Source organism: Nematostella vectensis, chromosome 2 (genome assembly GCF_932526225.1).
Source record: "Nematostella vectensis chromosome 2, jaNemVect1.1, whole genome shotgun sequence".
In the NCBI taxonomy this organism is placed as follows: domain Eukaryota; kingdom Metazoa; phylum Cnidaria; class Anthozoa; order Actiniaria; family Edwardsiidae; genus Nematostella; species Nematostella vectensis.
This window is the reverse complement of record NC_064035.1, coordinates 21076579-21198578: the sequence shown is the minus strand read 5'-3', so window position 1 is coordinate 21198578 and position 122000 is coordinate 21076579. Positions and strand designations below refer to the sequence as shown.

Genomic DNA, 122000 nt, shown 5'->3' with positions numbered 1-122000 from the left:
ATGGGTATAAACCATGCATAAAGCATTGCCTTATGGGTATAAACCATGAATGAAGCATTGCCTTATGGGTATAAACCATGCATGGAGCATTGCCTTATGGGTATAAACCATGCATGAATCATTGCCTAATGGGTATAAACCATGCATGAAGCATTGCCTTATGGGTATAAACCATGCATGGAGCATTGCCTTATGGGTATAAACCATGCATGAACCATTGCCTAATGGGTATAAACCATGCATAAAGCATTGCCTAATGGGTATAAACCATGCATGGAGCATTGCCTTATGGGTATAAACCATGCATGGAGCATTGCCTTATGGGTATAAACCATGCATGGAGCATTGCCTTATGGGTATAAACCATGCATAAAGCATTGCCTTATGGGTATAAACCATGCATGGAGCATTGCCTTATGGGTATAAACCATGCATGGAGCATTGCCTTATGGGTATAAACCATGCATAAAGCATTGCCTTATGGGTATAAACCATGCATGGAGCATTGCCTTATGGGTATAAACCATGCATGGAGCATTGCCTTATGGGTATAAACCATGCATGAAGCATTGCCTTATGGGTATAAACCATGCATGGAGCATTGCCTTATGGGTATAAACCATGCATAAAGCATTGCCTTATGGGTATAAACCATGCATGGAGCATTGCCTTATGGGTATAAACCATGCATGGAGCATTGCCTTATGGGTATAAACTATGCATGGAGCATTGCCTTATGGGTATAAACCATGCATGAAGCATTGCCTTATGGGTATAAACCATGCATGAAGCATTGCCTTATGGGTATAAACCATGCATGGAGCATTGCCTTATGGGTATAAACCATGCATGGAGCATTGCCTTATGGGTATAAACCATGCATGGAGCATTGCCTTATGGGTATAAACCATGCATGGAGCATTGCCTTATGGGTATAAACCATGCATGGAGCATTGCCTTATGGGTATAAACCATGCATGGAGCATTGCCTTATGGGTATAAACCATGCATGGAGCATTGCCTTATGGGTATAAACCATGCATGGAGCATTGCCTTATGGGTATAAACCATGCATGAAGCATTGCCTTATGGGTATAAACCATGCATGGAGCATTGCCTTATGGGTATAAACCATGCATGGAGCATTGCTTTATGGGTATAAACCATGCATAAAGCATTGCCTTATGGGTATAAACCATGCATAAAGCATTGCCTTATGGGTATAAACCATGAATGAAGCATTGCCTTATGGGTATAAACCATGCATGGAGCATTGCCTTATGGGTATAAACCATGCATGAATCATTGCCTAATGGGTATAAACCATGCATGAAGCATTGCCTTATGGGTATAAACCATGCATGGAGCATTGCCTTATGGGTATAAACCATGCATGAACCATTGCCTAATGGGTATAAACCATGCATAAAGCATTGCCTAATGGGTATAAACCATGCATGGAGCATTGCCTTATGGGTATAAACCATGCATGGAGCATTGCCTTATGGGTATAAACCATGCATGGAGCATTGCCTTATGGGTATAAACCATGCATAAAGCATTGCCTTATGGGTATAAACCATGCATGGAGCATTGCCTTATGGGTATAAACCATGCATGGAGCATTGCCTTATGGGTATAAACCATGCATAAAGCATTGCCTTATGGGTATAAACCATGCATGGAGCATTGCCTTATGGGTATAAACCATGCATGGAGCATTGCCTTATGGGTATAAACCATGCATGAAGCATTGCCTTATGGGTATAAACCATGCATGGAGCATTGCCTTATGGGTATAAACCATGCATAAAGCATTGCCTTATGGGTATAAACCATGCATGGAGCATTGCCTTATGGGTATAAACCATGCATGGAGCATTGCCTTATGGGTATAAACTATGCATGGAGCATTGCCTTATGGGTATAAACCATGCATGAAGCATTGCCTTATGGGTATAAACCATGCATGAAGCATTGCCTTATGGGTATAAACCATGCATGGAGCATTGCCTTATGGGTATAAACCATGCATGGAGCATTGCCTTATGGGTATAAACCATGCATGGAGCATTGCCTTATGGGTATAAACCATGCATGGAGCATTGCCTTATGGGTATAAACCATGCATGGAGCATTGCCTTATGGGTATAAACCATGCATGGAGCATTGCCTTATGGGTATAAACCATGCATGGAGCATTGCCTTATGGGTATAAACCATGCATGGAGCATTGCCTTATGGGTATAAACCATGCATGAAGCATTGCCTTATGGGTATAAACCATGCATGGAGCATTGCCTTATGGGTATAAACCATGCATGGAGCATTGCTTTATGGGTATAAACCATGCATGGAGCATTGCCTTATGGGTATAAACCATGCATGGAGCATTGCCTTATGGGTATAAACCATGCATAAAGCATTGCCTTATGGGTATAAACCATGCATGGAGCATTGCCTTATGGGTATAAACCATGCATGGAGCATTGCCTTATGGGTATAAACCATGCATGGAGCATTGCCTTATGGGTATAAACCATGCATGAAGCATTGCCTTATGGTTATAAACCATGCATGGAGCATTGCCTTATGGGTATAAACCATGCATGGAGCATTGCCTTATGGGTATAAACCATGCATGGAGCATTGCCTTATGGGTATAAACCATGCATGGAGCATTGCCTTATGGGTATAAACCATGCATGAACCATTGCCTAATGGGTATAAACCATGCATAAAGCATTGCCTAATGGGTATAAACCATGCATGGAGCATTGCCTTATGGGTATAAACCATGCATGGAGCATTGCCTTATGGGTATAAACCATGCATGGAGCATTGCCTTATGGGTATAAACCATGCATGGAGCATTGCCTTATGGGTATAAACCATGCATGGAGCATTGCCTTATGGGTATAAACCATGCATGGAGCATTGCCTTATGGGTATAAACCATGCATAAAGCATTGCCTTATGGGTATAAACCATGCATGGAGCATTGCCTTATGGGTATAAACCATGCATGGAGCATTGCCTTATGGGTATAAACCATGCATGGAGCATTGCCTTATGGGTATAAACCATGCATGAAGCATTGCCTTATGGGTATAAACCATGCATGAAGCATTGCCTTATGGGTATAAACCATGCATGGAGCATTGCCTTATGGGTATAAACCATGCATGAAGCATTGCCTTATGGGTATAAACCATGCATGAAGCATTGCCTTATGGGTATAAACCATGCATGGAGCATTGCCTTATGGGTATAAACCATGCATGGAGCATTGCCTTATGGGTATAAACCATGCATGGAGCATTGCCTTATGGGTATAAACCATGCATGGAGCATTGCCTTATGGGTATAAACCATGCATGGAGCATTGCCTTATGGGTATAAACCATGCATAAAGCATTGCCTTATGGGTATAAACCATGCATGGAGCATTGCCTTATGGGTATAAACCATGCATGGAGCATTGCCTTATGGGTATAAACCATGCATGGAGCATTGCCTTATGGGTATAAACCATGCATAAAGCATTGCCTTATGGGTATAAACCATGCATGGAGCATTGCCTTATGGGTATAAACCATGCATGGAGCATTGCCTTATGGGTATAAACCATGCATGGAGCATTGCCTTATGGGTATAAACCATGCATAAAGCATTGCCTTATGGGTATAAACCATGCATGGAGCATTGCCTAATGGGTATAAACCATGCATGAAGCATTGCCTTATGGGTATAAACCATGCATGGAGCATTGCCTAATGGGTATAAACCATGCATGGAGCATTGCCTTATGGGTATAAACCATGCATGGAGCATTGCCTTATGGGTATAAACCATGCATGGAGCATTGCCTTATGGGTATAAACCATGCATGAAGCATTGCCTTATGGGTATAAACCATGCATGGAGCATTGCCTTATGGGTATAAACCATGCATGGAGCATTGCCTTATGGGTATAAACCATGCATGAAGCATTGCCTTATGGGTATAAACCATGCATGGAGCATTGCCTTATGGGTATAAACCATGCATAAAGCATTGCCTTATGGGTATAAACCATGCATGGAGCATTGCCTTATGGGTATAAACCATGCATAAAGCATTGCCTTATGGGTATAAACTATGCATGGAGCATTGCCTTATGGGTATAAACCATGCATGGAGCATTGCCTTATGGGTATAAACCATGCATGGAGCATTGCCTTATGGGTATAAACCATGCATGGAGCATTGCCTTATGGGTATAAACCATGCATGGAGCATTGCCTTATGGGTATAAACCATGCATGAAGCATTGCCTTATGGGTATAAACCATGCATGGAGCATTGCCTTATGGGTATAAACCATGCATAAAGCATTGCCTTATGGGTATAAACCATGCATGGAGCATTGCCTAATGGGTATAAACCATGCATGGAGCATTGCCTTATGGGTATAAACTATGCATGGAGCATTGCCTTATGGGTATAAACCATGCATGGAGCATTGCCTTATGGGTATAAACCATGCATGGAGCATTGCCTTATGGGTATAAACCATGCATGAAGCATTGCCTTATGGGTATAAACCATGCATGGAGCATTGCCTTATGGGTATAAACCATGCATGGAGCATTGCCTTATGGGTATAAACCATGCATGAAGCATTGCCTTATGGGTATAAACCATGCATGGAGCATTGCCTTATGGGTATAAACCATGCATAAAGCATTGCCTTATGGGTATAAACTATGCATGGAGCATTGCCTTATGGGTATAAACCATGCATGAAGCATTGCCTTATGGGTATAAACCATGCATGGAGCATTGCCTTATGGGTATAAACCATGCATGGAGCATTGCCTTATGGATATAAACTATGCATAAAGCATTGCCTTATGGGTATAAACTATGCATGGAGCATTGCCTTATGGGTATAAACCATGCATGAAGCATTGCCTTATGGGTATAAACCATGCATGAAGCATTGCCTTATGGGTATAAACCATGCATGGAGCATTGCCTTATGGGTATAAACCATGCATGGAGCATTGCCTTATGGGTATAAACCATGCATGGAGCATTGCCTTATGGGTATAAACCATGCATAAAGCATTGCCTTATGGGTATAAACCATGCATGGAGCATTGCCTTATGGGTATAAACCATGCATGGAGCATTGCCTTATGGGTATAAACCATGCATGGAGCATTGCCTTATGGGTATAAACCATGCATGAAGCATTGCCTTATGGGTATAAACCATGCATGGAGCATTGCCTTATGGGTATAAACCATGCATAAAGCATTGCCTTATGGGTATAAACCATGCATGGAGCATTGCCTAATGGGTATAAACCATGCATGGAGCATTGCCTTATGGGTATAAACCATGCATGGAGCATTGCCTTATGGGTATAAACTATGCATGGAGCATTGCCTAATGGGTATAAACCATGCATGGAGCATTGCCTTATACCCCACCTTGTAAGATAGTAAAACAAGTTATTTATTTATAAAATGCTCGCAATACGTGTATTTTATCATGTTTTCCGTAGAAAGATAGTTTTGCCCATTCCGACATTGTTATCATGCACGTCTCATATTGCCTGTCAGTATTGGGACTATTTGTGTTGGAAATGTTAGTTTCTTGTCCGGAAAAAAAGCTTAAATTTGGCATGTTTTCCGAGTCCTTCAAACAATATGATAAATCGAGCTATCTAGTTTTAGATACACAAAACATACGAATTCAGTAGTGGAGTAGCGTGGTGCGAGCATTGCTCTCACAAAAATAAAGGGCCTGGATCGAGTTCCACGTAGTGTCATTTTGAGATTTTTGATTAAATAGTTTAGTAATTCCATACGGTAAATCTATAATCAAGAATTCATAGCTTATCAAGAAACCTTATCAAGTATGTATGTTTCTTAAACTGTTACAGCTACATGTACGCTTGCGGGTCTGTATGACCTGGAATTGATTTGTTTGGCTTCGGGGTGAAAAGACTGAAATGCCTTCTAACTTTGGGAAGAGGAGTGTTGACTGGCCCTCCCCTCGTGAATTTTTTTCCCGGATCTCCCAGAATGCTTTTCAATCCGTAATGGCATGTGTCTTGATTTTGAGCGTTTTGTTGAGAGGGGTGATTCTGCTTTTCTTTCCTTGTTCGATTTGAAATTTGTCAAAGAACCTGAGCTATTATTTGGCTAAAGAGAGGTTGTTATCACCTTGGTTGGACGCATATCCCTTAGACGGATGCCTGATAATCTTCATCTGGTTGTGATGTGTCTATTTTGCATTTCTGGCAGCCCAAAGGGGGCAAACCCCCTAAACCCTCCCCCCCCCTAGATCCGCTACTGCCATGTTATGATGTTTTATCGATAAAGCTGCGCGGGCTTATTTCCCTCCGGGCGCTTAGTCGAATTATTATGGCATTTCAATAAGGTTACACTCGGAGATTCGTTGTGCCGTTACCGGCAGTGTCTGATGGGTAACAAATACATAGCCAAACAAGCGTATGGAAAATTCATCCAGGTTTGTAAAATTGTAGCATTCTTCTTTATATGTCTTTAAACATTTGCATGACTTTCAGAGACCAGGATTAAGCCTTTCATACGTTACCCATGAACCTGGTAGGGGGTTCTTACCAGGTAGACCTGATAGGGATGCTCGTATTTTTTAGGAATCAAAATCGGGTAGATTTATTCTTACATCATTTCTTGAATCGCTGAGTGGCATTTCTGGCAACCCTGTTAATATGATTAATTGATATTTTCAAACAAAACTTATATAGCAACAGGTGTTTTTTAGTCCGTAAAAACCACAGTTTTTATATGGGGAGGAGAGAAATTAAATTGTTTTTGTTAATTAAAAACTCATGCAGAATTGTATACGCCAGTGGACAAAAAGGTTAAACGCACAGTCCCTCAGTCTACACGTGTCTGTTATCGCGGTTCAACAGCAAGTTGGATTAAGATTAGTTACTAAGTGCTTTAGAAACTTTTTTTTGCTCCCGGAAAAACAAATGCAAACAAAATATATCAAAATTTCGCACTGTTTAACAATTATTTGATATCGCCTTTATAAAGAACAGAGTGGTAAATGATAAAGTGAATCAGGAAGACGTCTTTGAATGTTATGAATATTCAACTAATGCTTTGCCGTCGTAATCCGATGCGTAGTTGACAACACTTGATATGCGGTCACAAATCACATGGCGTCCCCGATAGCCTTTTCGAGTTTTGATTCATCGCATAATGAAAAGACTTCAAACACCTCGCACCTGCACTTGAGGTAAGGTATGACTTTATTCCCTGGATGCTCCAGCAATACGTTTTAATGACGGTTAGTCAAGGTTTACCAAACTTAAGAGGCAAACCTTTCGCTCAAGGCAACTGGTACAAGTGCACATCGCTAAATCGCAAATGCGTGCTCACTGTAAACAGCATGTTAAATACCATATAAGTACTTTCTTTCCATTATCTTTTTCTGTTGTAGCTGGAAGTGTTTAATCAAAACTATGATAAGCCACCTAAAGGTTTATCTTTGCCAAAAAGTGATCAATAGAGAAACCATCAGGACCGAAAACGGGATGTTAGTCATTTCTCCGGAAACAGAACTACATCCTTGATACCCACGATATTTGATTGACAGTTAGGATATCTAATTGGCTTGTAACCTTCCAATGTTAGATTAACGCTTGCTTTTTTTTTTCTCAAAATTTGGTTCAATTTAGATTTCTCGAGCATTTCCTGGTTATGTTGAAGTGGAAAATACCATGGCACCTTGATGGGAACACTGTGAAGCACAAAAAAGCCATCGGAAGATAACCCCAGTGTCAGGCCCTTTTATCGTTTCCTTTGAAGTATAAACCGCGAAGCGATAAAAAGAGTAGTTTTATTTTTCCTCTCCAGCTTTTGAAACAAAAAGTCTACAGATTTTTGATTAAATAGTTTAGTAATTCCATACGGTAAATCTATAATCAAGAATTCATAGCTTATCAAGAAACCTTATCAAGTATGTATGTTTCTTAAACTGTTACAGTTAATGCAGTGCTACATGTACGCTTGCGGGTCTGTATGACCTGGAATTGATTTGTTTGGCTTCGGGGTGAAAAGACTGAAATGCCTTCTAACTTTGGGAAGAGGAGTGTTGACTGGCCCTCCCCTCGTGAATTTTTTTCCCGGATCTCCCAGAATGCTTTTCAATCCGTAATGGCATGTGTCTTGATTTTGAGCGTTTTATTGAGAGGGGTGATTCTGCTTTTCTTTCCTTGTTCGATTTGAAGTTTGTCAAAGAACCTGTGCTATTATTTGGCTAAAGAGAGGTTGTTATCACCTTGGTTGGACGCATATCCCTTAGACTGATGCCTGATAATCTTCATCTGGTTGTGATGTGTCTATTTTGCATTTCTGGCAGCCCAAAGGGGGCAAACCCCCTAAACCCTCCCCCCTAGATCCGCTACTGCCATGTTATGATGTTTTATCGATAAAGCTACGCGGGCTTAGTTTCCCCCGGGCGCTTAGTCGAATTATTATGGTATTTCAATAAGGCTGCACTCGGAGATTCGTTGTGCCGTTACCGGCAGTGTCTGATGGGTAACAAATACATAGCCAAACAAGCGTATGGAAAATTCATCCAGGTTTGTAAAATTGTAGCATTCTTCTTTATATGTCTTTAAACATTTGCATGACTTTCAGAGACCAGGTACCATGAACCTGGTAGGGGGTTCTTACCATGTAGACCTGATAGGGATGCTCGTATCAAAATTAGGGTAGATTTTTTCTTACATCATTTCTTGAATCGCTGAGTGGCATTTCTGGCAACCCTGTTAATGTGATTAATTGATATTTTCTAACAATAAAACTTATATAGCAACAGGTGTTTTTTTAGTCCGTAAAAACCACAGTTTTTATATGGGGAGGAGAGAAATTAAATTGTTTTTGTTAATTAAAAACTCATGCACAATTGTATACGCCAGTGGACAAAAAGGTTAAACGCACAGTCCCTCAGTCTACACGTGTCTGTTATCGCGGTTCAACAGCAAGTTGGATTAAGATTGGGGACTAAGTGCTTTAGAAACTTTTTTTTGCTCCCGCAAAAACAAATGCAAACAAAATATATCCAAATTTCGCACTGTTTAACAGTTATTTGATATTGCCTTTATAAAGAACAGAGTGGTAAATGATAAAGTGAATCAGGTAGACGTCTTTGAATGTTATGAATATTCAACTAATGCTTTGCCGTCGTAATCCGATGCGTAGTTGACAACACTTGATATGCGGTAACAAATCACATGGCGTCCCCGATAGCCTTTTCGAGTTTTGATTCATCGCATAATGAAAAGACTTCAAACACCTCGCACCTGCACTTGAGGTAAGGTATGGCTTTATTCCCTGGATGCTCCAGCAATACGTTTTAATGACGGTTAGTCAAGGTTTACCAAACGTAAAAGGCAAACCTTTCGCTCAAGGCAACTGGTACAAGTGCACATCGCTAAATCGCAAATGCGTGCTCACTGTAAACAGCATGTTAAATACCATATAAGTACTTTCTTTCCATTATCTTTTTCTGTTGTAGCTGGAAGTGTTTAATCAAAACTATGATAAGCCCCCTAAAGGTTTATCTTTGCCAAAAAGTGATCAATAGAGAAACCATCAGGACCGAAAACGGGATGTTAGTCATTTCTCCGGAAACAGAACTACATCCTTGATACCCACGATATTTGATTGACAGTTAGGATATCTAATTGGCTTGTAACCTTCCAATGTTAGATTAACGCTTGCTTTTTTTTTTCAAAATTTGGTTCAATTTAGATTTCTCGAGCATTTCCTGGTTATGTTGAATTGGAAAATACCATGGCATCTCGATGCGAACACTGTGAAGCACAAAAATGCTATCGGAAGATAACCCCAGTGTCATGCCCTTTTATCGTTTCCTTTGAAGTATAAACCGCGAAGCGATAAAAAAAAGTAGTTTTATTTTTCCTCTCCAGCTTTTGAAACAAAAAGTCCACAGATACTCGGGCTAATCATTGGATGAACGTCAGACCATTACCCTTTTGTTTCCTTTCTTCGTTCATTTTACCTTCTTTTAAGAAAAACGCACGGTTTCAAAGACTGTGGAGTAAATGAGCTATGGGGGGAACGGGTGTAGCCTCCAGCTTTATCCAAATCAATGAGACACATTTTCATTAATTCAACAAAGATTCGGACCATATGACATCCATCTATCTGGACAATGTTCTAGACACTACTTCGATGTCTTTCTATAGAGCAGTTTTGAATATTAATAGTACAGCATGTAAGCATGTAGGATCCGATAAAAGAAAAACACCTAGAGCGACGTTACACGACGTCGAGAGAAATTCCAAGCTAGCCCAAGCGCGGCAGGCCAAGCTGCCATTTTTGCTGTAACTCAAGCAATGCGCACGTTTCAGATATCATACTTGGAACACATAAAACAACCTATCCTTCTGTAATAGCTTAATAGACTTATTCGGTTTTTTATTGTCTTGATATTTTTATTAATATTGCGATCAAAGTAAACTCCCTATTAGCGCTTCTAAGGCCTCCCAAAAAATTGTGCATGTATTTTTGCACGTCACTTTGTCAATCTTCTTCAACACACTTGGTGGACATTTTCTAAAAAGACTAGAGTAAAATCGTAGACGCATTTCTGCGTTTTATAGCAGAGTAAAATATCTTGCAAATTAATCATACAAATTCAAATTACTTTACAATCTTCTACAAAAGAACATGATCTTTTTTTTACTAAAAGTCATCTAAGAACCTATAATATGCATCAGGTCGATCGTATCTAGTAAAAAGCAAACCAGAGGATTTTTACATTTCCAAGACTTGCCCAAACCTTCGCCTAATATGGAGATAGATAGGGAACGGTAAACACCACTATTTGAGGGTTCGATTTAGGCGACTAGTTTTCCTACTTGGCCCTCGATCAGTCATAGACATATACCACCATGCTATTACTCGGTTTAGTCGGAATGGCAAAGCGAAATGTTTATTCTTTCTTGCGAAATAGACTTTTGAGTATTTGGTACTACATAATTGAGTTCGGGCATTGCTCCAAAGCCGTCTTTGTTGATAAATGCTAATGTCACGGCGAGTAATTAACTCCTTTAAAAGGGGGTGTAAAGTCTCTGTTTCTGGAGAGGGGAGGAGTCAAACTTTTCGTTCTGATAACGTACCACGTGGCAATTCATCCAGATTACGGCTAATAACCCAGGTAGTAACACTACTTACTCTAAAAGAACACAAGAAGGAAAATTGTGTCGTGTGTTCGTAAATATTTCAAATAATCACAACGTAGACATCAAACGACGACATCTTCTAACTGGTCAAATCATAAAATAAGAAATAAATCCTTATGTCTAATAAAAAAAACAGTTAACACACAAGCAAGGCTTTAAACATAATATTATTTTGATTATTAACCTTTAGGAATCATAAGGCGGGGTGAAAAGGAATATACCCTTTTTTCACGACAATTTCTTCACAATCTCGCAAAGTTCACCGACATCACTAGTTACACGAACACGCCCACTGACTTTCCCCGCCAAGTAAGTGACGATTGCCTCTTTTCGACAATCACTGTTTAATTCCTTAAGAATTGAAAATGTAAGACCAAGGCTACTAAGTCGATTAATAATTCTCGACGAGGAAATGTTACATCTTATGTGGATTTCAGGGCTTTGAGGCGCTGCTCGTAATCCCTCACACTGGTGAAGTATGACCACGGGATGGCTGTCTCGCGAACCTTTTATGGAGCTCAGGGCCAACCTCGTTAAGAACTGCTCTCAGTGCCCTGGAGTCTTCAAGGGTATCATGCACGTTGAACTCGCACCCAAATGTCTCACGATAGAGATCAGGTAGTTTTAGTCCATCTTTGCGCTTGAAATATTTTCGGGCAGCAACCAAGAAGTCTCCAGAGTACAGGTCAAGTCCTGAGAATTCATCAGCCTGCTGCTACTGTGGTGTGTTATGTACGATCCGTCGGGCATCAAAGGAGTAGCAGTTGTGAGCTGCTAACAGTGTCGGTTTGTGTAGAGGATGTTTTCGAAGATTTGCGCTAAAACAAAGAAGGGCGGCTTCTCTGAGCTCTCCCGCCCTTGAAAAGCTTCCTCTCGCCTAATGAGAATGATAAAAATAAAAATACAATCAAAATAAACCACAACATATACTGTTCTGGAATCGGAAGCGAAACCGGCGTAGTTGAATGTGCGGGGAAAGACTTTGTCTTTTTAGAAAAGAGATTCTATAATTTTTCCGATTTTTTTTTGCTTTTTTGGCAGCCTTGCCTTTGAGGCCGCGCTCAAAAAGTGGAGTTTCCGAACTCATCTCAAAGCGTTCACAAAACATTCATTGCTTTTCTAAGCTTATACTGAAATAAGCTTAGAAAAGCAATGAATCCCAGGTGACCATAACTTTTAATTGTCTTTTTGAGCGTTCGATCCTCAGTGTCAAATTAGCATTCTCTTATTAGAGCGGAATATTTGTATATTCCCCCTCCCACTTTTCTACAATAGCGGAGACTTTAAACCCCCTTTCAAAAGGAGTGAATTCCACGCCGTGGCATTAGCATTTATCAACAAAGACGGCTTTGGAGCAATGCCCGAACTCAATTATGTAGTACCAAATACTCAAAAGTCTATTTCTCACTGAAAGAATAAACATTTCGCTCTGCCATCCCGACTGAACCAAGTAATAGCATGGTGGTATATGTCTATGAGTGATTGAGGGCAAAGTGGGAAAACTAGTCGCCTAAATCGAACCCTCAAATAGTGGTGTTTACCCTTCTCCATCTTCATATTAGGCGAAGGTTTGGGCAAGTCTTGGAAATGTAAAAATCCTCTGGTTTGCTTTTTACTACAGACAATTGAACTGATGCTTCACATATTATAGGTTCTTAGATTACTTTTAGTCAATAAAGTTCATGTTCGGATCTTTTGTAGAAGATTGTGGGAAACTTTGAATTTGTATAATTAATTTGCAAGATATTTTTACACTGCAATTAAAGAAAGCTATGAAACGCAGAAATGCGTCTACGATTTTACTCTAGTCTTTTTAGAAAATGTCCACCAAGTGTGTTGAAGAAGATTGACAAAGTGACGTGCAAAAATACATGCACAATTTTTTGTGAGGCCTTAGAAGCGCTAATAGGGAGTTTACTTTGATCGCAATATTATTAAAAATACCAAGACTATAAAAAATCGAATAAGTCACAGCGGTTACAGAAGGATAGGCTGTTATTTGGTCCAAGGATGATATCTGAAACGTGCGCATTGCGCGAGTTACAGCAAAAAAGGCAGCTTGGCCTGACGCGCTTGGGCTAGCTTGGAATTTCTTTCGAGTCACCTTAAAACGAGACTATCAAAGAACACGTTCAATAATATTACAAATGCTCTTGTCTAGTGTAGATAGTGATAATGTATATTAAGCAGACTAATAATAGGCGATGGGCATTACACGCGCGGCAATTACAAAACGTCGGTCTAGGTGCTTTCATTATGACACAGTATACGTATAGCACCAACAAGCGAATTGCCAAAAGAGATTGCTTTTTGTCTATAGATTCAATATATTTAATTTCTAAAGATCGGTGAGAGTGGCATTAGGTTCTTTTGAATTTTCATTTCTTACGTGCCTCGTAGAACATATGTTTTCAACTAAATTACACCTAATGAGAAAAGGCAACGGATGCAATAAAAAATTCTCCATTAAAGATTGACGGAAAGTATAAAACAAACAATGATGATTATTTTATGTAGATAGCTTAATTAGTATATTGAAAACTCTTGATGAAGTGAATTGAGTCGCAATTCATCATCTTCGACATATAAACAATCGTTTTGAAAAGAAAGCACAGAATCTAATTACTTGAATCGATTTTAATTGACCCCACGCTTCAACATCAGATACCTCCTTCAGAACATGGGATTGTTGAGTTGGGAGAGGAAAAGGCGCATCTAGATCTTAATCTTGCCGCCCTTGTCACAAATCTCAGTTAAGTGTTGAACACGCAAAGGGATCGAAGGCACAAAGGGTCGAAAAGGTTCACTAGTACATTTAGGTGGGATTTCCTTTCTTATTTTTTTATGTTATCTTCATTTACTTCTATGCATTTACTTTTATATTCATTCACTTCTATCCATTTGCCTTCAATGTTGCAGTAATTTTAAGGCCCACGAGTCACACAGAAGGGCTTTTTTATTTTATATCATCCTTTCACGCAATTTTCTCTTTTATCTCAACTTGAACATACTAGAATACATTTGTATTTCCATATCTAATACATGCTTTTCTTTTTACCAACAGAAACTTGCCAACAGAGATATATCATCGTCCTTTTTTAAAATTTAGGTCGACATTGCCAGATCACAAGTTTTAAAACTGCTTAGTCACTAGTTCTCATAATTTCTACCTATCAAATTTGGCGATCACATCTCATGGATACATATCTATAGAAGTACTACACTGATTACATATCTAGTATTCACCGCTAAAACTTACTTTATACAAAGGGAAACGATAACTTACTCAAAGTTTAGACCTAAAAATGTATTTACAATCAAGAGAAGTATTTTAGTGAATATACCTTATCGGCTGTGGAGGATTCAAAGCGGAAGAAAATATTTCTACGATGAAATTCATGTCAAACGGAACTAAAAGAGTATAATATCCTCATTGAGGGTTCTGAATTTCGTGGTTATTGAAAAACAGAATGGGTTTGGTAACCTCAATCTTCAGAGCTATCAAAATCTTCAAAAAGATACGAACATCATCAACAAAGCTGACAGAAGCGATACCTTCTTCGCGTCTCGGTGACCTATCCACCGCTATATTCACTTCGCCTTCGGCGAATAATTGTCAAATAATATATGTAATATTGTTTTTTTTATAGACAAGATGATAACGGTGCTTAGCCGAAGGAATTACTCATTCTTATTTGTGACAGTTATCATTCTATCAGGTATCTAATAGAACTAGCAAATAATACATGACCCTGGTAGTGGTGTGAGCTGCTTTGTCCGTCGTGATATCTGGGAAACGTAATTGAAATGAAAAAGAAGGGAACTCGTTGACCCTGCTAAATGATAAAGATATAACATTTCGCTGTAATTTCATCTTGTTGGAAAAAATGTTATGAGATTCCATATAATTGGCAAAGCACCATCGCTGTCACTGTCATGCAATTTGGTTCTCATGTAGTCATGTTTTCTCCCTGATGGCGCTATTATCCGAATATAGTCATACTGACTAATGATCATCTATACATTAGGTGGTTTACGTATTGTTTCTGTGCACGGAAAGATTAAATGCATGTTGATGAAAAAAAATCTGCCTTATTTTCATCTGCCTCCTCACACCCTGTTTTTGTGGGACTCCACGACTCTAATAAAAATTCTTAAAATATTTCTTGAATACCCATACACCGATGAGAAACGTTATTTCACTTTCGGGTAATCATCTAATGTTTCAGAGGCGCTGCACTCGTGTGCAAATTACACTGGCGGGCTAGAAACCCCTATCAACGGCACCTCGGGAACAGAGTCACAACCAGGATCAGGACAGAGACCACAAGGACCAAATGGACCACAGGGACCAAATGGACCACAGGGACCAAATGGACCACAAGGACCAAATGGACCACAAGGACCAAATGGACCACAGGGACCAAATGGACCACAAGGACCAAGTGGACCACAAGGACCAAGTGGACCACAAGTACCAAATGGACCACAAGGACCAAGTGGACCACAAGGACCAAATGGACCACAAGGACCACCAAGACTGGATTTAGGGCCTTCTCTTGATTTTGGCTGGCTCGATTTACTTCCACCTCTTATCCCCGAATGCTATCAAGGTAAAAGTTATATTGCAAACAAGAAAATAAAGAAGAAAGGAGTAACAATAAACGAGAAATATTTTATCTTAGACAGTCAGGTTAAGTTAGACAGAAGTGAATCCGTCCATGAAAGCACCAGCTACTTTGATCACTACGCACGCTTGTTTAGAAACCAAATTTGCTTTTACTAATATTTTCTTATCTGTCAAAACATCTTTTATGTAAACATGTAATGAACACCATCAAGTAGTGCAAAAAAGAAAGATTTATAGGATTCCTCATTTACAGTGAGCACATATCACAGGTTATAGATTGTCTGGATGATATCGACTTATCCCATCAGTATCCTATAGGACCCCCAGCAGGGTGTTACGCCAAGTATCCCAAAGGTGCCCTTCTTTCTCTTGCCGCAGGTATCCCTCCAGTTCAAAGCATTAGATAGCAAATCACACAAATCCATTCACCGTTATGGACTCAACTGTACCCTTTTATTACTGTTTTGTTTCAGGCGAAGGACTGAATACCGACCCTGCGTATTACGAGATCGCGATAATGCTCATGATTGGGAAATGCCATTCAAACGTGCCACGCCTAACTTGCCACAATCGATGCGGTGCTAGCGAGAGAACCACGCAACAAAAGTGCTATTGTGACGTCATCTGCAACGAAATAGGGGACTGTTGCTATGACTACCGGTCGACGTAAGTGTTGGAGCAAAATTATCCGTCGCTATTACGTCACCATTTTGGTGCAATTACGTCACCATATTGGTGATATTACGTCACCATATTGTTGCCAATACGTTACCATATTGTTGCTATTACGTCACCATATTGATGCTATAAAAAGAAGTCAATGGTGATGAAGAGGAACCCCTTACTACGCGCCTGTATCTAATTGTAGGAATGTGATGACATATGATGCTAAAGACAAAACCAAGATGTTAAAATGTGTCTTTGCCCATTATTCAGGTGCAATATCACGAGTACCGCACCCCGAAGAGAGTCAACTCCCAAAAGGCAATGCTCGAATGGGTACTACATCGCACGCACGTGCCCCGAAAATACGGATCGATATCTCGACGGACAGTGCACGGCAGATGGCGAAACACCATCGACAAACGATCGCGACTTGCTTCGTAACTTACCCGTCTTGGACCGCAACACGAACGTGACTTATAAAAACTCCTACTGCGCCAAATGCCATATGGCAACCAAGTTAACCTACTGGACAGCCGAAGCCTCTTGCCCCACGGTTTACCCAAACTCGTCCTTCGATGAAGAACTATTGTCATTCGTCCAAACCAATTGTACCTTGACATACCATGAACCACAGCATACACCAGCGATGAGATGCGAGCAGCAGACGCCCGGATACCAACAGCCTTTAGTTGGCAACTCCACAGCTCTTAATGCGTGTAAAGAGCATTGCGAGGCGTATTCCTTCCCCGTCTTTGTGCTCAAATGGTCTGGGTGCGAGTATTACAAGAATCCCCACTGTGCGCTCCTGCGAGGTGTAAGACCCACTGATTTGTCATGCGGAAAGTGTCCAAGTGAACGGCTCCCTGTGCTCCCTAACCTAGCGATACTTTTCGATTTTCTCGAAGCAGGAACGTAAGTACATACACGCGATTATCACGCAGAGCACGGGCGAAAGGGTAGTGTAATGGTAGCTATGTATTGTTTGGTGGTGGTGTTTTTTTCTTGTAATTCCAGCAAGCGCTACGTATGTGTCTTTTTGACTATGCAGCGATTAGTTAAAACCTTAACCAGCCCAATTCACTGCATTTATGCCACCAAGAGAAAATAGTCTCTTATAACAAGCAAAGGAAAAAGCGAGAAATATAGAAATGTAAGAGTATATTGAATCATTTCTGTTTCAGGTACTTAAGTCGATAACTTATCATTAGACCCTTATTTATTACTCTCTCTCTCTCTCTCTCTCTCTCTCTCTCTCTCTCTCTCTCTCTCTCTCTCTCTCTCTCTCTCTCTCTCTCTCTCTCTCTCTCTCTCTCTCTCTCTCTCTCTCTGTTTCTCTCTCTCTGTTTCTCTCTCTGTCTTTACCCATCTAAACTTTAATAAGAAACGACAAACAGTACACACTGTATGAATAAAGTCACAGTTTGCACAAAAGTAAGCTCCTGGTCAAAGTGAATCATTTTCTTGAAGGTACGTGGAGGAAAGAAGACTCAAGGGTCCAAGGCAATACTCAAAGGGAACAAAGTTCAGACCACGCCCTCAACCCTGCAGCAAAAACCAGATATACGACCCTTTCCGTAGCAAATGTAGACAAATTTACCATCAACAACTAAACCACAAGAAACAATCACATTACCCTACCTACAGCAACGGCGTTAGTAACAACACTAATAAGGACAACTATGATCCGAACTGCAACTACGTGACTTACAATAAGACGGATGTCTACATTTATGGTAACGGCTCCTTAGTATTGGCGCCAAATGGTACAGAACTCTTCAACGTGTCTTACTTCCGGTCAGGTGACCTCATCGCTGTCTGCATAAAGCAAGAGGCCTTACAAAACTTCTTTACGCGGGGCCTTTATCTCGCTGGTGCACAGCGATCTCTTGGAATAATGACCCTTGCTGGTAGCACCATCTCAATGTTAGCACTTATTTTCCTGTTCGTCTGCCACGGATACTTTCCTGAACTGAGGAATTTCCCGGGCAAGATACAGATCAACCTCGCTGCAGCACTGCTAATGTTCCACGTGTTCTTCTTAATGGTCGGTGTTAATTCTGTGCGAGGCCTGTGCAAGGTTGTAGCGATTGGAATCCACTTCTTCTTATTGGCTGCTTTCCTCTGGATGGCTGTCATGGCGTATGACGTACATCGAACTTTTACAAATCAAGGTGAGATGACGGGACGCAAGGTGAGATGACGTGACTCAAGTCGAGATGACATGACTCAAGGTGAGATGACGTGACGAAAGGTGAGATGACGTGACTCAAGTCGAGATGACATGACTCAAGGTGAGATGACGTGACGAAAGGTAAGATGACGTGACGCAAGGTGAGATGACGTGAATCAAGGTGAGATTACATGATTCAAGGTGAGATGACGTGACTCAAGGTGAGATGACGTGACTCAAGGTGAGATGACGTGACTCAAGGTGAGACGACATGACTCAAGATGAGATGTCACTCAAGGTGAGATGGCGTGACTCAAGGTGAGATGACGTGACTCAAGGTGAGATGACATGACTCAAGATGAGATGATGTGACGCAAGGTGAGATGACGTGACTCAAGGTGAGATGACTTGACACAAAAGTGAGATGACATAACTTATACATACAAACATATTTATTGAAGCTGCCTTATGCAGGGCTATTCTGCATCAATAATACAAAAACAGACAGCAAAAAACTGAACAAATATAAAAAAGGAAAAAAATTGATTACAAGCAAGATCTATTTATTTATCAAGGTGAGGACGTGCAAAAGCGTGGTCCTCTCCCTAAGGGAGGGAGGGGTGGTGGGTACGCGTGTTTTATGACACCAAGAGACCATGATATAAGAGAGAGAATCCCCGTGGCCCATGATGTCGTCCATGAAAGCTATTTTAAAATAGCGCGAGCTTGTCAATCATAGGATCCATATATGGTTTGTCGCGCCATATTTGGTACAATTTCACAACAATTTTTTCCCCTCTCTGCACTTCATTACTTCGTTCGGTACCTGTTTTTATCCTTTTAGCTGCCCTTCAAGGCTCATGATCACAATGCTACTCATATGGTGGTGTCCTGGTATTTGTTAAGTTATTGAGTGTTCAGTTATCTAAATGTTATATATATAATTGAACGTGAAGACGTAGTGGAGACGGTGAATTTAGAGTTAATTCAAGATGCATCGTTGACTCCTAGAGTTTTTTTTCTCTGCAATTCGGTGAGATAGAATACCTAGGCATTCTCAGAGTCTATGTTATGTATTTTAATATAAGAAGGCATTTATTTTTCTTTGATTTACAATATTTTTAGATAAATGAACTTCAATTCTTCACGCAAATGTTCAGAAATCATGTCGCTCAAGAAACCCTTGTCACTTGAATAAGATTTACCTCATTATAAAGACTTGAAATCTTTTATTTGTGAAATACCTGTCTTAATAATCACAATATCGGTGTGAATATTATGGTATTAAGTTCTTGATGTATCTTTTTCATTAAAAGGGAATTGTGTTTTGTAAACACAGATTTATGATTGATTGTTGTTTTATAATTTGCAAATCAGCAGTAAAAACTTTTACTGGGAATGTTAATCAAAGAGCCAAAAATCACGCTTTCTATGCATTTCAATGTCCCAGAAACGGTTGATTGGATCCAGCGTACTATATGGAAGATTATTTTCACAGCGTTCGTAAAAAAGAAAGGTATTTTCGGTCAAAAAGATTTCCAAAACAGCCTTTGCCGGTTCACATTGCTCAAGATGTGATCGCGCGTGAGACTCATGTTGCTAGGAAACGTGAGCGCTAACCAATCAGAGGCGTATCTATAAATAACTGCTTGTTCTAAAAATAGCTTTCACGGACGTCATCATTGGAACATACCCTAATACGGGGGATTCGTTCTCTTACATCATGATCTCTTGATGAAACTTTGTCTTTTATCGTAGAAAAAGCCATGGTCCAGTCTTCTCGCCGCTTGCTGAAGGTGTATGCGCTCGTGGCTTGGATCACTCCGGCTGCCATCGTCATACTATGCCTAGTGATCGATAGCTTGCTTTCAGGTTCTCTTGACTATGGTAAGTGAAACCCACATCATCAGCTTTGTAAAAGAGCCTTTTGTAATGAGAACAATTTAGTGCGACGCGCAATTCATTGACCACCAGGCATGACACATCCAACTAAATAATTCTGTTATCTATGTAAACCACTAGGAGCCGACAAAATAACTCTCTATGCATCCTTAACCTTGGCACTCAAAAAAAGATACAAACTGACTTTTTGGTTTTCTAAACAAACGGTACTAACTTCTTGACTTTGCTAATCAGATGGCCATGATTCCTCAGATTCAATATTCTTTTTATGTTGTAGGAACTGGTGCCTTTTGTTACATCTCGAGTCGCTGGGGATTGCTTTTCGCGTTCGTGATCCCTGTTTTCTGTATCTTAGCCTGGAATTCTATCTGTTTGACGAGGACCTTATGCCATATCCACAACGCCCGACAAGTAAGTTGGCCATGAGGAGATCTGTTAGGCGATGAGGGCCATAGAAGATCTGGTAAGTGATGAGGGCCATGAGAAGATCTGTTAGGCGATGATGGCAATGAGAATATCTGTTAGGTGATGCAAAGTCATCTGTTAGCAAAGTCATCTGTTAGGTGATGATGGCAATGAGAAAATCTGTTAGGCGATGATGGCCATGAGAAAATCTGTTAGGCGATGATGGCCATGAGAAAATCTGTTAGGTGATGATTGTCATTAGAAGATCTGTTAGGTGATGATGGCAATGAGATGATGTGTTAGGTGATGATGGCCATGAGAAAATCTGTTAGGTGATGATTGTCATTAGAAGATCTGTTAGGTGATGATGGCAATGAGATGATCTGTTAGGTGATGATGGCAATAAGAAGATTTGTTAGGTGATGGTGGCCATGGGAAGATCTGTTAGGTGATGATGGCCATGAAAATATATGTTAGGCGATGATGGCCATGAGTAGATCTGTTAGGCGATGATGGCCATGAGAAGATCTGTTAGGTGATGATGGCCATGAGAAGATATGTTAGGCGACGATGGCCATGAGTAGATCTGTTAGGCGATGATGGCCATGAGAAGATCTGTTAGGTGATGATGGCCATGAGAAGATTAGTTAGGTGATGATGGCCATGAGAAGATCAGTTAGGTGATGATGGCCATGAGAAGATCAGTTAGGTGATGGTGGTCGGGAGAAGATCAGTTAGGTGATGATGGCCATGAGAAGATCTGTTAGGTGATGCAAAGTCATCTGTTAGCAAAGTCATCTGTTAGGTGATGATGGCAATGAGAAAATCTGTTAGGCGATGATGGCCATGAGAAAATCTGTTAGGCGATGATGGCCATGAGAAAATCTGTTAGGCGATGATGGCCATGAGAAAATCTGTTAGGCGATGATGGTCATTAGAAGATCTGTTAGGTGATGATGGCCACGAGTAGATCTGTTAGGCGTAATACCATGAATAGATCTTTTAGGCGATGATGGCTATGAGAAGATCTGCTAGGCGATGATGGCAATGATAAGATCTGTTAGGTGATGATGGCCATGAGAAGATCTGTTAGATGACGATGGAAATGAGAAGATCTGTTAGGCGATGATGGCCATGAGAAGATCTGTTAGGCGACGATGGCCATGAGAAGATCTGTTAGGCGATGATGGCCATGAGAAGATCTGTTAGGCGATGATGGCAATGAGAAGATCTGTTAGGTGATTGTGGCCATGAGAAAATCAGTTAGGTGGTGATTGCCAGGACATGCGTCCTTAACTTGATTGAAAACCAGAAAAATAGGAACGTTTGAAATGATCACAAAAAATATCTTTAACTATGAAAGGTTGTACGTTTTGACACAGGCTTCCCGCCACTTGAGGACCAGCAGCCGTAGACATGACGACGGACTGCCAATCATGTGTTTGCGTATGACGTCAGTGGTGGGCCTGCCGTGGCTTCTTGGGTTTGTGGCGGCGGTTGTTCCGTCGTGCCAGCCTTTGTGGTTCATCTACACTGCCCTCAACAGCCTACAAGGTAAATCTTGGCAAGCCTTTTATTGAATGTGGTGACTATATTCCGAGGTCTAGCGCTCACATGAGGGGCCTCTAGATACCACTGGTTTGATCGTAAAGGCATTCGGGAAGGGGTGTGATCGTATGCTCCACGCAGCAGCTCTCGAGCTTACATAAGGGAAAGCTCATTTATTATCCCGAGGAGGGTCGTGAGGATACTGTGTGTGTGTGTGTGTGTGGGGGGGGGGGGGGGGGGGGGGGGTGGGGATGGGGGGGTGGGGGTGGGGGCGGGGGGCTCGAGAAATTTTTTAGGTCTAATGGGGGGGCTTCGAAAGTGTTTGGATTTTAAAAAGGGGGGTCACTGATTCCTTTGGGTGTTGTCTCTACTACATAATTTGACGAAGGACTACCAACTTATATTTTTTTCTTGGTCTGAGACTACATATCACTGCATTTAATAGAAGGAAACTTTTCAGATTTTACCTATCTAAAAGGCATCGTGCCTTCTGTACGTTGTCTTGCAGGTTTCTTTATATTTGCATCGTTTGTGTGCAGTTCGCGCGTCAAACTTGTGCTCAGAAGAAAATTTTCTCGCTCAAGTTCGAGACAAAGTAACACTACAATGATAGAAATGATGACGCCGATACGACAAGCAGGCCCTGGAAATGATGACAACAATATGACAAGCGAACCATGAAAATGATGACAACAATATGACAAGCGAACCATGGAAATGATGACAATATGACAAGCGAACCATGGAAATGATGACAATATGACAAGCGAACCATGGAAATGATGACAACAATGATGACATTAAGCGAAGCCTTGAATTGGAAGCCCAAAGAATCACAGTTGCAGTGCCTAGTGTCAAATGCTGAAAGAAGTTACGTTATCAGTTGCGGGTGTAGTTTGAAGTTTTCTGTGTGCTGCGCTAAGGGCTGGACCTCGATTATCGAAACATCCCAATCGCATGTCAATACACCAATTGTGTGAAAATACCCTAAATAAAAAACGTCATCTATCTATTTATGATACACGCTCAATGTTCAAATCCCTAATAGTGGGTAAACGCCGTCAATGTTCAGATACCTCAGTCTTGTATACATCGATCGCTATTACACTGTTGCACAAGCAAATTATCTTACACAACTTAAAAGATATACCGACATGGTAATCCCTGTTATATATTTTATATGTTATATATTGTAGCCATAGGCTCACTCCAGAACTGTAATTTTTCGTACGTTCCTAATGTAAGTACACAATAATTGGAGTAAAACGTTGAGTATGAGTAAAACATTTTTCGCCGAACAAAAATTTTAATTTGCTTACAACAAATAGGCCTTATGTAGCTTGGATTCTTCAATTTTATTTCTCTATCAAACTGCATATTCATACAAAATATACTGATCTTAATTTTGTTACAATATAAAAGCCACTATCACGTCCCTTCCCTACCCCTTTTTTCTGAATGTCCAGCAATAAGCTCGTGCGACCTGATACGTGAACGAACATGTGACAAACACGTACACAAGCAAAACCACAAGTTACCCGACTCACACTACGGACAGCACTCTTCTGACACGGTAACCATTAGAGTATAATGCATTGAAATCTGGTATATTATCGCTGCGTGATGGGCAATTGTCATTTGTACTATGTGATTGACAGTTGCCAAACAAAATTTGCATACAGTACTGCGCCTAACCAGCTAGGGCTATAATTAAAATATTGTTAAAAGATGTGCCATTTACTAACACTTATCGTATAAAAGTGGACGGCTAGCACTACTACTAACTTTAGGCGTCATGAGCTTGTTATGCAATTGAAAAAATCACCGTCGTTAATATCAATTAGAGAGCACTCTAATCAAACTCCACTGCCGACAGCTTTCAGACGCTCGTTTTTACCAGTACCACAGGCACGTGGGCATTATTAGTAATTGGCAGCTATCAGTCATTGTTCAGTCGGTGCCGTTAGTGGTTTTGTCCACGGGTGGCGGTACGCTGGACATGCTGCTCGCCCCAGTGCCCATTGTCAGGTACCCTGCTGCTCCCGCCGCTCCTGTCAGATACCCCGCCACGGGCTTGTCCGAGATAAACAAGTCATGCTTCTGGTCGCGGAATGACGCCCACACCGATGAAGCTTCTAGAATCTTGTTGACCTGAGTGAAAAGACAGGGCGTTAAGGCGGATTTACACAGCCAAAATCCGTCCATAAAATCCGGGGTGCCGATTGGATGTGTGGGTGGGCAAAGTTATATGCAGCATTTGTCGAGACAAAGCAGCTTTCAGGGGTAAGGCTATCGTGAGCAATACAAATTGAGAACAGTTTCGAGGAAAGAAGGAAAAGATGAAAACAGTCGAAGGAGAATGCTGAAAGTTGGAAGGAGAGGACTGGAGAGTAAAGAGAGAGGATCTTAAGTTAGAAGAACGTCTGTAGCGAGACAGTGGACGGGGTTGGGCAGTGCAGTGGACCTGTGGAGAAACAGCATCTGTAGGGCCTTAAGGGCAGGAAGGAGGAATGGGGGAGGGGGGGAGGCAGTAAAGATAGGTCTCTACCTCCTCGCCACAGTGCAAGTCGCGTAACATTGCCTTGAGCGCCTTGACAGTCTGGGCCTTGACAGCCGCCGGGTTCTCCACCTCCCTGGGGGTCCTCTCGAGTATTCTCAGAAGGTAGGGTACCAGCTCGTACTTTAGAGCCTAAAACAACATCAACGAACTAAACACTCAACATAATGTACATACAGAGGGAAAAAAAGGTTAACAAATAGTACCAACACTAAAAATTTCAGGCTTAAAAACAAAAACACCTGAACGAGACTCTCTTCTTTCAATTTTATATCACTAGTGAGGACCAAGCCTTATTATAACTAGTGACGAACAAGCCTTATTATAACCAGTGAAGATCAAGCCTTATTATAACCAGTGAAGATGAAGCTTTATTATAACCAGTGAAGATCAAGCCTTATTATAACCAGTGAAGATCAAGCCTTATTATAACCAGTGAAGATCAAGCCTTATTATAACCAGTGAAGATGAAGCTTTATTATCACTTATGAGGACCAAGCCTTACAATAACAAGTTAGGACCAAGCCATATCATCAATAGCGAAGACCAAGTAGTATTATAACTTGGTCATAATATTTCCTTATATTACTAATCAGGGCCTAAAAGAACACTAAGTCTTGCCGTTAACTTAGTTGTGTACCTGCTGCACGAGCTCTGTGTTGTTCTTCTCAAACATCTTGTTCAATGCCTCACACGCAAAGCCTATGGCGTCTGGCCTTGCTTCCATAGCTCTGATCATGTGACTGATGCAGTCAGCGGTAGCCGCCATGCTGCGCACACAGATCTGGGACAGAAGGATCTCAGTGAGCATGCGCTACATAATGCCCTGGCGACATAATGCCCTGGCGTCATACGTTTAAATAAAATACTTCAAGGCTTAGGGAAAAGTCGGCGGGTACATAAACTTTGATTTTTCCCCGCGTAAAATGAAGAGTGATATACATACATACATACATACAGGGACGTTTTTTTTTTTTCAGAAAGGACGTTTTTAATTTTTGAATGCAAAGCATTCGCGCGTTTTTGGAGTGTCTTCCCTGTCACTATCATTGGATCGATGATAAAACTTCCGGCGAATTATAAGATAAAAATATTACTAGGAATATCTGTTGATAGTGAATGCTCGGAGCTAAATTTGGAGATATAATAGAGGTGTTCCCATCAATCCGTGAAATAGTTAGTGGTACAGTAGGTGTTGACACAAAATAAAATTCCGAATGATCTCTTGTTTGTTTTTTTTTCTTGCTCTGTAGAGTTAGTACACACCAACTATTAGTTAGTGTTTCACGGATTAATGGGAACAGTAAAGGCAATATGTTTTTCCCCTTCAAAGGGAAAAGCATTAAGGGGTGTTGCCACGAACAAAAGCCCAATTAAAATGAACAGATTTGAGTATAATACAAGATACAATAACATTGTAATTAACAATTCGACACAACTGTGAAAAGCCAGAATTTGAGGCCTTCAAGTCATCTGAGTCTACTTTTATCGAAGGAGAGAACGGGAACCCTCCAGATTTCCAGGGTGTTTTATCACTCGAAAATTGTTCGTAATAGATAGAAATGAGTCATAACCGGAAATGTCCAGCATTCCAGATGTGCTTAGCTGCATTCCAACAACAACATTCCATCAAACCCCAAAATCCGTCCCCAATATATACATTTCGCGCATGTGCGATACTAATTACCGCTGCGCAAAAAACAATTGCCGGAAATGAGTCATCACCGGAAATATGACGTCCGACAAACCCCAAAAAAACCTCGGAATAAACTCCCCCTCTGCTTAATTAGAGTTGCTCTCCGTTCGCTAAGCTCACTCCGAGCAACAATCTAGAGGTAAAGTCTTTGTATAGCCTTCTTAACTTATCATTCACCCTAAAATTTTCGCGATGTGTGAAATTTGCTAAATAACTTTGGAATAAAAAAAAGTTGTATAGTATGTACATGGAAAGAAAGCCTCAAAAGTATTTTTAGTTTGCTTATAGAAATTTTGATTTGAGTAAAAAGGCGAGAAAAGGGAAGGTGGGTGTAGGCTTGTCAGGGTAAGAAACAGCTATTTCAATAAACGTTGTCCAAGGGTGCTCTGCCGCACGCGCCCATACCGCGAGGTGGTATGGGTAATACATGTTGTAACAGGTTTTCATAAAATATGCCGCAGTCTTATAGTGAAGACCTTCGCTGGCGCTGGATGGTACAGTTTCTTGCATTATCTATCGAAGAGACTGCGGCATTCTTTCTATGTGCCGCGAACGATTGTAAAAGGTATCTGCTAAAATAGGGACGACAACGGCAACGCGAAAGACGACGGCAGAAAAAAAATTAAGAATTCAAAGAGTCAGACATGAGATATACTCTGAAATGGATTCTGTCAGATACATTTCAGCCGTTTTTCTTCAAACGACAACATGAAAGCTCCACGTTTTATGGTGTAGCGAGGAAGGGAACGTGTGCACTGAAAACTAAACTATCCTTGTTCGCTATGCTAGAAATAAGATTCTAGGTTTTACTATAGTTTGTTGGGGGAATACATAATTAAATTAAAATTGAGCGTGAATTGAGTATGAAAGCTTTTTGGGTTCTCCCTGCAGTCGGTCGCCGTCGTCGTTGCTATTTCGTTCAGTCACTTTGCCAACAGGTTTTCTTTTAGTGTAACAACGGAGTATCCGTTTGACACAGGCAGGTGCCAAACCTGCTCTTGTTTTTCCTGTTTAAGGACGCGCAGATATATATTTAGAAAATTATCAGCCTGTACTGCCATTCTGATAGCGTTCAACGAAGTTCGTGTCGGCGGTGAAGGATGGCACAGCTTGAAACAACATATATTACCCATACTTCCTCGCGGTATGGGCGCGTGCGGCATGAGCGCTTTTTGACAACGTTTATTGAAATAGCTGTATACGGCACATACAGACCTCACTATCCGCAAGGACATGGATGACTTGTAGCGAGGCCTTGGGTATGGCGTTATTCTGCGAGTTCATGCTCCTGAAGATAGCAGGAATGTGACCCAGGCCAGGAAGCTGAAATGACATTAGGTAAACCACAAATATTGTTAATGGTCAGCAATAAACAGACATGAAAGAATAATACATTATCATATGGCTACGATAGTACGCGCGCTCTGTTTCTTTACATAGCCGAGTGAGTTTGCGAATTTCGACCAACAAACCAAAAGCAACAACAACAACAAAAGTAGGAAAAGAAAACAGGTCTTAGAAGTCGAGAAGGGGCGACGACGAGCATTTTGAGTCGGAGTTTTATTATGCTGATGACAAAAATAAGATTGTGTAAAAGAAAATTTTGACAAGAAGGAAAACGATCTGACTAGCCGGCGAGCGCCACCGAAAGCCAAGAAATACAAAGCTGCTTATATATCGGAGAAACAAACAAAATAATAAATAACAAGGGATGCAAATACCCAAAAGAGTCTCTTTAAGGTACTACAGCTTCTTTGAAAATGCAATATTTCCATCAAATCATCATAAAGCAGCACAAAGTGTTTGGTGTTTTCTTTTAACCTAAAAATTTGATCTCTACATATCGTGGAGTTTTCGCACCAAACAGTCTATTCATGCCGTGAAGACTGGCATTTAATCTTTTTTTTTTGTTTGGATCTCTAACCTGAAACCTGTAGCTTCCAAAAGGTAAAAATAGGAAGAAATATTCCGAAAAGTCCTTGAATAAACTTTTATCACTGATGAAAACAACGCTGAACGGTTTTGCTTCGATTTCCATTCATCATCTTTTCACTCCAAGGTCTATTTTTTGTTTTTGTTTAATATTGTTGAACGTTGTCACTCTTTTACTTTTTTTTAGTTCACCGTGCGCGACGTGCGCGAGTGTTTTTTGTTTTCCCGCCTTTTTGAAATCGATTGATAAACTAATCGATATTCCCGCGAAAGCGGAAGTTGATTTGTTTTCTCGTCATTTTAATTTTTTAAAAAACATATAACAAAACTTTTATTAACCTTGCTTGCTCGGGCTGTACGGAGAAATATCACACCTCGGTCTTTTCAGCACGACATTAAAGACCTCGGTATATCGATATTTTTCCGTATAGCCCTCGCGCTCGGTTAATAAGTAGTTAATATAATCCAGTATATCCTACCTGGTATAGTCTGGTATATCCTACCTGGCATAGTCTGGTATATCCTACCTGGCATAGTCCAGTATATCCTACCTGGTATAGTCCAGTATATCCTACCTGGTATAGTCTGGTATATCCTACCTGGTATAGTCTGGTATATCCTACCTGGATAGTCCAGTATATCCTACCTGGTATAGTCTGGTATATCCTACCTGGTATAGTCCAGTATATCCTACCTGGCATAGTCCAGTATATCCTACCTGGTATAGTCCAGTATATCCTACCTGGTATAGTCCAGTATATCCTACCTGGTATAGTCTGGTATATCCTACCTGGTATGGTCTGGTATATCCTACCTGGTATAGTCTGGTATATCCTACCTGGCATAGTCCAGTATATCCTACCTGGCATAGTCCAGTATATCCTACCTGGTATAGTCTGGTATATCCTACCTGGTATAGTCTGGTATATCCTACCTGGTATAGTCTGGTATATCCTACCTGGCATAGTCTGGTATATCCTACCTGGCATAGTCCAGTATATCCTACCTGGTATAGTCTGGTATATCCTACCTGGTATAGTCTGGTATATCCTACCTGGTATAGTCCGGTTTATCCTACCTGGGATAGTCTGGTGTATCCTACCTGGCATAGTCCAGTATATCCTACCTGGTATAGTCTGGTATATCCTACCTGGTATAGTCTGGTATATCCTAACTGGTATAGTCTGGTATATCCTACCTGGTATAGTCTGGTATATCCTACCTGGTATAGTCTGGTATATCCTACCTGGTATAGTCTGGTATATCCTACCTGGCATAGTCTGGTATATCCTACCTGGCATAGTCCAGTATATCCTACCTGGCATAGTCCAGTATATCCTACCTGGCATAGTCCAGTATATCCTACCTGGCATAGTCCGGTATATCCTACCTGGCATAGTCCGGTATATCCTACCTGGCATAGTCCGGTATATCCTACCTGGTATAGTCTGGTATATCCTACCTGGTATAGTCTGGTATATCCTACCTGGTATAGTCTGGTATATCCTACCTGGTATAGTCTGGTATATCCTACCTGGTATAGTCTGGTATATCCTACCTGGCATAGTCCGGTATATCCTACCTGGTATAGTCTGGTATATCCTACCTGGTATAGTCTGGTATATCCTACCTGGTATAGTCTGGTATATCCTACCTGGTATAGTCCGGTATATCCTACCTGGTATAGTCTGGTATATCCTACCTGGCATAGTCCAGTATATCCTACCTGGTATAGTCTGGTATATCCTACCTGGTATAGTCTGGTATATCCTACCTGGTATAGTCTGGTATATCCTACCTGGTATAGTCTGGTATATCCTACCTGGCATAGTCTGGTATATCCTACCTGGCATAGTCTGGTATATCCTACCTGGCATAGTCTGGTATATCCTACCTGGCATAGTCTGGTATATCCTACCTGGTATAGTCTGGTATATCCTACCTGGTATAGTCTGGTATATCCTACCTGGTATAGTCTGGTATATCCTACCTGGCATAGTCTGGTATATCCTACCTGGCATAGTCTGGTATATCCTACCTGGTATAGTCTGGTATATCCTACCTGGTATAGTCTGGTATATCCTACCTGGTATAGTCTGGTATATCCTACCTGGTATAGTCTGGTATATCCTACCTGGTATAGTCTGGTATATCCTACCTGGTATAGTCTGGTATATCCTACCTGGCATAGTCCAGTATATCCTACCTGGTATAGTCTGGTATATCCTACCTGGTATAGTCCAGTATATCCTACCTGGTAATGTCCAGTATATCCTAACTGGTAATTAAAGGTTATTTCACGGTTGGTGAGCGCGTACGATAAAAATCGTCAAATGAGCGAAAAGAACTTTCAGATATAGAACATTTCATTTTGCATGTTACTTTTGCTCTTGAGCTCCATTGAGCGATAGAATGAAATTTTACTGTGAAAATTGAATACAAAGCGTTCAAAATGATATATACTTCCTGGTAAAGTCCGGTATATCCCACCTGGTTAAGTCCGGTATATCCTACCTGGTAAAGTCCGGTTTATCCCACCTGGTTAAGTCGGGTATATCCCACCTGGTTAAGTCCGGTATATCCTACCTGGTAAAGTCCGGTTTATCCCACCTGGTTAAGTCGGGTATATCCTACCTGGTAAAGTCCGGTTTATCCTACATGGTATAGTCCGGTATATCCTACCTGGTATAGTCCGGTATATCCTACCTGGTCAGCCAGGGCTGGTTGTGCGGTAAACAAAGACATCACTGCTTGTGTGACGGTTTCCAATACATCTCCCTGGCAAAATAAAAGTTCACAAATTATCGTTTTGGAATGAATTACCCTCAATATTGTACTTCTATTATATTGGGAAAGTAAACATCTAAGCCTCTAGATTTGATTATCGGGCTTTGTGCATACACTTCGTTATCAGGTAAGATAAGATAAATGATTCACGACCCCCGTCTATGTGTATATACTCTCTCATGACCTCTGTATAAAGCACTTGCGGTTCACTTATGATAGAAACAGATTCTGCATAAGAATGATCTTGTTACCTCGGGATTTGATTTGTTCACCAGCTCAAGGTATTTCTCTAACAGGCTGTGCAAGAAATCCTTGGGGTTTCGTAAAACCTGAGAATAAACACTAACAAGCATGAATAAGAGGAATAGTACTCATTTCAGGGACGTAAAACCTGAGAATGAACACTCGCAAGCATGAATAAGAGGAATAGTACTCATTTCAGGGACAACTTGGAAGGAGGGGTACACAGCCACGCCCCGAGTGGTCATTGTCTTAGAAAAAAGGATAGGTGGATCAGGGGGATTAGTAAGGGGGGGAGGGGTGGGGGTACAGGTGGCAGTGTATTTAACGTACACATCAGATGGAGACCTTACCCAGGCTGGCTGAGCGACAAACAATCGAAGATAGACGCCCCCTACAACAAGCTCCCCCTCTACATCCGTGAACTTTATACTGAAGTCTTCTGGAAGCTGAACAGTCAGAACAAAACAGGTCTGTTAGGAAAATTACAAATCCATTTAATGATGTGTTAGACGCCTCTCGGTAGACTCCGGTGCAGCTGTCCTTTGAGGGACTGACACTAAAAACGTTTCGACTTTTAACCTTTTTTGTAATTACAAAAGATTACCACTCGAAATATCACCGAAAACATTCAAATAAGCGCTCAACATAAAATTCTTTTACCCTGCCTTATACGTCAACAATCGTACTAAATGACCCATTTTATGACACTGATAGGGCAAAGACCAATACCTTCCACTGCATATCCAGGTTCTCCTTCTGCTCGTTGTAGTGCCTACGAAAATGGTCAAAAGCCCAATCAACACAGGACATATGCTATATCTAAGGGCTACCGCATCGATTCAGACTGGCGGCTCTTAAGGGGGGGGGGATGGACAAGGATTTTAGCTTTTAAATCTGAACTTTGATGACTTAACTTGAGACTTTAGACTAAGAGAAACTTGCTATAAGGATATATAAGGTAATAATTATAAAACCTGTAAGAATATCAAAGCCAGCTAAACACAGTACGTTTTTTTGGTAAAGAATCAGCGCTAATTTCCAAATAAAAGATTGTGGAGGAGGGGGTAAGGGCCGTAACAGCAGTAGTACCTGTCTTTGAGCCCTTTGACGACGCCGCAGACCTTTTCTCGAGACTCGTCATTCCAGATGAGCTCAGGATTCTCTTGAGTGGCTGTGAAGGAGGATTCGACGATTAAAGTGACGACTCTCCCACGCAAAAATAGCATATAATACGAAACTTAAAGCCACTGCTAATCGGACTAAACGAAAAGCTGCTAAATAAATAGCTCTAGTATATACTTGGCGGGAACTTCATAACAACGCGCGCTCTGATTGGTTTACTATCTCGGAATAATGGACAGTATTCACCGCTAAAAGTCGGAACAATAAGTGGATTTGTGAAATTACCATAAAAAAACTTTTTTGCGCCCGAACTTAACGAGCTTCACATTAAAACGGCATTTTGGTAAAATTAATCTAGATTCATTGTCTTTACGGAAAATTGGCTTTAAACTCCCTATGTCTTCGACAACTTCCCGCCGAAATGATTTTGCAACGCGCGCGACAAATTCAAGTTTGCTGATTTTTTACGACACAAACAAAAGCTGCAAAAAGTCACTTTATACGAAGGAAAACGACAAGTTACCCAAAGTTTAGGCCTGCGTAATGTATCTACAATCAAGGGAAGTATTTTAGTGAATCTACCTTATCGTCTGTGGAGGACGAAAGTAAACATTTCTACGATCAAATTCGTGAAAACGACGTGTCAAACGGGACTAAATTAGTCTACAAAATAATGTTGGTCAAAATTCGTATATTATCTTCAATGGAGGTTCTGTATTTCGTGGTGGGTAAAAGCATTGTGTGGGAAAACAGAATTGATTTGGTGTCCTCAATCTTCAAAGCGAACGAAATTGACAAAATTGATACCAACATCAAAGAAACTGCCAGAAGCGATACATCGTCTCGCGCGACTATTAAAAGGTAAACAAAGTCGGAAATTCGATAAAATGATTACAGCAAAATGTGTCTTGTTCAGTCTCAGCCAAGTATATACTTAGGCTCAGCAAATAGCGGTAGATAGTCCACCGCTATTCACTTCGCCCTCGGCGAAAAATTGTTAACTGTATTAAAGTTCCTGCATGTTCAGGAACATAGGTAGTTCATAGGAACACTGTGTATCAGCAAAAGAAAGTAATTCACAAGACTAAAGTGGAACATACAAAGAACCCACCGGACCAAAACATGTTGAATAAGAGTTTGAGTTAAGAATTGAAAATCAGGTAGTGTTCTTCTTATAGAGGGTGCTTTATGCAGGTCTGTGAAATGGGGGGTCTATCAAAGACAAACCTTCAAACATGTGCACACTGGCCTCGGCACTGTCGCGCATAGCATCCATGAAGATCGCTGGTAGAAACTTTGCAAGAATGATCTTGACACGAGGCCCGATCAGTTTGTCCGACATCATCTTAGCAAACAGCTCTGCGGACCGCTCCCGGACGGCTGGATTAGAACCACTACAAAACAGGTCTAGCAGGTAGATCAAGGCCCCTGAAGTGTGAGGTACAAGTGGTGTTACATAGTGGAAAGATGGGTGATGGGAGCAATCAAGAAAGAAGGGGTACATGATAAACATGATGTAGTGTTGCTACCTTGCGAGAGTGTTGCTACCTTGCGTGAGTGTTGCTACCTTGCGAGAGTGTTGCTACCTTGCGAGAGTGTTGCTACCTTGCGTGAGTGTTGCTACCTTGCGAGAGTGTTGCTACCTTGCGAGAGTGTTGCTACCTTGCGTGAGTGTTGCTACCTTGCGTGAGTGTTGCTACCTTGTGTGAGTGTTGCTACCTTGCGTGAGTGTTGCTACCTTGCGAGAGTGTTGCTACCTTGCGATAGTGTTGCTACCTTGCGAGAGTGTTGCTACCTTGCGTGAGTGTTGCTACCTTGCGTGAGTGTTGCTACCTTGCGTGAGTGTTGCTACCTTGAGTGAGTGTTGCTACCTTGCGAGAGTGTTGCTACCTTGGGAGAGTGTTGCTACCTTGGGAGAGTGTTGCTACCTTGCGAGAGTGTTGCTACCTTGCGATAGTGTTGCCACCTTGCGAGAGTGTTGCTACCTTGCGAGAGTGTTGCTACCTTGCGAGAGTGTTGCTACCTTGCGTGAGTGTTGCTACCTTGCGTGAGTGTTGCTACCTTGCGTGAGTGTTGCTACCTTGAGTGAGTGTTGCTATCTTGCGATAGTGTTGCTACCTTGCGTGAGTGTTGCTACCTTGCGAGAGTGTTGCTACCTTGCGTGAGTGTTGCTACCTTGCGAGAGTGTTGCTACCTTGCGAGAGTGTTGCTACCTTGCGATAGTGTTGCTACCTTGCGAGAGTGTTGCTACCTTGCGAGAGTGTTGCTACCTTGCGAGAGTGTTGCTACCTTGCGTGAGTGTTGCTACCTTGCGTGAGTGTTGCTACCTTGAGTGAGTGTTGCTACCTTGAGTGAGTGTTGCTACCTTGAGTGAGTGTTGCTACCTTGCGTGAGTGTTGCTACCTTGCGTGAGTGTTGCTACCTTGCGAGAGTGTTGCAACCTTGCGATAGTGTTGCTACCTTGCGAGAGTGTTGGTGTCCTTGAGTTGTTACCTTTATACATAGCCTCTTTGATGATCTTTGTGCTGGACGAGAGAGCATGGAGAGTATCCACAGTGATCAAGCGACCTACAAAACAACAATTCATTCGTCAGCCTAATACACAGTGATAAAGCGATCCATTAAACAACACGAATTCATTCGTCAACCTAATACACAGTGATAAAGCGATCCATTAAACAACACGAATTCATTCGTCAACCTAATACACAGTGATAAAGCGATCCATTAAACAAGATAAAGCGAGCCATTAAACAACAATTCATTCGTCAACCTAATACACAGTGATAAAGCGATCCATTAAACAACAATTCATTCGTCAACCTAATATACAGTGATAAAGCGATCCATTAAACAACAATTCATACGTCAAGGCTATTAAGGCAATGTGTTTAAGGGCTGGTGTAAAAGGCAAAGATGTAATAAAACCCCGAACGCCGTGGATATGATACGTGCTCGAATAAAAAGAACCGTTTACTTAAATTGTTTTTTGTTTGACTTTTAGTCAGTAACAGTTCTGTGCCTAGATGCAATAGCGCGGTAGGCAAGATATCCTTTTCTAAAGATATCTGTCCTTTTCTAAGTCCTATCTAAACAAAGACATCGTATCCCTTGGCTTACTCTTAGTTGACTAGTACGGCGACAAAATGCAAACATTGATTTTTCCATTCGTTTTACTTTCTTTCTCTTTATCCCTTCCTCCCTCTCTTTCTACTAATTTAAACTTTGATATACGCTTTCATTAACAAATAAAAGGCCAACTTGTACTAACTTGATGGTAAAGTGTGTAGCGTTGTACTAACTTGATGGTAAGGTGTGTACCGTTGTACTAACTTGATGGTAAGGTGTGTAGCGTTGTACTAACTTGATGGTCAAGTGTGTAGCGTTGTACTAACTTGATGGTAAGGTGTGTAGCGTTGTACTAACTTGATGGTAAGGTGTGTAGCGTTGTACTAACTTGATGGTAAAGTGTGTAGCGTTGTACTAACTTGATGGTAAGGTGTGTAGCGTTGTACTAACTTGATAGTAAGGTGTGTAGCGTTGTACTAACTTGATGGTAAGGTGTGTAGCGTTGTACTAACTTGATGGTAAGGTGGGTAGCGTTGTACTAACTTGATGGTAAGGTGGGTAGCGTTGTACTAACTTGATGGTAAAGTGTGTAGCGTTGTACTAACTTGATGGTAAGGTGTGTAGCGTTGTACTAACTTGATGGTAAGGTGTGTAGCGTTGTACTAACTTGATAGTAAGGTGTGTAGCGTTGTACTAACTTGATGGTAAGGTGTGTAGCGTTGTACTAGCTTGATGGTAAGGTGTGTAGCGTTGTACTAACTTGATGGTAAGGTGTGTAGCGTTGTACTAGCTTGATAGTAAGGTGGGTAGCGTTGTACTAACTTGATGGTAAAGTGTGTAGCGTTGTACTAACTTGATGGTAAGGTGTGTAGCGTTGTACTAACTTGATAGTAAGGTGTGTAGCGTTGTACTAACTTGATGGTAAGGTGTGTAGCGTTGTACTAACTTGATGGTAAAGTGTGTAGCGTTGTACTAACTTGATAGTAAGGTGTGTAGCGTTGTACTAACTTGATGGTAAAGTGTGTAGCGTTGTACTAGCTTGATAGTAAGGTGTGTAGCGTTGTACTAACTTGATGGTAAAGTGTGTAGCGTTGTACTAACTTGATGGTAAGGTGTGTAGCGTTGTACTAACTTGATAGTAAGGTGTGTAGCGTTGTACTAACTTGATGGTAAGGTGTGTAGCGTTGTACTAACTTGATGGTAAAGTGTGTAGCGTTGTACTAACTTGATAGTAAGGTGTGTAGCGTTGTACTAACTTGATGGTAAAGTGTGTAGCGTTGTACTAGCTTGATAGTAAGGTGTGTAGCGTTGTACTAACTTGATGGTAAAGTGTGTAGCGTCAGAAGAAGGAAGCCCAAGATCTCCGAATCAGCGATGTTCGCGACACAGCTCTTGTTACTTGTAACGCTTGAAATTACCTGTTAACAAATTGATTAGACCTTGCCGTAATTAGGAACTAGGAAATACCACCAATACCACCGATGTCAATAAGAGCTACAAATACTAGAAAGAAAACATGGGCAGGTGGGATTGTTTGATACCTCTAGGGCGCACTGCTGTAAGTTAGTTGCTCCTGTCATTCGCAGTAGGGAGAAGATGAGTTTGAAATGACCAATGCACTGGGTCTCCGTACCTGCAAATAACAAACGTATGTTACACCACAAGCCTTGGTATTCGGGTCACGAATTCGTAGGTATGCACATGATTCGACATATTACATTACACCTTGAACCATGGTATTCGGGGCGTGCATTTGTTGCTTATTATTGTACATGAATCCAATAATTAGTTTCATTAAATTGAATAGAGGCTGTAGCTTACCAGGGTTGTTTTTGATAACATTGCGAAGAGCTTCTAACGCCATTCCTGCCCGAACAAGCCGCTCCTTGTTGGCCTTGGTATCGAGGTCTTTAGCAGTGAGCGCCATAAGAGAGTGAAGGTACTAGAAGAACAAGTCAATCAATCAAAATCGATAAACATAGTAATAATCAATGGTCATTATCATCACAATCACCGTCACCACCTTGTCTTCATTATCTGTACAGGACCCGAAACGATCCTCGGACCCGAAACGATACCGAGGAGTCCCCGAAATCAACCCCAAGGAATTGCGGTAATGGACAAAGGGAAAGCAGAAGAAATACTAGCAATTCTTGAAGCATAATTAAGGGCTAACAGCGACTCGATTTCTAAACAACGTGACTTAAAAGTATGAAATTCCAACACAATACTTCTATTTATTACATTGCCCGGCGTTAAACCCATAAACAGAGTCCAAAACAAATACACAACTTTAAATTGCTACTGAAAGGAATACAGCATAAACATAGCACAGCTTTGCTCAGATCAACCAAACTTTTGACCTGTTTCAAATGTTTCATATGTTTTTAGAACTGAAAGCCAATCCTTACACATTCCTTTAGTTGTCCATTACTGTAATTCCTTGGGGTTCCTTTCGGGGACTCTTGGGGATCGTTTCGGGTCCCGGGATCAGTTGGGGGACTTTTAGGGATCGTTTCGGGTCCTGTACATATCACAAACTCAATCACAGTCCACCACCAGCATCATCTTTATAATTATCATCATTCCTTGTACTCCTTGCTTTGCACAAGGTCTTTTGCAGCGTGACATTTTTCGGACGATAGAAGTAGAAACAACAACTGTAGCAACAGGAGTTCCAAAACATCTCCACCACAACACCACCACCACCACCACCACCACCACCACCACCACACCACCACCACCACAACACCACAACCACCACCACTACACCACCACCACACCACCACAACACAACACAACACCACCACCACCACAACACCACCACAACACCACCACCACCACAACACCACCACCACAACACCACCACAACACAACACCACCACCACCACACCACCACCACAACCAACACCACCACAACACCACCACAACACCATCACAACACCACCACAACACATTGGTGTTGAAGAAAATGAGACTGAGCGTGTGATCACCTGTGCTTCAGAGCCGAGGTAGTTGACCAGCTCAGTCACAAAAGCCTCTGGTTTCTGAAACAGTAACAGAACATAGATCAGCTGTGTGAGAGTAAACATCAAAACTAGTTGCATACTAAACAATAGGGAACTAGAAGGGCTAATGAAATAAATCCAGAGCATCGACTGCGAAGTCCGCAACATCTAATTTGTTGAAAACAATTTAGTATTCCTTCCACCTCAGAATGGCTATGCACGCCTAGCTAAACCAGAGCAATCAGGCCGCGACGTCACATGGTTTACATCTCACATGGCGGTCAGTTAAGCACGCCAAGAAAAACATCGAATGGTGGCAATTGCACAAATGTGGACCAAATGCGGTAAACATGGACGTTGGTGGACCAAATGCGGTAAACATGGACGTTGGTGGACCAAATGCGGTAAACATGGACGTTGGTGGACCAAATGCGGTAAACATGGACGTTGGTGGACCAAATGCGGTAAACATGGACGTTGGTGGACCAAATGCGGTAAACATGGACGTTGGTGGACCAAATGCGGTAAACATGGACGTTGGTGGACCAAATGCGGTAAACATGGACGTTGGTGGACCAAATGCGGTAAACATGGACGTTGGTGGACCAAATGCGGTAAACATGGACGTTGGTGGACCAAATGCGGTTAACATGGACGTTGGTGGACCAAATGCGGTAAACATGGACGTTGGTGGACCAAATGCGGTAAACATGGACGTTGGTGGACCAAATGCGGTTAACATGGACGTTGGTGGACCAAATGCGGTAAACATGGATGTTGGTGGACCAAATGCGGTAAACATGGACGTTGGTGGACCAAATGCAGTAAACATGGACGTTGGTGGACCAAATGCAGTAAACATGGACGTTGGTGGGACCAAACACGGAAACATGGACGTTGGTGGACCAAATGCGGTAAACATAGACGTTGGTGGGACCAAACACGGAAACATGGACGTTGGTGGACCAAATGCGGTAAACATGGACGTTGGTGGACCAAATGCGGTAAACATGGACGTTGGTGGACCAAATGCGGTAAACATGGACGTTAGTGGACCAAATGCGGTAAACATGGACGTTAGTGGGACCAAACACGGAAACATGGACGTTAGTGCACCAAATGCGGTAAACATGGACGTAGGTGGACCAAATGCGGTTAACATGGACGTTGGTGGGACCAAACACGGAAACATGGACGTTGGTGGACCAAATGCGGTAAACATGGACGTTGGTGGACCAAATGCAGTAAACATGGACGTTGGTGGACCAAGCACGGAAACATGGACGTTGGTGGACCAAATGCGGTAAACATGGACGTTGGTGGACCAAATGCGGTAAACATGGACGTTGGTGGGACCAAACACGGAAACATGGACGTTGGTGGACCAAATGCGGTAAACATGGACGTTGGTGGACCAAATGCAGTAAACATGGACGTTGGTGGACCAAACACGGAAACATGGACGTTAGTAGACCAAATGCGGTAAACATGGACGTTGGTGGACCAAATGCGGTAAACATGGACGTTGGTGGACCAAATGCGGTAAACATGGACGTTGGTGGACCAAATGCGGTAAACATGGACGTTGGTGGACCAAATGCGGTAAACATGGACGTTAGTGGACCAAATGCGGTAAACATGGACGTTAGTGGGACCAAACACGGAAACATGGACGTTAGTGCACCAAATGCGGTAAACATGGACGTAGGTGGACCAAATGCGGTTAACATGGACGTTGGTGGGACCAAACACGGAAACATGGACGTTGGTGGACCAAATGCGGTAAACATGGACGTTGGTGGACCAAATGCGGTAAACATGGACGTTGGTGGACCAAATGCAGTAAACATGGACGTTGGTGGACCAAATGCAGTAAACATGGACGTTGGTGGACCAAATGCGGTAAACATGGACGTTGGTGGACCAAATGCGGTAAACATGGACGTTGGTGGGACCAAATGCGGTAAACATGGACGTTGGTGGGACCAAACACGGAAACATGGACGTTAGTAGACCAAATGCGGTAAACATGGACGTTGGTGCACCAAATGCGGTAAACATGGACGTTGGTGGACCAAATGCAGTAAACATGGACGTTGGTGGACCAAATGCAGTAAACATGGACGTTGGTGGACCAAATGCGGTAAACATGGACGTTGGTGGACCAAATGCGGTTAACATGGACGTTGGTGGGACCAAACACGGAAACATGGACGTTGGTGGACCAAATGCGGTAAACATGGACGTTGGTGGACCAAATGCAGTAAACATGGACGTTGGTGGACCAAACACGGAAACATGGACGTTAGTAGACCAAATGCGGTAAACATGGACGTTGGTGGGACCAAACACGGAAACATGGACGTTGGTGGACCAAATGCGGTAAACATGGACGTTGGTGGACCAAATGCAGTAAACATGGACGTTGGTGGACCAAGCACGGAAACATGGACGTTGGTGGACCAAATGCGGTAAACATGGACGTTGGTGGACCAAATGCGGTAAACATGGACGTTGGTGGGACCAAACACGGAAACATGGACGTTGGTGGACCAAATGCGGTAAACATGGACGTTGGTGGACCAAATGCAGTAAACATGGACGTTGGTGGACCAAACACGGAAACATGGACGTTAGTAGACCAAATGCGGTAAACATGGACGTTGGTGGACCAAATGCGGTAAACATGGACGTTGGTGGACCAAATGCGGTAAACATGGACGTTGGTGGACCAAATGCGGTAAACATGGACGTTGGTGGACCAAATGCGGTAAACATGGACGTTGGTGGACCAAATGCGGTAAACATGGATGGACCAGTGACAATGCAACAATTCTACTTGGCACTGAGCACACCTGATAGTCTATAAATTCACTTGCTTCTGACTTTTTGCCTTGGCGTTCACAGTGCGAACGTCCATATGCACGGTGAAACTTGATGTTTGGACGTGGTATTTTTGAGGGTTGTATTCACGTCTGGCTTACTTTTTGATTCAACATGTTAAGCAACAAAATAAAGGAACCATTCACCCTGGTCAGTCAGGCAAGTTGTTTAGGATTTCTGGTCCATTCCAAAGCATATATCTACAAGGAACATGAATTTGTAACATGCTGACCTCAAGTGGGAAGGCTGGCTGCTCGTTGTAGACCCGCACGAAGATCTCGCCGACGATAAGTTCCTTCTGGTGAACAGTGAAGGTGAACTCAGAGCCAAACGACGGGTCGAACTCGCCCTGGAAGCAAACATACGTTTAAAAGATCCTGAAAAGATTGCCGCCAGGAGGAGTTCGAGTTGGAAAGTCTTTCGAGAAAGTGGACCCAAAGAGCGAAAATTACATGTATTGTTAAAGATTACAAACTCACCATTTTTTGCGACTGCTGTTTTTCCAAGAAATCCCCAAGCTCTGCACGCGTGGCGTTGTCCCAAATTAGATAAGGGTTTTCTGTATTGCTATTTAGTACCTTTAGCATCTAAAAACGGATAGTTGTTAAACAAAAATTCAATTAACCTTAACAAAGACCTTTAATCAAGCGAAATGATTCGTCGTATAATCCTTAACACCCCCACTTGCGAAGGGAAATTACTGCAAACAAATTCTGTAAACGACCTATGTTTCATTGCTGAGCTGCTTAGGGCTGAAAAAGGCGGGGGTGGGGGGGGTGGGGTGGTAGACAAGGGGGGTTGCACATTTATACCTCCAGTGGTGACTCCTTGCTCAGCTGTCTAGCAAGGTAAGGAGTTAGCATCGCTTGTAGAGACTTTCTGATGGCCGGGTTGTCAGGTGTCTTCTTTTCACCTTCTGTTCACAAAACATCATAACAATACACACTATATGAATGGTGTAATGTACTAACTTCCTTTCTTCTTTTCACATTCTGTTCACAAAACATCATAACAAGACACACTATGTGAATGATGTAATGTACTAACTTCCTTTCTTCTTTTCACATTCTGTTCACAAAACATCATAACAAGACACACTATATGAATGGTGTAATGTACTAACTTCCTTCCTTCTTTTCACCTTCTGTTCACAAAACATCATAACAAGACACACTATGTGAACGATGTAATGTACTAACTTCCTTTCTTCTTTTCACCTTCTGTTCACAAAACATCATAACAAAGCTTCGGTCGATACGCGAAAGCCTCATTTTGATATTTCCCGGCATGACCTCACTCTCGGTTAGTAAGTAGCAAGTAAAGGCACAGTATGGAACGAGGCTACAAACCAAGAGCCCCGTGTGTGCATTTTAAGTAAGCACTGTCACTGAGGGTGGTCACTGCAAGAGGTTTTATTGCGTCCCCTTCCATAGCTACATAAGAAACAATTTCGAATTCTACCGCTGTCCTTTGTGAAACATCCTAATAGATCATCGCAGTCTATTTCACTATTTATTTTATCTGTATATAGCCGACCTATAGTAAAAGCCCTATTATATCTACTACATATCTATCTAAACATAGCAAAAAAAACACCGGGTAAACATAGTGGAGCAAAGACCCAAGTAAAAAAAGTAAACTTACCGAAATAACCGCCAAGTCTGGACAACGCCTCAATGCTGATTCGTGCCAGGTTATTGGCGACCTCCTGCAAAATAAGGATACAATAAAAAAACAGCCGGCCCTAAAATTCCTAAGGATGTTTCCAGAAGAAGTATAAATCTGTGACCTGGAAAAGCGCTAAAAATTCCATGTAACTTTAAATCCAGGGCCTATTTAAAAAGTGTGTGTGTGTGTATGTGAGGGGGGGGGGGGTTCCACCTCTAGACCCAAATGATTGTTTTTTTATACAGGAATTTCGCGACACGTTGTCTAACCTGTTGGTTGGTCTCCGCACTTTTTTCGATTCCGCTCTCCTCCAGTGTGTAATCATAACCAAACAGGAAGCCCAATAAATGCCACAGAACACCCGCCTGTAGCAGCTGCGTCTGCAACCAGAAATCTACGGCAAATGCACTGACGCACTGTGCAGACACCGAAGCCAGTAGTTGGAGTTGCTAAAATGAAACGGTACATGCCAGATCAATTACATTATTATTACATTGTAAATATTGAGGTACTTATAACAGTCAGATCGTTTCGGGTCATGAAGTCAGGAGCAGTTCGCTCTGCTTGTGGACACAGTCGGGGCCATACGAAGTGAGCGCTTAGTAGAGACTGTACTTGCATCATACCTTACGTAAGGAGTCAGCTGTCGAACATTACATTCATTATATCACGTCACTGAAGGCTGGTTCTCGAGACGACGTAGGCGCAAGAAGAGACGGAAGCGTAAGAGATTATGTCACGTGAGAGCGGGCTCGACGTAAGCGTTTTACGCATGCTCAGTTCGCAGTCTAGTGCCCATTCCTCCTCGACGAGTTTAGGTAATTTATGCTTATGTTCCGCTTATGCTTACGCCGATCCGGTTTTCACGCGACGTAAGCGTAGCATAGACGTAAGATTATCAAAACTTCCTGTTCTTCTTGCGCATATGCTTGCGCTTACGTCAAGCCAGTTCTCACGCGACATAAGACTCCTGAGCTTCTGTTTCCGCTTAAGCCGCTCGTGAGAACCAGCCTTAAATGACTGAGCCAATACAAGGATGCGTGGCCGCTTTATGGAGGTATTAAAGCAAAGAAATTACACTCTTTAAGTCATTGGAAGGATGGCATGACTGCTTTTTCTGAGGCCAGGTTCCCAATGCCAAAGTCAATTAAAATTTTACTTTTAAAGTATTTACAGTAAGGTATGATTTTAGGAAGAGGGGACATCACCTCTGCCTCCCCCTCCGTTATAATTTCTTATAACAGGACACAGTGCTATAAGGCGAAAAGCTTAGCATTCCCAGCCCAAGAAATGACTGACACAGCCCCTGCAAGTCAGCAAGTGGGCCGGAATCCACGGCTTTCTCCGCTCTCCTTGCAAAGGACTATTGTACTAAAAGCGCAGTAATCACCTTAAAGCCCAGAAGACAGACCAAGTCACTGATGATGATCGGCATCTCCGAGATCTTTTCCCTGCAGCCTTCAAACTGGGCGGCGGCGGCGTAGCACTTGGTGATGTGGATGCACACCTGGGTCAAGGCGGTGACATGGTCATTGGTGATCCACCCATCACGAACGACAACACAATGGTGATCCACCCATCACGAACGACAACACAATGGTGATCCACCCATCACGAACGACAACACAATGGTGATCCACCCATCACGAACGACAACACAATGGTGATCCACCCATCACGAACGACAACACAATGGTGATCCACCCATCACGAACGACAACACAATGGTGATCCACCCATCACGAACGACAACACAATGGTGATTTTAATGAGGATTTTAATTATGACAGCAAAGACAAACGAATGGAATTGTAATAATAGTGGTTAAGATTCATATTGGACCTCAAGAAATGTAAAAAAAGCGTCAAGAACGTTTTCTATAGATAATCAAACTGTCTGAACGTACACACTCGCCCGATCTCAATAAAATTTTGCATATATGTAAAAAAAGATTTTAAGGGGTTTTTCTTTTTGTGCGAATTGCTTCTCAATCAAATTCATTTGCCGTTATAGCAAAATTTGCATATGGCAACTTTGAAATGAAATAGCTTAATAAAATAGCTCGATGGAACATGATATAGATAAAATGAGACCCTTTTACAGCATGCGCTGATATACAGTATGGCTTTTCATTTTTCTGTCCCAAACTCAACACAAATATTTTGCAATATTTTGTTATGTTATGAATCTGAAGATGTAATTTTGTTTTCTGTTACCAAAAAACTTAGGGTAGACCGCGATGGCGGTGACAATGATGGTGTTGATGGTGTTGATGGTGTTGATGATGATGGTGGTGATGATGCTAGTGATGATGATGATGGTGTTGATAATGATGATGGTGGTGGTGGTGACGATGATGGTGTTCATGGTGTTGATTATGATGGTGTTGATGGTGTTGATTATGATGGTGTTGATGGTGGTGTAGATGATGATGGTGTTGATGATGATGTTGATGATGATGATGGTGTTGATAATGATGGTTTTGACGGTGGTGACGATGATGGTGTTGATGGTAGTGTTGATTATGATTGTATTGTTGGTGGTGCAGATGGTGGTGTTGATAATAAAGATGACAAGTATTACCTGTACTGGCACAGCGTCTGGCTTCGTTCCCGATGTGATGACCGTCACGCATCGGTTATATGCATCTTGTAGAACCTTTGGCAAAACAGTAGGCAACGGCAGTCCGAACAGTCAGCACATGGTGAGCGAACTACGGTCATACATAAGCCCCACTAGACACGATTAGACTTGATTTTAGACGATTGTCCTTGTTCTGTGATTATTATTTACTTAAAATGTCGTTCTTAAGAGTTCATGACTGCAACTCTAATGTAGCATTGTGTGGTAATATTATAATGATTCCAGAGATTTCCAGCTCTCAAGTGTCGCTAATGCACGTTGCGAAGCGTAACGAATCTAAGCGCTCAAATCTCGCTTATGTGGTAATGACTGAAAAAGTGTCTCTCAAGCTGCACATGCAACAACTAACGTAACGTAACATAAGAATTATCGCTAATGGCGTCTAACTTGGCTAATGCACGTACGTAACGAAACGAGATTCTCGGTATGGTAATGGCTCAACAGGTTTTGCAAATCTATGCAATTCAACAAAACGTAAGGATCATCGTTACTGCAGTAATGAATCGGCAGGTGCTCGACAAGTGTTTCGCTGATGTATGTAATTTAACATAACTATTTATCGTAACGTAAGGGTTTCTGCCAATTTGTAAATAACTGATCAATAGTGTTCTCACCTCGATACCGCTTTCTCTTCTGAGTTCCTCGGCGTTGAGTGCGGAGCAGTTGATGGTGTGGTAAGCCAGCTCTGTGGCGGCTGGCAGTAGTGCCGCTTCCTTGGAGAACAATTTATTGTCTTTAGTTTCCATCTGAATCGTCTTGATGAGCATCGGATACCCTGCATACTTGTACGGTTGTAGATCTACAAGAAGGCAACAAGCTCATAATTCAGACGGGCAACAATACAGAGTGCACACCATAGGCAACCTGAATTTGGGATAAAACTAAAAGTTTCAGACTCATTGAAAAGTTGATACGTTTTTGAGGCACCACGTTTAAATACCGGCCTTGGCTTGTATTGCCCAGTGACCTAAAATTCTTGAAAATTTGAAAAGAAATGAAATCCAAGCGCAATTTTCATGCAATCCAAATCACAATTCAGTTCGATCCGTTCTATCTACCGGATGAAGATTTTAAATTTTACAATTTTGTTTCTATACATCCAAAGGTAAAGCTAAAATAACTCTTTTGGAATGCATCGAGTACCCCTCAAATATAAGGAAACATATTTTGGGTACGGTCTGTATTACCTTGTTTGTGCTTGTTGAAGAGTATAGATTGCGCCTTAAGGATCAGGACGATATTCTCAGGGTCAGGCCCTTGCACTTTGCGTGCAGACTTGGAGCAGAGGAAATCATATGCCTTGTTCACCTTCTCAAAGATTTCCTACATAAGGCAATAATGACGGTTGCATTATTAAACACAACACACAACAAACGCCTACAATGGTCGTCCAAAGCGTTCGTCTAAGTAACTCAGCTTCTTTAGTCAGAGTAAAAGGGGCTCGAAAGTAAAAAGGCACTGTTAGCGGAAGTAAAAGTGCTCTGTTAGCCAAAGCAAAAAGGCTCTGTTAGCGGGAGTAAAAGTGCTCTGTTAGCTTAAGTAAAAAGGCTCTTTCGGCCGAAGTAAAGGCTCTGTTAGCCACAGTAAAAAGGCTCTGTTAGCCGAAGTAAAAGGGCTCTTTCAGCCGAAGTAAAAAGGCTCTGTTAGCCGAATTAAAATGGCTCTGTTAGACGAAGTAAAAGTGCTCTGTTAGACAAGTCAAACGGCTCTGTTAGTCGAAGTAAAATAGTTCTTAGAGTCAACGTAAAATAGCTCCTATAGCCAAAGTAAAAAGTATCTTATTCTCAAAGTAAAAAGGCTCTTATAGACAGAATTAAAGGGCTCTTCAAATAGTTCTCCTAGCCAAAGTAAAACCGCTCTAACGGTCAAGCAAAGTCAAAAGGCTCTGTTAGTCAAATAAAGTCAAAAGGCTCTGTTAGTCAAATAAAGTCAAAAGGCTCTTTTGACCAGATCATAACCGGATATTTACTGACCCTGCCGTCCGGGTTCTTGTCAGGATGGTACTTCTGTGCTAGTCGAAAGTATGCCTTCCTGATCTTGCTTTCGTCCAAGGCCCTGAAGAAAATGGGGACGTGTTTTAGCAACTACAGAAATGAGTCACAAAAAACAGCCGAACTAGAGTTTTTTTTTATGCTGCACCAAAGGGATCAAAACCTTCCACTAGTTAAAAGCATTTCTTGAAACCCAGGAAGACAGGGTCTTGGACCAGGGTCTCTTTCACCCGAGGAGTGGGTCATGATAATGGGATACAGTAGGCTTTACCATACCCTGAAATGTCCTGTTTCAGCTTTAGCGTTTCATAGGCTTCGTCGATAGACATGGTTGACGGCTTTTTCTCAACCTCTTTCTTCCACGTCTCCAAGAGGTCCTTCAACAGGCGAATCTAGAGAAATAAAAGTATGTCACTTTGTAGTAATGCATTTGCAGTAATACAAATGTGCGCTACAATTGACCAGAAAGTATGGGACTTGGTCGTGATTTCTACTGCTATCATACACATGCATGTTTGTTGGGATTCTGTAGCAAAGAATGTTTTTGTCATACACTTGCGCGTTGACCGGGTTACCAAGTACATAGCAGGTAAGGAACTTTGTGGTGATTTCTTTCAGGGCCTCTGAATCATCCCACAAAATAAGGGTTTTGGCTCGCTATTTATTTAATATGCGTGCATGCTTGCTACTTTTATAACGTATTGCTTTTGGTATTTCACGTATTGCTCTTGGTATTTCACGTATTGCTTTTGGTATTTCACGTATTGCTTTTGGTATTTCACGTATTGCTCTTGGTATTTCACGTATTGCTTTTGGTATTTCACGTATTGCTTTTGGTATTTCACGTATTGCTCTTGGTATTTCGCTGTTGTCGCATGCCAACAAGTGCTGCTATGCAAGACCTTGCTTACCGGGTCACGTATTGGCCAGTCTGGGAACTTCTGCGTATCACACAGGTGTCGCAAGTAGTAGATGTTACAGAACAGCTCGTTCTCCAGTTGTGGGTACGATATAGCGGGGATTGGGCAATACTAAACAAGACAAGAATGTTAGGAATTCACTGATCATTCAGCTTCTAGTTATTAAAAGAAAACTCACCTGGTACAGTGCACGGGTGTTGCTCTGCAAGCGAGGTGTAAAGTCGGCTAAATGAGCAGCTATCTTCTCTATCATCATTCGCCTGTTAGACGCAGAAATGAGAGAGGCGAAAATGACTTAGTTGTTGTTGTTGATAATGGTGGTGATGATGATGACGACGAAGATGATGGTGAGGGATAGCTAGGCAATAAAACCGGAAGCAATTACCTACTCTTACGAGTAATACACAGGTTCTTTAATGTCCCCTTTAAATGAGTCAAGTGTTACGGTACAGGACCTCGGTTTTGTGTCTCTTCCGAAGGACTTGAAACACAGGAGAAATAAATTCAACCAACTCACCGCACTAAATTCGATCCTTCGAGACCTAACCTAGAAAAGTCCCTAAGGACCGCAGCGGTTAGAAAAACCCTGGGAGCACAGGCGAAGCCAACTAACTCAACTCACGTCGGAACCGGGAATCAAACCCGGAACCCAGCGGTGAGAGTCAATGGCACAGCGACATTCTGCCAACTGTGCCACTACCTTAATCAGAACGCTGGAGAACACTACATAGATACCGAATTGTAAGCATCTCACCTCATTTCACTATTCCAAATAGCTTCCGGTGTGTCAAACTCACCCAAGAAAATCTGGGCAAACTTTTCGGCTCCTACACCCAAAGAGATACAGAATTAACTATTAACGGTGTATAAGATAATGAGAAGTAATATACGGTAAGTTTATAGATGTAGAGAGACCTCAGTCTACCATGGTAATGAGGTCAGCTAACCTCAGTCTAATGAGAACAGTCATTTTATCATCGTCAGTCATCTTACCCTGGTCAGACATCTTACCGTGGTCAGTCACTTCACTGTGGTCAGACATGTTACCACAGTCAGTTATCTTACCATCGTCAATCATCTGGTCAGCCATCTTACCATGGTCAGTCATCTTACAGTGGTCAGCCATCTTACAGTGGTCAGTCATCTTACCATCGTCAATCATTTGGTCAGTCATCTTACCATGGTCAGTCATCTTACTGTGGTCAGTCATCTTACCGTAGTCAGTGATCTTATTGTGGTCAGTTATCTTATTGTGGTCAGCCATCTTACCGTGGTCAGTCATCTTACTCGGTCAGTCATCTTACCGTGGTTTTCGAGGTAGCACACCATAGCTTCAGGAAGAATGTTACCCAGGATGCTTCGCTGGACCAGCTCACACTGTTCATTCTGCAACAATAATTCAGATGATAGTCACCAGTTTACATCCGGTCGATTACGTAACAATCTCCGATGAATTTTAACGGAAAGGGGGAAAATATTTCAAAATTGTGAAAGCAGTATGTCTATTGGAAGTTTCTTTCAGGGTGTGATTGATAATTTAGAGCGGATGGCCTGTCAAACACTGCGGATTCTAATTGATTCTATTGTCTTTTAATGGCTGATGTTTCCGTCGGCCCTCCGGAAGTAAACTGGTGACAATGAGGCTTTAAGCTTGAACTGGTGCAATAGTGATGTATAATTGTATCAAAAGAATTACAAATAAAAGAAAAGAAAAGAAAAACAAGAACAAAGGTACATAAGGTACACAGTCAAAATTTGACTAGAGGTTAATGCTGGGAGATGAAATCTCATGAAATCTCAATTGACGCTGACCATCCATGGTATCCAGGTAGGTTTGCTTGATAGTGCATAACGCAGCAAGAGGGCTGGAAATCTTCAAGTTAAAAATGCAACAGCGCCAAGCCACAAACATTGTACTGTATACCACTTCCACATTTATTAATCTATACACTACTGGAAATGTAAGAAAGGATTGATTGCGAAACGATTGCAATCTTCATCGCAGCCAGCTGTTTTTAAACGTGACCAAGGCTCATAATTAATCGATTATAAAACCTTTTCCATTGTAAGATTATGGGGCTACCTCATCTGTCCTAAACGCTTGCTTGGTGTGCGTATCTTGTAAAAATCTGCAAAAACAATAAATTGTTTCAGATGCTGATGTGGTACTAGAAAGACTAGAAAGCACCAATCTCTAGAAAAAAAAATAGACTTGCTTTTAGAACTAATCAATTCTTTTCTATCAAGGTAAAAACAGTGGGATAATTTGAAGTAGACGCAGACTACAAGAAAAAAAAAATGGGAAGAGCATGCTGTACTCACCTGCCGATGGGAAGCACATTAGAGCCAGTGTACATCATAATGAAGAAGAACGTGCCAGTGAGGTACAGTCTCGGTAGAATTGGGTTGTCCTGCAAGACAAGTACCAGTTAAATGGGGGCCATCTAGCCCTCCACATAATACAAGATTCACCACGGATCTCTCAACAGAACACAGAACAGGTCTTGTTTGCACAAACAGTAATGCTCTCGAACATATACACATGTGCTTGCCGTCGCAAAAAGCAGCTGTTCAAGAACAGACTGTGAAAAACGGTTCGACTTGTGGGGGACTTGTGGGGGACGCGTAACTGGAGGCTTACTGATATAATTCACATTAGATAGATAATTCACATTATATAGATAATTCACATTAGATAGATAATTCACATTAGATACAGTTGTTTGTGAAAACATCCGCTCAAGTCAGAGAAATAAAAAAAATACAAGAAAGAATTTCAAAAGATGCACTGACCAGCATGATGTCACTGAGAAGAATGGCGACCTTCTCTACAATCACAGGATCAAAAGTCATAAGGAGCTGGAAGAAACAAGAACGAAAACAAATACACATTACACATTGTCTAATAAGAAGAAAAGGCCATGATAAAACCCATGATACCAAGGATTTATCGCGGTGTAAATGATTGATTTATCCAATGGATTTTATAAAAATATATCTTAAAAAAAGTTTCTTGATGCTATCAAACCCCACATCCATATGCGGCATAAGATGCCATATATTTTCAGAGCATTCATACCTGTACCACATGTGGTAGACAAGTGGTTTCCGACAGCATTCGCTTTACTCGTGGAAGAGGGCGAACAATAGCGCCATCGGAGTCCCTGGAAAAGAAAATATGATAACAGGTTAAAGGTTGCTAATAAACCACGCATTTGTTACTGTTAAAATTTTAAGATACGGTATCATGACAAGAGCGAGAAGAACACCGCTCACGGAACCCTTGTTATCTAGGGCAGTATTCAAAGTTCTGATGAAAGAGGGATATCCGCTTAATAAGAGCACCCCGTTATCAAGAACAGTCTTGTTATGAACCGTTTTTGTGTCCCTAAAGACAAGGTTCCAGTGCCCTTGCTGTTCACCTGCTGGGATAGTATTCGCACATTCGGATGAGCATGTTGAGTATCAGCACAGCCATGTCTGTCTCGTTCATAACCGGGCTACTAGTAGCCATGAGCGACCACTTGAGTTGTGCAATGGTGTGTAGCGGTCGCCAGCCATCCATCCCCTGGGCCCAGCACTTGGTCTCGGGGCGCAACGTGCCTTCTGCCCACATCTCCCTCATCTACATACAACAATGCGGTGCTCGATTTTAGTTTAAAGCAGAGCCAGTGCGCTCCACGCCGCGCATGGAGTCAAAGTGAACATACAAAGAAAAATTCGTAATAGTTTATTCAATGTCATTAAAGGTGGGGAAACTAAAAAAAAAAAAAGAAAACAGCGTAACGAAAATCGGTCTTCGAGTGTCTAAGGCAGCCTAGCCCACCTCAGAAAGACCAAACGGCCCAAGTCGCTCCTTCTCCTTGTTACCATAGTACCACTCTTTCTCACCGTCCATGGACGAGTCAGGGGATGCCTCAATCATGGTCGTCTGAGAAAAAGGATAAAAGGGAACATTCCAAATAAATATATTACCTGAACAAGAAATAACCTTCACTGCTTAGGGGCAAGAGTGCAGTGCAGTAGAGCCTTGTTAACGGCTTACACGGGGTGCTTTTATGCAGGTAAGGATTTCTTAGGGACTTTAATAGCATGGTGTGCTTTCAGCGGGGTTACACTATTGTGCTTTCAAAGCACTATGCTGGCTTTATAATTCAAAAGAACACACAAATGGAAGAAGGACCATTGTTAGCCAGGAACAACAGAATAGCGTATTTGTCCACACATCCTGGTCCGTCTATTCTATGTAATAATCTATGGCGTCTCTTGTTAGTACGTAGTAATAATTTATGGTATCCAGTCTCTTGATAGTACGTAGTTACCTGGAGTGGCACGGTGGCTCGTGTCGTGTGTAGGTGGGCAAGCGTTAGCAGATCGACCAGCACGCGAACACCACCAACATCAAGCATTTCCTTCACGTTCCGCTGAGCAAGATACAAAACATCAAATGCCATTACTTACACTAAGGAAAAACCCACGCGATCGTTGTTTTCAACTTTCTCTTTGAACTTATATCTCGCCGCCGCCGCCGAGACGCGATTCTTGTCTGTCACTCATCAATCATGTCCCATACGAACATCACAACATTGGCCGTAACAAGGCAGGTTTTGGAACAATGGAATCAAGCGTTGTTTCACTCCCTTCCTATTTTATATAGAACCTAAATACGAAGTTAGGTTCGGAGAGCGTTCGGGCTAGTCACGAACACTCAAGAGGCTATGGTTACCCAGTACCGTAAAAATGTTTCGAGAGTTGAAAATTAAAAACAACGATCGTGTGGGTTTTTAGACAAGAGAAATAAAAATATAACGAGAAAGGATTTCGCTGAATCGGGAGGCAGGAGACATTTCGCACAAAGGTTAGAGATATTTTATTCGCTGAATACAATATTTAACACAATTGGGAATGCATTTTTGTTGATTTTATTAAGAAATCGCTGACAAAGTATCCTAATTCCCGTGATCTAATAACAAGGGAGGGTGTATCTAATAACAAGGAAGGATGTATCTTATAACAAGGGGGATGTATCTAATAACAAAAGAGGGTGCATCTAATAACAAGGGAGGGAGCATCTAATAACAAGGGAGGGTGTATCAAATGACAAGGGAGGGTGTATCTAATAACAAGGGAGGGTGTATCTAATAACAAGGAGGGTGTATCTAATAACAAGGGAGGGTGTATCTAATAACAAGGGAGGGTGTATCTTATAACAAGGGAGGGTGTATCTTATAACAAGGGAGGGTGTATCTAATAACAAGGAGGGTGTATCTAATAACAAGGGAGGGTGTATCTAATAACAAGGGAGGGTGTATCTAATAACAAGGGGGGTATACCTAATGAGAAGTGCACTTAATCTAACCTTGTTCTTGATCAGCGCATTGACAAAGTACAGCAAGCGATCTCTCTCTAACTTGTCACTTGACTACAACAACAAAATAAAAGATACACACTTGCACCAGCTCGAGTCACACAGTCGCTAAACGACAAACCTGAGCATGCGAAATATATCTATTCAATTAGTATTAAACATCAACATCAATAATAGCACTTTGACAATACATTACTATTTACAAATCAGTTTGAAGTGAACAGGCTTCCTTTTCTGAGCAAATTTCTATGGGTATATTTTCATAGACGACACTCATAATCATTCACTTCCACCTTCAATTTATTAAGAGAGATATCTTATCTTTAATTTCCACCTTCGATTGATTAAGAGATACCTTTTCGAGCATGCCAACAATGTAGCGAGTGTCGTTGAAGGCCCCAATCTCCTCAAAGCACTTGCTATATACCTTTGTCATAGCCTGAGACAGACAGAAACGCATTTCAGGTGCGACGAGAAAGTGCAAAGGTAGCAGGAGCGATTTTACCCGCTTCTATAGTCTTCCCTAGATCTCAGAGCCTAAACGGCTTTAAAACCTTATGCCACGGGTTCTCCATCTACGTTAGGCTATTGTTACAGTCGTACTCTGGGACCATGAAAGTTGGATATGTAGCCAAGTGCAAGACTAATTAATTAATCTATATATTAGGCAATGGTGAAGATGCCGTTTGACAGAGGTTGGCCGCTACTACTATTCTATAACTTACCGTGAAGTCTGGGTTCAAAAAGTACAAATAAACAAGCGAAAAACCACTGAAGAAAAACACAAAAATACCCTGGGTATTCCAATGAAATTATTTTAGGGCACTCAACAACAAAGCGCTTCACCCTTCGGCTTTCAGGGTCACGCTTATGTCGACTAGCGCGAGGGGCACAGGCACCGAGGATAACGGATGAAACAACAGAACAGAAAAGTCGTGGCAATACTACATGAAACTATCAGATACAACAGACATCTTGATGATCTATCTTGATGGAGGGGTAGTCACCTGTAAGCACATGGCTTTCATGGAAGGCTTCGTTGTGAGGAGGAAACGATGATAGAGATCATTGAAGAACTCCACTCTAAAAAAGAACATTTTTTATTACTATTACTTATTATCAAGTGACATGATGGCCAACTTACCCTAAATGTCAGACTTATGCTTGCTGGAGAATTTGGTGTGGTGTGGAGGGCAACGCTATGAGTCAACACAGCCATGTAGCGAGGAAAAGCCACATGGGTCGAATGTTCCCCTTCTCCATGGCGTGCAGTTAGGAATAGGCACACACCCCTTCCCCCTCGGCCACGTAGCTAGGAATGGGCACAGTGACCGCACACACCCCTCCCCCCTCGGCCACGTAGCTAGGAATGGGCACAGTGACCGCACACACCCCTTCCCCCTCGGCCCATAGCTAGGAATGGGCACAGTGACCGCACACACCTCTCCCTCCTCGGCCAAGTAGCTAGGAATAGGCAAAGTTACCCCACACACCCCTTCCCCCTCTGCCAGGTAGCTAGGAATGGGCACAGTGACCGCACACACAGCTCCCCCCTCGGCCACGTAGCTAGGAATAGGCACAGTGGCCGCACACACCCCTTCCCCTTCGGCCACATAGCTAGGAATGGGCACAGTGAACCCACACACCCCTCCCCCCTCGGCCACGTAGCTAGAAATGGGTACAGTGACCCCGCACACCACTTCCCCTTCGGCAACATAGCTAGGAATGGGCCAAAAACACAGTACGGGTCTCCCACATAGAGAAACTTGGTGCAAATATGAATCTTATAATCGTTATGAGAACTTACGAGTTGTGTATAACAGTTTTTTCTTCCTCATCTTCCAGGAGCAGTCGCAGGTAGTAGTCGCCAATCTTGATCTCTTCACTCAGGCACTCGTACCGCACTTCAAACTCCTGGTGATTCCATGAGATTGTGAACTTGCCACCAAGATCCTGGCAAACCGTAAAACAATCAAGTTGGAGACAATACAGTGTCTCGACCTAACGGTGGCCGCTTTATATAGGTGTCTCAAGCCTTACAGAGAAACAAGTATATCAGGACTTTGTACAGTGGTTCCTATATATAGGTACCTCAATACTGCTTTTCAGAGAAAAAGTATTTCAGGACTTCGTAAAGCGGATGCAATATATAGGTACCTCAACACTGCCTTTCAGAGAAAGAAGTATTTAAGGATTTGCGAGGAATTGGCAAGATTATCCTAACCTTGTCCATAGAGAATCCTCGCATTTCGCTCTCAAGTGCTTCTCGGAACTCTTCCCTTGTCTGAAAGCCAAAGGGCTATTAGCTGGATTGGCTGAATTAGCTGGATGCACTACAATATAATAATACTTAAAGGTCATCATACTGGGAACAAAGTTAGATCTACCGCCTAAAAGTTTGCACATGTAATCAGCCAAACTTGGGTTCTGAGAAGGTTTGAAGGTATAGCCATAAAAAAAATTTCAACGCCAAACTTGAAAGCGGTTTTTAACATCCTCAGTGGCCTCAAAAGTATGTGAAAACATTTAAATTTGGGAATACATGTTTTTCCCTTGTATATAAGTATAAAGTGCACTATTAATGCTAACATACCTTGAAATTCCAAATTAGATTGGGTGATGAATGGTCTTGGTTGAACCTGGATTAAGGAAATGGTACCTTAACAATGCCCAAACAGCAATTCTTATGCAATCACCATCCAATAATAATCACATGAAAACTGTGTCGTATGCAGTGTACGTTGCAGAAAATGGAGCACAAATCGATCGATTTAGGGGAGCCTCAACATAAATATGAAAGATGTATAAAGATCAAAATTCAGGGCCCAACAGATATATTAGATATATAAGGTCTCTAAACAGTGGCACCTTTATTGTGCGGCCACTATCGGGACCATGAAAGGTGGCCTATAGGTGACCGCCACATGAAAATACTAGTGCATAAGAATAACTTCTATTATCCCTTGCCATAAACGTTATATCGAGGTTCCACTACCCAAAGCCTTGCGATAAAGGGGCCCTCGAACGGATGAAAAGGGATTTTAAACGTTCATTCAGGAAACTGCAACTAGCAGAAATAAAATAAATTACAGATATTCGTCGGTAAATTTAATATTTTCTCGTAATTGCTTAGGCCATGAATAATTCACAACCGTGCAAGAGGCGCCCTGATTCATAAAGAGATATAGACTTTCTAAACATTACTTGTAGTAGAACAGTTCCCAGTTGGCATCGCTTTTAATCCTCTGTCTTCTTTTTCTCAGCACCACAGGTTTTTGGTTCACCTACGAAGCAGGACATTTCAGTAGACCGATTTTAATAGGTGAAAAGAACACTAAGACCGCCAAACCACAAAGACAGGATGGATCGAATTTCACACTACATTCTTGGATGTTTCTTCTGATTAGTAAATTAAACAGTCAAGTGACTGAAACGTTTATCTTTGCTTTCTGGATCCTATGGGATGTCTTAGTTGTGTTGATGAAGGTGTTTAGAAATGTTTTAAAAAATGTCGATGAATTTGCGATGTTCATGTGCTCAGGTCATGCTCTTACCTCCTTGGACTTTAGACCAATCTTGGTTCTCCAGTGCGTCAACACGGTCTCGAGCTGAACCTTGTACAGGTTCTTCTTGGGTTTAGACGAGTCCTGCCAACACATCCAACATTCATTTGGTACTCGTTGTATTGGATCAAGCTATTTACTTTTGCCAAGGGCAGCCATATATGGCAAACTCTCAATTGTTTATAGTGGAGCTCCCACGCGGCGTGAAGCGCCGCGTGAGCGGAGCCCCATACCAATACCATGTCCGTCCGTCCCTTAAAAGCACTGTATGACCAAACTTGGCAGGTGTCATGTATGTGTCAAGGGAGGTGCAAAACTATGGTCAGGTTATATGTGACGAAATCGATGACGTTACTAGAAGCAAAAATATGCTGACGTCATGAAAATTAAAAAAAAAAATTTATATTTTATTAAAGAAACATCGTATGACAACAAAACTTGTCTGTGTAATGTATTTCAAGTGGGGTGCAATAAGATGGTTACGTGACATCAGTGAAGTAAAACTACCCTCACGCCGAAACATCATATGACAACTAAACTTGTTATGTGTCAAGCAGATGTCAAGGGTGGAGGGAAGGGGTTATAACAAGTTGTTAGCGTGATCTGTGAAATCGTTGTCGTCGTCAAAAACAGAGATATAATAATATTTAATATTTTGGAGATGGTCACTTACCTCTGCTAGCTTGACATTATCGCGCACATGAAGTTTATCCAGCTCCGACTCTGGCACCTGAAGAATGTTCCAAGACTAAGACAGCCGAATTACAAAAGCCTGACGCCTAAAATAAGACTTTTTGCACGATTTTTCATAAACACAAACTTAATTTTTATGACATAACAATTACCGGTTCATCGCTTTCCAGGTAGTTCAGAAGACCGACAGGCTGAAAACAAACAACAAAGCTCGTTATTTAGGAACATTACATAAACACACGATACATCCAAGGTAAGGGTCTCAACGTTATTCAGTAAGAGTACAATACACAGAAGAATATGCAAATGATGAATGTGTATTTTTCAAAATTAGAAATATTGTTCAAAGTGTGTAACGACAAGCAATTATGTGCTCAACTATAAGGAGGAAAAGAAACCCAAGGGCTTAAGTGTAAAGAGTCTTGCTCACCATAACTCTCTTGAGAAGCCCCATGGCCGTGGGATGACCTGTCACCCACAGACCAACCAAGTGTCGACTAAGCTGCCTGTCAAACGACAACAAACGACAATTAACACCGTAGTCACACGCATCGATGGTGTGGTCAAACGAACGTGAATGATAAAAACACAAGACATTGATCTAGAAACGTTGTGCTCCCATAGGAACGAGCTTTGAAGTTTCCATAGGTCTAAAGGTGATAAATAAATACAATAAAGAAAATATACAATACATTAAACCAAATGAGAGTCATGTGTACTGTGTATCGAGTGTATCGAGTCTTCATCGTCATCATCATGAATGCACCCTAATGCGTCTAGGTTCTAAAATGTTGTGTTACCTGTTGGTAAGAAGCCGATTGTCTCTGCTCTGAGTGAAGAGTGCTGTGTGGAGATGACGAGGAAGTGCTCCCTCTGCTAGGGAAAGATCTTGCATCTTGGCGGCGATCTCAGCATCACCTTCCTACGGAGGACAAAGTATAGTCAGTAAACTCCTCTCTGATGGACACGACTGTAAGCGGGCGGTAAAAGGCACATTTCTAAAACACACTGGGGAGAAGCAGAGTATTTCAAACAACCTATTTCCATCCAAACAATGGGGAGTAAATAGTGTATTTCAAACCACCTATTTCCATCAGAACACTGGGAAGTAAACAGAGTATTTCAAAATACCTATTTCAATCAAGAGACTAGGGCGCCTGACTCCTCGCTAATAAGTGAAAAAGAGCTTGTGTAACCGCACGAAAAGGCAACCAAGATTCAACCTCAGTTGGCATCCTGAGAAAGTAGGACTAAGGCATGTACAGAGCAAGTGCATGGTGTGATGATCTTTGTTGCTATTGATGGAAGGCCCACCTCAATCACTGCTTTCATCACCATCCCCGCCCCTTTGACGATAGCCATAGAGGGGTGCTAAAGTTTAGAAAAGAAGAAAATAACATCTAAAGAGACCTCGCAACTGACAAATCAATACAGTCAGATAATATATATATAACATTTGGACTTTAACGTCCACACAATTTTTAAAGATGGAACTATATGAAACAATTAGCAATTTTATATTGCTGCAAATTGAAAAATCATCGCTATGGCATGGCCTAGACCGTATGCTTATAGCAGCGGCTCTTAGTGCCAAACCTTGTGGGGAAGGCGTGCGGGACACAAAGGCTGACTGCTAAGCAGACGACCTAGAACGCGAATTTAATAAAAAAATAAATCGGAATGCTTGTCTTATTCAATCTTAAGGCCGATTGTTTTAAATGGTTATAAGCACATACGAACCTGGAACAGCTTGAAGATGCTTCGCCCCAAGTCTAGAAGATAACAGCGTAATAAGAAAAAAAAACACTAATAAAATGTATGTAAGACTAAAACTATCAACATACCTGCCACCATTTCAAGAAGAGTGTCAAACTGGTTTCCTTCGGTCGTTTCACTAAAAATATAAAATAAAAATAAACTGGCATCTAGACTCTCGGCTCAACAAAATCATTCATTAAATACAAATGCTGTGGAAAATTCCATTCTACAATCCATTTTATTCAAAGCACCCACTTCCATTAGCAAATATTTACTTCAAATCAAATATATGTAATCCCGCACCATTGCTGTTATTTTTGTGAATTTACAAGGGTCTATTTCAAAGACCAAAATAACAACCAGCAATTGAAGCCTGGGATGCAGCTACCGTAAGGAACTTGAAGGGTTCTTGCTCTGTTGTGGGCCTTCAAGCCAAACTTTTATCTTCTGGTGGTCACTTGTTCTTACAGCTTGCGAGGCTTAGTCTGCTGGGTTAAGCAAACTTGGCACATATCCTCATTGCTCGGGAGATGAGAATTAATGGACCGTAGCTAGGCGATTTGTAACGAAAGGGACTTTTACAAAACGTCTAGAAAGGAATCTCTTGAATTTGCTGATGGAAGTGGATGCTTCTTTGTGCAATTTAGCGGCATGTTTGATTCAGTTCTTCTTGAGGGTAAAAAGAACACGTGACTGAGATTTAAAGAGCCCTTGACAGCCACACCTTGCTGCTCTCTTTATTCGACATTGGAAGACAAATTAGGGGATGACATTTCGAAATAATCATTTAAAAGGTTTTAAACTCTACCAAATTCGATAGAAAATATCGCAAAATTTTCCTCAAATCAGCATCAGATAGGAATGGATTTTTTCTCACAGTTGGCGTTTGGCTAGGATGACAAAATGGCGGCTGACAGAAACACTTTAAAGAATGTGCTGACATACCTGTAGGGGGGGCACAGGGCAAAAGTGAGGAAATCCAGCAGTGCGCAGATCACTAAAGCACCAGTGCTGCGATTCTAAGATACAAACACAATGGTCGCAAATAATAACCACAAAACATGTGTATCCAAGTACTGATACTTACTGCAAAAGGGGTCTATTATAGCATACAGTGAAACCCAAATAACATTAATATGATGACGTTAACTCCCCTCTAACTCGAACTAACGTTTCCTAGGGGCTACTTCGCTCGGTCTCTAAGCTGTATGATCATCTTATCAGCATGGCTTTGAAGTATAGTTACAAAGGTCCATTACTTACCACATGAGTACTAAAGATTTCGAGAAGAGTCCCAAGAAACTTCCGGGAAGACAGTAAAGATGACTTATTCATTTGTTCTTGGCGGAGATCATAGTTGTCATGCATTGGCTGTTAGTTACATTGAACAAAAGCACATTACTTCAGTGAGATTATTTCAGCTGTTGTAAGAAGGTAAAAAGAAGAAGAATATTGAAAATAAGATATAATACAGGATAGTAAGGGCAATATCTGGTCCACAGCAAGGACTTGGCGTGAGAAGAAAAAAAAGCTAAAAGGGTAGAGTAAAAGCGTAATGTGTGCAACGAGGCACAGGAAGGCTTGGTCACATTTGCTGTAAAAGATGGTCACCTGCATGAGCGCACACAGCATGTCAATAGCGGCATGGGTGACTCCATCATCATTCCTCTTCAGTGCTTTCACAACCTTCACACCAAGCTTGTCCCGGAACTTTGGCAGCGTGGTGAATGATTCAAAGCCGGCTTTTGAGGCCACCAGTCTTCGTAAGGCATGGAACTGGGCCTCTAGCTCCTCTATACTGATAGTGTTTTGATCCCCTATAGAATAAGTGTCATCTTGCTCACCACCATCACTGTCACTGTCATCACCATCACCATCACCATCACCATCACCATCACCATCACCATCACCATCACCATCACCATCACCATCACCATCACCATCACCATCACCATCACCATCACCATCACCATCACCATCACCATCACCATCACCATCACCATCACCATCACCATCACCATCATCATCATCATCATCATCATCATCATCATCACCATCACCATCTTATTTATTATTACCACACTCACATCTTCATTTTCCCCGGTAACAGAATATTCATATTCACCGCCATCTGCATCAACACCACCAATACCATCTTCATATTCACTGCCATCTGCATCAACACCACCAATACCATCTTCATATTCACCGCCATCTGCATCAACACCACCAATATCATAATCTTCTATATCTTCCATCACCATGAAAGCCAAGAATTAACATATTAACTGGCCAAGAATTAAGTAGATAATATACCTTCTTGCATGAGTAGAGCGGAGACAGCGCCAGTGATTAGCTTCTCTTTGTTTTCTACAAAGAATCCCTACAAGACAACAACGGATTTTCAGCCAAAAAAAAAAAAAGCAATATTATCATTGCTTGATGGCGATGAAAATTATATCAAAAGCACATTTTCAAATCTGCATGAATACTGTATTTTTTTACTTTTAAATACAGAGTCTTGCTAAACAAACTTAAATGAAAATTTTTGTTTTGTTTTTTTTGGGACTCGAAATTTCGTTTGGCATTTAAAAGACAGCTGTACAGCATACTCATATAACAGCTACTTGTACTTACATCCTGAGAGACAGCATGGAGTAGTCCATTATAAGAAATATTGCAGTTAAACTTTTCAACTGCTTCTGAAAATTTCCCAGGCGGAACTGCCAGGAATCGAAGATGGTGACTCTCCACTTCTTCATCGACTGGTGATATGTATGGACCAAGTCTGTGGCCTAAAGTAAAAAAACAAACGCTTTACAGCAAACTGTAATCCCTCGGTCAAGGGTAGAAAGCCTTTTATAAAAGCAGAAGGCATTCCAAGGAAGTACAGTAATTGTGTAGGCAAGGGGGAAAGGGCAGGAACAACTAAACATCAAAATCTGCACTTTTGCACTTTTTAGAAAATGGCTAAGTAACGGGAATAATCTGGCACTTCACAATTTTTAGTAAATAAAACGGGCGTTTTTATTATTTTTTTGGAATACCATTTAAAAATGCACTATGTTACGCCCTTTAGAGGGGGGTAATTAAGCTATAGTTTCTAGCGAACATTCTTAAAAATGGCCTTTACTCTTTAAATCGAGGGCTCCTTTATAATATTAGTTCGTCTAAGCCATTTTTGTTTACCTTATCCAGAGTCTGGTTCCTTGATGAATGGCCACAATCAAACAGTCTATAGCCATGTTTATTAAAATGCCTATTTGGGGCGGTTGGGAATATAAATATAATTAAAAACCCTGACAACTATCAAAACCGGAACTCTTTTAAATGAAACAAGTGTTATCTTATTTGTCCGTTTGTGTTACAAGTGGTTATGCTATACATAAACTTAATGAATACACGATTTGGCCAAATTTTATACACCTGCTCTCTGAAGCTCTCCGTAAATTTACCATGCTCTCTGATGCTCTCCGTAAATTTACTATGATCCTTGATGCTCTCCGTAAATTTACCATGGTCTCTGATGCTTCTTGTAAATGTACAATTCTCTGATGCATCAGGTAGTGGTAAATTTACGGATAGCATCAGAAAGCATGGTAAACTTACGGAGAGCATCAGAGGGAATGGTAAATTTAATGAGAACATCAGAGAGCGTGGTAAATTTACGAAGAGCATCACAGAGAATGATAAATTTACGGATAGCATTAGAGAGTGTGGTCAATTTACGAAGAGCACAGATAGCATGGTAATTTTACGGAGAGCATCAGAGAGCATGGTAAATTTACTGGGAGCATCAGAGAGCATGGTAAATTTACAGAGAGCATCGGAGAGTAGTTGTGGGTGCTTTTTTGGAGTAGCAAGGATAAAATTTATAGAAAAAGTATGTATACATTATAGTTTTCTTGAATAAAACTTGATAATAGTAGAACATGTCCACTTTGAGTCAATGGTTTTATAACAAACCCTTCAAGCGGTCGATAAGTCCAGTATGCTTAATATAGATATCAAGCGGTGACAACACGTCATCAAATTAACCACATAGCTACATAAAAGACTATAGACAATATTCAACCAGGTCAAGAGACTGCAAGTAATCGTCCATTTCGTCGACAAGTTTCGTCCTGTTATTTGCAGATTGTCGAAATGGACCATGATTAAACAGAATGAGACTGTTTTTGATCTCGAAAAAGTTCAAATGGACAAGACCATAGAATGGTTATATCCATGCTTTTTTTAAATAAGCGTATCGGTAAAAAAAATGACAACTCTGGATAGGGAAATTAAGAAAACTCCCGTAAAAGCATAAGCGTACTAGCAGATTATTTCTCGTAAATGACCAGATCTAAAATCAAGGTACAAATACGGCTAACCACAAATTTAGAAAAAGGGCCAAAGAAGGCAAATGATGCATGTTTTTCTATCATTTTATACCGTTACTAAGAAAATATCACGTAAGTGCAAAATGGCAGATTTTGATTTTATGTTGTTAGGGCAGAAACAAGTTATTTAGTTCAGAGCACCCTGTCTCCAAACAAACGGCTGGCTAATAAAACAAGACCACTATTTCAGTTGATTTTGATGAAGTGACACCACCCCCAATACTTTATTTGCTTCCAGCGCCTACGACTCATACATCCCCCAGATATACACATGCACATGTACCTCTATTCGTTGGCTTCATCTTCACACAGACGTCCCTGTTACCACTGGCACGGACACCATCCAAAAGTGTGGATAACAATGAATCTCTATACAATGAAAAACAGTATACATTATCCTCTAACAGAAGTATCACAGAGAAAATATGGCTATAAAGTATCACAGAGGAATGATGGCTATAAAGTATCACAGCGGAATCATGGCTATAAAGTATCTCAGTAGACTGGCTATAAAGTATCACAGTAGAATGATCGCTATAAAGTATCACAGAAGAATGATGGCCATAAAGTATCACAGTAGAATGATCGCTATAAAGTATCACAGAAGAATGATGGCCATAAAGTATCACAGCAGGATGATGGCTATAAAGTATCACAGCGGAATCATGGCTATAAAGTATCTCAGTAGACTGGCTATAAAGTATCACAGTAGAATGATGGCTATAAAGTACATATCACAGTAGGATGATAGCTATAAAGTATCATAGCGAAATGATGGCTATAAAGTACTGTATCACAGTAGAATGATGGCCATAAAGTTTCACAAAGGACTGATGGCTATAAAATATCACAGAGAAGTGACGGCTATAAAGTATCACATGGCAATGATGGCTTTAAGTATCACAGTAGAATGATGGCCATAAAGTATCACAGTAGAATGATGGCTTTAAGTATCACAGGGGAATGATAGCTATAAAGTATCACAGTAGAATGATGGCTTTTAGTATCACAGGGGAATGATGGCTATTGAAATGACAAATAATGTGATTAATGCTGTGGCAAAGAGATACTTATAATAATGACGATTGACGAATGAAGATGGTGAAGGCAAGGATGATGAAGAGAATGTTTGTGATGCAAAAATAACAAAATAATAAAAACATGAGCTGGGATGGTGTTAGGTACAAGAACACAACTTACTAGAGTACATGATGGAAAAACATCTTACCACTTGTAATGTCGCATACCTGTCTGTTGAAGTGTAAGTTTTCACAGAACCCCTAACAAACTCTATCGAAAATAACTGTGGATTCTCCACAGACCTAATAATTGTAAATACCTGCAAGTAGAAATAATAAACTGATTTAGGGTTGTGACATTTAATGTATACATACAGTAACAGGGCAAAATTCACAATACAGAAAGATATAAAAAATAGCAAATTCTGCAATAATAATTATTGAATGCTAACTATTGACTAGGAAGAAAACATGAAAGCCTTTTTTTAAACAACAAAAAAAAAAAAAAAAAAAAAGAGGTAAGTAAGGGGTGTTAACCTGAAATAAATTATGTCAGCCAATCTAACAATTAGGAAAAACATCCTATGACCTTTATATAAGGTTTTTACTGTGACCTATAAACTGGATAAACAGGGCTTTGTACAATTAGGAAAAACATCCTATGACCTTTATATAAGGTTTTTACTGTGACCTATAACATCCTATGACCTTTATATAAGGTTTTTACTGTGACCTATAACATCCTATGACCTTTATATAAGGTTTTTACTGTGACCTATAACATCCTATGACCTTTATATAAGGTTTTTACTGTGACCTATAACATCCTATGACCTTTATATAAGGTTTTTACTGTGACCTATAACATCCTATGACCTTTATATAAGGTTTTTACTGTGACCTATAACATCCTATGACCTTTATATAAGGTTTTTACTGTGACCTATAACATCCTATGACCTTTATATAAGGTTTTTACTGTGACCTATAACATCCTATGACCTTTATATAAGGTTTTTACTGTGACCTATAACATCCTATGACCTTTATATAAGGTTTTTACTGTGACCTATAACATCCTATGACCTTTATATAAGGTTTTTACTGTGACCTATAACATCCTATGACCTTTATATAAGGTTTTTACTGTGACCTATAACATCCTATGACCTTTATATAAGGTTTTTACTGTGACCTATAACATCCTATGACCTTTATATAAGGTTTTTACTGTGACCTATAACATCCTATGACCTTTATATAAGGTTTTTACTGTGACCTATAACATCCTATGACCTTTATATAAGGTTTTACTGTGACCTATAACATCCTATGACCTTTATATAAGGTTTTTACTGTGACCTATAACATCCTATGACCTTTATATAAGGTTTTTACTGTGACCTATAAACTGGATAAACAGGGCTTTGTACAATTAGGAAAAACATCCTATGACCTTTATATAAGGTTTTTACTGTGACCTATAAACTGGATAAACAGGGCTTTGTACAATTAGGAAAAACATCCTATGACCTTTATATAAGGTTTTTACTGTGACCTATAAACTGGATAAACAGGGCTTTGTATTTAAGTATAATCAGGGTTTTAACAAAATAAAACCCCACCCTATTATTAGAAAACATTTTACACAGTAGGGAGACAGCAAAATAAAATAAAAACTTGGATATGCCTCTGACACTGAACTAAATTCTATTATAAATTGATTACTAAGTACTGTATTCTGTTTAAAGTTATGGGATGATGTAAAAGTCCTAATACTCACATCGCAAAGAGGAAAAACACTGACAATACAATAGGTTGCAGGATCTCTTTCAATCATACAGGTCTCTGAGAGACAAAGTGTCCGGCTGACGGGATCCTAAAATACAAAAACTGTTGATCAATGCAGGCACAAGGGGGAACCAGCAGCATTCAACTCTCTTCCCATGAGATTTTCAATAAATTTGCTGTATTTAATATAGATTGTTTGATATTTTCAGGTGAGGGTTGTCCAATACACTGGATAATTTATGCATGGCATTGTCCAAAACAATTAAGGCCACTGGAGCGAATTAGAGAATGAGGTAAAAGTCAGAGTATTGAACTGGTACGTAGCTCAGCCAGCAGTAACAGAACATACTCAGTGTTTTCCCCAGCAGTTATGCCAGTGGCCATGGCGTAATTCCCAAGTGCCACTTTGTTCTTGATGCATGCATGAATATATTTTTTTTGTTTTTATTACAAAAAAGCTTGAAAACAGTCATTATTTTCCACAAAATTCCTTGAAATCCTTCAGTTCATTGCGCAAATCTACCATTCTTTTGAATGTTGTTTTTGAGCCCAGTCTCTTAATACATGTTGAAAAAACCTGGGGGAAATTAACTACTGAAAATTAACTAACTGATGTAGTTCTTATACTTGAGGCCACAATTGTAACATGGCCCTTCATGACTTACTGGACTCCTCTGCGTTATCTTCTGGACTTTGAACTCTGCCAGGGATGTCACAAACTCATCATCACTAGAACAAGTCATAGTAATAGTAAAATAGGTAGGCATGTGGTTGGTAACAGACAAACCTTTCATGCGACCTGTCCAGAGTGGAATGCAGGCTTAAATAAACAAAATAAATGGAAATAGGGAAAACACTTATCCAATTGTTACAGAGTAGCTATTATGCACTTACGTGTATTTTCCAAATCTGTGTTTGTGAAATTGATCAAATTTTATAGGCTTTGGCCTCTGTCTATGGAAAAAAGATCCCATCAAATCAGTAACAACTGATAAACAGTGTATGTATCATCAACATGTGATAAACCAAATCTCATAGGATGAGAACATACTTGATAAAGACGCCTACATATGCTATAGAATATTCAGACATTTTCTTGATCAGAGTGTCTCGATGCTCGGATGCGAACATGTGCTGGAAAGGAAAAACAGACATCATAGTAATGGCAGGGATGAAAGAAAGCACGGAAGGAAAATTTTTTTTTCTGTGACACTGTTCAACTTTGTGTTCAAATCATATGGAAACTTGGAAATGTCTAACAATTTAATGCGTTTATTCGATTGTTGGTGTTTGCTATTTTGCTTAAAATACATTTTAAAGAGGGAGCATCTTGGTTATTTCCAAGGAATTCAGCACTCATCAAAGAATCCAAGCAATTTTGTGGTTTGTATTCTAATTTTGTATCAGCGTTCTGAATAAATCACAAGAATGAAGAATTGTACTTCCTTTCCTCTTCTCTCAAAATGTGTCACTTTGCCTGTTATTCTTTCAAGTTCCTGACAGGGGACAATATACATCAAGTTGCATGATATACCTATTTACTTATGCAATAAATCCTGGCACTAAAATCATTACTAAAAATTTTATTATTGTCAGTATTGAATATTAGATATCCCTTCTATAAAGATACTGAATATTCACTTCAAAGCACATTAACACCTGATTTGTCTCCCAGTCAAATGTTTGATAGTGATCGCTTGACCTCATAAACGAATCCAAATTTTATTTCACTGTCTATGGAATTAGAAAACAATAATCCTTAAAAAGTAACACCTACCCTAATAATAACAATTAATCTGGACAGAAACTTGGGTTCAGCTTTCGGTTGGTCCATAAAACAGTGAGAATTTTTCCTAAAATTCCCCAATTAATACAAGACATATGCTAGAGAATGCATGATACTGCTGCATAAATCTATTCCTTATTAGGACTGACATACTATATTTGCTATACATTTCAGTATGGCTGTATGATTCAAGCGCAAAGTTGAATGGTGTTACAGATAAAAAACTTGGATATTCCACCTGAACCTGAAGACTAAAGAACCACTTACCAAACGACTGAAGCCACCGTACAGAACAACAAAGCCCCCTGGGTAATCAGACACCTAGAAGACAAATATTTTACTTGGTTATTTTCCATAATAAATATTACTATTAATCATTACTAGGGGGTTGGGGGTAGTGGTGTAAGGTTGGGATGTAAACTACAGAAAGACAATTTGCTGAAAGAATTGCTATCCTTATTACTATAATTTTCAACTATTTCGCCATATACTGTATAAAGTACATATGTATATATTATGATTAACAAAATAATGATACACACCAAGGCAATTCCTTCCATGTCCTTGTACTGGTACGAACACAGTTTTGTTTGTGTCCGAGCATCGATTTGATCCAAGGAGCCAGGAGTAACCTACGTTCAGGCACACCATTGCAAAATCCAGTCAGCAATAAACATGGTTATAGACAATAAACAAAACAATAACTTATCAAAAATCAACAAGACAAAATCAATAAACAATAAACATAGAAACCACAATCAACAGACAATAAACAAAGAACATCAATATATTATCAATATATTATTGATTGGTAATATATATTGATACTATATCAATATATTATTATATATGAAAACAAAAAGACCATCAACATATGTAGCAATGAACAATGAGAATTTTTAATGCCAGATGAATAGAGAAACCCTTTATAAGTCAATGAATGTACGCAAAATAAAGGACTTGAAAACCTTATAACTTTTTGGATTGAACTACCCTTTTATAAATCCTGGAAAGCCACTGGATATATCCTCTGGCTGAGTAGGGAATGGCTATAAATAGCACTTACTGTAACCTCAAACAGGAGTACCCACCTCTAGAACAACAGGCACTCGCTGATCACTCCAATGGTACTTGTAAGCATTGTATCTCTATTACAAACATATTGCAATAGGTAAGGAAAGGATAGAAAAGCTGTACTGGGGCGTACTGATGGGCATACCAATGGGTGTACTGATGGGTGCACTCATGGGTGTACTGATGGGTGTATGGAAGGGTTACGGATGGGTGTACTGATGGGTGTACTGATGGGTGTACGGATGGGTGTACTGATAGGTGTACGGATGGGTGTACTGATGGGGGTACTGATGGGTGTACTGATGGGTGTACTGATGGGTGTACGGATGGGTGTACTGATGGGTGTACTGATGGGGGAACTGATGGGTGTACTGATGGGTGTACTTATGGGTGTACTGATGGGTGTACTGATGGGGTACTGATGGGGGTACTGATGGGTGTACTGATGGGTGTACTGATGGGTGTACTGATGGGTGTACTGATGGGTGTACTGATGGGGGTACTGATGGGGGTACGGATGGGTGTACTGATGGGTGTACTGATGGGTGTACTGATGGGGGTACTGATGGGTGTACTGATTGGTGTACTGATGGGTGTACTGATGGGTGTATGGAAAGGTGTATGGAAGGGTTACGTATGGGTGTACTGATAGGTGTGCTGATGGGTGTACTGATGGGTGTATGGAAGGGTGTACGGATGGGTGTACTGATGGGTGTACTGATGGGTGTACTGATGGGTGTACTGATGAGTGTACTGATGGGTGTACTGATGGGTGTACGGATGGGTGTACTGATGGGGGTACTGATGGGTGTACTGATGGGTGTACTGATGGGGGTACTGATGGGGGTACGGATGGGTGTACTGATGGGTGTACGGATGGGTGTACGGATGGGTGTACTGATGGGTGTACTGATGGGTGTACTGATGGGTGTACTGATGGGTGTACTGATGGGTGTACTGATGGGTGTACGGATGGGTGTACTGATGGGTGTACTGATGGGGTACTGATGGGGGTACTGATGGGTGTACTGATGGGGGTACTGATGGGTGTACGGATGGGTGTACTGATGGGGGTACTGATGGGGGTACTGATGGGTGTACTGATGGGGGTACTGATGGGTGTACTGATGGGTGTACTGATGGGTGTACTGATGTGTGTACTGATGGGTGTACTGATGGGTGTACTGATGGGTGTACTGATGGGTGTACTGATGGGTGTACTGATGGGGGTACTGATGGGTGTACTGATAGGGGTACTGATGGGTGTACTGATGGGCGTACTGATGGGTGTACTGATGGGGATACTGATGGGTGTACTGATAGGGGTACTGATGGGTGTACTGATGGGTGTACTGATGGGGGTACTGATGGGGGTACGGATGGGTGTACTGATGGGTGTACTGATGGGTGTACTGATGGGTGTACTGATGGGTGTACTGATGGGTGTACTGATGGGTGTACGGATGGGTGTACTGATGGGTGTACTGATGGGTGTACTGATGGGTGTACTGATGGGTGTACGGATGGGTGTACGGATGGGTGTACTGATGGGTGTACTGATGGGGTACTGATGGGGGTACTGATGGGGGTACTGATGGGTGTACGGATGGGTGTACTGATGGGGGTACTGATGGGGGTACTGATGGGGGTACTGATGGGTGTACGGATGGGGGTACTGATGGGGGTACTGATGGGTGTACTGATGGGTGTACTGATGGGTGTACTGATGGGTGTACTGATGGGGGTACTGATGTGTGTACTGATGTGTGTACTGATGGGTGTACTGATGGGTGTACTGATGGGTGTACTGATGGGGGTACTGATGGGGGTACTGATGGGGGTACTGATGGGGGTACTGATGGGTGTACGGATGGGTGTACGGATGGGTGTACGGATGGGTGTACTGATGGGTGTACGGATGGGTGTACTGATGGGGGTACTGATGGGGGTACTGATGGGGGTACTGATGGGTGTACTGATGGGTGTACTGATGGGTGTACTGATGGGTGTACTGATGGGTGTACTGATGGGGGTACTGATGGGTGTACTGATGGGGGTACTGATGGGGGTACTGATGGGTGTACTGATAGGGGTACTGATGGGTGTACTGATGGGGGTACTGATGGGGGTACGGATGGGTGTACTGATGGGTGTACTGATGGGTGTACGGATGGGTGTACGGATGGGTGTACTCATGGGTGTACTCATGGGTGTACTGATAGGGGTACTGATGGGTGTACTGATGGGGGTACTGATGGGTGTACTGATGGGTGTACTGATGGGGGTACTGATGGGGGTACTGATGGGTGTACTAATAGGGGTACTGATGGGTGTACTGATGGGTGTACTGATGGGGTACTGATGGGGGTACGGATGGGTGTACTGATAGGGGTACTGATGGGTGTACTGATGGGTGTACTGATGGGTGTACTGATGGGTGTACTGATGGGTGCACTGATGGGTGTACTGATGGGGGTACTGATGGGTGTACGGATGGGGGTACTGATGGGTGTACTAATAGGGGTACTGATCGGTGTACTGATGGGTGCACTGATGGGTGCACTGATGGGTGTACTGATGGGTGTACTGATGGGTGTACTGACGGGTGTACTGATGGGTGTACGGATGGGTGTACTGATGGGTGTACTGATGGGTGTACTAATGGGGGTACTGATGGGTGTACTGATGGGGGTACGGATGGGTGTACGGATGGGTGTACTGATGAGTGTACTGATGGGTGTACTGATGGGTGTACTGATGGGTGTACTGATGGGTGTACTGATGGGTGTACTGATGGGTGTACGGATGGGTGTACGGATGGGTGTACTGATGGGTGTACTGATGGGTGTACTGATGGATGTAGGAATGTGTGTACTGATGGGCGTACTGATGGGTGTACTGATGGGGGTACTGATGGGTGTACTGATGGTTTACTGATGTGGGTAGCAATAAGCTTTCCTATTTGTAGTAAAGTCATAGCAACAGCAAAATGAATCTGATGTTTTAACTTACAACTTCTGTCCCTGCTTTATAATCCGCAAATTGCCTTCTGTATTTCTGAAAATATATAAAATATAGGTAAATTCTTAAGGTGAGTATCAATGCTTCTAACTAACGACCATGTAAAGCACTGTAATCTGCTTTATTTGGTAAATTCAGTAGTACAATTAAGCAATTAAGGTGGTGCGCCGAGGTTGTTTTGGCTGAACAGCTTTTACTAAGTTCCCTATATTAGACTCATTTTCTGCGCGATTTTCATGAATTTTTCAGATTTTATTAATACATCTATGCTTTGTCAGATCCCGCAAGATTCACACTTGTTTGAAATCAAATTATATTTTTTCATGCAAGGTAAATGGAAGCAATTTTTTTATATTAAAATAAAAATATCGAAATCTGCGTGATGAATTTTTTTTTAAATTCACAGTAACGCCTAACAATACTCCAGCTTGAAGCACACGAATTTTTGGCTTAAAACTGACCTGTCAAACTTCGCGATTGGCTCCTACAAAGATCCATCCCCGAATTTACGCCCCCTGCTAAGTCCACCCCTAAGGCAACTTGTGTGAGAGGGGCAAGAGGACCAGTGTTGCACAAGAATAAATTCCAGATGGTCAATTCGAGAGTATTTTTATTAAGATAATTTGAAAACTAAAGATTTTTTTTTTTTCAACATTTGAGCCCAAGCCGTGCCTCTTAAGTATTACCCGATGCTATGGCCTTACCGAAAGTACTTGCTTAATGCAGTTGCATGTCGAGCCTGCGTTTATGAGAAACTAGAATCAAAAGTTGAGGATATGAACGCGCTTCAAACGAGGCCTACGCCAGCGTCACACATGGTAATCGACAAGCTGCCTTGTTTGTTTCACATGTGAAAAATTGCGAGGACAATTTTGGCGTGAAATAAAGATTCATCAATCACGAAGTTTGACAGGTCAGTTTTAAGCCAAAAATTCGTGTGCTTTAAGCTGGAGTATTGTTAGGTGTTACTGTAGATTTAGAAAAAAATTCATCGCGCAGATTTCGAGATTTTTATTTTAATATAAAAAATTGCTTCCTTTTAACTTGCATGACAAAAAGTAATTTGATTTCCAAGAAGAGTGAATCTAGCGGAATCTGATAAAGCATAGATGTATTAATAAAATCTGAAAAATTTACAAAAATTGCGCCAAAAATGAGTCTTCTGTAGGGAACATAGTATATAAGCTGTTTAGCCAAAACAACCTCGGCGCGCCACCTTAAGATTTTGTGATAAGCACTACAGTGGAACCTGGATTTTACGATATGCAAAGGGATAAAGAAAATTCATCATAAAATCAATGTATCGTTACAAAGAGGTCCTCGATTTTACGATATAAAGGGAAATCATTTGAAAATATCATTGTAGCGAGGACAGGTTAATTATCAACTATAACATAATAATAATATTGTAACTGTACTCTGTGTAAGATTGTACAGTTTCTTTTTGTAAGACTGTAATTCGTATTTAATAAGATCCGTCAAATCAAAAAATCGATTAACTGTACTGTACGTGTATGGTGTCTCATGTTTTTCTCCCTTGTTGATAGAGATATCAGTAATATTGTTGTATGGAGATCAAAATTATTTTTGGGAGAACAGATTTATATCGTAAAATCAAGAATGCAGTTGTATCCAATATTGTAAGATCGAGGTGATTTCTTATCCATTTCACCATATTCATTTGGTTCATTTGGGTGTGGGTCAGTCTGGATGCTTGAGTTGGGTGTGGGTCAGTCTGGATGCTTGGGTTGAGTGTGGGTAAGTCTGTGTGGTTGTGTGTTTTAAATGTTTCTCTTACCAGGGTCTCTGTAATCAACTCTGCTCTGTGTTCAGTAGAGAAGGTCATACTGTGAGTCTTCTTCCCTGCCACCCCTGGAATTGCACCACTTTTTAAAAAAACTGGTTTGCTAACATCTCATGGAGGAACATACTATCCAATTGGCACATACACCTACTATTCGATTCTAGCAAACAAATTGTGATTCTTGTATGCTTAATATATAGATTTAGGCATTGCCTAAAAGCGGAGCTCTAAACGACCAAATCTATGCTTATTTTCACTTAATAATTTTAAAAATATTAAATATTATTATTATTATTTGTGTTTTTGACGACATCAACAATTTCACAGATCACACAACCAACTTGTTATACCCCCTTCCCCGCACATCTACATAACACATAACAAGTTTAGTTTTCATACGATGTTTCAGTATCAGGGTAGTTTTAATTTATTGATGTCATCGATGACATGACGTGACATTGCACCCTACTTGTACATACATTACATCTACCGAGTTTTGTTGACACACGATGTTTCTTTAATGAAATATTTTTTTTATTTGATGGCTTCAGTTTTTTTTCTTCTAGTGACGTCATTGATGACGTCACAATCACGTGACTATATTGGTTCACCCCTTTGACACAAACATGACACCTAACAAGTTTGGTTGTGAAACAATGTTTCTTTCAAGAGATATGAATGATTTTGCTTTTAACCACATTTTTGCTTTAAGTTAGGTCATCGATGGCGTCACACAACACGTGACCATATTTTGCATCCACCTTGACAAGTTTGGTTGTCATACGATGCTTTTAAGGGACGGACAGACAGACATCGCGTCACGAAAACTCGAGTTGATGGGTTACCAATATTTGTTACCATATTTGTTTTTATATACTATTTTTTTCTAAGGTATGGGGCTCCCGTCACGCGGCGCTTTGCGCCGCATGGGAGCTCTGCTATAAACAATTGAGTGTTTGCCATATATGACTGCCCTTGGCAAAAGTAAATAGCTTGATTCAATACAAAGAGTACCAAATGAATGTTGGATGTGTCGGCAGGACTCTTCCAAACCCCTTATAGATGGAAAAAGTTGCCTAAATTCAAGTTACTTACATTACCCTCTACTGCAAAACTTTCAATGTCTTTAAGTCACATGGTTGTTTTTCTAATGGTTGTTACAAGGATGCACATAACATACCATAATTACTAAGAACTGTATGTATTTTTTTATCTTACCTTTTTTCATGGTTATAATTAGCTCGTTGGTAGCCTTTGCACTTGGTGAAACACTTACAAAATCGGTATAGGCCCACTGAAACAGATAATCAAATCCATACTCACTTACAGTATAAATGTCTTTGAAATCTAGAATTGAAAAGCTTAACTTTTTGTTACTGCACAGTAGCAAGACAATGTTGAACCTGGTAACCATATGCCAGAAAATCAACCACAAAAACACAAAGGAGTAAATAAATTAATTTACCACAAAAAGTACCGAAAAAGTACTAAATAGAAACTTAGTAAAAATATCTTTAGGCTTGTGAAATAGCATAAAATAATACTCTTTTTAAAGGCTAGTGTGTCTGGGGGCTAAGCATCAAAACATGCTGGAAAGCATTTACTGTATCTTTCTCTTTCTACTTTCAAGAAATGGGTCAAGAGAAATCCACATATGCATATAAAATTTGAATAAATAAAGTCAAATTCAGTTAAAATCAATTATACTGAAATGTAAAATTTCAAATCTTATAGACCATTGTTTTTTCTCTTGTTAAAATTACACCCAAAGAAGTGATGTTTTAGTAAAAAAAAAACTTGACTAGGGGGACTGTGTCATTGACTAGGGGGACCGCGTCATTGACTAGGGGGACTGTGTCATTGACTAGGGGGACTGTGTCATTGACTAGGGGGACTGTGTCATTGACTAGGGGGACCGCGTCATTGACTAGGGGGACTGTGTCATTGACTAGGGGGACTGTGTCATTGACTAGGGGGATAGTGTCATTGACTAGGGGGACTGTATCATTGACTAGGGGGACTGTGTCATTGACTAGGCGGACTGTGTCATTGACTAGGCGGACTGTGTCATTGACTAGGGGGACTGTGTCATTGACTAGGGGGACTGCGTCATTGACTAGGCGGACTGCGTCATTGACTAGGGGGGACTGTGTCATTGACTAGGGGGACTGCGTCATTGACTAGGGGGATAGTGTCATTGACTAGGGGGACTGTGTCATTGACTAGGGGGACTGCGTCATTGACTAGGGGGATAGTGTCATTGACTAGGGGGACTGTGTCATTGACTAGGGGGACTGTGTCATTGACTAGGGGGACTGTGTCATTGACTAGGGGGACTGTGTCATTGACTAGGGGGATAGTGTCATTGACTAGGGGGACTGTGTCATTGACTAGGGGGACTGTGTCATTGACTAGAGGGACTGTGTCATTGACTAGGCGGACTGTGTCATTGACTAGGGGGACTGTGTCATTGACTAGGGGGACTGCGTCATTGGCTAGGCGGACCGCGTCATTGACTAGGGGGACTGTGTCATTGACTAGGGGGACTGCGTCATTGACTAGAGGGATAGTGTCATTGACTAGGGGGACTGTGTCATTGACTAGAGGGATAGTGTCATTGACTAGGGGGACTGTGTCATTGACTAGGGGGACTGCGTCATTGACTAGGGGGATAGTGTCATTGACTAGGGGGACTGTGTCATTGACTAGGGGGACTGCGTCATTGACTAGGGGGATAGTGTCATTGACTAGGGGGATCGTGTCATTGACTAGGGGGACTGTGTCATTGACTAGGGGGATAGCATCATTGACTGGGGGGACTGCGTCATTGACTAGGGGGACTGTGTCACTGACTAGGGGGATAGTGTCATTGACTAAGGGGACTGCGTCATTGACTAGGGGGATAGTGTCATTGACTAGGGGGACTGTGTCATTGACTAGGGGGACTGTGTCATTGACTAGGGGGACCGTGTCATTGACTAGGGGGACTGCGTCATTGACTAGGGAGACTGTGTCATTGACTAGGGGGATAGTGTCATTGACTAAGGGGACTGCGTCATTGACTAGGGGGATTGTGTCATTGACTAGGGGGACTGTGTCATTGACTAGGGGGACTGCGTCTTTGACTAGGGGGACTGTGTCATTGACTAGGAGGACTGTGTCATTGACTAGGGGGACTGTGTCATTGACTAGGGGGACTGTGTCATTGACTAAGGGGGACTGTGTCATTGACTAGGGGGACTGTGCCATTGACTAGGGGGACTGTGTCATTGACTAGGGGGACTGTGTCATTGACTAGGGGGACTGTGTCATTGACTAGGGGGACTGGGTCTTTGCCTAGGGGGACTGTGTCATTGACTAGGAGGACTGTTTCATTGACTAGGGGGACTGTGTCATTGACTAGGGGGACTGTGTCATTGACTAAGGGGGACTGTGTCATTGACTAGGGGGACTGTGTCATTGACTAGGGGGACTGTGTCATTGACTAGGGGGACTGTGTCATTGACTAGGGGGACTGTGTCATTGACTAGGGGGACTGGGTCATTGACTAGGGGGATAGTATCACTGACTGGGGGGACTGCGTCATTGACTAGGGGGACTGTGTCATTGACTAGGGGGACTGTGTCATTGACTAGGGGGACTGCGTCTTTGACTAGGGGGACTGTGTCATTGACTAGGGGGACTGTGTCATTGACTAGGGGGACTGTGCCATTGAGAGGGAGTAGAGTTTAGTGTATGTTAGATGACAGATGGTGTTAGATGATGGATGGATATCTTACTACCTTATATGAGGTAGAATGCATTCAAATTTAGCTTGACATTCAAGCTGGTTATCACCAGCAAAGGAAATGGAGAAGGAAGCAAAGATGTAACAGCTTACATATGTCATCTTTTGCTTCTAACCTTCACTTCTTGTACTTCTATGGACCTTGACCATTCACAATAATAAACAAGTTTGCTTTATATTATAAGTTATACTTTCACAGTGAGTAATACAATAAGAGTAGTACAAAAGTTTGGTTCTATTCATTTGGTCTAATGATATACTGTATAAACTTATAACTGAAATTTGACAGAATGTGGTGTGACAGGAATACTGTATTGTGTACTAACTGGTACAGAACTTTACTCGCATTGGGTTAGGAAAGTTGAGTAACATCTCTACCCATTTCATATGTTAAGGTCTAAAACTCCTGGGATAGAATAAGGGAGAGCTAGTTACTTTCTCTTTATCCTGATTGTGCTATCTATGAAAATAAACACAACAAATTTACGTCGCGATTGCCATAATAAGTTTGCATGCAGAGAGGTACTGACTTACTTGGTTCGTGACTTCATAGGTCGAGGGATTATACGTCGTTATAGCTTTGGTACCAACAGAGAAAACACGTTTGTATCTATGAGTCAGATGAAAAATAAAGAATCCATAATTTGGTATGACTTTGCAACAGTGGAAGTCCGTGACGGGCCCCACCACTGGGCGATAGATCGCTACTCACTTGCCGCGCCAAGAGTGCTTGGTAGTGAAAAAGCAGGCCACATCCTCATTGCCCCATACATTTGCCATGTTGCCGTCTGCCTCCGTGCTCTGGAGGTGTTCCCTAGAGACGAGGGCTGCGCTATCTTCTCCCGGTGTCGGCTTGTTCCGCCGTGGCGGCCATCTTGTCTTGTGACTGTCGTTTACGCATGCGCATACCCGTAAGGGGACTGGGCTCCAAGAAAGGACTCAAGGGGAGGATCAGAGTTTGTTAGGCTATAGATCACGGGAATAAGGATACTTTGTCAGCGATTTCTTAATAAAATCAACAAAAATGCATCCCCAATTTGTGTTGAAAATTGCATTTAGCGAATAAAATATCTCTAACCTTTGTGCGAAATGTCCCCTGCCTCCCGATTCAGCGAAATCCTTTCTCGTTATATTCTATTTCTCTTGTCTATAAACCCACGCGATCGGTACTGAGTAACCTAGCCTCTTGAGTGTTCGTGACTAGCCCGAACGCTCTCCGAACCTAAACTTCGTATTTAGGTTCTATATAAAATAGTTTAGGTTCTATATAAAATTGTTCCAAAACCTGCCTAGTTACGGCCAATGTTGTGATGTTGGTATGAGACATGATTGATTGACAGCTCACTTTCTCTTTGAACTTATATCTCGCCGCCGCCGGCACGCGCCCGAGCATGCGATTCTAGTGCCGGGATCGAGGCTAGTTTTTAAAACGTTCGGCGGGAAATAGCAGTGTTTCTCGCTCTAATTAGCGACAGATAATAGGATACCGTTTAGTCGTTGAAGGAGATCCAGGAACTACCCTGAAGCCAGAAACTATAATTGGAACACATACCAAACTAAGGATATTCATTGCTAATACCTTAAAACTATGTAATGAACCTAAAATTGTTATAAAATAGTTGCATAAACAGAAAATAAACCCGTAAACAAACAAAAAGCTTATAATTTTAGCCAGGGACCTTTCGTAAAAAGCTTTCATATTACTAAGCAATGTAAAAATGTCAAGGTTTTTGAAGTTCATTACACTACTACACTATCAGTACTTATTCCTGCCAAATTTCATGCAATAATATTAAAAACACATGAACTAGTGAGAGTTACACTAAGCCATACTCAACGGAATTAATGTGTTTTGAGAAAAATGCTTTATAAATAAAGAAATCCTTATAATAAAAACAACTGCAGCTAAATCAATGATCCTTAAATGATCCTGCACAATATTTTGGTCCTTCTTGCTGCTGTTTCTTGTCTTCCTTCTTCTTCCTTTGACCTCTGAGCACCTTTCTTCTTTTCTTTTGTATGTCTCTCTTCTTGAACTCTGCACCATTAAGTGCAACCTGAATTAGTATGCTTGCCAGCATCTATTTTCAATCGCCTGAAGAGATCTACAACAGTCTCTGATCCTTGATTGAAGTGTGCCACTGCATCATAAAGTCCAAATTCTAGGACAAGTCGAGCCACGAACACTTCTTGTGGTGAATTCCGGACGAAAATTTTAATTCAAAATAGTGTGAATTGAGTATATTAATCAAAACGTAATTCCTGTCATATTCCTTTTAAGTGTAATTCTTTTTGTTTGTAAATATTTTTTATGTTTGGTCGATATTGCCTGATAAATTTAAGCATTTAAAATAAACAAAACTGTGATTTCTTTTTCCTTTTTAAAGGGGGGGGGGGGGGGGGGTGTCCCAAGTGCTATGCTCTGTTCATTCTTTTGTGGGATTCAAGCTACTTATGAGTAGCAATAATTTGATTCGCTATTCAGCATCCTTTGTCCAATTAAGATATTAAAAAATAGATACATTCTTTATTCAGAACCTACATTTCTGCGTCTTCGCCATATCTGCTATTGGGTAAAATTGATGTTTACCATTCCCATTTACCCAAAGAGACTCCCATGAAAACAGAAGGGGATGATCGACCTCAACCCTAAGGGATAACACTATGGGGTAAGTAATTCCTACCCCTATAAGATAGCACATTAGGTGCGGTCAAGCAATTTCTTTCTCTAAACATTTTGAACACTCCCTAAGGAAAATCAGTTAGCATAATTTCATACCCTTAAGATAGGACAAACAACTCCATCTGACTATTTTAGGAGGAGCCCTCCCCCTCCTATGGATGTTGTCAAATGGGATTTCTCTTTTCTTATCTATGATAACTTTGTCTGGGGTTTTAACTGGGAGGTTAACATTTAAGAATGATATAACTGTCTGTTAGACTAAAGTAGGAAAATGATAGTGAATTAAAATATTTGTATTCACAAAGATTTGTAGTTGCATCTTCCAGCAATTTGGTACCTGTTCTGTGTTTTAAAAATGGCTGAAAATTTTACATAGGTATTTTTGGGTGCAAAATGTTGGGCTCTCTTGTCGCAAACATGAAAATGTTCCTTGATCTTCAAAGCTGTACAAAAAAACTGAGTAACGCTGTAGATGGCAAGGCACATATATGTTAGATTATTTGATTATAGAAATGTAAAATAAGAAATATCTGTTCAGTATCAGTTGTCTATCAAATGAAGCTACACAGAGCACTGTTAATAAATAAAACTAAAATATCAGCAATATATTTTTTTGTTAAGCTGCAAAAGAAGTGGTGATTGGGAGGAGGTCCAGCATTTCATTACGGTGGGAGAAATAGCTGAGATAAAATAAAATCCAGCTTGGACCGTGCATTTTAAACAAGTTAAATGTATGAAAAAGTGTGTGTGTGGGGGGGGGAGATTAAGCATACAGCACTTTAGTCTTTTTAAAGCATATGGACTGAGGTGAATGTTGTTATTATGAATCTCTTTTTTTTTATTCTCAAAACAAATTCTAGTCTAGAAGCTCTATTCTTCAGGAGGTCATATACCCCCTGAACTGCCCAAAGATTCCCAATATGAAAATACAATGTAGCGTAATAAAGCTGGCTCCGCTTTTAGGCAGTGCCTAAATCTATATATTATTTCGAACTTTTTACACAGAAAACTTAAAACAAAATCTCCCATAGACCCAAACTCTTCGCAAAATCACACATCTCTCAAGAAATTGCGCCTAAATACAAAATGTAGTGCTATATATAAGTGTGACATCAATGGTACCCGTTTACTAAAAATGAGTGGCGACCCGAGATTTCTGTGCAATAAGCCGAACCTACCGTTATTCAAAACCTGAATCGTGGATATTTGCTGTGGATTTGCCTCATTTTTACCCCGGGTAGTGAGGATTTCCAGGCATTGGCATGAACCAAATAGAACTAAATAACCAAATAAAGAAACTAGAAAATCTTCTCTATTACTGTGTCTTGTGCGACTCTAGCCCTACCATCGTTCTCTCTAACATTTTTTTAGGCGGGAAAAAATGCGCGAGCATGCGAGCACATCGAAATTTCGGGGGACCATTCGGGGGCCTTTAAACTATCCGCGTGTCCAGTACTGGAACCAGGGGTGTCGTGGAACCGTGGACCGGGCACAGGCACTAAGGACTCATAAAGACAGTACGAGCCTCGGCGAACCGTCCGCATAAAGCAGCGAGATCTTGAAGAATTCACAAGTTTTTGCATTAGGAATTCTCTGGTATATGCATAGATTTTTTTCCCAAACCAAGCTTTATTTCAAACCAATATACCAATGCGGGCTAAGACACTTGATTTTCCGGGTGTTATCTTATTCGAAACAGGTGTACATAGGCTGATAGGTACAGTAATCTAACAATCGAACCCGTGTTATTGTTCGTAAAACACTCCCTATATGATCGTTTATGATTTCCGCTCGAGCTTAACATTATGACGTTTTTCTTTTTTGCTGTTGCTATGGCGGAAGTTTGGCTTTTCTTCCTCCGTTACTATGATGCATTCGTAAAGACCGTTGGCGCGTTTGTTTGCCCGCAAATTACAAAAACATAGCTTACTGGTACATCAAATAACCCGTGAGTGCGTGGCTCTGCATCACCCTGAAATACAGTCGATAATACATGGCAGATTAGTAGATTCACTGACAAGCTAGGATTCGCGCTCAGGTAAGAGTCCTAGCATGAGCTTTAAAGCCGGGTTTCCTGGATTTTTTTCCATTTCTCTTTTTTGGGAAAGTAGTGTGCAAGTTTATAGGTGATCTAAACCTGAACCGGAAATTTTCCATGCGATCGCTAATGATAGCAATTAGGTTATTTTAACTCGCTATTTACGTATGAATAGTCCATTGTTCTGAGCATTCTGTAACTTGCCTTTTCATTCTTGAGTATATTGACATTATTTGAATTCATGATTTGCGAATCGAGTTATTTTTCCCAAAGAAACATCTAACTACCAGGTCCTTTTTTTCATTAAAAAAGCCTCAAAAAGTCATTTTGAATTTTATAATAGAATTGTTCGAAAATCGATAATGGTAGTATGATGAGTGAATCGATGTCCTAAATCTCGCCGGTACCTGCTACTTATTTATAAGAAAAAATACTTTATGTAAAGCGTGCACGTTGGTTTCAATAATTCATTTTTCAATTCAAAAACCCCCAGTTTACTGTGGGGGTTACTAGGGTTACAAAAATAAAATCCATAAAACGAGGTGAAACAATCTAAAAAAAAATTCCCACTCAAGTACCATCCTTCGCAAAGAACAGAATGCAATAAGGAGAGTACCTTTGTAAAATAAAAACATCTTGATTTCTCAAACCAGCTGCGCCGATAGTGAGTAAAAGATGTAGAGAAGTCCAAAGTCCAAATTGACTGTACAAAAGTAATTATCCCAAGTGGAGCCGCTACTGAATCACGCACTTTGCTATTTACTAGTACCTGGTGGCCTAGAGGCTTGTATTCAAAGTAAGAAGCACTAAGTCAACGGTTTGAATCAATCGTGCGGTGTGGAAATAACTAACGTTAACGTTTTGAGGCCCGTATCAAGAAATGCAAACTGCGGGCGGCCGCCTCTGGCATTTCCCTACCGCTGAGTTCGTAGTGCTGTTCTGGTGAGAAGGATCTGGTAGATCTTACACTTTATACACTTTACTGACTATTATTTAGCTCACAAGTTGGCTGTGTTGTTGACCTTGCCTGAGCCCTACTCTACCAAGAGCCACTTGCCAAGATTTGTATTGAGTGCTACTCGTTTTATGTTGTTATTTTTACAGTAAGCCCTAATCCAACGGACGTCACATCCGGTCTTCATTGAAGCCAGTCTGAAAACCGTGAACGGTTCCAAGGACGGCAACACTGCTAATACTCGCCATGGTTCTGCTACTACAAGCATAACGGGAAAAGTGAGGCTGGCGCTATTCTAGTATTTGATGGACGGTGTTTCTCGCATCTTAAGAGATAATCAGATTGTGCAATCGTATCTGAAAACTCAATCATTATGGTCCTTGACTTACTTAGAAAATTTTTCCAAAGAAATCCTGCGAAAGCAGAAGAGAGACTGCCTTTCAAACAAAAGGCTTCCCATGGAGTGGGCCATATTCTGAACGATCTCGCGGCAAGCGTTTGGTTCAGCTACTTGATAATTTACCTCACCAAAGTCGCCGGTCTCCCAAATAGGCATACAGGACTGGTCCTTTTCCTCGGTCAAATCGCCGACGCGTTATTCACCCCGTTTGTCGGGATCCTCTGTGACAGGACTGTGTGTCGGTATGGGAGAAGAAAGATCTGGCATTTGCTTGGTTGCATACTCACTAGCTTATCATTCCCACTTATATTCATCCGTATACTTCCCAATGATGCTACCGATACTCTCAAGGTTTGCTATTATGTTGGAATTGCTGCAGTGTTTCAGTTCGGATGGGGTTGTGTACAGATATCCCACTTAACTCTTATCCCTGAAATCTCTAAAAAGAGCAGCGAACGAGTAGAGCTGAACGCGATAAGGTGAGTTGTTATTACGCATGGTTTTACACATGTTTCCTTGTCCATCAATTTATAAATCTTGAATGATAATCTTTTATCATTTATTCCTGCGATAAAATTGATCGAAGATAGACTTTTCGTATTTCTTAAAATAATTGTCTATGTTATGTTAAACAAGGCTAGAAAAAGTTAAAAAGTTCAAGTTAAAATAATGTTGAATTTATTCTGCTTCCACCACAGGTAAGTGGCTTATATTACAAGGTCAAACTAATACTGGACTGATTGATTACCATAAATTCTTCTCTTATTTCAAATTTACCAAGATAGAAAATTGACACTAGATTCAACAAAAAGACACAGGATAAATTTCAGGAGTGAAAAATGTCAAAACAAAAAACGCCATTTTAAAACACCATTTATTAAAAATCAAAAATCACGTCATAGATGACATGCTCAGTTGGCATATCGTTGCAACTCCCTTGACATCTACATGACATCTGCCAAGTTAGACCGCCTAATGATGTTTCTATGATAATTTATGAGTATTGCCGTTTTCTGTGACGTCATCGATGACGTCATGCCGAGGCACTAAATCGTTGCACCTCCCTTGACATCTACATGGCATCTGCCAAGTAAGACCGCCTAATGATGTTTCTATGATGAGATATGAGTATTGCCGTTTTAAGTGACGTCATTGATGACGTCATGACAGCGTTTCGCCCCGCTTGCCAAGTAAGACTACCTAATGATGTTTCTATGATGAAATATGAGTATTGCCGTTTTCTGTGACGTCATCGATGACGTCATGCTCAGTGGACGTATCGTTGCAGCTCCCTTGACAACTACATCTACCAAGTTTGGTTGTCTAATTATGTTTCTATAAGTCAAAATTATAAGTTATAACATTTATGGGTGACGTGTTATTACATTTATGGTTAACGTGGTTTATAAAAGTTATGGGCGACGTGTTATTACATTTATGGTTGTTATAACATCAATGGGTGTTATTACATTAATGGTTGTTATTACATATATGGTTGTTATAACATTTATGGGTGATACATGGTTTTTACTACAGCACTCTCAACAATAATCAGATACTGTTACTCTGATCAGCTCAACTTATGAGAGTACTGCCATAGCACACACGGCGTTCAAAATACGTGAGAATAGGGTCATAGCACACACGGCGACCAAAATACGTGAGAATAGGGCCATAGCACACACGGCGACCAAAATACGTGAGAATAGGGTCATAGCACACACGCACCCCCCCCCCCCCCCCCCCCATAATCAGTTTTACAAACCGTTTGTATGTCGGATTTTTCGAGGTAAAGCCTGTGATAGCACTACACACCACAGTCCGTCCGGTGCCAAGATCAAACTGAGAATGTGCGTAAAAGAATGCCCAAGAGACGACCTTGCTTTTCTTATATAATGATCTAAAAAATCTTCATTTAGATTTATTTCAATAATTTTTGATTATAGACGCATAAAGCTAAGAATTGTACAAATGTTCATCTAGTGCTGAGAATAGTAGTCAAAGTGCTTAATGTATTCCAACAATTTTCACATGTCACATATAGCAAGCAAATGCAATAGACAATTTAATCTATGCTCTCAAACGTTAGCCATGACTAGCGTTCTTGGGAGGTCGCTCGGTCAATTTTATCCGGAGCATAACTTGACTTGTGCTCGTTTGTAGTGACGGGTGGGGGGGGGGGGGGGGTGGGCAAGGGTTGCCTGCAACCCTCAAAACAACCTTGCTCAAAATTATGCCTTGGTTCCTACAAATGTCTGGAGAAAAGTTGTGCGTGAGTCTGGAGAGAGTTTTAATTCCATTTGAAATATTTTTGCCTCTAAAAACTAAAAACATCCCGGACCTCCTAACCCCGAACGAGGGGGATTGGAGCGCTTTCGCGAGTGATAAACGCGTACGGCTGCAAGGAAGACTACCCTACTGCGGTATCAACCTGTATCTAGACCCTCATGTAAGCCGGCGATTGTTCTTGCAGGTCAACCTGTATCTAGACCCTCATGTAAGCCGGCGATTGTTCTTGCAGGTCAACCTGTATCTAGACCCTCATGTAAGCCGGCGATTGTTCTTGCAGGTCAACCTGTATCTAGACCCTCATGTAAGCCGGCGATTGTTCTTGCAGGTCAACCTGTATCTAGACCCTCATGTAAGCCGGCGATTGTTCTTGCAGGTCAACCTGTATCTAGACCCTCATGTAAGCCGGCGATTGTTCTTGCAGGTCAACCTGTATCTAGACCCTCATATAAGCCGGCGATTGTTCTTGCAGGTCAACCTGCATCTAGACCCTCATATAAGCCGGCGATTGTTCTTGCAGGTCAACCTGTATCTAGACCCTCATGTAAGCCGGCGATTGTTCTTGCAGGTCAACCTGCATCTAGACCCTCATGTAAGCCGGCGATTGTTCTTGCAGGTCAACCTGTATCTAGACCCTCATATAAGCCGGCGATTGTTCTTGCAGGTCAACCTGTATCTAGACCCTCATATAAGCCGGCGATTGTTCTTGCAGGTCCGCCTTGACATTCATCTGCGGTATTTACGTGTATGGAGTCACGTGGATTCTTCTTGGAGAGAGCTCTGAAGAAACTTTGACCCCGAACGTTTGGAAGCAGTTCATGGTAAGATGTATATTAGACCACTACCCCACGTACCCGTTTTCGTTTGAAAACGTAACCTTTTTGTTACGGATACGGGTATCGTCTACACGGAAACGCGAAAACGATGATCGAAAACGGAACGATTTGAAAACGATTTCCAGAGTGGAACAATTTGAAAACGATACCCTATCGGTGCCGTGGGAACGGACGAAAACGGGCGCCCCTTGGATAGCGGTTTTGAAATGAGACTATTGGTAATGGTAGTGGAATTTTTTTAATTGCTCGCAAAAGTCGTTGCTCGAATCGCTCGCCATTGCCGAACTCGAATTCTCGTTTTCTAAAATAGACACGCTTGAATGCTCGTTTCGTTTTATTTGACTCACTAAGTTTCATGTCGCGTGGTAAATGACATATGTACTATAGAAGAAGCAAAAATCAAGTTAAGGCTGTTTTAGACAGCACGATTTAGTCGTAAGTAACTTGCTTACGACATGTCTTAGCTTTCGTATCTGAGCGTCGTAGCGGGGTCGTATGCTGATTTACTCTCTTCAGTTTCAGTTTCAGTTTATTGTTTTGTCACTTAATACATTTTTTTAAATAAAGATAATTATAATAATTTACATAGTGTGACAAGGAGGACCGTAAGAAACCGCAAGGCTTATACGAGACAGACCTCCTAAATCTTAACAGAAAATACATATTTGATAGTTCGGACAGTCAGATTAATCATATAAATATTTGGTAGGAGAGCTTTCATATTTTTTTTCATACTTATATAAAAAACACACACACACACAAACACAAATCGAGAAAGAAAAAAAAATTAAGAGTTAATAAGAGAAGTCTTTAACTTATTACAAAAAGAGTTAAGCGTTTTGGCAGACTGAATATCAGAAGACAATGAATTGAAATATTTAGGTCCCTGATGTCTTAACGCAAACTTATGTATATTTGTTCTAAACTTTGAAATATGGAACAAGTTAGAGCTTCTCGTGTAATAATCGTGAATTTGAGAGTTCAATTGAAATATCCTGTTAAATGTTTGGGGAAGTAACCTATTTTTAAATTGATACATTAACTTACCTATTTGAAATAAAAATAAATAATTGAATTTCAATATGTTTAGATTCCTATATATCGGATAAGTGTGTGCATCATAGGATGCTCCAACAATTATACGTATTGCTCGTTTTTGGAGCATAAGAATACGATTTAAATTAGATGGATAAGTGGGTCCCCAAACACTAACACAGTATTGCAAGTATGGATATAACAAAGAATAATACAACGTCAATAGTGATTGCTTTGAAAGGCAAAAACTTGATTTATACATAATTCCTACAGCTTTTGAAACCTTTCGCGCGACATTGGTAATATGTGGTAACCATGTCAAGTGTTCGTCAAGAATAACACCTAAAAATACTGTTTCTTTGACTCGCTTTATATTCTGATCACATAAGGTGACCTTTATATCAAGGTTTTGCCTTTTTAAAGATAATATAGTTTGATTTTTTTATATTTATAGATAACTTGTTTGCACAAAACCAATCTGTTAATTTGGTAAGTTCATTATTGATTGTGAGACATAATGAGTCTAAGTTTTTATGGGAGAAAAATATACTTGTATCATCAGCAAATAAAAGTATGTCTAAGGCGGTTGAAACGCTACATATATCATTGATATAAATCAAAAAGAGAAGCGGCCCGAGCACGCTGCCTTGTGGGACACCGCACTTCACTAATTTACGACAAGAAGAAACGCCATTAAAATTTACAAACTGCTCTCTATCTAGAGGTGTTGCGGACAAGTCGCATACGACTAAATCGTGCGGTCTTAATCTGCCTTTAAGGTAACTGAAGTAAGCAGGGCAATTCTTTACCACACAAGACTACAATCTTTGAGCTCTTTTCCCTAGATTAGATTACGATCGATCGCGAATCAAAATAATGTATTGCTCGCAATTTTCTGTCATCATCACCATCGTCAACTAGGATGGGGCGAGCGGGGATGACGATAATGTTCGGGATTATAGATGTGAATTAAATCGATAAACTGACGATTGTATTTCTCTCCACAGTACTTGTCATTTATCATCGTGGGTAGTGGAAACGTCTTCAATGTGATATTTCATGTATTTACTAAAGAACCACCATCAAAAGCATTGTTAGATTGGAAAGAGAAATACAACAAGAAGAAATGTGAAGAGTCTGTAGCCTTAAATGGCTCTAAAGGTATCATTTGATTTACCTACCGTCTGTCTGTCTGTCTGTCTGTCTGTCTGCCAGTCCGTCTGCTTGTCTGTCTGCCCGTCCGTCTGTCTTTCTGTCTGCCCGTCTGTCTGTCTGTCTGTCTGCCCGTCTGTCTGCCTATCTGTCTTTCCGTCTGTCTGTCTGTCTGTCTGCCTGTCTGTCTGTCTGTCTGTCTGTCTGTCTGTCTGTCTGTCTGTCTGTCTGTCTGTCTGTCTGTCTGTCTGTCTGTCTGTCTGTCTGTCTGTCTGTCTGTCTGTCTGTCTGTCTGTCTGTCTGTCTGTCTGTCTGTCTGTCTGTCTGTCTGTCTGTCTGTCTGTCTGCCCGTCTGCCCGTCTGTCTGTCTGCCCGTCTGTCTGCCTATCTGTCTGCCCGTCCGTCTGTCTGTCTGTCTGTCGGCCCGTCTGTCTGTCCGTCTGTTTCTCTATTATTTGCCGGGTTTTTTTTTACTAATTGTTTTTCTTGTTTAGCTTCAAGTCAGGTGGTATACTGCCAGTCTCCTCCCTCTACAAGTCGAAGTAGTGGTGCTTCACCCTCCGTGCGCGTCACTCTGTGTGACGACAAGAAGTCGTGCAATGGCGTGACAGGTCGTAACGCAAGCAGCAGTGACCAAATACCGCTTGTTGCAGGAGATGAGGAAGGCAGGAATCTTGAGCTGGAGATCATTGATCGCACGGAGGATTCTTTACATGCCCGACCAGGGATGACAAAACTGCAGTGGCTCAAGAACCCTAATCTTTATATAGTAAGAATGTGGCTTTGTAGAGGCCCTCGGCAAATCAAAAATCATAACGCCTCTTTCCCTCCCTTTAAATGTGCAATATTATCGACTTTCTAATTCTCCTTACGCTATCACCCCTCCCTCTCTTGTTCAAAGTTTCACTGTGTAACACATAATCCTAGTAATAATAATTCACGAAAGCGGACAGTTTTACATTTATTGTTTCCAAGGGATGGCGCGTTCCAAAGGGTTTTGTTAAAGAGGGGCTAAACCATTGCATCGCAAATATATTGGTGAAAATCAATGGTTTTTCACTTTGGTACATCGCTGTTACCTCCTACTTACTGTTTAAGAATGAGTGGCTGACTAGGACTGTTGTACGGTGTCAACTTCTGTCAACGAGTTTATGTTGTTTGTATTACTTAGGTTGCGATGATGTACATGAGTACACGGATCGTGGTGAATATATCCCAATCATACCTGCCACTGTACCTGACCGACACCATGAAGTTTAACAAGGTAAATACTGCAGCCCACAAGAACCTTTCATATAAAGAAGATAATCTGTTGTATTGCTGGAGAGAGTGTATTTGGATATCTGCACTCTGGCTTCTCTTCAGTGTAGATACGGAATGCCTTAGTGTTATTTAGTGTATAGCCTGCAATTATTGATACAGTCGGCCCTCGACAATGGACGTTCTGACATAACAAAAATGTGATTGAAGTTTTCTTGTTGCAGGAGGCGATCGCGTATTTCCCTTTAGTTGTACTCACAAGCGGTGTCGTCGCAAGCTTAGGAGTCAAACCACTAAATAAGAAGTTAGGAAATAAGGTTCGTTTTTGATAGTAATACGATTTGATATGACGTGATGTGATTTTTACTGTTTGGTTTCACAGATGTGCAGATAATAGATAGGTTTCTTACTAATAGAAGAGTATTTTTTTACCCCAAGTAAATTCGCACTTTAAGACTCCTCCAACGTCCTGGATGTTTTTCCAAATTGCGTTGTTTATGCAGGAAGATAATATTTTACTATTTGCAGTATGGCGGCCCTATCCCTCTCTTTCTTTGCCGCCAAAAAGCGTTCCCTCTGAAAGCCAGAGACTTTTGGTCAAAATATTTGCCTGTATTTCTAGCCCTTTACTTTCGCATAAACTCTTATATATATGCGCGTGCCTAACGTGTGCCTCTGGTTCCATGTAAAATATCTGCCTGTCCTCCTTACCCCCCCCCCCCCTCCCTCCCCTCGCTCCACTACAGAACTCTAGCTCCACCAGCAAACTCCACTGTTCATGTTTTCCCTTCAGATGACGTTCGTACTTGGCTCTTTGATGGCTCTATGTGCGTGCTTCTGGTTCCATGTACAGCCTGTTGCGCATCGAAACGCAATTTATGCGACGACGGTCATTATGGGCTGCGGTGGATCGGTTATGCTCGTGTCTGCCCTTTCTCTTATTGCACATCTTGTTGGCAACGACAATGTATGTATAACAATTAAGATGAACCATAACTAACGATAGTGTGTGTTGAGGCTGATTTACACAGCACGGTTTAGTTGTATGCAACTTGCTCGCGTTACTGCAACTACAACTTGTGTCGTAGCCTACGACTCCGCTACTATGCACGACTACAGTCGAAGTGTGTAATGAATTAAGCGGTTGATTGGCTATGTACAATCGCTAATGAAACTTAATCAATTTTTACAAGAAATAGTGTGACCGTAGCTCAACAATCGCCATTCACCCTCCTTTCGAAATCAACGCTCTTTCCAACCATATGCACCCAGGGAAACATTAATAAGAGGTGCAGGGTGGGGTTCGGGGGTTGTTTTTTTTTTCATGCGGAGAAAGTGATGATGAGGTGGTTTATAACCAATTTGCACTATTTCGGTAGGTAAGTTGAACTAAGTAGAGGAATCATATTAAACAATGTTTTTATGATTTACATTTTCCAGCAATCTGGTGCCTTTATCTACGGTGCTATTAGTTTCACAGACAAGCTTTCCAGTGGTGCAGTGATTGCTATTATCCAGGAATTTACACCTCCAAGGACACCTGGGTAAGAATACAGTATTATAAGGGAATTTACACTGTTTAGAACACCTGGGTAAGAATACCGTATTATAAAGCAATTTACACCGCCTAGAAAACCTTGGTAAGAATACCGTATTATAAAGCAATTTACACCGCCTAGAACACCTTGGTAAGAATACTGTATTATAAAGTAATTTACACTACCTAGAACACCAGGGTAAGAATACCGTATTATAAAGCAATTTACACTGCCTAGAACACCTGGGCAAGAATACCGTATTATAAAGGAATTTACACTGCCAAGGACACCTGGGTAAGAATACCGTATTATAAAGCAATTTACACCGCCTAGAACACCTTGGTAAGAATACCGTATTATAAAAGAATTTACACTACTTAGAACAACCGGGTAAGAATACCGTATTATAAAGCAACTTACACTGCCTAGAACACCTGGGTAAGAATACCGTATTATAAAGCAATTTACACCGCCTAGAACACCTGGGTAAGAATACTGTATTATAAAGCAATTTACACCGCCTAGAACACCTGGGTAAGAATACCGTATTATAAAGGAATTTACACTGCCTAGAACACCTGGGTAAGAATACCGTATTATAAAGCAATTTACACCGCCTAGAACACCTGGGTAAGAATACTGTATTATAAAGCAATTTACACCGCCTAGAACACCTGGGTAAGAATACCATATTATAAAGGAATTTACACCGCCTAGAACACCTGGGTAAGAATACTGTATTATAAAGCAATTTACACTGCCTAGAACACCTGGGTAAGAATACCGTATTATAAAGCAATTTACACCGCCTAGAACACCTTGGTAAGAATACCGTATTATAAAGGAATTTACACTGCCTAGAACACCAGGGTAAGAATACCGTATTATAAAGGAATTTACACCGCCTAGAACACCTGGGTTAGAATACCGTATTATAAAGAAGTTTACACCGCCTAGAACACACGTGTAAGCCGTTATTATAATAGTAGAATTAGCCGTTATAATAAACAATCCATAAGATAACATGTACACGATGACCCTTAAATTTATGCCTTTCTTGATGGTCGGCGTGACTCCCTTGGTCAGCTATATACGATCCTTATTTATATGGAAAGAAAACGCTGAGGCTTAATGTGACTTTGAAAGATAGCAGTTAGAAAGGGTGGGTAACATTTGTTGATCCAAGCGAATTTGCTGCAGAACTCCAGGGTTGTCGGGTAAGTTTGAAAAATAGCTGGACGCCATTTTGGATACTACCCAGAAGCCCCTGGGGACGAGGATGCAGAGCTTTTTTTAAAGGTAGAAGGGTGCTTACACATGTTGTATTGATTGTAGGGGTAAAAGGGTACTTACACATGTTGTATTGAATGTAGGGGTAGAAGGGTACTTACACATGTTGTATTGGTTGTAGGGGTAGAAGGGTGCTTACACATGTTGTATTGGTTGTAGGGGTAGACGGGTGCTTACACATAGTGTATTGATTGTAGCGGTAGAAGGGTACTTACACATGTTGTATTGAATGTAGGGGTAGAAGGGTACTTACACATGTTGTATTGATTGTAGGGGTAGAAGGGTGCTTACACATGTTGTATTGAATGTAGCGGTAGAAGGGTACTTACACATGTTGTATTGAATGTAGGGGTAGAAGGGTACTTACACATGTTGTATTGATTGTAGGGGTAGAAGGGTACTTACACATGCTGTTTTGGTTGTAGGGGTAGAAGGGTGCTTACACATGTTGTATTGATTGTAGCGGTAGAAGGGTACTTACACATGTTGTATTGAATGTAGGGGTAGAAGGGTACTTACACATGTTGTATTGAATGTAGGGGTAGAAGGGTACTTACACATGTTGTATTGGTTGTAGGGGTAGAAGGGTGCTTACACATGTTGTATTGGTTGTAGGGGTAGACGGGTGCTTACACATGTTGTATTGATTGTAGCGGTAGAAGGGTACTTACACATGTTGTATTGAATGTAGGGGTAGAAGGGTACTTACACATGTTGTATTGATTGTAGGGGTAGAAGGGTGCTTACACATGTTGTATTGATTGTAGGGGTAGAAGGGTGCTTACACATGTTGTATTGGTTGTAGGGGTAGAAGGGTGCTTACACATGTTGTATTGGTTGTAGGGGTAGAAGCTGTTGTATTGGTTGTAGGGGTAGAAGGGTGCTTACACATGTTGTATTGATTGTAGGGGTAGAAGCTGTTGTATTGGTTGTAGCGGTAGAAGGGTGCTTACACATGTTGTATTGGTTGTAGGGGGTAGAAGGGTACTTACACATGTTGTATTGATTGTAGGGGTAGACGGGTGCTTACACATGTTGTATTGGTTGTAGGGGTAGAAGGGTGCTTACACATGTTGTATTGGTTGTAGGGGTAGACGGGTGCTTACACATGTTGTATTGGTTGTAGGGGTAGAAGGGTGCTTACACATGTTGTATTGGTTGTAGGAGTAGAAGGGTGCTTACACATGTTGTATTGGTTGTAGGGGTAGAAGGGTGCTTACACATGTTGTATTGGTTGTAGGAGTAGAAGGGTGCTTACAAGTGTTGTATTGGTTGTAGGAGTAGAAGGGTGCTTACACATGTTGTATTGATTGTAGTGGTAGAAGGGTGCTTACAAGTGTTGTATTGGTTGTAGGAGTAGAAGAGTGCTTACACATGTTGTATTGATTGTAGGGGTAGAAGGGTGCTTACACATGTTGTATTGATTGTAGCGGTAGAAGGTGCTTACACATGTTGTATTGATTGTAGCGGTAGAAGGGTGCTTACACATGTTGTATTGATGGGAGCGGTAGAAGGTGCTTACACATGTTGTATTGATTGTAGGGGTAGACGGGTGCTTACACATGTTGTATTGAATGTAGGGGTAGAAGGGTACTTACACATGTTGTATTGATTGTAGGGGTAGAAGGGTGCTTACACATGTTGTATTGGTTGTAGGGGGTAGAAGGGTACTTACACATGTTGTATTGATGGGAGCGGTAGAAGGTGCTTACACATGTTGTATTGATTGTAGGGGTAGACGGGTGCTTACACATGTTGTATTGAATGTAGGGGTAGAAGGGTACCTACACATGTTGTATTGATTGTAGGGGTAGACGGGTGCTTACACATGTTGTATTGGTTGTAGGGGGTAGAAGGGTACTTACACATGTTGTATTGATGGGAGCGGTAGAAGAGTGCTTACACATGTTGTATTGGTTGTAGGGGTAGAAGGGTGCTTACACATGTTGTATTGAATGTAGGGGTAGAAGGGTGCTTACACATGTTGTATTGGTTGTAGGGGTAGAAGGGTGCTTACACATGTTGTATTGGTTGTAGGGGTAGAAGAGTGCTTACACATGTTGTATTGATGGGAGCGGTAGAAGGTGCTTACACATGTTGTATTGGTTGTAGGGGGTAGAAGGGTACTTACACATGTTGTATTGATGGGAGCGGTAGAAGAGTGCTTACACATGTTGTATTGGTTGTAGGTGTAGAAGGGTGCTTACACATGTTGTATTGAATGTAGGGGTAGAAGGGTGCTTACACATGTTGTATTGGTTGTAGGGGTAGAAGGGTGCTTACACATGTTGTATTGAATGTAGGGGTAGAAGGGTGCTTACACATGTTGTATTGGTTGTAGCGGTAGAAGGGTGCTTACACATGTTGTATTGATGGGAGCGGTAGAAGGGTGCTTACACATGTTGTATTGGTTGTAGGGGGTAGAAGGGTACTTACACATGTTGTATTGGTTGTAGGGGTAGAAGGGTGCTTACACATGTTGTATTGAATGTAGGGGTAGAAGGGTGCTTACACATGTTGTATTGGTTGTAGGGGTAGAAGGGTGCTTACACATGTTGTATTGATTGTAGGGGTAGACGGGTGCTTACACATGTTGTATTGAATGTAGGGGTAGACGGGTGCTTACACATGTTGTATTGGTTGTAGGGGTAGAAGGGTGCTTACACATGTTGTATTGAATGTAGGGGTAGAAGGGTACTTACACATGTTGTATTGATTGTAGGGGTAGACGGGTGCTTACACATGTTGTATTGATGGGAGCGGTAGAAGGTGCTTACACATGTTGTATTGGTTGTAGGGGGTAGAAGGGTACTTACACATGTTGTATTGATGGGAGCGGTAGAAGAGTGCTTACACATGTTGTATTGATGGGAGCGGTAGAAGAGTGCTTACACATGTTGTATTGGTTGTAGGGGTAGAAGGGTGCTTACACATGTTGTATTGAATGTAGGGGTAGAAGAGTGCTTACACATGTTGTATTGGTTGTAGGGGTAGAAGGGTGCTTACACATGTTGTATTGGTTGTAGGGGTAGAAGGGTGCTTACACATGTTGTATTGATGGGAGCGGTAGAAGGTGCTTACACATGTTGTATTGGTTGTAGCAGTAGAAGGGTGCTTACACATGTTGTATTGATGGGAGCGGTAGAAGGTGCTTACACATGTTGTATTGGTTGTAGGGGGTAGAAGGGTACTTACACATGTTGTATTGGTTGTAGCGGTAGAAGGGTGCTTACACATGTTGTATTGATGGGAGCGGTAGAAGAGTGCTTACACATGTTGTATTGGTTGTAGGGGTAGAAGGGTGCTTACACATGTTGTATTGAATGTAGGGGTAGAAGGGTGCTTACACATGTTGTATTGAATGTAGCGGTAGAAGGGTGCTTACACATGTTGTATTGATTGTAGGGGGTAGAAGGGTACTTACACATGTTGTATTGATTGTAGGGGTAGACGCGTGCTTACACATGTTGTATTGGTTGTAGGGGTAGAAGGGTGCTTACACATGTTCTATTGATTGTAGGGGTAGAAGGGTACTTACACATGTTGTATTGGTTGTAGGGGTAGAAGGGTACTTACACATGTTGTATTGAATGTAGGGGTAGAAGGGTGCTTACACATGTTGTATTGGTTGTAGCGGTAGAAGGGTGCTTACACATGTTGTATTGGTTGTAGGGGTAGAAGGGTGCTTACACATGTTGTATTGGTTGTAGGGGGTAGAAGGGTACTTACACATGTTGTATTGGTTGTAGCGGTAGAAGGGTGCTTACACATGTTGTATTGATGGGAGCGGTAGAAGAGTGCTTACACATGTTGTATTGGTTGTAGGGGTAGAAGGGTGCTTACACATGTTGTATTGAATGTAGGGGTAGAAGGGTGCTTACACATGTTGTATTGAATGTAGCGGTAGAAGGGTGCTTACACATGTTGTATTGATTGTAGGGGGTAGAAGGGTACTTACACATGTTGTATTGATTGTAGGGGTAGAAGGGTGCTTACACATGTTCTATTGATTGTAGGGGTAGAAGGGTACTTACACATGTTGTATTGGTTGTAGGGGTAGAAGGGTACTTACACATGTTGTATTGAATGTAGGGGTAGACGCGTGCTCACACATGTTGTATTGGTTGTAAGGGTAGAAGGGTGCTTACACATGTTGTATTGATGTGAGCGGTAGAAGGGTGCTTACACATGTTGTATTGATTGAGGGGTAGAAGGGTACTTACACATGTTGTATTGAATGTAGGGGTAGAAGGGTGCTTACACATGTTGTATTGGTTGTAGGGGTAGAAGGGTGCTTACACATGTTGTATTGGTTGTAGGGGTAGAAGGGTACTTACACATGTTGTATTGGTTGTAGGGGTAGAAGGGTACTTACACATGTTGTATTGATTGTAGGGGTAGAAGGGTGCTTACACATGTTGTATTGGTTGTAGGGGTAGAAGGGTACTTACACATGTTGTATTGGTTGTAGGGGTAGAAGGGTGCTTACACATGTTGTATTGGTTGTAGGGGTAGAAGGGTACTTACACATGTTGTATTGGTTGTAGGGGTAGAAGGGTACTTACACATGTTGTATTGATTGTAGGGGTAGAAGGGTGCTTACACATGTTGTATTGGTTGTAGGGGTAGAAGGGTGCTTACACATGTTGTATTGATTGTAGGGGTAGACGGGTGCTTACAAGTGTTGTATTGATTGTAGGGGTAGAAGGGTGCTTACACGTGTTGTTTTGATAGTAGGGGTAGAAGGGTGCTTACACATGTTGTAATGATTTCAGTGAATGCCCTGATTGCGACTTGTACACACGAAACATCCAAAGTCTTGCGCCGGGCGTTGCTGCCCTACTAGCTCTGTTCGTAGGACTTGTGCTTTTTGAACCAGCTTTTGTCTGCAAAAGACGAGGTGGGCATGATATATGCGCTTTAATTCCGTTGATCTGACTTGCGTGAAGGTGCTTTTTGTTTACATATGGGATACTCAATAGTCACAAATAAACAAACAAACAAACAAAGCTAAAATTGCTGGCGAAAGATAGCCAGAAGATAGCAATGCTACCAAAGAAAGCGTTGACAGCAAAGCTGTTTGATCTTGGCGCTGTTTAGGCTAACTAAACTTTCTCTGGGTTTATACTAGCCGTGATTCAATCAGAAGTTCTGACATGAATATTCCATTTCTCAAACGGTTTTATGTCACGAACACATTCGTCTCGCAAGTCGGATCAAAGGTCTTTCAGGCCTAGAACAAACGCCGTTCTTTTTTTGTGCCATTCCGATGCAAATGAACATAGAACAATCGAAATGTTTCATTTGCATGCATACGAATTTGGACGGTTCATGAAATGAATGGCGTCTAAGGTAGATCTGACTACACATCTTGCAGGTGTGCTGTCACGCTCCTCCCTCTCTATACGCTTTTCCGTATTTACCGACCATAGTCTATTTTTTGTTGCTTTTTTCGAGACGACAAATCCACAATAACTTAAAATGGCCATTTGTGAGGATTAAGTACCGCGAAATTCCTCTCCCATATCATCGGAAAAAATATTATTAGCCCGCTATGGACAGTTACTATTTTTTAACTACTCGAGGTTGTATTTGTAATGAAGTTTGTTTAACCATTCGAGATTTGTCTTGGAATTTGTTGCGGTGGGTCCACAAAAGCAACTTTGTTATCCCGAATCATGTTTTCCTGAATTGCGTATCTCAAACGCTGAACCTGCTAAGAAAACCTTTTTTCGCTTTTCTTATCGCTTGCTCTTTTGTTTTTGCAGTCACCAAACACGACAAAGTAATCCAAACAGATAACTACGAGTTTAATGATCCCAACACACAAAGGAGCATCGGAGACTCATTGCACTTGTACGAAAAACACGACCACCACTCTTTCTTTCCAGAGCCTGTGTTTGATAGTGAGGAGAATTCCACAAAGTACGATGACAAGGCTGTGTTTGATAGTAAGGAGAATTCCACAAAGTACGATGACAAGGCCGATCAGTGCCGAGACACTACCGCGAGTGTTGTCATCTGGGAGAAGCGGACAAATGAAAGGCTGCACCAATCTCGTGCGGCGAAAAATATCAGCGCTTCTCTTGCACGAGAAGATGGGGAAACCGGTAGCCGGCTTGCACAGGCGATAATTCCTTCGCCTTTACTGAACAGGCGCACTATTGTATGATCGTACGATGAAGTCGCGATACAAATATATTCGGAGAGCACAAATGGGTGCACTTGAAATAATGGGACACTCGAGGTGTCATTCGGGATGATCACGGGCGCACTCGAGATGTGCGCAGGGCACCTGTACAAGTAATGAACTCGGAATAAAATCGGAAAGCTCGGAGCGCACTTGCAGTATGTTCGAGATATACTCGGGTATACACTAGGAATATACACGGGATGCAGTCGGGGTGCTTGGAACAGTGCACGGAACAGTGGTAACAGTGGAGTAAATTATTTTTTTCAAAGAATGATTTTCAGCATAATCCCTTCTGATTAAAGGGGGTCGCAATCGTTTGAGCATCAAAAATAGCGCTTGTCCAAAAAGTATTACAGTTAAACTGTTAATGAACCATTCAGTTATCTAATGATAACATAAAATCCAGCTCTTGTGTGAAAAGAGAGGAGAGGAGTTTATCACAGAAGCTGAGCACTCTTTTGCGTACAAAATCGAACCAACCACGGTTTGTGTATAAGATAACCCTAGGCCCTCATTTTTCCCTTTTTGCGGACAAAGGAGAGTCGAGTTTCTAGCGTTTCTAGCGTTTGGTGGAAAACTGCTCAAATGTATCAGACAGACTACGTCACGTCCAGCTCTTTGGATTTCCATTATTTTACAGTTGTCATCTGCGTTCCTATATAATGTGAAAATATAGAAAGGGTAAATAAAGATGTAACAACGGGACAAATTCTTTTCAGAAGCAGAGATTTATTGATACTAAAATATACTGTTTAGGTGGCATATCTGTAGCTGTGCCCTCGTCTCTGTACTGGCCCATTGACTAATCTGAAAAGAGAAAAAAGGAAGATAATGTTATTTTGGAATGAGGGCTGCCCCTCTCAACTCCCCCGTCCTCCTTATACCCCCCCCCCCCCCCCCCCCCCGACGAATTACAGTATTCGCGAGTTACCCTAGCCTAGACTTGGACTTACTTCGCGTTTGGCATTCTGGCTCGCAATAAAGAGTGTCAAGTCTTTATTGCATGCGCGAAAGTACACCACATCTATGTGGTGTGGCGTGGTTGCGTGGCACAAAATGGCTCCGAAAGGGACGAGCGAGGGTTTATTTAAGAAATAATACGCTAATTTTGGCCTGAGCTTCGTGTTGCTGGGTGAGTGGGCCTTTTACTTGGTATGACGTATCACTTACCATTATACTTTACTTCATATACTGAGTTTGGTTTTGCTGGGTGAGTTCTGCACACTCTGGTAAGAAGTTGACAGCATTTGGTTTGTTTCAAGGAAGGAATTCGGTTGAGGCCTCCATCGACATACTTTATCTCGCGGGTCGTACTTGCAGGCAAGCTTTTTAGACTGGCGCTTGGATGGCATCGCCTGCGAAAAGTAAAGTTATAAATCGCGACTCACTGAACTGTTACATTTTATTTGCCTCACCTCGCCTCATCAGACCTCACCATGCCTTTTTTTTATTTTTTCTTACTTTACATTGCAATACATTACAGTACATTGTCTTTACCCAACCACACCTGATCTCACCTCAACCCACCTCACCCCATCACACCTTAGTAATTTAAGAAATTACATGATATTAACCTACCGGGATTGTGATAGCTGCTTGTGGTTGATCATCGAAGGCGCGATTGCGGCCGGTGCTTGCCAAGAGTGAAGGCGGATGCATCTCATCCCACTCTTGATGCAACACACTTATGCCAGACTCGTGCAAGTTCTCACTGCGCTTGAAAGACTGGGTCATGGCGAGAGAAGGAAAGCTTCCAGGCATCGTGACAGTCTGACAAAAGGGGTCGGACGGTGGACATTCTGCCTCTGCCTGGTGTCTATCTTGGAGATAATTTTCCCTCTTTCTTTCAGTCGGTTCTTGCGAGGTCTTTATACCTTCTAGAGGCTGAGCCAAGAGAGGTGTAGGGATCCATTTTCTCGGTAATAAAATGTCTGATTTACATGAAGGGTTGGACGGGGGGCAAGGATTACCAATCTTGCTTCCTGCCGATTCTTTCGAGTTCTTCCGGCTCTTGAGAAGCTGAGCAAGGACGGGCGATCGTTTACCTGTGGTTGGAAACCGTTTAACCCAATCACAAATTTGGTTTTCCGTATTGTCGCGGGAACATCTATGAATCCTCTTGTACGGGTTCTTCTGTACTGTGGAACAAAATGGGCCGTTTGTACCATCGGGGCATCTACGTGTCGGTACATTTCTACCAATCATATCATCTGTGCTGCAATATGGGTCGGATGGGTTTGGGCATTTTGGTGGGTCTTTTCTGGGATATCTTTGTAATTTCTTCACTATGGTTGTTTCCTGCCTGCACTCTGGGTCATTAGAGTCGCATCGTTTGACGACTTCACTTTTAAGAGTGGAGATGGTGGATCGCCGGCCGTATCTTGCTGGGCAATATATCTTGCCATTATCCAGTACAATGCAGTTTTTTTTCCCCTCCGTAATATCGCTACTCGAGCCCAAATCTGCTTTGACCTTTTTGCTGTCACCTTGAAGTGAGGGGATCGTCGATCTTCGGCCATATCTAGGCGGACAGAACATCTTGCCGTTATCCAGTATGATGCAGTTATTTTCTCCCTCCGCGTCATTGATGTTCGAGCCAGCATTTGTCTCGGGCTTGGTGCTTCCGAGTGAGGGAATAACTGATCGTTGACCTTTCCTCGGATAACAGTTCAGCCTACCACTATCCAGAGCCACAACGCAAGTACTCTCCATCCCATCGCCACGCATGCCCGCAGGTGTTCCAGGCTTGTTACTCTCCATCCCATCGCCACGCATGCCCACAGGTGTTCCAGGCTTGTTACTCTCCGGCGCATTTACCCATTCAGCCGCCATATGTCCAACTTTTTTATTGCGGATTTGACGCCCTGTTATAATACAATAACAACAATATAATTTTAGTGGAAACATGTTAACGACAGACTCGTCAATCATTCATAACTAGAACCTATAGGCGGGGGTACGTAACCACCTTTAGACAGAACAAAAAAACAACAACAAATAAACCAAAAACTTAAAAACGATGACACATGGCATTAATATCATTGCTAAATCATGTTTATAACATCCAATACTTAATAATGATCACGTGACATTAATCATTTCACGCACAAGCGCATTACATGAACTGTCACGCACATGCTCATTACATGGACTGTCACACACTAGCTCATTGCATGGACTGTCACGCACAGGCTCATTGCATGGACTGTCACGCACAGGCTCATTACATGGACTGTCACGCACAGGCTCATTGTATGGACTGTCACGCACAGGCTCATTGCATGGACTGTCACGCACAGGCTCATTGCATGGACTGTCACGCACAGGCTCATTGTATGGACTGTCACGCACAAGCTCATTACATGGACTTACGCACACCTATTAAGCAACCAACCTCAATTGATCATTTCATTCATCATTTCACGTACAAGCGCATTCATGAACTGTCACACACAGGCTGATTACATGGACTGTCACACACAGGCTCATTACATGGACTGTCACACACAGGCTCATTACATGGACTGTCACACACTAGCTCATTGCATGGACTGTCACGCACAGGCTCATTGCATGGACTGTCACGCACAGGCTCATTACATGGACTGTCACGCACAGGCTCATTACATGGACTGTCACACACAGGCTCATTACATGGACTGTCACACACTAGCTCATTGCATGGACTGTCACGCACAGGCTCATTGCATGGACTGTCGCGCACAGGCTCATTGCATGGACTGTCACGCACAGGCTCATTACATGGACTGTCACGCACAGGCTCATTACATGGACTGTCACGCACAGGCTCATTGCATGGACTGTCACGCACAGGCTCATTGCATGGACTGTCACGCACAGGCTCATTGCATGGACTGTCACGCACAGGCTCATTGCATGGACTGTCGCGCACAGGCTCATTGCATGGACTGTCACGCACAGGCTCATTACATGGACTGTCACGCACTTTCTAAGACTAACATCTATTGAACGGCCACTTATTCAGCAACTAGCAACTTCTCGGCGGCCATCTTAAATATTCCCAAAGTATTTGCTTTTCACTTGAATCTTGTATTTAGACATCACTAGTGACCATCAAAAGACCTCCCAGGGAGTCAACTTTTATTACAAGGCCACTTGTCTCTGTCAAATGGATAGTCGTTAGGTCCCTTTATCGTTGCTTTTAAAGTATGTACCGGTAAGCGAGTGTTATCTTTCCTCTCGCCTGATACACAATAGGTGTACCAATTGTAGTATCAGTATTTTTATTATATATGGTTGTTATAGTGACAGTTATTTACCTTGTGCCCCATGGAGCAAGAAGGCCATCAGACAGAGCCAGTGGAATCCAGTCATGGTGAAGATCACTAAAAAATGAATAATAATTCCAATTCCTGAAATGAGCTACAGTACTTTAATAATCCAGCAAGCTCAATGTTATATTTTACGCGTTGGCGGGCACATCAAACTATTGCCATCTCGTTCTGATGATGCGGCTGCCTGTTCTGAACAAGGCCAAGATTCTTTTTATCCGTCAGCATCCCACTTTCTTCATTTCCATCATTTCCGTCAGAGATGTGGGTGTTGAAACAAAGGAGGCGTCAAATTAATCCCAGAAAATGTGATGAATTCATATATACTGTTTTCGAGGCGTTTTATAGAACATCGATGTATTATTTTATAGTCGGAAAAAAGGCATGTACTATAACTCGACCGGAGCTTGAACTGGACTCTGGATTGAACCGATCTTATCTCAAGCTACCACTTATATCCAATATCACTTTATAAGTTCTTTTTTACAATCAAAATCAGGTTAGCGCCTCACACTGAAGCCGGGCAAACGAGTTAAATACTAAGTTCTATACTTCACTGGAAACGAAAAAGGGTCTGATGCTCTTAAAAATTAGTGTATATAAAACACAATACCCAGTGAATTATTTTTGGAGAGAATTATAGAAAATAACCCCGCAATGCGTACATGTAGCTACATGTTGTTGTACCATAATTTTTTTTCAGAAATATTTAAACATCACTATTTTCTAAAACTTCACGCACCGGATTTGCGAAATTTTGATAACGCGAGAAATGGCGAATATTTATGTTCTTCGAAAACCACATATTTGATAATAACTTTTTCATTTCTTCAAAAATCAAAAATCCCATGGGCTAAGTTATTAGGAATGGTTATATAAATGGTTTGAGTGAAAAAAATTCACAATTGTTATAAAATGTTCAAAATTAACGTGTTTTTTCTCGCGTGGAAATAGCCGCCATCTTGTTTTTTCGCCATCTATTTTTATTCTCGAAAAACATATAAAAATTGCATTTTCTTCTACAAAATGTCGAAAGTTTATTTTAAATTCTTAAAAAAAAATAGAACTGGAGTTTCGAAGAAAATAAAAATAAAAAAAAGGACTCGACCGGGGATTGTTTCGGAACGCTTGCTTACGAGTCAAAGGTGCTAACCACTGGGCCACGGAACCAAGTTGGAGAGAGAGCGGCGATTTTAGTCTATTTAACCGAATGTAGCACTTTTCCATTTCGTAGCAAAGGAGTTTCGTAGCAACGAGATTGTACCATAGGCCCTTAATTTCGAGTATATACACAGTACATACAACATATTTAGCAATAATAGTGCGCAGATTAAGATTATAAAAAGATGTTATCAAAACTGTTTCTTATTAGCTAAAAATTCTTGATTTTGGATTTACCCTAGGATTAACGACTAAAATAAAATAAAAAATAAAGTGGATACTATTTTTACTTGAGAAAAAATATTCTCTAAATGTCTAAGAAAAAGCAAAAGTGAAAAAATATTATCATCACGCAGGACTTGTACCAGATACTTTCGATTGCAAGACCGATGCTCTACCAACTACGCTACAACAACAGCCGAATGTCTCGGTCTCTAAAAGCTATTTCATATCGCTCGCTTCTTCGTTTGTTTGAAGGAAAAAATTTCAAATTTCAGCTTTTTTTCCGGACAAGAAACTAAAATTTCAAACACAAATAGTCCCATTACCGACAGGCAATTGGAGACGTACACGGTAACAATCTAGGAATGGGCAAAACTATCATTCTTATTTACGGAAAACATGATAAAATACACGTATTGCGAGCATTTTAAAAATCAATAACTAGACGTAAGGCTGAACGATTACAGGTCGAAATAGAGCGAGCTCGAGTTATAAATAAATGCAATTTGTTTCAAACTTTCTTATGCAGCGAATTATGTAGGAATTCTTTTGACAAAATCTCTAAATCTTTAGAAAATTCCCTCTTTTTTCCTGTTTTTCGACGTGATGACAAAGTAGTTATTCGCACATGCGCAGTAGCTACAAAAATGAACAATAGCAATAATATTTAAAGTTGTTATAAGACGTTTTTGCTCTAACACTATTTTTTAACTTAGTGCAAGCTTAAACAGTAAGTGACATGAAAATTTTACGGAATGTGCATTTCTTTTGTTCTGTACACAAACAAAATCGTGCCACAATAAGGTTGCTCGTGCTGTGCATGTATTGCCACGAAAGCAAACCATGCATTTTTAGTATGTAGAATGGACGTCTTTGGATATAACACGTTCCTAAACACTTGATAACTACGTTATTATGCCGGGAACAAAAGAAATTCACATTCCGTAAATTTTGTCACGTCACTCAGTGTTTAAGCTTGCACAAAGTTTAAAAATAGTAGAGCAAAAAAGGTCTATTATGAAAACCATTCCATTCACATCAGACTAAAAAAGTAATATTTGGCTGCAACTGAGCCTCGGCATGTTCTTAGCACGTTCTTAAAATTTCGTGAAATCTCAGGCTGGACGTCCTTATAAAAGAGGTTCTTATAAAAAAATGTAGCTGATGTTTGTTGTATTTATATTTTGTTGCTTTCTCGTAGTGCTAATAGCTTTGACGCGTTATTTGTATATAGAAATAAATTTCAAAATAGATGCAGTATTTCAAGGTAATCGGGCGTCTCGGGAATTTGGTATCCGAGTCCAGTGCAGAGTCTAGTCTAGGTTTTAGCATATACCCGGGAAGAGCATTTTTTTTTTTTACTCTATGTGCATTGTTCAATTGGTGAAGTTACCCCTTTTGAAGGTGTTGGGATTATAAAATATTTAGAAAAGCAACCCAAAAACCAAAAAGGATGGAAATAAATCTTGTCTTGCATATCAAGGAGTGTAACATTTAAAAACAACAACAAAATCTCTCACTCTAGAATACCTCTTATTCAATTATACCGTAGTATCAGATATTAGTATGTTTTGTATTGTAAGGCCATTTAACGACTTGATAAGAGCGTCTATGATCCCTGCGCACTTTACGCCGCCTTTGGGTCATAATTGATCCTCATTGTGCTTTGACATCAAATGGCCAAAATATATTGTGCGATATTCCCCCGTATCGCATTATGCTCTATTAGCAATGATGGCGCCTAAAAATGTTTGGGCTGCGCCTTAAATTTTTTAATTTTGCCATCTGTTAAGGGGCCTTCGCAAGATAATGGCCATACTATACTTGAGATGGGGGCTTTTTTTACTTTTACCCACCATCGCCCTTATACAAGGGGAGTAGAGCCATATATGCACTTCCATACAAAAAATCATTTATCCAATACACTTATATTTGTATTATTTGATAAAAGTGAATCACTTTTATCACCCAGATCTTAACAAATAAATATCATTGGCTTACTTGCTGTTGCAAATTTTAAATAAATACTTTACTAAATCGAACCTAGATCCGGAAAATTGTATTCATATCGGCATATGCGAATGACTATTATATTTATTTTAACCAAGCAACGCCGATCAGCAACGCCGATCTAAAAAAAAAAAAGGTAAAACTGGTAAAATGAAGCTTTGACTAATCAACATACCTGACGTCTCAGTAGACACGCACTCAGCGCTTGCCCCAAAATGCAGCTACCAGCCTAACTCCCGACTCAATTTATTGCTGGAAATTTTCCAAGCAATGTCAAACAACTTGACGTTTGTTTCCTTCGAAAGCGAGGGTTTCTATTTCATATGTCCGCTACACAAAACCAATATTTGGTTGTGAGTGGATAGAGTGACTCATTTACCACTTGTGTGAGTGAAGCTAGCTATTTATATAGCTATAACAGTGTTTCAGCTGCAGGATTTAAAGGCGTTGCAACTGGTATTTTTTTCATTATCTCCCTTCCACGTGTGCCCTGATCTAATATCAGCCTAATGAACAAAAAATTAATATCGCCTATCAAGCCATTTGCACATTTTATATTGAAACAAGTATTCGAATTCGTTAACCTCTGCATGGCTGTGAAATTTTATTGAAATAAGGTGCTATTATAAATTGACACTGTTGGAAAGTTTATCATAATATTGCAACTGTAGATTTAGTTGTTGAATACGATACGCGCAAATCATGATACCGCTTGTGTTTGAGAAATCCTTTAAACTAGATAATGTCAAAGTACCAAACATTTAGGAAAAACTGGTCAACTAATCGGGAGTGCGTCAATAGTAGATGAGAGGAAAATGATGCGTGGTATGAGAATGAAACAAATGTTCATCACACATAAAGAAAAAAGATTTGTTTGCATGTTTCCGAGTTCATTGATGTCCGCCGTTCCTTTTGCTTTAAGTGACGTCAATGAAAAGCAATTTGAACCAACATTCATTTGTTGGGTAATTGCCCATAAATTCACGATGTTGGTTAATTCACGCGGAGTCGAAAATATCAAGACCTCAAGGTGTTTGGCCATCCATTCATATCAATTCGTGGTTAGGAACTTAATAATAGAATTTACCAAATCGCTGAGAGGTTTTATTACTTTGCGATTTTGGTAGGAAAGTGAGAAACCGCCAGGTGTTAGAAGCCTGGAATGTCAATACTGTTTCGTACAAGTGGTACATTCATATTACTTTACTTGTGGTTATATGAGGATGTGCATTTATTTCACGTACTGAGTTTAACATTTTCCGTTTTTAAAGCTGGGTTTAAACATGACCCTGCGAACCATAAAAAATACCTTCTCACGGCAGACATAACGCAGTCCTTTTAATTCTAAATCACGTAACAGGCCCAAGCGTGCTTTAATCTTGTACATTCAAATATTATTCTTAGCTAACGTCGGGTAAGTCCGAAGAAAAAAAAAGTAACCTTCAAATGTGAATCTCTTGTAAAAAGAACTACGCTGCTCGACGGCCATATCTTGTGAAGGGTGATACGCACAGTTTGATGTATAATATATGTCCGTTTAATTATGGTGAATTAAGTGTTTGCATTACAAGGTGTTTTATTAATTGTACGCAATTCGGCAAAACAAACTCACAAGGTTTTATTCTCGTTATTATATACAAGGTAAAGACAAATATGAAATTATATAATGTCTATTTATTAATAAAGCATTCCCTCGTCCTGCATCAAAAGCCATTACAATTAGCGGAAGTTCGCCGTCTTTTCTTATATAATAGTGCAAAATTATGCCTAAGTACAGGGCGCAGTGCAGTAAAACCAGGTTATATGGTATGAATGAACTTTGGATTGCATTACCACCAAAAATTAAAAGTTTAATTTTTATTATTAAAAATTAAAAGGTTTATGGGGCTTTAAGATTAAAAATTGTCATCATTTTGCTCCGAAACATAACATTAACATTAAATACAGTTTTACATGAGAAAGCATGTGAAAGGAAAAAAAAAGATGAGCACTTTCTTTGCCTAAATTGTCCCAAAGTACCCAAAAATATTAAGTGGATACCAGACTTGATTGGGGAGTCTGTAATTCTTGCCAAGTAAAGATGGAAGATGCGATAAGCTGGCTTATAACCAGAATTTGCCAAGGATGGGGAGGGGTGCATTAAAAATGTGTTTTGAGTTTGTTTAAAAATAAACATAGCCCACTTTTTCCGTACGCTGGCGGACCCCTAGCTATGCGCCTCAGGAATCAAGTTTCTCGCTCGGTCTGCGATTATTTTCCAACCAGGCGAACAACATGTGCGAATGAATTTTTTTACGTGGTAGAAAATGGTGCTTTTACTTGATATATAAAAATAATAAACAAGGGAAATAAAAAGCAACTTAGGCGCCTAGGAGCCAAGCCCCTGGAGTCAAACACGGCAGATGATCAATATCACACTTTCAATATTTTTTTGGAGAATATAGGGTTCCCGTCATTATCCCTAAGACACAAAGAAAATGTGTCATTTTTATTTTTAATTTCCGCTTTGCTGTTTTTGTTGTATTAGTATTCTACTAGTGGGGGTTAAACATCAATAGAACCAAATCCAATAAACAGAAAAAGTATGGCGTTTGCAAGTTTACAATTTCTTTGGTTTTACGTGTATTGACAATGCGCTAAATGCCAGAAAGAAAGAAAAACAAGCACACGCTATGAAAGCAGAACTCGAATAACAGCAAACAAGGTAAAACGCTATGAAAGCAGAACTCGAATAACAGCAAACAAGGTAAAACGCTATGAAAGCAGAACTCGAATAACAGCAAACAAGATTTTCACAATATTCACGATTCCTGATTGCTTGGATCATTTGTGCCGAACAAAGTTTGAGCGAGCTCTTTGACATGACATCCTATTGAGACTTAAAAAACGAGTGGAAAATATCGTTGTAAATGGCCACGCTTAGTTATATGTAATCGATATAAGGTTAATAGCTCATTAATCAGTATCCCATGAAAGGGGTGCTGGTTTGGCGCCAGTTGTTCTACATTCGAAAAAGAAGTGAAAAATCCTGGGTACGGGCCTGAAAATGTTCTACAAAAACAAAAGGAAAAAGAGAAAAAGGAAAAAAAGAGACAAGATTGGGAATCGAACCCTGGACCCTGCGGACAAAAATATATGATCGAACCACTAGACTACAGTGGCTTTTCTGAAATGACCAGCAACTTAAATTATGTTTATTACTATTTGTATCGTAACCGTTCGAAAAAGCATTTTTCTAGCATGTCCCTAAACAGTAAGATGGACAACTAAGGGCAGAGTTTTACGCTGCATTTTGACCTTTGTCTGCCTGTATGTTTAGTATGGTACAATAAAACTAAAATCACCACCCAGTTATAGGGGATCTAAAACGCTTTTAGTATACAGGGATTAGACAATAATTTATGAAATGGATACAGACTTTTTTAGGAAGAGGAAGATCACCGACGGGGATGACTCAGATAATGTAACTAAAGTCCCTCATGCTTATTTTCTATAATTATACAATACATTTTACATCACTAAATTTAATGAAATGAAGGGAAGGCTATGAAGCTCCTTGAAGCCTTTCCAGTAGCATCCCCTAGTAGCATCCCCTAGTAGCATCCCCTAGTAGCATCCCCTAGTAGCATCCCCTAGTAAATATTGGTAGGACTAATTTACAAGCTGGTTGGATCAGGTAGTAGGTAGAATCAAAAGCTTTCTGTATTTTTGGATTTACATTGAAGTGTATTGGAATATTACCATAAAATACAAAATTGGAATACTATGATTGGAATACTACAATACTATACTAAATCATTTATTGATTCTCAATCTTGTCACTTTTTTTCCTTTTTTCTCTTTTTCCTTTTTTATAATAATAATTAAATATACTGTCCTCAGAGACTGTGTCATCACGCCGGAAAAAGATATCTAATGTGTTCATACTTTGTTCAGTATTCTGTATATCTTTTATGCACACAAGCAAATGTTTGAATAAGATTTTTAGCGGTACGTTTGTCGGGTAAACGTCTTTGATTGGCTGAGCAGTAATATGACGTCATCAACCTACACAGCTTTGAGCGTTAAACTTGGGCGCAATTGCCAACTGGCAGCAAAACATAATAACATGGAAATTATTTGAGATAAACGTAACAAAAAAGCTTTGCTGCGAGACAAACGGCAAAAACAAAGGAAGGCGATTCTGATAACATAAAGAAGCACAGTCTAATTTGGTTTGATTTAGTAACACAAAATAGAGTGGAATCTTGTTTTCGCCTCGTATCGCTGGAGCCCTCCAACTAAAATCCTTGCATGTAAAGTTTCCCCAGAGAAGTGAAGCCGCATTAGAATAGTCTCAACGACGCTATTCAAAAACATTGGGGCTTCTGAAGTGTGATTGACAGATTTTGCAATAATCGGCGACTTTAACACAACTAGGCTTGCTTCATCAAAGTGGGTCGAAGGTGAATTTTTGAAATAAGCCACTTTTAAAAGTTGATTTAAGTATGAGAACAATTGAAGATGTTTTGTACAAGTAAAGTACTTACATTGATCACGAATGCTTCCAATGTTATCATGGCTTGGAATAAAAGTCTTGTAGAGTCTATTTTGTATACTAACTGGGAATTGGGAATTCATTTTTAGTATTAACTAGACCCTGCGCACAGGGTGGACTGGGATATCTGAGGGATTTCATATGCATGTGAGGGATTGCAATTTGAGTCACTGTGTTGTGACATGTATGACCAAAAACATTTTTTTTCTACCATAAAAAAAAACATTTAATTATTAAAGCAATGTTAACACTGATGGGGCACTTAATGTAAGAAACACCAGCTTTCCAGGCGGGGCAGGGGACCCCATAAAAATAAATGGGGGTTATAACGAGCCGCACGCTCTAAGCAACGGAATTTTTTACCCCGGCCCATGTGGAGATCGATGCTTTTTGAGCATTGATCTCCAAGTGGAGCTACGTAGGCTCGGCATTCCAGGTAACACTTCGATCCAATAATCCCAATTACCTGTCAGAAGAATGACAATAATAAATGGTGCCTCAAATTACCTAGTATCCCAGCGATATGCGTCGGGTTTTCATGTTCGGTTATGTTAACTCTAGATTTTAGATATTTGATCACATCTTTTAGCGGGAGTCATGGATTTGCGTAAGCAGCGCGCAAAAATCGCATTAAAGAAATAAGATTCAATCGCTATTCAAAATGGTCGATATGACTCCTTCAAGACGCCAAATATTTATGACATCGCTTACACGATTATTCGGGAAAACGAAATTATTTGTTTTATTTTATGGCCAAAAATATAGAATACTTGCGTAGTTTAGAATGAGGTGGCGTGAAAGATCGCGACCAGAGTCATAATTGAGATGAAGGGAGTAGAGGAGAGGGGTCATGGCCAGATGTAAAAACGTGGCATTTCCCTAAAGCTCTCAGGCACCAAAAGTACGAGGACATTACTGATTGGATCCACCAAACAGGATAGCATAGCATTGATATATCCCTAAAGCTCTCAGGTACGCAAGTACCAGGACTCTATTAATTGGGTCCACCAAATAGGATATATAATAAGGAAAAACGTGGCATTTTCCTAAAGCTCTCAGATACCTAAAGAGTACCAGGACTTTACTAATGGGATCCAACAAACAAGATAGCATAGCATTGATATATCCCTAAAGCTCTCAGGTACGCAAGTACCAGGACTCTATTAATTGGGTCCACCAAATAGGATATATAATAAGGAAAAACGTGGCATTTCACTAAAGCTCTCAGGTACGTAAAGAGTACCAGGACTTTACTTATGGGATCCAACAAACAGGATAGCATAGCATTGATATATCCCTAAAGCTTTCAGGTACGCAAGTACCAGGACTCTATTAATTGGGTCCACCAAATAGGATATATAATAAGGAAAAACGTAGCGAATCCCTAAAGCCGTCATTACTAAAAAGCGGAACCGGCGGAACCAGCATATTTTGAGTGCAGGTGCGAAGGGGGATATAGGGGTAGGGATGTTATACGAGCATAACGATTTATTTTCCGAAAAATCTGTCTTCTTTTTCGATAACAATAACGATATCGAATAAGTCAACGCAAGACCAACGGACTATTTTGTTAATTGTTTAAACTTGAAATAAGTTTTTACCGTAAATGCGGCGTCTAAGCAAGCAAATACAGTTACAAAAACACAACAGCACGCTCGTGTTAGCCCCATCAAACGCCACATAGCGTGACGAGTCCAGGGCGAGTTTACACACATGTAGAAATTGTAAAATAAGGTAATACGTTCGTAGTTTGATATGACAAACTAGACCATGCGCGCATGGTTGACTGGGATACCTGAGATCTGCAACTTGTTTGTGTGACATGTATGACAAAGATTTTACTGCCTAGTTTGGATATAATAAAGAAAATATATAATTTTGTTTTTTATTGTAAATGCCATATCACAACACTGATTGGGGCAAGAAAGGTAAGAGCATCATCTCTTCAGGTGTGGGGTGGACTCGAGGTGTGCTCCATGAGAGTAGACAGGGCTGATTGTCCTATCTTCAAATACTATTCCCACATCAGAGTTAGCATCGAAATAAGATTAAGGAAAGCTGAGAATGTGTTTTAAAATTGTTATTTCTTAAACATTTCCTTGGTTCACTGCCCTCAATGTGCTATCACTTAGGGGTAAATTTATTTTAACACCCAAAGTAAGTCCTATAATTCTAATGAAATGTATTACTTTATTTATGTAAGTTACAAGTAAACAACGACAATTATTTATTTTGAAGTCAAATGAGAGGGCTATAGAATATCCAGACTTGATTGAAATTTATAGAGCATAAACATATTTTCAAGATCAACAACACTACAAAAATATTACAAATCTCTAGATTTTATTGAAAATGTTCCATAAAAATAGAATGACATTCAATGAGGGATAAAGGTATTTCAGGGAAATAACAAAACTTAAGCTTTATCTAAAGGAAGCACCAAAGTACCAAAATAATTTTCATAGATTTAAGTACATATTTTACACTTACATGACTTACAACACCTATGCTTTACTTTATTAAAATCGACATGGTTAAAATGATGAGATTCAACGAGAGATCAAGATATTTTATAGTAAGAAAATAAAATTCATCTTAGGGTAGCCGGTCAAGTGTCCAATGTAAAGTAGATTCATCGACAAAGCGATTTGTAGGAGACGATTTCCATCAATTGTTTCAAACTACTTCCACTTCAAAATAGATTAAGCAATCAAGGTAAATACCTCGAGTCCATTCATGAGCGTCCAGAGCACATTTAATTACGTCTTGAAGTAAGCTGTATGAGTCTAAAGCAGTCAGCACTTAACTTAATTCTTATCTTGAGCCGCGTGTCTCGCACTCGGGTCGCAAATGTAAACACGAGTAAATACAGCGAAATCAATCCAAGCTGAGATGATTTTCCAAAATAACTGGTAGAAATTGAGGCTATGGTTAAATATGGAGTAATTAAATCGCGAATCGGGCCTTCAACTGCACAAATAACATGGATCTGAAAGCTGAAATCTCATATTCAAGATGGCGGCCATGACACAGTTTTAAATTATGCAAAAGTGTTTGGTAACTAAGCGTTGCGATGACGTGGACAGTATGCTAGATACTTCGTGTAAGAAAAAGGCTTCAGCAAGGTCGCAATCAATACACTAAAACAAGCGAAGTATTGACTATGGCGCAAAGGCTCTTGGGGTATTGCGAAACATTGCAGATTTCCCGGGACCACGAAAAAAAAACCAGTTGCAATTTATAACTGGGCTACCACAGGTATCCCAGTAATAAACAAAGTTGTAAAACACTTACACTCACAGGTACACAGTAAAGATACTTTGGCACTAAAAACCACACACTGCGAGCGCTTGTTTTACAGTATGTTTTTTGTTACTTATCCGGAACTTTCAACGGAATTTTTTTTACAAACTGCATATAACAGAATGTCAAATGAACGTAAAATAACGTACGTAGTAAAGGTAGTATGTATATAGGGTGGATTCCAGTCCCCCCCTCGTGGCGCGTTCTGATTGGCTGTTGAAAATGGCGTGCCGTGGCCGTCTTGGCCCGACTGGTGCCAATGTGTGTATGCTAGTGTGCTTCTAAAGTTCACATTTATGTATACATACTCGCAAGGATAGTTTGGCTATCCGACGGAGTTTTAGACTAGCAAAGGTCGCATGCGTGATCCGCACAATTGGCATCACGCTAGCCCGGTCGCAGCTCTAGATCCCACATGGATCTAAGCTGTGGTTTAAAGCACTTCGTTCGAGTCGAAGTCGCCCTGCAGTTTTTTTTGCCGATGAAGTTTAACTGAGGCAAACCGGCTATGCCATGCTGACGAGTCCTAATAAGGACGAAACAGCTGTCCATGGTTGCCGAACTGCACGGGTAATAGACTGTGCTAGCGTCCCGTCTTGGCCCGACTGGTGCCAATGTGTGTATGCTAGTGTGCTTCTAAAGTTCACATTTATGGATACAAGGGTCCATAATATATAGGTTTAGGCACTGCCTAAAGGCGGAGCCAGCATTTGATACCTTTTTGTGTTGACTGATAGGGGTAATTTAGGGGGATCTAGGTGTCTTTAAATTTTTTTTTTTAAATGAGATTAAAAAAGTCATTTTTTACTGCCATGTCATTATGAATTGTAAAGGCCTGTACCTAGGAGGGGTGCGAACGCACTCCCCCCCCCCCCCCCCCCCCCACACACACACACAACGGCCAAAGGAACACTTTCGGTTCTCAATAGACGTGCTATTATTTGTAGACAAAACTCACTCTGGTATGTAGCCAAATCCTACATTAAATCCCCCTGGACATACTGCAGAGGCGCGGTCAATTTTTTATTAGAGAACTCCCCCCCCCCCCCCCCGGAAATATAAGGTCCACTTTTTTTTATTTCTCACCCCAACAAGAAAAATCCTCGGTATGGGTCTGTTGCATTGGCCCCTCCAAATGTATCAAGCAAGCACTCATTTAATAATATTAAATATGCAGTATGAAAGTTAACAAATACTAAACCTTGGTAAGAAAAAGGTTGTCAAAGTTTAGGTGTCTTAGTTGAGTCTAATGGTCAACTCTTATTTTCCCTCCTATTTAACTCCACTATCTATATTTTGTTTATTATCAAAATAGCATTCTAACAAGCTTTGACCTTGTGAAGAATATATCAAGGATGTAACAGTATTCCAAAGAATTAGATGCCATACTGTAGTTTTCACGTACTGCAACTGATTATTCAGAAGAATGTTTTGAAATTTAACTCCACAAATATACCTCCTGACATGCATTACATATTGGTGCACCCACCCTTTGGCCTTTTTTTCAGAAACTTTGGATCCACCCATACAGGCTACTAAAAAATGAATGCAATGGAGGCAGATCCTAAATTACTGAAAGTTTCTAATTACAAACCAAACCATGTTCATTGATCTATGTTGGGGGCAGAGAGGAATAAATATACAAATAAACAAAAAGTCAATGGGGAGTGAAGGAAAGGAAGAAATGTGACTCTATTTTAAAAAAAATGTTACTCTATTCTAAAACATTTATTACAATAATGCAACTTGACTGAGCACTTTCCTAGTATTTTCCTTTCCCTATTACCTTTAGGATTGATATAAAACTGTTTTCTTTACAAATTTATTAATGAAAAAGCACAAGTTTGTTGTTATCTTTATATAATTTAAGTACTTTGATCTAATAAAAACCTCTTCCCTTTATAGAACTTGTATCAAAGCTACATTCTGACCAGCTTTGCCCTTGCAAAGAAACAAATAATGAATGAAACAGCATTCCAAAGATATAATGATACAGTTATACATTTCAGGTGCCATATGGAAGTTTTGACTATCACATACTGGTATACTCCATCACAAAGGATATTACAGTCATGCATTACATATTGGTGCACCCACCCTTTAGCATGGTGGCCTGCTGTTTTATAGAAACCCTGGATCCACACATGCTAATGCTACTCCAAAATTAAATGCAATGGAGAAGAACAAATTTACTTGGGAAGCAAATTCTAAAAAAATCCTTGATATTAATGAAAGTAGTGCTAAATGAAAATGTCTTATTTCAAACATAACCTATTTAAATTTATTTAGGGTGCAGAGGGGAAACAGCAAATATTATCAATTGCGTACAAAAATAGTGAACAGAGATGGAAAAAAGAAAGAAATGGGACAATATCTATGATAAAAAAATTAACAGTAATGCAACAACACTCTCCTAACATTTCCCCTTTTCCTCATTATCTTTAGGTTGATAGAAAAAGTTTTCTTTACAGATTTATCATTGAGAGCAAGTATTTTGCTCTAAAAAAACCTATTACACTTATACTGTCGTATAAAAGTAAGAAATCCCATACTATATTATCTTAATATTTGCCTATTATTATGCCTTCCAGCCTTAAGAATCAATCATGGCCCTCAGGTAGTCCTTGGTTGGTTTAAATAAAAGTGAAAACAATTAATTATTTTTTTCTTTCAAAACAATATTTTCATCATGCCATTTATAACCTTACTAATTTTCCACAACTATTTGAATAAAAAATGTAATGTATTTGAGAAAAACCTTAGGATCAAAACAAATAAACAGTAATGGCGGACTCTCGTTGTTTATTGCTGTAACCCAGAAAACCTTGCGGTCATACAAACAGGAATCCCAAACATTACATACTGCCCCACCCAAGTTTACAACTAAACGATACTTGCTTGCTGAGGCCAGTAAAACTATCAAATTTATACACACAACATGTCAATAAGTAAAAAACAACAACAATGTCCATGACAAGTTCTTGACAAGTTCTTGACAAGTTGTCAATCCATCAGATCCGGAAAAATGTACACAGTGTGTGATATGCTGCTTAAAATTAACATACATAGTCTTTGAGGTGAGTAGGTGTGGTTTTGAGTCGAGTACTTCTTCGCAGAGTACTTGCAGGTTCAGAAGCTGGAAGCTCTGTCTTCTTCGGTTCCAATGAAGGTTCTGGAACTGTGATCTCAGGTTCCTTAAATTCCTCTGGAATCTGCTTGGGTACAGTTGTTTGCATTGGAACTTGGGCCAATTCTGTTGAACTCTGAAGATCATTGGCGACTGTGGGTGTGCTTGTCCTCAGGCGAAGATGGTCAACATGTCGTCGAAACACTCCACCTGAACTGAGTTGAACGACATACGAAAACGGTCCTGACTGTTGAATAATTGTTCCACATAACCACTTTGGACCATATGAAAAATTCTTGACAAATACTGGGTCATTCACTTGAAATTCTCTGAGTGGCACTAGATTGTCGTGTTGTTTCTTCTGTGCGAGCTGTTTATCTTCTACACGAGTGCGAATTGTGTCCTGACTAAGGGGGTTTACCAGGTCCAAGCGCGTCTTCAGCTTCCGGTTCATTAATAGCTCACCAGGTGTTTTACCAGTGGTTGCATGAGGTGTGGTACGATAGCTTAGTAGAAATCTGCTTAACTTCGTGTCTAAGTTTTCCTTTTCCCCTCCCATCTTCTTCATTGTTTCCTTGAAAGTGCGAACATATCTTTCAGCAAATCCATTGGATGCTGGGTGTTTAGGTGCTGAAGTGATGTGTTTTATGCCATTCTCAGACATAAAAAGGGCAAATTCTTCACCTATGAAGGCAGTTGCATTATCAGATACAATGATATCAGGCAGTCCATGTACTGAGAAGCATTCTCTTAACTTCTGGATGGTTACTGCAGCAGTACTGGAGTTTGTCTTGAATACCTCGATCCACTTACTATAGGCATCACCGATCACCAGGAACATGTGTCCTTCGAAAGGTCCTGCATAGTCAATATGTATGCGAGACCAAGGTCTAGACGGCCACTCCCACGGATGTAGGGGTGCAGTAGAAGGTGCCTTAGCATTACTTTGGCAGCTTGTGCAATCTTTCACCTTTTGCTCAATATCCGCGTCCAGGCCAGGCCACCAGAAATAGCTTCGGGCTAACATTTTCATGCGAACCATTCCAGGATGTCCATCATGTAGTTCCTGGAGAAGCTTGACTCTTCCTTGAGGAGGAATGACTACGCGAGAGCCCCAGAGTAGACAGCCATCCTGACAGCTAAGTTGGTGCTTTCTATCAGAGTAGGGCTTGAACTCAATGCGATCATTTGAATTGGGCCAACCGGACATTACTTGGTGTCGTACTGCACTAAGAATAGGATCTTTTGAGGTCCAACGCTCAATGTCCTTGACTTTAACGGGTGTGTTGACTTCAAGATGATTCATTACAAACATAATGTCGCCAGGCACTGGAACATTTCTGGTTTCATTTGGCAATGGCAGCCGGCTCAGGCCATCGGCATTACCATTTTTCTGGCCTTCTCGATATACTAAAGTGTATGAGTAGCCTGACAGGAATACCGCCCACCTCAATATGCGTGGTGAGGCTGAGGTCGGTATTTGTTTAGTTGACTGTAGCAGACCCAGCAGGGGTTTGTGATCAGTGTAGATGGTAAAACTCCGTCCATATAAGTATGAGTGGAACTTCCTCACCCCGAACATGATGGCTGCTGCCTCTTTGTCGAGCTGTGAATAGTTCTTTTCGGCTGGGGACAGAGTACGTGAGGCATATGAAATAGGACGTTCAGTCCCATCATCCATCACATGTGAAATAACACAACCAAGACCATATGGTGATGCGTCACAAGCAAGGGTTAACTCTCTTTCCAAGCTGTAATGCACTAGAAGTTGTGAAGAGTGAAGTGTGGACTTGGCTTGGTTCCAAGATTTTTCATGTGCTTCACTCCAGTTCCAAGGTGTGTCTTTGACTAACAGCTGATGTAAAGGAGATAGTATTGTAGTGATGTTAGGTATGTAACAAGCGTAATAGTTAAGCATGCCTAAAAAGGCTTGCAGTTCTTTCAGATTAGAAGGTCTCGGTGACTCTTGAATTGCTTTGATTTTCTCGTCAAGGGGGTGGATACCATCTTTGTCTATGCGGTGTCCCAGGTAAGTGACTTCAGGTGCTTGAAAAATGCACTTCGAACGTTTAAGACGGACGCCAGCTTTGTCCAGACGTGACAGGACTTCTGTTAGACTTTTGAGATGATCTGCTGATGTCTTCCCGGCAATGAGAATATCATCTATTCGTACTACAACATTCGGAATACCCTGCAGTAAATTTTCCATTGTGCGTTGGAAAATCCCAGGGGCTGAGGCAATGCCGTAGCACAGTCTATTGTACTCAAATAGGCCTTTATGAGTGGTGATAGTGGTGTACTTCTTTGATTCTTCATCTAACTCAAGTTGTTGATAAGCTTGACTCAGATCTAGTTTTGTAAACTGCACTCCACCTCCAAGTTGAGCTAGCAGATCCTCTGTTTTAGGAATTGGGTAATTGTCAAGTTTGCTAACTTGGTTCAAAGTAACTTTGAAGTCTCCACAAATGCGTATAGACTCATCAGATTTGACAATGGGCACAATGGGTG

At 40.9% G+C, this 122000-nt stretch overlaps 6 protein-coding genes across 13 annotated transcripts in view; 2 read left to right on the top strand and 4 right to left on the bottom strand.

The window, feature by feature from the left end:
• The first annotated feature begins 8312 nt into the window (after positions 1 to 8312).
• Positions 8313 to 23597, top strand: LOC5513676. Of its 5 annotated transcripts, none has more exons than XM_032383133.2 (10): positions 8313 to 8633; positions 14915 to 14983; positions 15494 to 15877; positions 16368 to 16560; positions 16831 to 17472; positions 18028 to 18731; positions 20489 to 20617; positions 20910 to 21043; positions 22420 to 22591; positions 23094 to 23597. In XM_032383133.2, exons 2-10 carry the CDS (start codon positions 14920 to 14922, stop codon positions 23264 to 23266), a joined length of 2595 nt encoding a protein of 864 aa, XP_032239024.2. In that variant the 5' UTR covers positions 8313 to 8633; positions 14915 to 14919; the 3' UTR covers positions 23267 to 23597. The 5 variants fall into 5 exon arrangements, with proteins under 5 accessions (XP_032239024.2, XP_032239022.2, XP_032239023.2 ...); XM_032383131.2 differs by lacking the exon at positions 8313 to 8633 and adding an exon at positions 8667 to 9367; XM_032383132.2 differs by lacking the exon at positions 8313 to 8633 and adding an exon at positions 13344 to 14016.
• Positions 23598 to 23921: 324 nt separating this feature from the next.
• LOC116618928 (dnaJ homolog subfamily C member 13-like) lies at positions 23922 to 80098 on the bottom strand. The gene is made up of 71 exons (XM_048723344.1): positions 79863 to 80098; positions 79685 to 79760; positions 76582 to 76657; positions 75358 to 75431; positions 73551 to 73595; positions 70556 to 70612; positions 70007 to 70096; positions 69732 to 69785; positions 68730 to 68812; positions 68573 to 68632; positions 68344 to 68407; positions 67671 to 67766; positions 66116 to 66207; positions 65152 to 65237; positions 63124 to 63281; positions 62803 to 62869; positions 62098 to 62303; positions 61750 to 61857; positions 61432 to 61505; positions 60573 to 60622; positions 60469 to 60500; positions 60043 to 60099; positions 59529 to 59650; positions 59159 to 59234; positions 58881 to 58919; positions 58709 to 58765; positions 58027 to 58119; positions 57677 to 57756; positions 57066 to 57111; positions 56697 to 56756; positions 56280 to 56425; positions 55480 to 55555; positions 54828 to 54911; positions 54464 to 54526; positions 53427 to 53528; positions 52931 to 53035; positions 52527 to 52729; positions 52184 to 52268; positions 51898 to 51963; positions 51427 to 51515; positions 51188 to 51233; positions 50409 to 50490; positions 49859 to 49931; positions 49283 to 49364; positions 49096 to 49215; positions 48461 to 48576; positions 48167 to 48248; positions 47381 to 47516; positions 46808 to 46992; positions 46134 to 46208; positions 44941 to 45057; positions 43820 to 43999; positions 43527 to 43590; positions 42695 to 42798; positions 42362 to 42469; positions 42115 to 42231; positions 38985 to 39038; positions 37813 to 37933; positions 37533 to 37624; positions 37310 to 37409; positions 35416 to 35490; positions 34150 to 34350; positions 32890 to 32971; positions 32530 to 32572; positions 32151 to 32246; positions 31809 to 31886; positions 31477 to 31548; positions 28054 to 28161; positions 25783 to 25926; positions 25134 to 25274; positions 23922 to 24736 (listed from the first exon to the last, which is right to left on the bottom strand). Exons 1-71 carry the CDS (start codon positions 79928 to 79930, stop codon positions 24536 to 24538), a joined length of 6660 nt encoding a protein of 2219 aa, XP_048579301.1. The 5' UTR covers positions 79931 to 80098; the 3' UTR covers positions 23922 to 24535.
• LOC125560919 (endo-1,4-beta-xylanase B-like) lies at positions 28972 to 31470 on the bottom strand. 3 transcript variants are annotated; one of them, XM_048723349.1, is made up of 2 exons: positions 29873 to 31470; positions 28972 to 29800 (listed from the first exon to the last, which is right to left on the bottom strand). In XM_048723349.1, the coding sequence occupies exons 1-2, from the start codon at positions 30957 to 30959 to the stop codon at positions 29226 to 29228; spliced, it is 1662 nt and encodes a 553-aa protein (XP_048579306.1). In that variant the 5' UTR covers positions 30960 to 31470; the 3' UTR covers positions 28972 to 29225. The 3 variants fall into 3 exon arrangements, with proteins under 3 accessions (XP_048579306.1, XP_048579305.1, XP_048579304.1); XM_048723348.1 differs by having other exon boundaries at positions 28972 to 30976; positions 31025 to 31470; XM_048723347.1 differs by having other exon boundaries at positions 28972 to 31260; positions 31333 to 31470.
• A 3553-nt stretch (positions 80099 to 83651) lies between the features above and the next one.
• LOC5513653 (major facilitator superfamily domain-containing protein 12) lies at positions 83652 to 101524 on the top strand. Of its 2 annotated transcripts, none has more exons than XM_048724030.1 (11): positions 83652 to 83871; positions 84976 to 85705; positions 88228 to 88336; positions 90394 to 90547; positions 91033 to 91307; positions 91710 to 91802; positions 92023 to 92115; positions 92592 to 92765; positions 93239 to 93342; positions 99402 to 99526; positions 100395 to 101524. In XM_048724030.1, exons 2-11 carry the CDS (start codon positions 85200 to 85202, stop codon positions 100796 to 100798), a joined length of 2037 nt encoding a protein of 678 aa, XP_048579987.1. In that variant the 5' UTR covers positions 83652 to 83871; positions 84976 to 85199; the 3' UTR covers positions 100799 to 101524. The 2 variants fall into 2 exon arrangements, with proteins under 2 accessions (XP_048579987.1, XP_048579986.1); XM_048724029.1 differs by lacking the exon at positions 83652 to 83871 and adding an exon at positions 84411 to 84813.
• A 7-nt stretch (positions 101525 to 101531) lies between these two features.
• On the bottom strand, positions 101532 to 108958 carry LOC116618957. Its single transcript, XM_032383211.2, has 5 exons — positions 108701 to 108958; positions 105121 to 105186; positions 102398 to 103683; positions 101990 to 102174; positions 101532 to 101626 (listed from the first exon to the last, which is right to left on the bottom strand). Exons 2-4 carry the CDS (start codon positions 105173 to 105175, stop codon positions 102004 to 102006), a joined length of 1512 nt encoding a protein of 503 aa, XP_032239102.2. The 5' UTR covers positions 105176 to 105186; positions 108701 to 108958; the 3' UTR covers positions 101532 to 101626; positions 101990 to 102003.
• A 10192-nt stretch (positions 108959 to 119150) lies between these two features.
• The window catches only part of LOC125561048 (uncharacterized protein K02A2.6-like), a 4435-nt gene continuing 1585 nt past the window's right edge, over positions 119151 to 122000 (bottom strand). The window contains exon 1 of the mRNA XM_048724028.1: positions 119151 to 122000. This exon is cut by the window's right edge and continues 1585 nt beyond it. Coding sequence (XP_048579985.1) covers positions 119422 to 122000 — 2579 coding nt within the window. The 3' untranslated portion in view covers positions 119151 to 119421.

Coding starts and splice junctions, on each gene's coding strand:
- LOC125560919 (XM_048723348.1), bottom strand. CDS start 30,959: ATGCCAGGTAGGATATACCAGACTATACCAGGTAGGATATACCAGACT.
- LOC116618928 (XM_048723344.1), bottom strand. CDS start 79,930: ATGGCAAATGTATGGGGCAATGAGGATGTGGCCTGCTTTTTCACTACC. Junction 70,613..73,550: donor ATAAAGCAGGGACAGAAGTT/GTAAGTTAAAAC, acceptor TGTTTGTAATAG/AGATACAATGCTTACAAGTA. Junction 49,365..49,858: donor ATTTGGAATAGTGAAATGAG/GTGAGATGCTTA, acceptor TGCGTCTAACAG/GCGAATGATGATAGAGAAGA.
- LOC5513653 (XM_048724030.1), top strand. CDS start 85,200: ATGGTCCTTGACTTACTTAGAAAATTTTTCCAAAGAAATCCTGCGAAA. Junction 90,548..91,032: donor AGCCTTAAATGGCTCTAAAG/GTATCATTTGAT, acceptor TTTCTTGTTTAG/CTTCAAGTCAGGTGGTATAC. Junction 93,343..99,401: donor ACACCTCCAAGGACACCTGG/GTAAGAATACAG, acceptor TAATGATTTCAG/TGAATGCCCTGATTGCGACT.
- LOC5513676 (XM_032383133.2), top strand. CDS start 14,920: ATGATAACGGTGCTTAGCCGAAGGAATTACTCATTCTTATTTGTGACA. Junction 17,473..18,027: donor GATTTTCTCGAAGCAGGAAC/GTAAGTACATAC, acceptor ATTTTCTTGAAG/GTACGTGGAGGAAAGAAGAC. Junction 18,732..20,488: donor TCGAACTTTTACAAATCAAG/GTGAGATGACGG, acceptor CTTTTATCGTAG/AAAAAGCCATGGTCCAGTCT.
- LOC116618957 (XM_032383211.2), bottom strand. CDS start 105,175: ATGACTGGATTCCACTGGCTCTGTCTGATGGCCTTCTTGCTCCATGGG. Junction 103,684..105,120: donor CTTGCTCCATGGGGCACAAG/GTAAATAACTGT, acceptor GTATTATAACAG/GGCGTCAAATCCGCAATAAA. Junction 102,175..102,397: donor AAGCAGCTATCACAATCCCG/GTAGGTTAATAT, acceptor TACTTTTCGCAG/GCGATGCCATCCAAGCGCCA.